At 45.3% G+C, this 144,179-nt stretch overlaps 1 protein-coding gene, 1 long non-coding RNA gene and 5 gene segments (V, D, J or C); 4 read left to right on the forward strand and 3 right to left on the reverse strand.

Annotated features, from left to right (window-relative positions):
• The first annotated feature begins 3,229 nt into the window (after positions 1 to 3,229).
• Positions 3,230 to 13,484, forward strand: LOC137359850 (uncharacterized). 3 transcript variants are annotated; one of them, XR_010971577.1, is made up of 3 exons: positions 3,230 to 8,252; positions 12,354 to 12,559; positions 12,645 to 13,484. It is a non-coding gene; the product is annotated as an uncharacterized lncRNA (long non-coding RNA). The 3 variants fall into 3 exon arrangements; XR_010971575.1 differs by having other exon boundaries at positions 3,233 to 4,928; positions 5,045 to 8,252; positions 12,354 to 13,484; XR_010971576.1 differs by having other exon boundaries at positions 3,233 to 3,417; positions 5,045 to 8,252; positions 12,354 to 13,484.
• An 11,830-nt stretch (positions 13,485 to 25,314) lies between these two features.
• On the forward strand, positions 25,315 to 38,735 carry LOC137359848 (T cell receptor beta chain MC.7.G5-like). 2 transcript variants are annotated; one of them, XM_068025539.1, is made up of 3 exons: positions 25,315 to 25,509; positions 31,577 to 31,914; positions 38,371 to 38,735. In XM_068025539.1, the coding sequence occupies exons 1-2, from the start codon at positions 25,440 to 25,442 to the stop codon at positions 31,852 to 31,854; spliced, it is 348 nt and encodes a 115-aa protein (XP_067881640.1). In that variant the 5' UTR covers positions 25,315 to 25,439; the 3' UTR covers positions 31,855 to 31,914; positions 38,371 to 38,735. The 2 variants fall into 2 exon arrangements, 1 of the variants encoding a protein (XP_067881640.1); XR_010971574.1 differs by lacking the exon at positions 25,315 to 25,509 and adding an exon at positions 27,201 to 27,361.
• A 6,631-nt stretch (positions 38,736 to 45,366) lies between these two features.
• Positions 45,367 to 71,207, reverse strand: LOC137359841 (T cell receptor beta chain MC.7.G5-like). The segment is given in 5 exon segments: positions 45,367 to 46,185; positions 47,131 to 47,237; positions 48,608 to 48,628; positions 48,949 to 49,299; positions 71,128 to 71,207. Coding segments are annotated over 5 exon segments (573 nt in total).
• An 11,380-nt stretch (positions 71,208 to 82,587) lies between these two features.
• On the forward strand, positions 82,588 to 115,375 carry LOC137359844 (T cell receptor beta variable 30-like). The segment is given in 2 exon segments: positions 82,588 to 83,235; positions 114,868 to 115,375. Coding segments are annotated over 2 exon segments (477 nt in total).
• LOC137359846 (T cell receptor beta variable 30-like) lies at positions 90,767 to 93,215 on the reverse strand. The segment is given in 3 exon segments: positions 90,767 to 91,071; positions 92,231 to 92,621; positions 93,165 to 93,215. Coding segments are annotated over 3 exon segments (450 nt in total).
• LOC137359842 (immunoglobulin heavy variable 4-34-like) lies at positions 104,703 to 106,315 on the reverse strand. The segment is given in 2 exon segments: positions 104,703 to 105,923; positions 106,182 to 106,315. Coding segments are annotated over 2 exon segments (678 nt in total).
• Positions 115,376 to 115,990: 615 nt separating the features above from the next.
• On the forward strand, positions 115,991 to 117,372 carry LOC137359845 (T cell receptor beta variable 30-like). The segment is given in 2 exon segments: positions 115,991 to 116,038; positions 116,417 to 117,372. Coding segments are annotated over 2 exon segments (459 nt in total).
• Positions 117,373 to 144,179: the final 26,807 nt, after the last annotated feature.

Here is a 144,179-nt window from a genome sequence, read left to right on the forward strand (position 1 = left end):
GACAAGAGCCGGGGAAGGAGCCGCTGTTGATGTTTTACTCCAATACTGCTAACTATGTGGATCCAGAGGGGACGGTGGACGGTTTCACCGCTGAGAGACTGACTAGCTCCCAGTTCAACCTGGAGTCCTCCAGCCTGCGGGAGAATCACTCGGCCGTGTATTTCTGTGCCTGGTGTCTTCACAGTGACTCAGAGAGATGGAGCAGTTCAACAAAAACCCCAAAGGCAGCAGGAAACACCTGTTTCAGATAAAACCAGGCGGTGCTGCATCCTGTTGGGTGTTTTTTATAATTGGGAACATGTTTTTCGCAAGATGACAGGGCGGATTTAAAAAGAAAGTGACAGGTTAGATATAGAAACCCAGGGGAATTATGAAATAGACTTTACAGGAATTATATCGGAACATAGAGGTTAAAGTTATCAAGATAGATAGAACATCGGGGGATCTTTACTCCAGAAAGGAGAAGACTGAAGGGTAAACCTTCAGCGGTCTTAGAGAGATTATTAAAGATTTTAATATGTGAAATGAAGATCAGATAAAAACAGATAGATAGATAGATAGATAGATAGATAGACAGACAGACAAACAGATAGATAGACAGATAGCTAGATAGGTAGATAGATAAAGAGAGATAGATAGCGAGATAGATAGATCCATACAATACAGGCATACAAACGGTGTGGTTTTATGTCACTGTGTTTTCTTTCTCCAAAGGGACAGCAGAGTGCGCTGTAGGACCATGATAAACATCAGAGTCTGGGACACACTTTGACAGTGACCTGGGAACAAAAGGAGACCATTCATCACCACGAAAACATTACGCCCTTCAATGCGATCATGACTGATCAATAACTTTCCGTCGCTCTCTCTCCATCCCTCTCTCTCCCACTCTCTCCATCCCTCTCTCCCCATCTCTCTCTCTCTCCATCCCTCTCTCTCTCCCACCATCTCTCTTTCCCTCTCCCTCCATCCATCTTTCTCCATCCCTCCATCTCCATATCTCTCCATCCCTCTCTCTCCATTCCTCTCTCTCACTCGAGCTACCAAGCCAGTGTAAAATGACAGAATACCAATTAGCATCCCTGTCTTTTACAGGGGCAATGACTGTCTGTCTATCTAGCTCGCTATTTCTCTACCTATATGACTTTGCCTCTATCTCTCTATTTCTCTACCTCACTTTATATCTACCTGTCTAGCTGACAGTCTCTCTATCTATCTCTCTAACTGGTTATCTATCTCTCTGTCTCTCTATCTATCTATCTCTCGAACTGGTTATCTCTCTCTCTGTATCTCTATCTATCTAACTCTATCTTTAGGTGAATACAGTTTGTATGAACTAATTAAACATGCTGCAGTAATGTAATAAATGACCATCTTTTCATAGAGTTTCTATACATTGACCAGGAGATGATGTGGTTTGTCATCATTTATCTATCAAAATCCTCTATGATCTTCAATATCTGTATCACATCTACCATTAACCTTCTCTGCTCTGAGGAGAGAAACCCCCAACTTCTCCAGTCTCTCCACAGTAACTGAAGTCCCTCATCCCTGGTACCAGTCTGGTTAATCTCCCTCTAACCTTCACTACACAGAGCCGAACAACCCCCCAATGCCCAGGAACTAACTCAGTTCAAAACCCTTAACCACCTGAGTGCTGTTCCACACTGTTCAAAGGCGAGACCCCTCTCCAGATACCTTCATCTCTGGGACCCCTGACTCCTGACAGCGAGTTTAGAAGCTGCTGAAAACTGTTTACCCACTTTGATCTCAGACTCCAGTCACATTTGATGTGTTCTTCAAAGAACCGAGCAATTCAGACCAGTGAACAATTTAACCCTTTAACTCCCATTCAGCAAGGAGGTATGGTAGCAGAGCAGTTATGTTACTGGACTAGTAATCCAGAGGCATGGACTAATGATCCCCAGACATGAGTTCAATTCTCACCAGGGGCAGAAATGGAATTTAAATTTAATTCATTAAATAAATCAAAAAATTATCATGGAAAGTATGAGTAATCCTGAACATGGAGTGTCATAAATACGCAACGTATTCACTGATGACATTCAGGGAAGGAAATCTGCTGTTCCAACCCGGTCTGGCCTATATGTGACTGCAGACCCACAACAATGCGGTTGACTATTAATTGCCCCCTGATATGGCCCAGCAGGTATTCCTGAAGATGGTTCACCATCACCTTCTCAGGGGCAATAAGGGATGTACACACTCTCTGGGATTAGAGGGTTGTTTCCCTGAATTCTACTCTATCAAAGCGCTTTCTGAAATGTGAACACCTCTATTCAATCTCCCCCTATCCTCCTGTGTTGTATCATTCTACAACATTGCTATGTAAAGTAATGGGGTGGAGCAGAGTGTCGCAGTAAGTGACTGCCAATCTCAATAACAACCGGATGCTGGGTATTTAATTGGATATAATATAGAAACCGCCTGCAAGTGTGTTGCTGAAAACGCCACACGTTCACACATCGAGTTAGTATCGAATGAAGAAATCATGTTGCATGAAGTTCTCTATCTAATCTTGATGGCTGCACTCTTCCCACGTAAGTCAAAGTCAGAAACTGTGCAGAATAATGTATTGTAATGTCGGCGGTGATTCTGTCCGGAACACTCCTGTGTCAGAGTCTAACTCCAGAACACTTGAGGTCAAAGTCAAAACTAATACCCCAGGTGTCAGGACCGAGGGAGTGCTGCACTATCGCAGAGGTAGTACTGAGGGAGTGCTGCATTGTCGCTGAGGCAGGACTGAGAGAGTGCAGCACTGTGGCAGAGGCAGTACTGAGGGAGTGCTGCATTGTCGCTGAGGCAGGACTGAGAGAGTGCAGCACTGTGGCAGAGGCAGTACTGAGGGAGTGCTGCACTGTCGCTGAGGCAGGACTGAGAGAGTGCAGCACTGTGGCAGAGGCAGTACTGAGGGAGTGCTGCGTGTCACAGAGGCAGCGCTGAGGGATTGCTGCACTGTCGCAGAGGCAGTACTGAGGGAGTGCTGCACTGTCGCAGAGGCACTATTGAGGAAGTGCTGCACTGTCGACGAAGCAGTACTGAGGGAGTGCTGCATTGTCGCAGAGGCAGTACTGAGGGAGTACCTACATTGGTTGCATGCCCTTTCTGATGTCCTGAGGACCTGAACGGCGCTATATTAATGTAAGCCCTTTATTTCTTGCAATGCAGCTCCTGCTCCAATCCATTATTGACTGAAATAATAATCTAATCGATGTTCCATTCCACAGGAATACTCTCCTCCTATGTGGAACAGTCGCCCTCTATCCTATCGATTGCAGCAGGAGAGTCGACAACATTCAGATGCACGCTGATCAATACTGGCTATTCCCATATGTACTGGTACAGACAACAACCAGACAGGGCACTGGAAGTTCTGTTCTATTCAGCTACAGAAGGGTCTGTTACCAATTACACGTCCGAGTCATTTAAGGCAGTCCGAGCCAGCAATACACTGTTTACTTTGGCACTGAGAGACGCCAATCCATCTCACACCGCTGTCTATTTCTGCGCTTGTAGTCTCGCACAGTGTTTGAAAAAGCGGATCCGCAGCTGCAAAAACCTGCAGCGGATGAATGGGAGTTCAGTGCTTATCATCCACCGTCAGGGGGAAGCAGTGGATTGAATCTCATTGCTCATCTTCCACCAGCAGGGTGCAGCAGTAGATTGAATCTCAGTGCTCATCTTCCACCAGCAGGGGGCAGCAGTAGATTGAATCTCAGTGCTCTTTTTCCCCCGACAGGGGGCAGCAGTAGATTGAATCTCAGTGTTCATCTTCCCCCGACAGGGGGCAGCAGTAGATTGAATCTCAGTGCTCATTTTCCGCCGACAGGGGGCAACAGTAGATTGAATCTCAGTGCTCATTTTCCCCCGACAGGGGACAGCGGTAGATTGAATCTCAGTGCTCATTTTCCGCCAGCAGGTGGCAGCAGTAGATTTGAGCCACCCTGATGGTTATGGACCCAGTAATGAGCACAGACCAAGCTGTGGAATAGATCAGCAGCCCAGTGTGACCCAGATATTGTTCCACCTACTTCCCTCGGGAAGGTGTTGCAGAAAACGTTTGCCAGGAGTCCCACCTGACTATTTAAGAATCAACATCTGTCTGTTTTTTTCTTAATTCTTTCATGGGATATGGGCCTCGCTGGTTAGGCTTCCATTTATTGTCGATCTCGAATTGCCCTCGAACTGAGTGGCTTGTTAGGCCATTGCAGAGGGCATTTAAGAGTAAACCACATTGCTGTGGATCTGGAGTTACATGTAGGCCAGACCAGCTGAAGGCGGCAGATTTCCTTCCATAACAAACATCAGTGAACCTGATGGATTTTGAAACAATGGTCACCATTAGACGAGCTTTAAAAAAAAACAACAGATTCATTTATGACATTGAAATGTCATGATCTGTATTGGTGAGATTCACCCCCACGTCGCTAAAACACTAGCTGAGGCTGTGGATTAGGAGTCTAGTTAAATTAGCAACACACGAATACATCCCCTACAGGAGCAAATCATTTGGAATGCAGATGTCTATCATTGGAAATCTACATGTGGCTAATGTGGGAATGCCGATGAGGTTCATTGGGAATCTGGATATGAACAGTTGGAGATTTCTAATCAGTAAATTAGAAACTGAACAACAGACACCCTTGTTGGGGATATTAACAACACTTACTCCAGTCACTCAACCATCAAAAGCAACCACGTCCATTCTGATTGGTTGGGTGGTGGAAGGGGGAGTGTCCAACACTGCATCACTTCCTCATGCCCTTCATGTTTTCCTCAATGATTTGCAAAGAGCGGATTGGTTAGTCACAGAACTGATCTCCTCTGTTCCACTGCCTTTGCTGTTTGATAGGGCAGTGTCAAGTGGGAGATGTATCTGTTCCTGGCTCTGATAATCCTGGGTCAACGTGAGTGCCAGATACAAAGATTATCCCTCAGAACCTTCCTCTACTCTCCCTGTCTTCCTTTCATTACCAGATGTTCCCTGTTTACTGATCTCCTCCTCTCTCCATCTCTCTCCCAGATGTGAACTCACAGACTATCCACCAGACTCCCGCTGCTGTCTCCAGATTAGCCGGGAAAGGAGTGGAACTGAGGTGCACTGTGGAGGGGAGCAGCAGTAGCATCGAAATGTACTGGTACAGACAAGAGCCAGGGAAGGAGCCGCTGTTGATGTTTTACTCCAGAACTGCTAACTATGTGGATCCAGAGGGGACGGTGGACGGTTTCAGCGCCGAGAGACCGACTAGCTCCCAGTTCAACCTGGAGGCCTCCAGCCTGTGGGAGAATCACTCGGCCATGTATTTCTGTGCCTGGAGTCTTCACAGTGACTCAGAGAGATGGAGCTGTTCAACAAAAACCCCAAAGGCAGCAGGAAACACCTGTTTCAGATAAAACCAGGCGGTGCTGCGTCTTGTTGGGTGTTTTTATCATTGGGAACATGTTTTTCACAAGACGACAGGGCGGATTTAAATAGAAAGTGACAGGTTAGATTTAGAAACACAGGGGAATTGTGAAATAGACTTTACAGGAATGATATCAGAGGAGAGAGGTTAAAGTTATCAAGAGAATTTGAACTTCGGGAATCTTTGTTCCAGAAAGGAGAAGACTGAAGGGTGAACTTTCAGCGGTCTTAGAGAGATTATTAAAGATTTTAAAATGTGAAGTGAAGATCAGATAAAGACAGATCGATAGATAGATAGATAGATAGATAGATAGATAGATAGATAGATAGATAGATAGATAGATAGATAGGGATTTAATTAGATAGAGAAAAAGATAGATAGGTAGAGAGATAGAAAGGTAGATATATAGATGGATGGATGGATGGATGGATAGGGTGTGGTTTTATTTCACTGCGTTTTCTTTCTCCAAAGGGAATGCAGAGTGTGCTTTAGGACCATGATAAACATCACAGTCTGGAACAAACTTTAACAGTGACCTGGGAACACAAGGAGAACATTCATCACCTCGAAAACACTCTGCCATTCAATGAGATCATGACTGATCAATAGATGCCCATCGCTCCCTCTCTCTCTCTTTCTCTCTCTCTCTCCATCTGTCTACATCCCTACTCTCTCCCCCTCTCCCCATCCTACTCTCTCCCCCTGTCTTCATCCCTCTCTCTCCATCTCTCTCTCTTCCTCCCTCTCCCTCTATCTCCATCCCTCTCTCACCCACTAGCTGCCAAGCTGGTGTAAAATGAGAGAATGCCAATTAACATTCCTATCTTTTACAGGGGCAGTGACTGCCCCTCTATCTAGCTCGCTATTTCTCTACCTCTCTGACTTTCCATCTATCTCTCTATTTCTCTTCCTCTGTATCTATCTGTCTACCTGACTGTCTCTCTATCTATCTATCTCTCTACCTGGTTATCTATCTCTCCGTCCCTCCATCTATCCATCTCTCTTCCTGGTTGTCTATCTCTCTATCTATCTCTCTACCTGGTTTTATATCTCTCTGTCTCTCTGTCTATTTATCTCTGTACCTGGTTATCTATCTCTCTGTCTCTCTATATATCTATATCTCGAACTGGTTATCTATCTCTCTATCGATCTAACTCTATCTTTAGGTGATTACACTTTGTATGAAATAATTAAAAATACTGCAATAATGTAATGATTGACCATCTTTTTATAGATTTTCCAGATATTGACCAGGAGATGATGTGGTTTGTCATCAATTATCTATCAAAATCCTCTATGATCTTGAATATCTGTATCACATCTACCATTAACCTTCTCTGCTTTAAGGAGAGAAACCCCCAGCTTCTCCAGTCTCTCCACAGTAACTGAAGTCCCTCATCCCTGGTACCAGTCTGGTTAATCTCCCTCTAACCTTCACTACACAGAGGAAAACAACCCCCAATGCACAGGAACTCAATACATCCGGTGATGAAACACAGAGACCGAAAGGGTGAATCAGGGAGACATAGAGAGGAAAAATGAATGGGACAGAGGGAGACAGAGACAGAAAGATGCAAACAAACACAGACACACACAGACACACACAGACACACACACAGACACACACACACACACAGACACACACGCACACACAGATACAGAGAGAGAAAGAGAGTGAAAGAATGGGAGACATAAAACTCGATACATGCAGAGAGAGAGAGAGAGAGTGAGAAACAAAGAGTAAGAAAGAGAGAGGAAGGCGGATTGAGATAGATAGATAGATAGATAGATAGATAGATAGATAGAGAGAGAGACATTGTCAACCTACTCCACTCTAACTTGTTGAGCCGGGCGTCACCATCTCTGCATCACTTCCTAATGATTTCCCTGTTCCTCCCAATGATTTGTAAAGAGTGGGTTGGTTATTGACAACACTCATCACTCCTGCTCTCTCCCCTTTGCTGATTCAGCGGGCAGCTTAAAGTAAATGATGTATCTGTTACTGACTCTGATCACCCTGTTTCACCGTAAGGGATTTTATTGAAACAATAATTCTACTTAACATTTCTTTTGGATATGTTTTTATTTCTCCCATTCTCTCTTTCTTTCCCTCTTTCTCTCTCCCCACTGGACTGAAGTTCCCTGTTTACTGATCTCCTCCTCTCCCTGTCTCTTTCCCAGATGTGAACTCACAGACTATCCACCAGGCTCCCGCCGCTCTCTCCAAATCTCCTGGGGAGCAGGTGAAGCTGAAATGTACCGTGGATGGTACCAGTAACCCTTACATGTACTGGTACAGACAACACCCGAGGAAGGAACCGCAGCTGATGTTTTCCTCTCTAACTGCACAAAGGGTGAACTCAGAGGGGACGGTAGAGAGTTTCACCACTGAAAGACCAACTGACTCCGACTTCAACCTGGAGTCCTCCAGCCTGCGGGAGAATCACTCGGCCGTGTATTTCTGTGCCTGGAGACATCACAGTGACTGAGAGATGGCGCTGTTCAACAAAAACCCCAAAGGCAGCAGGATCCACCTGTGGAGGGAAAAACCGTTCGGTGCCTCGACCTACTGTTCGAGTGACACACACTCCACAGGGATGCAGAGTGACAGTGTTTATTACAATAAAAAGAGTTGAGTTATGATTGTAGTGACACACTAGATTTACAGGTACTGCCGAGGGTGCAATGAACGATTAATAAAGATGTCACGAGATCTCAGAATGTAACTATCAGGAATCAATGACAGTAATCTGGGTTTTTATGCACTGACACAGTGTTTACCTTCTCCACAGGGACAGCAGAGGGGGATCCTGGACCATGGACCGGGTAATGGCTTTGAGAAGGATTTAGTGAGAAAACTGAAAGAGCAGGAGATCATGTAGATCCAGCTTGATATACATCAACAGGACAAGGACACCCACTTTGTTAGAGAGAGAAAGAGAGTGTATGTGTGTGTGAAAGAGAGAGTGATCTAGTGAGAGAGAGAGGAGAGTGAGACGAAAAACGACAGGTAGAGTTAAAGAGACTGAGACAGAGAGGGAGACAGACATAGAGACAATGAGGGAAAATTACTGGGATACATCTGGAGAATGAAGGATTATTTTTGGGATTGATCTGGGAGATTGAATGGGGTCAGTGAGTGGAGTCAATGAGTGGAGTCAATGAGTGGGATCAGTGTGTGGGGTCAGTGAGTGGGGTCACTAAGTGGGGTCAGTGAGCGGAAGCAATAAGTGGAGTCAGTGAGTGGAGTCAGTGTGCATCGGCAGTGAGTGGAGTCTGTAAGTGGAGGAGTGAGTGGGGTCAGTGAGCGGGGACAGTGAGTTGATGTAGTGGTGGAGTCATTGAGCGGAGTCAGTGAGCGGAGGCAGTGAGTGGAGTCTGTAAGTGGAGTCCGTAAGTGGTGTCAGTGAGCTGGGACAGTGAGTGGAGGCAGTGAGTGGAGTCAGTGAGCGGATTCAGTGAGCCGGGACAGTGAGTGGAGGCAGTGAGTGGAGTCTGTGAGTGGAGTCCTTGAGTGGTGTCTGTGAGTGGGGATGGTGAGTGGAGTCAGTGAGCAGGGTTAGTGAGCGGGGTTGGTGTGCGGGGCCAGTGCGGAGTCAGTGAGTGGGATCAGTAACTGGGGTCAGTGAGCGGGGTTAGTGAGTTGGTTCAGTGCGTGGGGTCAGTGCGTGGAGTCAGTGAGTGGAGTCACTGAGTGATGTCACTCAGTGGAGTCAGTGAGTGAGGTCAGTGAGTGGAGTCAGTGTGTGGAGTCACTGAGTGGTGTCACTCAGTGGAGTCAGTGAGTGAGGTCAGTGAGTGGAGTCAGTGTGCGGGGTTAGTGAGCGGGGTCAGTGCGTGCGTACAGTGAGTGGAGTCACTGAGTGGAGTCACTGAGTGGTGTCACTCAGTGGAGTCAGTGAGCGGTGTTAGTGAGCGGGGTCAGTGCGTGCGGTCGGTGACTGGAGTCAGTAATTGGAGTCACTGAGTGGAGTCACTGAGTAGTGTCACTCAGTGGAGTCAGTGAGCGGTGTTAGTGAGCGAGGTTAGTGAGCGGGGTCAGTGCGTGCGGACAGTGACTGGAGTCAGTGAGTGGAGTCACTGAGTGGAGTCACTGAGTGGTGTCACTCAGTGGAGTCAGTGAGCGGTGTTAGTGAGCGGGGTCAGTGCGTGCGGTCGGTGACTGGAGTCAGTGAGTGGAGTCACTGAGTGGTGTCACTCAGTGGAGTCAGTGAGTGAGGTCTGTGAGTGGAGTCAGTGAGCGAGGTTAGTGAGTGGGTTCAGTGCGTGGGGTCAGTGCGTGGAGTCAGTGAGTGGAGTCACTGAGTGATGTCACTCAGTGGAGTCAGTGAGTGAGGTCAGTGATGGAGTCAGTGAGCGGGGACAGTAAGTGGAGTCAGTGAGCCGGGTTAGTGAGCGGGGTTAGTGAGTGGCATCAGCGAGTGGGGTCAGTGACCGGGTTACTGAGCGGGGTCAGTGCGTGCGGTCAGTGACTGGAGTCAGTGAGTGGAGTCAGTCAGTGGAGTCACTCAGTGGAGTCAGTGAGAGAGGTCAGTGAGTGGGTTCAGTGCGTGGGGTCAGTGCGTGGAGTCAGTGAGTGCAGTCACTGAGTGATGTCACTCAGTGGAGTCAGTGAGTGAGGTCAGTGATGGAGTCAGTGAGCGGGGACAGTAAGTGGAGTCAGTGAGCCGGGTTAGTGAGCGGGGTTAGTGAGCGGCATCAGCGAGTGGGGTCAGTGACCGGGTTACTGAGCGGGGTCAGTGCGTGCGGTCAGTGACTGGAGTCAGTGAGTGGAGTCAGTCAGTGGAGTCAGTGAGTGAGGTCAGTGAGTGGAGACAGTCAATGGTGTCAGTGAGTGGGGTCAGTGAGTGATGACAGTGAGTGGAGTCAGTAAGTGGAGTCAGTGAGTGGAGTCACTCAGTGGAGTCAGTGAGAGAGGTCAGTGAGTGGAGACAGTCAATGGTGTCAGTGAGTGGAGTCAGTGAGTGGGGTCAGTGACTGGAGTCAGTAAGTGGAGTCAGTGAGAGAGGTCAGTGAGTGGAGACAGTCAATGGTGTCAGTGAGTGGAGTCAGTGAGTGGGGTCAGTGAGTGGAGTCACTCAGTGGAGTCAGTGAGAGAGGTCAGTGAGTGGAGACAGTCAATGGTGTCAGTGAGTGGAGTCAGTGAGTGGGGTCAGTGAGTGTGGATAGTGAGTGGAGTCAGTGTGTTGGGTCAGTGAGTGGAGTCAGTGAGTGGTATATGTGAGTGGGGTCAGTGAGTGATGACAGTGAGTGGAGTCAGTGAGTGGGGTCAGTGAGTGGGGTCAGTGTGTGGGGACAGTGAGTGGAGTCAGTGAGTGGGGTCAGTGAGTGGGGTCAAAGAGAGGAGTCAGTGACTGGTGTCAGTGGGTGGGGTCAGTGAGAGGTGTCAGTGAGTGGGGCCAGTGAGTGTGGTCAGTGAGTGGAGTCAGTGAGTGGTGTCAGTGAGTGGGGTCAGTGAGTGGGGACAGTGAGTGGAATCAGTGAGTGGGGTCAGTGAGTGGGGTCAGTGAGCGGGGTCAGTGAGAGGGGTCAATGAGTGGGGTCAGTGAGTGGGGACAGTGAGTGGGGACAGTCAGCGGAGTCAGTGAGTGGAGGCAGTGAGTGGAGTCTGTGAGTGGAGTCCGTGAGTGGTGTCAGTGGTCGGGGACAGTGAGTGGAGTCAGTGAGCAGGGTTAGTGAGCGGGGTTAGTGAGCGGGGTCAGTGGGGAGTCAGTGAGTGGGATCAGTAAGTGGGGTCAGTGAGTGGGGACAGTGAGTGGAGTCAGTGGGCGGGATTAGTGAGCGGGGTTAGTGAGCGGGGTCAGTGAGTGTGGTCTGTGACCGGCGTTAGTGAGCGGGATCAGTGCGTGCGGTCAGTGACTGGAGTCAGTGAGTGGAGTCAGTTAGTGGAGTCTCTCAGTGGAGTCAGTGAGTAGGGTCAGTGAGTGGGGTCAGTGAGTGTAGACAGTGAGTGGAGTCAGTGAGTGGTGTCAGTGAGTGGCATCAGTTAGTGGGGTCAGTGAGTGTGGACAGTGAGTGGAGTCAGTGAGTTGAGTCAGTGAGAGGAGTCATTGAGTGGTGTCAGTGAGTGGGGTCAGTGAGTGGGGACAGTCAGTGGAGTCAATGAGTGGGGTCAGTGAGTGGTGTCAGTGAGTGGGGTCAAAGAGAGGAGTCAGTGACTGGTGTCAGTGGTTGGGGTCAGTGAGAGGAGTCAGTGAGTGGGGTCAGTGAGTGGGGTCAGTGAGTGGAGTCGGTGAGTGGGGTCAGTCAGTGGGGTCAGTGAGTGTGGACAGTGAGTGGAGTCAGTCAGTGGGGTCAGTGAGAGGAGTCAGTGAGTGGTGTTAGTAAGTGGGGTCAGTGAGTGGGGACAGTCAGTGGAGTCAGTGAGTGGGGTCAGTGAGTGGGGTCAGTGAGTGGGGTCAGTGAGCGGGGTCAGTGAGAGGGGTCAGTGGGTGGGGTCAGTGAGAGAGGACAGTGAGTGGAGTCAGTGAGAGAGGACAGTGAGTGGAGTCACTGAGTGGTGTCAGTGAGTGGGGTCAGTGAGAGGAGTCAGTGAGTGGAGTCAGTGATTGGGGTCTATATCTATCTATCTATCTATCTATCTATCTATCTATCTATCTATCTATCTATCTATCTATCTATCTATCTACCTATTGCTCCATCTATCTATCTATTGTTCCATTTGTCTGTCCATCCATCGCTCTATCGATCCCTCCAGCTATCGATATATATCTCTATTGATCTATTTATCTCTATTCACTCTGAAATCGATATATATTTGTCATCGATCGACTTATCTGGCTCTTATCTGTCTAAGTGTATATTCATCCCTCTGTTGTTTATCATATATCTAACGTCATTGTTTACATCTCGCAGTTACATCAGTGATATATCATGATTTGCTATTTTGTTGATATTGTTGCATCTTCTTGTTCTCCTTCGATTCAGATTATATCAATACAATATTAATGGTTAAAATGCTCCATCCATGTGATAAGGCTCTTTTCGTGAAGGTAGCCTCTACATTTTAAGAACAGATTACGAGTTGGGGTAAATGGGTTCATGATACTGTTGAAAGAATGGACGGAGGATTCTGACAAGGAGTTGCACAGAGCTCCCTATTCTACATGCCCCTGATGATTCATACTATGCAAGTACGAGGCAACTCTCAATGGAACAGATTCCCAATTTGGCGGTTTTGAGCAACTGTTGACAATTGTTAACCAACTTGTCTTTCAGACATTCGGTGTCTTTTGAACAACTTTTAAAGCATCTGGGAGTTCGGCCCAGGCAAGAATTTAACCCTTCAATTCTCGTTTAGGAGACAGGGAAAATAAGTCTTTCTCTGACTAAAACAAACAAGCCCCTTGATGCGTCTTTGATAGTTATAGAATCATACAGCACTAACCAAGGTCATTCGATCAATCGAGCCTGGCCTGGCTGTTCGAAACAGTTACCCAAAATAAACAACATCATCCCTTGGCCGTGGGCTGCAAGAAGTACAGAATCTGTTACAAGCTGCTGGATAGCACATGAACTAAAGTAACCTGAGCTCAGACACTGGCCTGTGCTGGTAAAAACCAATTTGAACTAATTAATTTATGTGACAGACAAGGGAGAAATCACAGGAATAGAGCCTTATTTGGAAACGGTGATATACCGGGGTCTTTGGGCCTGGGCCAATAAGGAGAAGATACGAACGAGGTGAGCAGGCCTAAACCAACAGGAAAGAGACAGCACAGTTTTGAAGAGATAAGAAAGAGAATAAGTATGGAGAATCTCAGGCATCGAGCCAGCGGGAAACTCCAGAGACCAACCATCGTGGAAATGGAAGACCCTGCGTGAGCAACACGGTGACGACATAAGAGAGAGACAGATCGGAACGTCTGGCCAGCGTCAGCTCTCCCCTTTCCGGGAATTATCGTTTGTTTTCTGTGACGAGGTCAGGGAAAGGTCAGAGTAACCTAGTGGGTGTGCTTATCAATTCTAGCTAGCTTTGTTATTAGCTGTATAACCCAGTTTGAGTTGCATGCTTTTGTCTAACCAAGTGTATAAGCCTTATTCTTACATTGTACAACAACGTGAATAAAGTAACTTGATAGTTAAAGAAAGGACTGAGTTTTCTCCTCTTTGTACTAAGCCATTAACTGTAGCTGCTGGATTAGGTGGAGGGTGGCTCTCCTGTAACCCCAATATCCCAAACACCCAGCCTGAGTCTGAATTAAGAGGACTAAGTCCCACGTAACGGCCAGGATTAAGTGGGTGAAGGGAATAAAGGAGCCAAGGGGGAGTTGACTCCGCGCCATGGTTTACAATCCTGTTCCCATCTCTCTGCATCTCTGCCCATCAGCACCTCCTTCTATTCCTTACTCCCTCATGTCCTGATTTAATCTCCCCCTTAGATGCATCTCCATTATTGGCCTTAACTTACTCGCTGTGGTAGCGAAATTGTGCCCCCTGGTTGTAGTCTTCCCAACCACAGAATCACAGAATTGTTACAGTGCAGAAGGAGGTCATTCGGCCAATCGTGCCCGCACTGTCACTCTGGAAGAGAAATTCCCTCAGTCCCATTCCCCTGCCTTCTCCCCATAACCCTGCACATCCTTCCTTTCCATATAACTGTCTAATTCCCTTTTGAATGCTTCAATTGAACCTGCCTCCACCACGTTCTCAGGCAGTGCATTCCAGACCTTCACCACTCGCTGCGTGAAAAAGTTTTTCCTCATGTCGCTTTTGCTTCTCTTACCAAATATTTTAAATCTGTGCCCCTTTGTTCTTGATCCTTTCAGGAGCGGGAACATTTTCTTAGTTTAGAGTTACAGCACTGAAACAGGCCCTTCGGCCCACCGAGTCTGTGCCGACCATGAACCACCCATTTATACTAATGCTGCACTAATCCCATATTCCAACCACATCCCCACCTGTCCCTATATTTCCCTACCACCTACATACACTAGGAGCAATTGCTAATGGCCAATTTACCTATCAACCTGCAAGTCTTTGGCATGTGGGAGGAAACCGGAGCACTCGGAGGAAACCCACGCAAACACAGGGAGAACTTGCAAACTCCACACAGGCAGTACCCAGAATTGAACCCGGGTCGCTGTGAGGCTGCAGTGCTAACCACTGCGCCACTGTGCCGCCCCATCTACTCTGCATCTACTCTGTCCAGCCCCCTCATGATTTAGAATACCAACACCAAATCGACTCTCAGCCTTCTCTTCTCCAAGAAAAACAGCCCCAACCTATCCTTTCACTTTTAATGACTTATACAAAAATACACCTATGTCCCTCTGCTCCTGCACCCCCTTTCGAATTGTGCCCTTTATTCTATATTGTTCATCCTACCAAAATGAATCACTTCACATTTCTCTGCATTGAACCTCATCTGCCACCTGTCTGCCCATTCCACCAACTTGTTTCTGTCCTTTTCAAGTTCGACATTATCCTCCTCATAGTTCACAATACTTCCAAGTTTCGTATCATCGGCAAACTTTGAAACTGTGCCCTGTACTCCGAGGTCTAGGTCATTAATATATCTCATGAAAAACAAGGGTCCTAACACTGATCCCTGGGGAACTCCACTACAAACCTTCCTCCAGCCCGAAAAAGCATCCATTAAACACTGCGCTTTGTTTTCTGTCACTAAACCAATTTCGTCGCCATGTTGCTATCGTCCCTTTTATTCCACGAGTTACAATTTTTCTCACAAGTTTGCTGTATGGCACTGTGTTAAACGCCTTTTGAAAGTCCATGTACACCACATCCACAGCATTGCCCTCATCAACCCTCTCTGTTGCCTTCTCAAAAAAATTAAGCAGGTTAGTTAAACATGATTTTCCCTTATGGAATCCATGCTGTCTTTCATTAATTAACTCGTCCATGTGACTATTGATTTTGTCCCGAATTATATTTTATCGAAGTTTCCCCACCACCGATGTTAAACTGACTGGCCTGTAGTTGCTGGGCTTATCTTTACTCCTTTTTTGAATAAGGGTGTAACGTTTGAAATTCTCCAGTCCTCTGACAGCAGCCCTGAGTCTAAGGAAGACTGAAAAATTATGGCCAACGCCTCTGCGATTTCCATCCTCACTTCCCTCATCTCATCTGGTGCTGGTGCTTTATCTGCTTTATGGTCAGACAGCCAATCTAATACTTTCTCTGTACCCATTTTAAACACTCTAGTGTCTGAATTACCTTCTCTTTCAACCAGAGGAAGCTTCTTACCTGCATCTCCCCTGTCTATCCCTTTAAGGACTTTGTAGGTTTCAATGAGATCACCTCTCATTCTTCGAAACTCTAGAGAATACAGGCCCAGTTTCCCAAATCTCTCTTCATAGGACAGACCCGCCATCCCGGGAACATGTCGGATGATCCTTCTCAGCACTCCATCTATGGGAATAATATCCTTCCGAAGGTCAGGGGACCAAAACTGCACACAGCACTCCAGGTGCGGTCTAACCATGGTTCTATGCAATTGAAGCAAGACTTCACTACTCCTGTACTCAAATCCTCTTGCGATAAAGGATAACATAACATTAACCTTCCTAATTGCCTGTTGATGCTATATGTGAAGTTTCTACCTTCTGAAGCTCCTGCCAGGGGATATCATTTCTCCCTAACTACTCTATCGAACGGCTGTACCTCCAGGGTTAAAACATCCCATTAGCTTGCTCTGATCCAGGAAAACTGTCCCAGCTTCTCCAGTCTCTCCATATAACAACCGTCTCTCAACCATGGCACCATTCTGGTAAATGTCTCTTGAACCGTCCCTGGTCCAAGGGTAACAATGGCTTAGTTGCAATGTCACTGCGATAATAAGCCAGAGGCCTAGGCTGATGCCCAGTTTACACGGGTTCAGGCACCGGCACACCCAGTGCAACTTAAACTTGCCAATGGCCCAGTAATGTGCATAGCCCTGCTGCAGAATAGGTAAGGAGCCCAGTGCCACACAGATGGTGTTGCACCTACTTGCCTCAGGCCAGTGTTGCTTACAACGTTTGCCAGGAGACACACGGCATCGACCTCTGGCTATTCGGGGATGAAGGTGTGGATAATCTGGAATCCAGATGTCTATAAATTGGAAATCTACATGTGGCTAATGTGGGAATGCCGATAAGGCTCGTTGGGAATCTGGATATGTTCAATTGGAGAATTCTAATCAGTAAATTAAAAATTGAGTAACAGACACCCTTGTTGGGGATGTTAACAACACTTACTCCAGTCACTCAACCATCAGAAGCAACCACGTCCATTCTGATTGGTTGGGTGGTGGAAGGGGGCGTGTCCAACACTGCATCACTTCCTCATGCTCTTCATATTTTCCTCAATGATTTGTAAAGAGCAGGTTTGGACCCTCACAAGGCTTACACTCTGGTTCTCGCTGCTTTGCTTACTTCGAGAACAGCTTCAAGGGGAAGATGTATCAGTCATTGGCTCTGATAATCCTTTTTCACTGTGAGTGAATCTGAAATACCAACATTTTCTCTCATAACCTTCCTATACTCATTCCCCCTTCCTTTTAATTTCCTAGAAATCCCCTGTTTACTGAACTCTTCCTCTTCCCCACACTCTCCCAGGTGTGAACTCGCAGACTATCCTCCAGACTCCTGCCGCTGTCTCCAGAGTTGTGGAGGAGGAAGTGGAACTGAAGTGCACTGTGGAGGGGAGCAGTACTCTTCCCTTGATCTGGTACAGACAATACCCGGGGAAGGAGCCTCAGGTTATGTTTTACTCCACGGGTACTAATCACAAAAGTCCAGAGAAGGCGGTGGACGGTTTCACTGCCGAGAGACCAACTAGCACCCAGTTCAACCTGGAGTCCACCAGCCTGCGGGAGAATCACTCGGCCGTGTATTTCTGTGCCTGGAGTCTTCACAGTGACTCAGAGAGCTGGAGCAGGTCAACAAAAACCCCAAAGGCAGCAGGAAACACCTGTTGGACATACAATAGCGCGGTATTTCCACTTGAATTGATGCAGGGCCATCATATTTTTGACAGTAAGAATAGACGGGTGAGAATAAAATTGAGAGCACAGGTGCAGAGGCGAAGAGTCTGGCCTCTTTCTGTGCTGATAAGTTTTCTATCTTTCTATGAAAGATTAAGAAGGGTGGCACCACACTGAGAGGTTTTAACTATCAGGAGAGAATATCAGAAAAACGATTGGGGTTTTATCCACTAACACGATGTCTTCTTTCACTCAGATGATCAAACACACAACTCTCTTTGTTAGGAACAAAGGAAGAGGAGTAGGCCATTCAGCCCCTTTGTCCCCTTACATAGAAACAGGAGGAGATCATTCTGCAAATCTCGTATATCTGCTCTGCACCCTAATAAGGAGCCTCACATTCTCCCTTAAATGTGGTGGCCAGAACTGGACGCAATACTCCAGCTGGAGCCGAACCAGAGCTTTATAAAGGTTCACTGCTTTTGTACTCAATACCTCCATTTATGAAGATCAGGATCCCATCTGCTTTACTAACCACTCTCTCAACATGCCCTGCCACCTTCAAAGATCGATGCATATGCAGCCTCAGGTCCACGGTTCCTTGCAAACTCTTTCAAAATCTGCCTTTTAGTCTATATTGCCTTTGCCTATCCCTTCAGCCAAAATGCATCACAGCGAATTTCTCCAAGAAGAGGGCCCTATAGGACCAGTAACACACAACTGCCTGGAAAACTGTTTATGAAGAATTCAGGAGGAGGTCTCTCAGTCTTTTAGAGCCTCTTACAAAGGAACATGAGGAGGCCAATTACTCCCCTGCCTCATTGCGCACAGACAGGAGGAGGCTATTGATCAATGTAGAGCTTGTTAGTAGGAATTGGAGAAGGGTACTTAGTCCCCCTTGAGCCTATTAGTATGAACAGGAGTAAGCCATTCAGCCCCATTGAGCCAGTTGCACAGGAGCAAGAGGAGGCCGATTCAGTTCCCCTCTCAGTCTGCACAGGTACAGGAGGAGGCCCATTCAGCCCCTCGAATCTGTGAAATAGGAAATGGGTGAGGCCATTCAGCCCCATCGAGCCTGTTACATCTGAAGAGCCATCCACATGTGACAGCTTCGCTCAGGCTCTTGTATCCAATTGGGAAATCCAGATGTGGAGATCCGCGTTTCTGATTGGCAAATACAAAAAGAGCAATTGCGAATTGACAACCATGCTAATTCCGATTGGTTGAATGAGAGAAGGGGGCGTGACCAAACGTCCCTCACGACTTTGCTTTCCTCAATGGTTTGGAAAGATGACTTGATGAACAGGGAAAGGTCCAGTTAAAGATGTATCTGTTACTGGGTCTGATGACCATCTCCCACTGTAAGGAACTTTATCAAAAATAATGCGACTTAAAAATCTTTCTGTACTTTATAATTTCCTTCGCTCCTTCATTCCTCCCTTCCATTCTTCTTTCTCGACAACCCAGAGTGTGCTGGTGTCCTTTTCTCTTTCCCAGATGTGAACTCACAAACTATCCTCCAAAGTCCCGCCACTACCTGTGGGAGATAAAGTTGCGCTGTACAGCGACTTGATTTTTGTGCAGGGCGATGGAGTTTGTGACAATAAGAAGGGACCCGTGAGAATAAAAGTGAGAGAATAAATATAGAGGCACTGGCAAAGATGTCACTAATAGCCTGCTTATGTTTCCTAAAACCTTCTGTCTGTCTATGAATGATTAACGGGGATGTGACCCAAATTGAGAAGATGTAAATATCAGGAAGGAATGATCACTAAAAACATTTAGGTTTCATCTCCTGACACTATCTTCATTCTCCACAGGAACAGCAGAGAGCGCTCTAGGACCGTCAAACACACAACAGCCTGCTCCCTGCTTATTCAGGACACAACATAGGAACATAGGGGATAGGAGAAGGAGTAGGTCATTCGGCACATCGAACCGACTCATGGCTGATCATCTACCTCTGAGCCATTTCCCCCCCCTCCTATCCCCATCTCCCTTGATGTCATTAGTATCTAGAAATCAATCGCTTTCTGTCTCGAACATGCTCAATGTAGTCAGCTTCCAAAGCCCTCTTGGGTAGAGAATTCCAAAGATTCACAACTCTCTCAGTTAAAGAAATTCCTCCTCATCTCAGTCTTAAATGGCCTGCACCTTATTCGGAGACAGTGTATCCTGATTCCAGACTGAACACGCTATCCACATTCGTCGTGTCACGTCTTGTCAGAATTTTGTAAGTTTCAATGCGATCACCTCTTATTCTTTGGAACTCCAGAGAATACAGACCCAGTTTCTGTATTCGCTCCTCCTAAGACAAACCCGCCATGCCAGGGATTATTTTGGTGAATCTCTGCTGCATTCTCTCCATGGCAAGTATGTCCTTCCTTCGATAAGGAGAACAAAACTGTACACAATACTAGAGGTGCTGTCCCATCAAGGTTCTATACAATTGCAACAAGACATTTTTACCCCTGTACGAAATCCCATGGCAATGAAGGCCAGCATACCATTCGCCTTCCGAATTGCTTTCTGCACCTTCATATTAGCTGTTAGTGTTCTGAGTTCATAATGTTGTTTGATGCAACATATATGAGATGCGTGGAGTCCAGTTGGATGAAGATCATAAACAAGTTTATTTACAGCTGAACTATCATACACAGTACTGAGCTAACTTTTTACAGGACCTGCCTGTAGGTGCTACAGTTACAGAGTGACTCTGGCACAGAGTCACGTGAACACGTGCTGGAATTTAGCTCATTAGCATCCTAAGATCTTAAAGGGACATGAGAGAGAGACAGACAGACAGAGAGACAGAGGGAAAGAGAAAGATTAAATCCAACGAATACAACAACTACTTCAGGAAAAACACCAACAAATGCAGCAACAACTTCAGCAGAAGACGAAGAGCAACAAACGCAACAACAACTTATACTTGCAGCCAAACATAGAGACAGGGGCGTGACTTCCAAGCAGGGAGGGAGAAGTTGTGCAAACCTAAATCACTGACTTCAGTCTTCATGTAGCTGCTCACAAGACTCAAAGCTCTTGTTTCGCTGATTTACAGATTACAAACACAGCTTCCAGTGGAAGATGTATCTGTTACTGAATCTGATAGCGTTATTTCAATGTAAGGGATCTTTTCCTCACGTAACTGTTTGTGTTGACAATCAACATTTATCTTTCCGCAGTGCTCATTTCCCACTTTCAGGGGGAGCAGTAGATGGAGGTGCAGCTCTCATTGCCCACCAACAGAGGGCAGCAGTAGATGGAGGTGTATCTCTCATTGCCCACCAACAGGGGGTAGCAGCAGATGGAGTTGCAGCTCTCATTGCCCACCAACAGGGAGCAGCAGTAGATGGAGTTGCAGCTCTCAGTGCCCACCAACAGGGAGCAGCAGTAGATGGAGTTGCAGCTCTCAGTGCCCACCAACAGGGTGCAGCAGTTGATGGAGGTGCAGCTCTCATTGCCCACCAACAGGGGGCAGCAGTAGATGGAGGTGCAGCTCTCATTGCCCACCAACAGGGGGCAGCAGTAGATGGAGGTGCAGCTCTCATTGCCCACCAACAGGGGGTAGCTGTAGATGGGATTTCAGCAACAAGAACATTAAACGTCAGAAACCCTCAGTGCATCAGGCAATATCTGCAGAGATAAAACAGAGTTACCGCTTCACATCAGAACCGGCAAACATGAGAAGCGCAATAGGTTTTGAGCAACTTAAATGAATGTTTGAGAGTGAAGGAATGCAAAAAAGGCAGTCTGTGATCGGGTGGGGAGGGGAGGGACAGACAGAGAGATAGAGGGGGAAAGGGAGAGATAGAGAGGCAGAGAGAGAGAGAAAGGCAGAGAAAGAGACACATAGAGAGAGGAACACAGAGACAGAAACCCACAAAGATGGAGAGAGAGAGTCAGATAGACGGAAATCGAGTAATATAGTATTTGAAAAAGAGAGACAGAGTGAGGCAGAGAGACAGAGATCGAGGGACTGCGAGAGACTGAGAGAGAGAGACAGACAGAGACAGACAGAGAGAGAGAGAAAGGCAGAGAAAGATATACATGGAGAGAGAAACACGGAGACAAATACCCACAGAGACAGAGAGAGAGAGACAGATAGATGGAGATCGAGTAATATAGCGTTTGGAAAAGATAGACAGAGTGAGGTAGAGAGACAGAGATGGAGTGACTGAGAGACAGACAGAGAGAGAGAGAGGCAGAGAGAGACACAGGGAGAGACAGAGAGAGTGACAGAGAGAGACAGAGGCAGAGAGAGAGAGACAGACAGACAAAGAGGGAGAGAGAAAGTAGGCAGAGAGAGAAAGTAGACAGAGATAGAGTGAGATAGTTGACGCACAGAAAGAGAGACAGAGTGAGGTGGTGAGACAGATAGAGTGATAGAGAGAAAGAGCGAGAGGCAATCAGAGACAGTGAGAGACTGGCAGCCAGAGCGAGAAAAAAGAACATTAGAGACAGGCAAAGAAATAGGAGGAAAAGGATAGAAAGAGTAAAGGGAGGAAGGAAAACAGAGAACAAGCCAAAGAGGCAGAGAGAGAGAGACAGGGACAGAGCGAGAGAGAAAGGAAGAGAGAGAGAGACTAACAGAGAGAGAGACAAACAGAGAAACAGATGGAGGGAGAGACAGAGCGAGAGACAGATAGACAGAGAGAGACAGTAGACAGAGGCCGAGTGAAATAGTGTTAGGCACAGAAAGACAGACAGATGTGGTAGTGAGTCAGATGGAGAGACAGAGACATAGAGAGATACAGAGAGAGAGAGGCAGACAGAGACAGTGAGAGAATGAGAGGCAGAGAGAAGTGAGAACGTCAGAGACAGGCAAAGATAGAGAGAGAGAAAGGAGAGAAAGTGTAAAGTGAGGAAGGGAAACCGAGAACAAGACAAAGAGGCAGAGAGAGACAACGATGGAGAGAGAGAGAAAGAAAGAGAGAGAGAGAGAGAGCGACGCACAGAGAGACAGAGGTAGACAGAAAGAGAGAGGGAGCAGCGAGAGAGACAGAGGGAGGAAGAGAGAGAGAGAGAGAGAGGCAGAGAGAGAGAGAGAGAGAGAGATACAGATAGATAGAGAGAGAGACAGTAGACAGAGATAGAGTCAGATAGTGTTAGGCACAGAAACAGAGACAGTTGAGGTAGTGAGACAGATGGAGAGCCAGAGAGAAAGAAAGAAACAGACAGAGAGGCAGACAGAGACAGTGAGAGAGTGAGAGGCAGAGAGGAGAAGGAAGAACGCCAGAGACAGGCAAAGATAGAGAGAGAGAAAGGGAGAGAAAGAGTAAAGAGAACGAGGAAAACAGAACAAGTCAGAGAGTCAGAAAGAGAGATGGGGCAGAGAGAGAAAGTGGCAAAGAGTGAGAGGCAGACAGAGAGAGAGAGAGAGGGACAGAGGGAGAGCGAGACAGAGAGAAAGAGACAGAGAGAAAGAGATAGAGGCAGACTGAGAGTGAGAGAGTGGCAGTTGGATAGTGTGAGAGACAGAGAGACAGAGAGAGAGGCAGACAGAGAGACAGAGAGACAGAGGGAGAGAGAGAGACAGAGGGAGAGAGAGACAGCAAGAGAGAGACAGACAGACAGAGAGAGACAGAGATACGGAGAGAGAGAGAGAGTTGGAGAGAGGGGCAGACAGAGACAGTGACAGTCTAAGAGGCAGAGAGAAGAAAGAAGAACGTTAGAGACAAGAAAAGATAAAGAGAGACAGAAAGGGAGAGAAAGAGTAAAGGGATGAAGGGAAACAGAGAACAAGACAAAGAGGCAGAGAGAGTCAGAGAGAGAGAGACAAGGAGAGACAGAGAGAGAGAGTGGCAGACAGAGGAACAGAGGGAGGGAGGGAGGGAGAGAGAGAGCGATAGCAGACAGAGATCGAGTGAAATACCGTTAGGCCGAGAAAGAGAGACAGAGAGAGGGAGTGAGACAGATGGAGAGACAGAGCGAAAGAGACAGACAGAGAGAGAGGCAGACAGAGACAGTGAGAGAGTGAGAGGCAGAGAGAAGAAGGAAGAACGTCAGAGACAGGCAAAGATAGAGAGATAGAGAGAAAGGGAGAGAAAGAGTAAAGGGAAACAGAGAACAAGACAAAGAGGCAGAGTGAGAGACAGGGACAGAGGGAGAGAGAGAGGCAGGCAGAGAGATGGACAGAGAGAGAGAGAGAGAGACAGGCAGACAGAGAGACAGAGAGAGAGAGATAGAGGCAGACAAAGAAACTGAGAGAGAGAGAGAGAGAGACAACAGACAGAGAACGAGTGAAATAGTGTTAGGCCGACAAAGAGAGACACATGGAGTGACAGAGAGAAAGCAAGAGCCTGAGCGAGGGGCAGACAGAGACAGTGAGAGTCTGAGAGGCAGAGAGAGAAGAACGAAGGCCGTCAGTGGCAGACAAAGATAAAGAGACAGAAAGGGAGAGAAAGAGTAAAGGGAGGAAGGTAAACAGAGAACAAGTCAAAGAGGCAAAGACAGTCAGAGAGAGAGAGACAGGGACAGAGAGAGAGAGATAGAGAGAGAGGCAGACAGAGAGACAGAGAGAGTATGAGAGGCAGAGAGAGAAGAACGAAGGCCATCAGTGACAGGCAAAGGCAGAGAGACAGAAAGGGAGAGAAAGAGTAAAGGGAGGAAGGAAAACAGAGAACAAGACAAAGACTCAAAGAGAGTCAGAGCGAGAAATAGGGACAGACAGAAAGAGAGAGGGAGAGAGAGAAGCAGGCAGCGAGGCAGAGAGAGAGAGAGAGAGAGACAGACAGACAGAGAGACAGAGGGAAAGAGAGAGAAAAAGAGAGAGAGAGAGAGGGAGAGGTAGACAGAGAGAGATAGTGAGAGAGAGACAGAGACAGACAGAGACAGACATAAACAGAGAGAGACAGAGACTGGGAGAGACAGTAGACAGAGATAGAGTGAGATACTGTTCAGCAGAGAAAGAGAAGCAGAATGAGGTAGTGCGACAGATGGAGAGACTGAGAGAAAGAGAGAGACAGAAAGAGGGGCAGGCAGAGGCAGTGAGATACTGAAAGGCAGACAAAGAGAGAGAGAGAGAGAGAGAGGCAGACAGAGAGACAGAGAGAGACAGATAGACAGAGATACAGTGTGATAGTTGTAGACACAGAAAGAGAGAGACTGAAATAGCGAGACAGAGATGGAGAGACTGGGAGAGACAGAGACAAAGAGCGGCAGAGAGCGAGAGGCAATGAGAGATGTGAGGCAGAGAGAGAAAAGGAAGAACATCAGGGACAGGCAAAGATAGAGAGAGAAAGGGAGAAAAAGAATAAAAGGAAGAAGCAAAACAGAGAGCAAGACAAAAAGATAGAGAGACATAGAGAGAGAGGGAGACAGACAGCGAGACCGGGACAGAAAGGGAGACAAAGAGAGAGGTAGATAGATAGAGAGAGAGAGCAAGAGATAGAGACATAGGGAGACAGAGAGAGAGAGAGAGAGAGAGAGAGAGACAGAGAGACAGAGAGACAGAGATACAAAGAGAGAGAGAGAGGGAATGACAGAGAAAGAGGGAGACAGAGACAAAAAGGGTTTCAGAGGGACGGGGAGAGATAGAGAGAGAGAGACAGAAAGAGACAGGAATAGAGACACAGAGAAAGAAAGACTTGTCGAGAGACTTACACATGGAGAACAAGATTAAAATATGGAGGTGAGAAAGTATTTATGGAAGCAGGAGAGTTCCAATGGGATAATAGCTAATAAAAGGGAAGGACACGTGATTAAAAGGGAAATTTAAAGTGATAGATAAAGGGACTGAAAAATGAGAGGGAGAGAGAGAGAGATGTGGGGGGGGGGGGGTGGGGGAGAGAGGTTTTATTGAACTGCTTTGCTACATCGTGGGAGGTCAGTATAGCACCGTGTGACATTCCTGTGCTCAGCTCATGCAAGAACTCCACCGTCCGCTTGCCCTTCTCACAGGCTACCCGACTGCCTGCCCCAGTGCCCAGGATCTCCCCACCCCTGCAGCAAGGCGCCTCCACTGTCAGGACAGGCAGGAGCAGACTGAATCTTGAGTTGACCATCTCATGGGGCACATGCCCCCTGAAGAGATAGCAAACTGCCCAGGCAAGGCGAGAGGCTTGCTGGGGTAGGAGTTTTCAATGGGGGGTTCACTCTCTGTGGTGAACGATCCAGCTACCTTCGGAGGTAGGACCCGACTCACCGTACTGGGTAAGTAATGCTCGAGTCCAGGTGCTGGAGGTTGAGTTGGGGGCAAAAGGAGCCGGTACACACAATAATATCTCTGAGTTTACCGTGTCTGACCAGATGGAATCTTATTATTGTGTTGGAAGAGGCCATTTGATCATTGTGTCTCTTTGGTGCAGAGAGGGGGAAATAAACAGAAAGGGAAATAAGCAGAGAAAAATGTGAGATAGAAAAAATGGCGAGAAAAAAATGGAACCAGAGAGAGAGAAAGATGCAGAAAGAGAGGGAAAGAAACAGAGAGAGAGGGAAAGAAACACAGAGAGAGTGATGATACAGAGATAGATGGAAAGAAACAGAGAGAAAGAGAGAGGGAAGAGAGAGAGAGAGAGAGAAAGAAATGGACAGAAAAAATAAACAGAAACAGAGAGAGAGAGAGAGAGAGAGACTACAGGCAGTAGAGAGGCAGACAGAAAGCCAGTGAGATAAACACAGAGAGAGAATCACACATTGAGAGAGAAACACTCCGAGAGAGAATGAGAGGCAGAGAGAGAGATTTTTTTTCAGAAAGAGAGAGAGATTGATTTCGAGAGAGGGGGAGATATTCAGAGAGAGAGAGAGGCAGAGAGAGAGAGAGGGCGTGGGAGCGATTCAGAGGGAAGGGGTGTGTTTCAGAGAGAGACAGAGAGACTTAGAGAGAGAGAGAGCAATTCAGAGAGAGAGAGGCAGAGAGAAAGAGTGGGAGCGATTCAGAGGGTGGGGGGTGTTTCAGAGAGAGAGAGAGATTTAGAGAGAGAGAGAGAGAGAGCAATTCAGAGAGAGAGAGGCAGAAAGAGAGAGAGTGGGAGCGATTCAGAGGGGGGGTTTCAGAGAGAGAGAGAGAGGGATTTAGAGAGAGAGAGAGAGCAATTCAGAGAGAGCGGGAGAGATTCAGGGAGAGAGGGAGAGAACCCAAGAGAGAGAGAGATTTACAGTGATTGAGAGACTAAAGGAGAGAGAAGTTCAGGCAGAGAGAGGGCGAGAGATTCAGTCAGAGAGAGAGCAATTCAGAGAGAGAGGGAGAGATTCAGGGAGAGAGGGAGAGAACCCAAGAGAGAGAGAGGGAGATATTCAGAGAGAGAGAGTGGGACCGATTCAGAGAGAGAGGGAGAGATTCAGGGAGAGAGGGAGAGAATCAGCGAGGGAGAGATTTATAGAGATTGAGAGAGAAAAGGAGAGAGAGATTCAGGTAGAGAGAGATTCAGTCAGAGAGAGCAATACAGTTCTGGACCATTGACCATGGTGCCCGGGTTGGCTCTTTTCTACAGCTGTCTGATTGATCCCAGTTCCCTCCCACCCTATCGCCATAGTCCTGTAATTCCTCCCTTCAGCTGTTGACCCAATTCTCTTTGTAATACTGTGAGTCAATCCCACCGCCCTTTCAGGCAGTGCATTCCACATCACAACAGCTCACTGCTTTGTGTCACGGGAAACAGTTTTGCATCATTTCCTCTGTCAAAACGATGACCGATTGCAAACGTCTCTGCTAATTCTCCACTGAACTTTCTCTTCAGGAGAACAATCTCAGCTCCTCCAGTCTCTCCACATTAACTGAAGTCTCTCATCCTTGGTGTCATCTTGTGTGAACTCACTTTATTTCTCTTTCGTTCACAGTTTCTGCCACTAAGTTCCTCATCCTCATTATTTCTTATCCTTATCTCTCTCTCTACTTGCCCTCTTCCCTTTCCCTGTTGTTTGTCTCTGCTTGCCCCCTCTCTCCTTGCCATCCTTCGTTTGTGTTCAATCAACTACCTAAAGGCCTTTTGCGTGAGCAATGTGGTGGCGTGAATACGGGAAATTATAACCACGTGTACTTTGGAAACGGAAGTGGATTAACAGTGTAAGATCAGTGCAAAATGCAACCCCACGCGAACCCTCCCTATCTCTGTAACCTCCTCCAGCCCCTACAACCCTCTCTATCTCTGTAACCTCCTCCAGCCCCTACAACCCTCCCTATCTCGGTAACCTCCTCCATCCCCTACAACCCTCCCTATCTCTGTAACCTCCTCCAGCCCCTACAACCCTCCCTATCTCTGTAACATCCTCCAGCCCCAACACCCATCCCTACCTCTGCAACCTCCTCCAGCCCCTACAACCCTCCATTTCTCTGTAACCTCCTTCAGCCCCGACACCCCTCCGTAACTCTGTAACCTCCACCAGTCCCTACAACCCTCCCTATCTCAGTAACCTCCTCCAGCCCCGACAGCTCTCCTGATCTCTGTAACCTCCTCCAGCTCCTACACACCTCCCTATCTCTGCAACCTCCTCCAGCCCCTACAACACTCCCTATCTCTGCAACATCCTCCAGCCCTTGCACCCCTCCATAACTCTGTAACATCCTGTAGCCCCGACAGCTCTCCCTATCTCATTTACCTCCTCCAGCCCCTACACTCATCCCTAACTCTGTTACCTCCTCCAGCCCCTACAACACTTCCTACCTCTGTAACCTCCACCAGCCCCTGCAACCCTCCCCATCTATGTAACCTCCTTCAGCCATTACAACCCACCCTATCGCTGTAACCTCCTCTAGCTCCTACACCCATCCCTAACTCTGTTATCTCCTCCAGCCCCTACAGCTCTCCCTATCTCTGTTACCTCCTCTAGCCCCTACACCCGTCCCTATCTCTGTAACCTCCTTCAGCCACTGGACCCCTCCCCATCTCTGTAACCTGCTTTAGCTCCGACAGCTCTCTCGATCTCTGTTACCAGCTCCAGACCCTTCAACCCTCCCTATCTCTGTAACCTCCACCAGTCCCTACAACCCTCCCTATCTCAGTAACCTCCTCCAGCCCCGACAGCTCTCCTGATCTCTGCAACCTCCTCCAGCTTCTACACACCTCCCTATCTCTGCAACCTCCTCCAGCCCCGACAACACTCCCTATATCTGCAACATCCTCCAGCCCTTGCACCCCTCCATAACTCTGTAACATCCTGTAGCCCCGACAGCTCTCCCTATCTCATTTACCTCCTCCAGCCCCTACACCCATCCCTAACTCTGTTACCTCCTCCAGCCCCTACAACACTTCCTACCTCTGTAACCTCCACCAGCCCCTACAACCCTCCCCATCTATGTAACCTCCTTCAGCCATTACAACCCACCCTATCGCTGTTACCTCCTCTAGCCCCTACACCCGTCCCTATCTCTGTAACCTCCTTCAGCCACTGGACCCCTCCCCATCTCTGTAACCTGCTTTAGCTCCGACAGATCTCTCTATCTCTGTTACCAGCTCCAGACCCTTCAACCCTCCCTATCTCTGTAATCTCCTCCAGTGCCTACAACCCTCCATATCTCTGTTACCTCCTCCAGCCCCTACAACCCTCCCTAACTCTGTAACCTCCTCCAGCCGCTAGACCCCTCCCTATATCTGTAAACTCTACCAGCCTCTACAACCCTCCCTATCTCTGTTACCTCCCCCAGCCCCTACAGCCCTCCCTATCTCTGTAACCACCTCCAGCCTCTACACCCCTCCCTATCCCTGTAACCTCTTCCTAGTCCCTAAAACCCTCCCTATCTCAGTAACCTCCTCCAGCCTCGACACCCATCCCTATCTCTGTAATCTCTTCCAGTCCCTGCAACCCTCCCTATCTCTGTAACCTCTTCCAGCTCCGACAACACTCCCTATCTCTGTTATCTCCTCCAGGCCCTGCACCCATCCCTATCTCTGTAACGTCTTCCAGCCCCTACAACCCACCCTATCACTGTTACCTCCTCCAGCCCCTACAGCACTCCCTAACTCTGTAACCTCTTCCTGCCCCTAAACCCCTCCCTATATCTGTAAACTCTACCAGCCCCTACAAGACTCCCTATCTCTGTTACCTCCTCCAGCCACTACAGCACTCCCTTTCTCTATTACCTCCTCCAGTCACTACAACCCTCCCTATCTCTGTAACCTCCTCCAGCCACTACAACCCTCCCTATCTCTTTAACCTCCTCCAACCCCTACACCCCACCCTATCTCTGTAACCTCCTCCAGCCCCTGCAACCCTCCCTATCTCTGTAACCTCTTCCAGCTCCGACAACACTCCCTATCACTGTTATCTCCTCCAGGCCCTGCACCCATCCCTATCTCTGTAACGTCTTCCAGCCCCTACAACCCTCCCTATTACTGTTACCTCCTCCAGCCCCTACAGCACTCCCTAACTCTGTAACCTCATCCTGCCCCTAAATCCCTCCCTATATCTGTAAACTCTACCAGCCCCTACAAGACTCCCTATCTCTGTAACCTCCTCCAGCCACTACAACCCTCCCTATCTCTGTAACCTCCTCCAACCACTACACCCCACCCTATCTCTGTAACCTCCTCCAGCCCCTCCAACCTTCCCTTTCTCTGTTACCTCCTCCAGCCCCTAAAGCCCTCCCTATATCTGTAAACTCTACCAGCCCCTACAGCCCTCCCTATCTCTGTTACCTCCTCCAGCCCCCACAGCACTCCCTATCTCTATTACCTCCTCCAGCCACGACAGCCCTCCCTATCTCTGTAACCTCCTCCAGCCACTACAACCCTCCCTATCTCTGTAACCTCCTCCAGCCCCTGCACCCCACCCTATCTCTGTAACTTCCTCCAGCCCCTACAACCCTCCCTAACTCTGTAACCTCCTCCAGCCCCGACAACCCTCCCTATCTCTGTAACCTCCTCCAGCCCCTAAACCCCTCCCTATATCTGTAAACTCTACCAGCCCCTACAGCCCTCCCTATCTCTGTTACCTCCCCCAGCCACTACAGCTCTCCCTATCTCTGATAACTCTATCAGCCCCAACAACCCTCCCTAACTCTATAGCCTCCTCCAGCCTCTACAACCCACCCTATCTCTGAAACCTCATGCAACCCTGATAACCCTCCCTATCTCTGTAACCTCTTCCAACCTCGACTCCCCTTCCTATCTCTGTAACATCTTCCAGCCGCTACAACCCTCCCTATCTCTGTTACCACCTCCAGCCCCTCCAGCCCTCCCTATCACTGTAAACTCCAGCCTCCACACTCCTCCCTATCCCTGTAACCTCTTCCTAGTCCCTAAAACCCGTCCTATCTCAGTAACATCCTCCAGCCTCTACACCCACCCCTATCTCTGTAATCTCTTCCAGCCCCTACAACCCTCCCTATCTCTGTAACCTCCTCCAGCCCCATCAGCACTCCCTATCTCTATTACTTCCTCCAGTCACTACAACCCTCCCTATCTCTGTAACCTCCTCCAGCCACCACAACCCTCCCTATCTCTGTAACCTCCTCCAGCCCCTACAACCCTCCCTATCTCTGTTACCTCCCCCAGTCCCTACAGCTCTCCCTAGCTCTGTAACTCAACCAGCCCCTACAACCCTCCCTATCTCTGTAACCTCTTTAGCCCCTGCAACCCTCAGTGGCTCAGTGGCGAGCACCGCAGCCTCACAGCTCCAGCGACCCGGGTTCAATGCTGGGTACTGCCTGTGTGGAGTTTGCAATTTCTCTCTGTGTCCATTTGGGTTTCCTCCGGGTGCTCTGGTTTCCTGCCACGTGCCAAAGACTTGCAGGTTGATAAGTAAATTGGCCATTATGCATTGCCCCTAGTATAGGTAGGTGCAGGTGGGGATGTGGTAGGAATATGGATTTAGTGTAGGGTTAGTATAAATGGGTGGTTGATGGTCGGCACAGATTCGGTGGGCCGAAGGGCCTGTTTCAGTGCTGTATAACTAAATTGAATCCTCCCTATTTCTGTTACATCCTCCAGCCTCTACAACCCTCCCTATCTCTGTAACCCCCTCCAGCCCCTGCAACACTCCTTATCTCTGTAACCTCTTCCAGCCCCTATAACCCTCCCTATCTCTGTTCTGTTATCACATCCTTTATAATAGTCTCCAGCATTTTCCCCACTACTGATGTAAGGCTAACTGGTCTGTAATTCCCTGTTTTTTCCCCTCCCTCCTTTCTTTTACAGAGTCTACAACAAACTGTCGAAGTTGTGGTGAAGGAGAATGAACGCTGGGGTAAACACACGCCCCACCCCTCGCCACAACCTCCCCCCCCACCCCACCTCGCTTCCATCCCCACCGTTCCTAACACTCAGGTTTTGCTCTCCCACAGAGGCAGACCAAGAGGTTAACCATCCCACTGTGACCGTTTTTGAGCTGTCGGATGAAGAAATCAGGGCCCCTATGAAAGCCACTATTGTCTGCCTGGCCAGTGGCTTCTTCTCGGACTACGTTAAGTTCTCCTGGGCGGGGGGCAACGAGGAGATCGAGACGAAGGATGTGCTGACTGACAGGCAGGTAAAGGATGATGCAGGCCGCGACAGCGTGGAACAGTTGGGTGAGGGTTCCCATGGCCGAATGGGGCCCGCAAGCAGTATTCCTGCAAAGTGACCCATTACAGTAAAGCCGGCGCAGAGATTTCTCAAGATGCCAAGATCAGCAGTAAGGCAGGTGAGTGTCTGCAATGCCTGGAATCACCTCCGCTCCACCCGAGCCCAAAGCATGGAAGCTTTCCTGAACCTTTATCAATGCAGCCTTGAGGGAGGATGTGAAGGCGTTAGAGAGGGTGCACAAAATATTCACGGCAATGGTTCCAGGGATGAGGGAATTCATAGCTTGGGGAAGTCTACATAATAGGTGAGACTGAAGAACACAGGAAGAGGCCGAGGCCATTCAGCCGTTCAAGCTTGTTCCACCATTCTGTTATATAAATCTAAATCTCTACCATTACTCTATTTTACGCCTCGGTTCAGTAACCATCAATAACCTTATGTTCACCCAAATGGTTAGCACTCAGAGACAGACAGAGAGGGAGAAAGAGAGAGAGACAGAGAGAGAGACCGAGAACGAGATAGATTGAGAGAGAGAGAAATAGAGAAAGAGACAGACAGAAAGAGAAAGAGACAGACAGACAGACAGAGAGATAGAGACAGAGAGAGATACAGTGACAGACACACGGAGAAAGAGACAGAGAGAGAGAGACAGAGAAAGAGATGGAGAGAAAAACAGAGAGAAACAGAGAGAGAGAAACAGAGAAAGAGACAGAGAGAAAGAGAGAGACACACAGATACAAAGAGAGAGGGAGAGAAAGAAATAGAGAAAGAGGCAGACAGAAAGAAAAAGAGAGAGACAGACAGAGAGATAGAGACAGAGAGAGACACAGAGACAGACATACAGAGAGAGAGAGAGAGACAGACAGACAGAGAAAGAGAGACAGAGAGAGAGACAGAGAGAGAGAAACAAAAAGAGAGACAGAGAGACAAGGAGAGTGAGAGAGAGACAGAGAGAGTGAGAGAGAGACATGCAGAGAGAAACACATGGTCAAAGAGAGAGAGACTGAGAGAGAGACAGAGAGAGAGAGACAGGAAATGAAAGAGAGGGACAGAGAGAGAGAGGCAGAGAGACAGTGGATAAGACAGAGACAGTGAGAGGGAGAAGCAGAGACAGAGACCGAGAGACACACAGAGAGACAGGGAAACAGAGACAGAGAGAAAATGAGAGAAATAGAGAGAGAGAAAGAGACAGAGAGAGACACACAGAGAAACAGAAAGACAGAGACAGAGAGAAAAGGAGAGAAATATAGAGAGATAGAGAGAGACAGAGACAGAGAGAGAGACTGAGAGAGACAGGAAGAGAAACAGAGACAGAGAGAATGGTGACAGAGACAAAGAAAGACACACAGATAGACATGGAAACAGAGACAGACAGAAAAGGAGAAAGAGAGACAGACAGACAGACAGAGAGCGTAAGACAGACAGCGAAAGACAGGCAGAGACAGTGAGAGAGACACAGACCGAGAGAAAGAGAGACAGAGAGAGGCAGAGAGACAGCGCGAAAGACAGAGAGAGAGAGAAAGAGATTGAGAGAGACAGAGAGAGAGACGTGATAGAGAGACAGAGAGAGAGACAGTGACATAGAGACAGAAACAGAGAGAAAGAGAGGCAGAGACAGGGAAAGCCAGAGACAGAAAGACAGAGAGACAGAGAGAAAGAGAGAAAGATAGATAGATAGAGAGAGAAACAGACAGACAGAGAAAGAGATACAGAGAGAGAGAGACCGAGACAGAGAGAGAGAAACAAAGAGAGAGACAGAGAGACAAGGAGAGAGAGAGAGACAGGAAGAGAGATAGAGACAAATGTGTAACAGATCGAGAGAGGCAGAGACAACAGGAAAGACAGAGACAGTGAATGAGAGAGAGAGAGAGGCAGACAGAGACAGAAACAGAGAGACAGAAACAGAGAGAAAAGGAGAGAAAGAGAGAGACAGAAACAGAGAGAGACACATGGTCAAAGAGAGACAGACTGAGAGAGAGACAGAGAGAGAGAGAGACAGGAAAGGAAAGAGAGAGGCAGAGAGACAGTGGGAAAGACAGACACAGGGAGAGAGAGAAGCAGAGACAGAGACAGAGAGACACACAGAGAAATAGAAAAACTGAGACAGAGACAGACAGAAAAGGAGAGAAATAAAGAGAGATAGAGAGAGACAGAGACGGAGACAGAGAAAAAGAGAGACACGGACAGAGAGATAGAGAGAAAGACAGAGAGAGAGGGAGAGACACATACACAGAGAAATAGAGATAGAGAGAGAGACTGAAAGAGAGACAGGAAGAGAAATAGAGACAGAGAGATTGACAGAGGCAGAGAGAGACACACAGATAGACATGGAAACAGAGACAGAGAGAAAAGGAGAAAGAGAGACAGACAGACAGACAGAGTAAGACAGACAGAGAAAGACAGGCAGAGACAGTGAGAGAGACACAGAACGAGAGAAAGAGAGAAAGACAGAGACAGAGAGAGGCAGAGAGACAGCGGGAAAGACAGAGAGAAAGAGAGAAAGCGATTGAGAGAGACAGAGAGAGACGAGATAGAGAGACAGAGATAGACAGTGACAGAGAGACAGAAACAGAGAGAAAGAGAGGCAGAGACAGGGAAAGCCAGAGACAGAAAGACAGAGAGACAGAGCGAAAGAGAGAAAGATAGATAGAGAGAGAGAGAGACAGAAAGAAAGACATAGAAAGAGAGACAGAGACAGAGAGAGACTAAGAGAGAGAGAAACAAAGAGAGAGACAGAGAGACAAGGGGAGAGAGAGAGACAGAGACAGGAAGAGAGATAGAGACAAATGTGTGACAGATCGAGAGAGGCAGAGACAACGGGAAAGACAGAGACAGTGAATGAGAGAGAGTGAGGCAGAGAGAGACAGAAACAGAGAGACAGAAACAGAGACAAAGAGAAAAGGAGAGAAAGAGAGACACACATGCAGAGAGAGACACATGGTCAAAGGGAGAGAGACTGAGAGAGAGACAGAGAGAGAGAGAGAGACAGGAAAGGAAAGAAAGAGACAGAGAGAGAGGCAGAGAGACAGTGTGAAAGACAGAGACAGTGAGAGAGAGAAGCAGAGACAGAGACAGAGAGAAACTGAGAGACAGAAACAGAGACAGAGAGAACAGGAGAGATAGAGAGAGACACAGAAAGAGAGAGACTCATGGTCAAAGAGAGAGAGACTGAGAGAGAGACACTGAGTGAGAGGTAGACAGGATAGGCAGGAGAGAGAAAGAGAGAGAGGCAGAAAGACACTGCGAAAGACAGAGACAGTGAGAGAGAGAAGCAGAGACAGAGACAGAGAGACACACATAGAGACAGGGAAACAGAGACAGAGAGAAAATGAGAGAAATAGAGAGAGACAGAGAGAGACAGAGAGAGACACACAGAGAAGCAGAAAGACAGAGACAGAGACAGAGAGAAAAGGAGAGAAATAAAGAGAGATAGAGAGAGACAGAGACAGAGACAGAGAGAAAGAAAGAAACCGACAGAGAGAAAGAGAGAAAGACAGAGAGAGAGACACACACACAAAGAGAAACAGAGACAGAGAGAGAGACTGAGACAGAGAGAGACACACAGAGAGACATGCAAACTGAGACAGAGAGAAAAGGAGAAGGAGAGACAGACAGACAGACAGACAGAGAAAGACAGACAGAGAAAGACATGCAGAGACTGTGGGAGAGACACAGACCGAGAGAAAGAGAGACAGAGAGAGGCAGAGAGACAGTGGGAAAGACAGAGAGAAAGGAAGAGATTGAGAGATTCAGAGAGAAACGAGATAGAGAGACAGAGAGAGACAGTGACAGAGAGACGGAAACAAAGTGATTGAGAGGCAGAGACAGGGAGAGCCAGAGACAGAAAGACAGAGAGACAGAGAGACAGAGAGAAAGAGAGAAAGATAGATTGTTAGATAGCGATAGAGATAGAGAGAGAGAGAGAGAGACGGGAAGAGAAAGAGACGGAGAGAGAGAGACACACACACATACACACAGAGACAGAACGAGAGAGAGGCAGAAAGACAGCGGGAAAGTGAAAGTGAGAGAGACAGAGACAGTGAGTCAGAGACAGAGAGACACACTGAGAGGCAGAGAAACGGAGACAGTGAGAAAAGGAGAGAAAGGAAGAGAGAGAGATAGAGAACGAGAGACAGAGACACAGAGAGAGTTAGACACAAACAGAGAGAAAGACAGAGACACAGAGTGGCAGAGAGACAGAGGGAAAGACAGCGACAGAGAGAGAGAGACAGAGATTGAGAGAGACAGACAGAAAGAGAGACAGGGAGACAGAAACAGAGAGAAAAAGAGAGATAGACAGAGAGAGACAGACAGACAGAGACAAAGACAGAGAGACAGACAGAGAGAGAGAGGGAGAGAGGGAGAGAGAAGAGAAGCAAAAGAGAGGCAGAGAGAGAGAGAGCGACAGAGAGAGAGAGAGGCACTGAGACAGCGGGAAAGACAGAGACAGTGAGAAAGAGAGACAGAAAGAAACAGAGATAGAGACAGGCAGAGAAAGAGGGACAGAGACAGAGAGACAGAGATAAAAGGGGTAAGACAGAGATGGAGATAAGAAGAGAATGAGAGACAGAGAGAGACACACAGAGACAGAGAGAGAGAGAGGTAGAAAGAAAGAAATCGAGAAAGGGACAGCCAGAAATAGAGACAGACAGAGACAGAGACAAGGCGAGAAAGAGAGACAGAGCTAGAGTGTGCCATAGTGAGAGAGGCAGAGAGAGAGAAGAGAGAGAGACAGAGAGAAAGAGAAAAACAGAGACACAGCGAGAGACAGGAAGAGAAAGAGAGACCGAAAGAGAGAGAGAGACAGTCAGAGAGAAAGAGTCAGATAGATAGAGATAGAGAGAGACTAGGAGAGAGAGAGAGAGAAAGAGAGACAGAGACAGACAAAGAGAAACACAGGGACAGAGAGAGACGGGGGTGGGGGTGAGAGAGGAGAGAGAGACAGGGAGAGAAAGAGAGACAGAAGCCTGGATGCAATGCACAAATCTCAGAGTGAAGAAGTTTCTCCCACTTTATGTTCTCTCTCTCTCTCTCTCTCTCTCTCTCTCTCTCTCTCTCTCTCTCTCTCTCTCTCACTCTCTCTCTCTCTCTCTCTCTCTCTCTCTCTCTCTCTCTCTCTCTCTCTCTCTCTCTACCCCCCCCCCCCCCTCTCTCATGCAAGCATACACACACACACACTCACGGAATGTACATAATGATTAAGTTGGATTTTAGGGCGTGACTATGGTCTTTCTTGTCTGTCTTTCACTGGAGCGGATACAGAGGCAACAGATTGTGGTATGAGAATTACCAGGACACTTTGCTGAAGTGTAAAACGGACCCACTTCTCTATTCTGTAAACTTCAATCCTCTCCAGGTTTTAGGCCTCAGTGAGGCACATTCCCCAGACATAGTGTGAATCACTGAACCCAGTCCATGTCACGTTGCATGTGAATCGACAGTGAAACCACACTATTAGCACCACTGTCTCGACTGCAATCCATCTAGATCCTGCACCAAGGAGTCCTGAATCGCCCCTACCCTCTCACATGAGGACAGAATGAGCGATAGAGAAGGAGAATGAGAGAGATGTACCTATAGAGTAATAGAGAGAGTGTGAGGGGTGGAGGGACAGAGAGCGAGAAAGAAAAAGACAGAGAGAGATATACAGAAAGAGAGACAAAGAGCTAGAGTGACAAAACCAGTGAGGGAAATGCTGAGACAGTTGGAGACAGTGAGAGAAAGGGATAGCTAAGGATAAATTGTGTGTGTGAGAGAGAGTGAGAGATAAAAAGAGAGAGAGATGGATAAACATAGAGTGACAGATACAGAGAGAGAGAGAGAGAGAGAGTCTGGGGAGATAAAATGAGAGAGAAAGGCAATTCGACAGAAATAAAGTGAAATTGAGATACGAGGGATGAACAGAGAGAGAGTGTGTCTGTATTACATACATTAAGAAGAAACAGTTTTGGGCAATGAAAGAGAGACAGGGTGAGAAAGGAAGATTGAGGCAGACAGAGAGAGGAAGAGAAAGAGGGAGAGAGAGAAGCATTTAAGGGAAAGACAGACAGACACAGAGACACAGAGAGAGAGAGACAGGAACAGACAGAGAGAGAACCTAAGAGAGAGAAATAGACAGAGAGAACATGCGGGAGAGACGGTGATAGTGGGTTAGACAGGAAGAGAGAGGGAGAGAGAGGAGAGTACAATGGAGAGGCAGAGTGACACAGAGACACAGACAGAGAAAGGAACACATAGACAAAAAGAAAGAAAGCGAGAGACAGAGAGAGAAAGAGAGAGAGAGAGAGAGGGGAGCGTTTAAGGGAGACAGAGAGAGAGCCCTACTCCCCCACCCTTTCCTCATCACCTTGCAAAATTTACTCTTTCAAGTCTTAATCCAATTGTCCACTTTTTCAGGCATTGCTTTCCAGATGACAGCAACGCTCTGAGTTTAAGAAAAACTCACCCTTTCCTCTGGATCTTTTTAAATGCCATGAAATGTGTTTCCACTGACTCGAAATCCTTCCCAGGGCATTGTGTAAGGAATATTCCATGACTGACTCAATCTTTTTCCTTCCTTTTTTTCCCCTTCCAGATTTCGGGAAAGTTGACGAAAAGTTTCGATTAACTAAGCCGGGGCCAAAAACTCTGCAACAGGGCACTCGTCACAACATATCCTGAAAAAATATAGGAAAGGAGGAGGAGACTATTGGGTCATATCCCTGTCATTGATATGTTGTCATTTTCTATTGGTTAATAACAGTTTGGCAACTGGCAAAACCCATTAGGTCTTTTAGAGGATTTGGATTATAACATAATTAAAATTTATGTCTCAATTTCTATTCAATTCATTTAACCACTTGTCAGCTGGTTAGCTGAGCTGGTTAAGCTACTTTAACTAGTTGAGATGTCTCCTGTCCATCTTTGACCCGTTTGCACACTGAGCTTTATTTCTTTAAGTTGAGCTTCTTCATGAAGCACCCTTCTCTCTCTTGTGACATCAAGCAGGCTAATAAAAAGATCTGTGGAAATGATACGCTGTGGTTTTAACTCTGCTTTTCGCACCTTTGCACAACATTTCACCAGGCATTGCAGTTCGCCAGCTCGCAGGAGAAAATACAAAACAGATACTGAGCTGAAAACAACATGAGAAACACACAGCAGGAACAGAGTCGAAAGGGGCTCCTGAGGATGGGAGGAAATAACACGGCGGGCACATCAGCATTTTGGAGTTTAGGAAGGACGGTCAATAGGGAATGTTAATAAGGGATGCTGTGTGGGTGCCCAGCACAGCTTTTTGTCTGACCGACTGGCTTGCCCTGTCATTTCAGAGTCAGCCACATTGTTGCAGGAATGGAGTCACCTTTTAGGCCAGGCTGGTTCAAGATGACAGATTTCCTTCTCTCAGTGAGAGATGGGTTTTTCAGGCAATCCAGTAGTTTCATGCTCACTATGACTGAGACCAGCCTTTTATCATTTTTAAGTTCGTTCATAGGATGTGGGCGTCGCTGGCCAGGCCAGCATTTATTGCCCATCTCTAATTGCCCTTGAGAAGGTGGTGGTGAGCTGCCTTCTTGAACCACTGCAGTCCATGTGGGGTAGTTACATCCACAGTGCTGTTAGGAAGGGAGTTCCAGGATTTTGACCCTGCGACAGTGAAGGAACGGCGATATAGTTCCAAGTCAGGATGGTGTGTGACTTGGAGGGGAGCTTGCAGGTGGTGGTGTTCCGATGCATCTGCTGCCCTTGTCATTCTAGTTGGTAGAGGTCGCGAGTTTGGAAGGTGCTGTCGAAGGAGTCTTTGTGCATTGCTGCAGTGCATCTTGTAGATGGTACACACTGCTGCCACTGTGTGTCGGTGGTGGAGGGAGTGAATGTTTATCTAACTAAGTGAACTTACATTATCCACCTTGCTGGGATTCGAATTCACGTCACCAAGTTATTAGCCCAGGCCTTTAGATTACTAGCCCAGTAACGCAATACTTTGCAACCTTACACTTCAACCTTCTTTTGAGCCTCAGCCCTAGGAGTGGAAATTACAAATGTGGGCGGGTTTCTACGTGTGATTCACTCACTGTTAAACCCACACACCAAGCCTGTTTGTCTTTCTTAAGCTGTTTAAACGTTTGCAGCTGCACTCTGATAACCGCACATCCTGACTGCGTGTTTCCTGTCTCTGTGTCTCTCTGTATAATTCGATTCTGCTGCTGTGTTGTTCTGACAAAGTCTTTCCACAAAAACACATGGAAAGAAAGCAGGACAGAGAAATTTTCAGGTAGTTAGGGAGACGAATTGAATTAACAGGGGAGATAGGAGGAGTTGCACTAGCTGGGTTGATCTTGCAGAGAGCTGGAATTGACTCGATGGGCCAAATGGCCTCCTTCTGTACTGTAACCAGTCTCTGATTCTATGATAGATTCCCTGTGGTCGGAGAATCTGAAAATATATTTGATCAGTCAATCAAGTGTGAAGGAAATGCAACACCCAACATGTTTACATTGCTGACTCTTTATTCCCTCAGGTATAGAAGATTAAACGGTGATCTGACTGAGGTGTTTAAAATGACTGAATGTGTTGATAGAATAGATAGAGATAAACTATATCCTGTTGTTGGGGGCGGGGCACGGGGGCAGAACAAGTTGGTTTAAACCCAAACATCGAGCCAGGCTATTCAGGAGTGATGTCAGGAAGCATTTCTTCACACAAAGGGGCGTGGAAATCTGTTTCCTGTGTGCAGATTAGTGTTTATAAGGTCAATAAAATTTTGCACGAATGGTGTGGTAGTGATTCCTTTAGAAGAACAACACTTTATCTTTAAGACAAGCAGTTAAACTATAAATGCATGTGCCAGAGTAGCATTTACCCCCACATCACGGGATTGTTTTTCATTACACCTCTGTTCATTATCAGAATGTCTATTGCACCATCTCTCTTTCTCTCTCTCTCTGCCTCTCTGTTTCTCTGAATCTATCTATCTATCTATCTATCTATCTATCTATCTATCTATCTGTCTGCCTGTCTATCTGTCTGTCTATCTATCTATCTGTCTGTCTGTCTATCTATCTATCTGTCTCCCTCCCTATCTGTCTGTCTATGGCTATCTAATTATCTGTCTGTCTACCTATTTCACTCTCTATATAGAATCTTTATCCATCAATATTTATCTACAAATCTATCTGTTGATCCCTCTGTCTATCTATTCTCTAAACCACCTGTAGAACTCCCAATTCATTTCTTTCACTCTCGCTATCCAGTTATTTATCTATCTGTCTAGCCATCTCTCTATCAATCTGTCTATCTATTTCTCTATCTATTGATCCCTTTATCCAACTGTATCTCTATCTATCTTATATGCCTATATATATATCTATACCTGCATTGCTCGATCTTTCTATTTAGTTCTCTATCATTATCTACCCACATATCACTCTATCTATCTATTGCTCTCTCCATCCATCACTTTCTTTCTTTATATCCAACTATCTACCTATCCATTTATTCCAACAGTTCATCTATCCATTTATTCATAACTTTCTTTAACTAACTATTTACCCATCACTCTGTCTATCTATTGATACCTCTATCCATCTATTTCGTTATATCCATCTATCTCTTCATCTCGATTTCTCTCCCTGTATCTCCCTCTCTATCTGTTGATATCTCTATCTATTGACTTTTCTGTCCATCTATATCTCCTATATGTCTATATAGGTCTATATGATCTGATATGATATGCCGATATATGTCTCTAGAGATCGATCTTTCTATCTAACGCCCTATCTCTCTATTAGTATCTATCTACCACTTTATCAATTGATGTCTCCATCCAACTCTCTTTATATCTATCAATAGCTTTCTATATTTATATCTATCTATCAATCCCTTTCTACCTATCAGTCAATCCTTGTCTATCTATCCATCTAACTCTCTTTCCGTCTATCCATCTATCTATCTATTTTTATGTGCACCAGATTGACATTGGACTCTCATTGACAGGACCTGCATATAAGATCACAGACAGCAGGTGGCAGCAGAGATCAACATTTCATCCAATTCCATCATCCTGAGCTCCAGTGAGAAAGACAGGATGGAGGAAGGACAGGGGGCAGGAAAAAAGAAAGTTTGTTTGGGTGAAAAAGGGGGAAAAAAGAGATTGAAAGAACGTGACGAGAAAAGAGAGAAGAACTGCAAGAGAAATCCAAGGAAGGAGAAGAGTTTCGGAAAAAGGGGGCGGGACGGAATGAGAAAGTAGAGAAAGAAAAAGAGAAGGGAAAGAAAATGGAGAGAAGAAATCAGAACAAGAAAGAAAGACAGAGAGGAAGAGAGATAGAGACAAAGAAAGATAAACAATGAAGGAGAGGAGTAGATTGAAAGGAATGACAAAAGATAGAAAATTGGTCGATACAATAACAGAAAGTTTGATTGGATGAAATAAAAAAATTGATGGAAGAGAAGAATTAAAGAAAGGATAAAAGAATGATGGGGAGGAAGAAAGATAATTAAAATAAGGAACTGAAGACTGAAAGCATAACTAAATGAATGATATACAAATGCTGAAGAAGGAAATTCAGCTGCAATAGGCATCACAGACTTTGCTGCACTGACCCAGCAGCCACATTTCCTCTGCATGGAGGGGGCAGGTGCACGGGGCCCAGAGACAGCGTCTCACCCAGTAGGAAATGAGACAAACATGGGCTCAATCTGCCAGCCTCTGAGCGGAGAGCACAGCAACAATAACAGGTGGCACTTTCCGTTAAACCACAGGGTGAAACTCGGGCGCAATGACCGACTTTACAAACCGTGCAGCGCGCCTGCATGCAGAAAGCTGAGCTGCACCATTTGAAAGTTCACATCCCACGGCCTCCGTTTGATATCTTTCCGTGCAGCTGCACAATGTTATTTTCCAGCTCCAGTCTTGTTTTGAGTTAATATTTTCCGGAGGAAATGACACTGTAACCGAATTTTAAAGTCACAGCACATTATCGCTCCGGTTCACTCAAGCAGACAATCACTTTAACAAGCAAAATGTTTACCCCCATACAGTATGTAAGATTTCAGTGAACGTTTGGCCGACTCTGCTCTGTCTCATTGATATTTTCCAGTGTTACTGCTGAAATTTTTGCATTTAGGGTTGTTTTTTTTATATTTGGAGAATTGGAATGGGGAGTGAGCAAGTACTGGGAAAAAAGGGGAAGGGATGTGATTCGAGACCAGATTGTGTGTGTGAGAGAAAGAGCTAGGGAGAGCTGGGGAGAGAGACAAAGAGAGAGGGTGAGGGGAAGAGGGGGTAAGGGAGCGAGAGAGAGAGATAAACAAACAGAGGGGGCAAGATATGGAGAGAGAGAAAGACAGAGGGAAAGAGAAGGGAAGAGATGGAGAGAGAGAAAGACAGAGGGAAAGAGAGGGGAAGGGATGGAGAGAGACAAATAGACAGACAGGATAGAATATGGAGAGAAAGACAGGCAGCGAGAGAGAGAGAGAGAGAGGGTGACAGAGAGACAGAAAGGCAGACAATGAAAAATACTGAGGAGTCAGCAACTTGGAAAACGGTAAGCGAGGTGATCGAGAGAGAGGGGGGAGGGGAGAGAGAGAGACAAACATGGTGAGTGATGGGGAATTAAGCAGGCAGCACACAGGAAGAGGAAGAAATGAGATAGAAAGGAAAAGAGGTAGGGGAATGGCTGCACAAGAGACACAGAGAGAAAGAAGGGATAAATGAAAGATACAGGGAGAGAAAAATAGAAAGAGAGAGGGAGAATGATAGTGGGGAATAGAAAAGGAGAGAAAGATGCAGGGCATTGAGAAAGGCAGGGGACGGATAGAGACAGAGAACTGGTGAGATAGAGAGACCAGGAGCTAGAATAGTGGGTAGATAGAGCTGACAAAAAAGAGTTTCCGATTACCAAAAATGCAACGCTTGTAGCCTTCTAAAGCTGGTTTAAAGATTGACTCGATATCTACGTACATCAATCAGCCTGATAATGAAGGTATCTTTCAATGTCTGTAGCCAGTGAGAATGGGTTCATATTCCTGAGATGCAGGTCAGTGTGCACTGTTAGCCATCAGGAAAGAATGAACAGGCTGGGACACTTTTCTGTTGAATGAAGAAAGCTGAGGGGTGACCTGATAGACGTCTTTAGGCTTACCGAGGGGTTTGATAGGGGAGATGGGGCCATAAATATAAGACACATCACTATTGAATCCAATCAGGAGAGACTTCTTTACCCAGAGAGTGGTGGGAATGTGGACCTCGCTACCACTTTAAGAAGAATAGCATCGATGCCTTTAAGGGGAAGTTGAGAAAGCACTTGAAAGAGAAAGGAATGGAAGGAGATGTTGCTGGGGTGAGATGAAGCATGGGTGGGAGGAGGCTCATGTGGAGCTGAAACACTGGCATGGACCAGACGGGCTGAATGGCCTGTTTCTGTGCTGAAATCTCTATGGAGCTGGGGTGCAGTTCAGACAAGGTCTCACTGAATGGCAGAACAGATGCGAGGATCAAAATGGCCCCCCTCTTGTTCCTAGGTTTCTATGTACACAGCCTGGGTCTGGTGCAGTTAAACACAGAGGTGACTGGCTCGATCCCTCCCCAACAGTATCGCTCAGTAACCCCATAGGGCAGAAGGGAGACAGCAGCCACCTGTCATTACCCATCTCCCACGTGGACAATCCCTTGGCGACTGTGAGCGCCATTGCCCGCTCAGAGCAAACCATTTACAAAGGAGGGGTGCAGCGTCCTGGGTGCCAAAGCCGGGTTGAAATTGCCCAAATCTAGAACAGTCTGGTAAAGCACTCATCGGTGAAATTGCGTGGAAGGACAGCATTGTGGTAAGAATGGTCTGGGCTCATAATCCCAAGATATGAGTTCAAATCCCATCATGGTATCTGGGGAATTTCAATTCAGCTAATTAGCTCAAAATGTGCAATAAATAGCTAACATCAGCAATGGCGACCTTGAAACTGCGAGAGATTTGTATCAAACTCCACCTGGTTAACTCATGTTCTTTCGGGACGGAAATCTGCAGCCGTTACCCGGCCTGGCCTACATGCAACTCCAGACCCACAGCAATGTGGTTGACTCATAACCGCTCTCTGAAATGGCCTAGAAAGACATTCATTTGTGTTCAGGAAAGTAGTTCATCGCCACCTTCTCAGTGGCTGTCAGGGATGGGTTACACATAGCAACAGGGAAACAGGAGACTATTTAGCCCACTCGAAGCTGCCATGTAGAGCGAGGAAGCGATTCTGCCCTCTCACGCCTGTTGCATAGAATTGGGTGGAGGAGGTCATTCAAACCAGGAGAGCCTGTTGCATTGCAACAGGAGGAGTCCAATTCAGCCCCTCGAGCCTATTACATAGGCATAGTGTGAGGAGTCCATTAAACCCCGGCACATGTTCCGCCATTCAATTAGATCATGGAAGATCTGCACACCAACCCCATTTCCCCATCTTTGCTCAATATCCCTTGATCCCGTTACCCAATAAAATTCATCTAATGTCCACCTGCATATTTTAATGTTGTTTGGAAATGTTGTGCCAAGCGCGTGGGGTAAAACTGAAATAATAGTGGAGAGAAACGGTTTTCTTTGTCGAAATATTCTATTTATTTCTTAACCAGTGAACAAGAAAAGAAAAAAAAATGTAGAAGATCACAAGCGAGCTATCGATACTGGATCCACTGAGAACCCCACGACAAATAATGGACAATTATGAGCGCATTTTCCATTTGCAATCGATGAGGTGTCTGATACAAATTTTTATAACATTTCTGCATTAACAGAAAAGGGAAAAAAGACATTAATAGTTGCACTAAACAGAACTTGAAGTTACAATTTGTTTACTACTGCTTAATATTATACACGGCTTTACGAGAATTGCACGGAATGAGGGACTTAAGTTTCATGGAGAGATCAGCAAAGCTGGAATTGATCGCCTTGGCATTAACAACTGGCTTTTTCAAAGAGCTAGCACTTGCACGATGGGCCAAGTGGCCTCCTTTCGTCCTGTAAGGTTGTCTGTTTCTTTATAACGTTTCAAACAACACAGACTAATAATTAATAAACAGACAAAATAATCTGGAAAAAAAGTTTGCACGTTTCTCAAAGCTTCACCTCCTGAGACAACAGGAATTTAATACATTCACGAGAATATGAAAGGACTTATTCTAGTGGAAAAGACAGACTGGGGCTTAAAATTTCCTCTGTTCGTTTCCCGCAGTGGGGATGGGTATTTAAGGTTGTCCGCCAAAGTTACGCGGGTACAGCGGGAGTGGTTTAGACGAAATTCACCCCCGAGATATTCACAATAATCGTATTTTCTCTCCCCTTGCTCCCTCGTGTGTTCTGCTGCTTATCCATCTTTTGAGTTCATTAATTTGCGACGATCAGTCAAACCTTTTGCTGTAAGACGTCTGGTATATGATAAAAAAAAGAGGGCGTTATTACCGTCATGGAATTATGGACTGATACAGAACAGAAGGAGGCCATTCGTCCCGCGTGCCTATACTGGCATTTTGAAAGAGCTGTCCAATTAGTCCCATTTCACAGTTCTTTCCCCTATAGCCCTGAGACTATTCCCTCCCCCACTACCTCAACCCCCTCAAACAAGTATTCATCCAATTCCCTCTTGAAAGTTACTACTGAATCAGCTTCCACCGACCTTTCAGCCAGTGCATTCTCAACCACAACAACTCGCTGGCTCAAAATATATTTCTCACCTGCCCCTCTGCTCCCTTGGCTAATCACCTTACAGCTGTGTCCTTGGTTGGGCAATCCTGCTGCCTCTTTGAAGCTGTTACCCCATTCATTGTCCTATCCAAACCATTCATCATTGTGCACACCTCTATTAAATCTCTCCTTAACCTTCCCTGATCCAAGGAGAACAATCCCAACTTCCGTATTCTCCTCACATCACTGAGGTCCCTCAACCCTGATACCGTTCAAGTAAATCGCCCCTTCACCCTCTCCAATGACTCGACATCACTGTCCTGACCAGATCATCATGTGCATGAATAATCGAGACGAACCATGCACATGCTCTTTCCTGCTCATGCATTCCTAACCTTGCATATAAAGTCTTGTAAAATCACAATAAGTTCAATTATTTTCCAAGGGAAATTCCAGAACATTGACAATTGTGTTCAACTGGATTAAATTGGTTGGTTAGTTTTGTGGGCACAGGAATGAATGGAAAGTGAATTGGTGTATTCCATCTGCGTGCAATAGGAATGCAAAACGTGGGCTCGTGAATATCGGATAATCACTCGTAATTTCAGTCTGGAATTCAGGAGAAACTTCTTTACCCAGTTTCACCATTACAATACCTATGTTAAGAACTTCAGTAATTTTAATCTTACCTTAGTTTTCCAAGCAATTGTTGAGATGAAAATTGTATAAAAGATGCTTTTGCAGATGAGGATCAGGTATGTCAGTTTTGCCGTTGCCATGCTTTGGATTTTCGCCTCTGTAAAGTAAATGTAACAGAAAATGTTGCAATCTCTGTTCTCTCAAGGCAAGAAATGCTACTGCGTGAAAATGTAATGTGTGTCAGTGAAGCAGCCCAATGTAAGGGTCGAGCTGCGAAAGCAGAACTGATCTCCCTTTGACGCAAGGAGCCCTGGGGTATTCCTTACTACAAATGGAGTTCAGCAATATGGCCGATCTGAATTGGGGCCGCTGTAACTTCTGTGTCAGCTATGGCTCACGTATGTATCAGATCTAGCTGATTGGGTAACGCTCTCCTGTCTGAGTCGTACGATTGTGGGTTCATGCCCCAGTCCAAAGACATGAACCCCATAATCCAGACTGACTCTCCCAGTGCCAGTAGACAGCGTGTGTGCTGCACTGCAACTTTGGAGGAACCTTCTTTGAGATGATGTGTTAAACTAATTTAACCTCTGGGAAGTGGAACTGTCCCTCTTATCTCCACGCCAGATTCACACTATCAACTCCCAAGGAATTGTAAGTTTTAAGACAGGTGTACACAGCTCCCTCCCCTCCCATCCCCAGGCGTCTCCTCTCCCTCATCACACGGCAGCATATTTCCCTGAGGTCGTGAACCCAAGAGGACCGTGAGGTTATATCATTCGACTAGGCTGATTTCGAAATTCCCACGGCCTTTCCCTCCCAGAGGAGTTTTCTCATAAACTCGTTGTGCATGATAGTATGTATAACTGTAAAACTACAGCTTGGAAATGTTGAAATGAGTATATACATGAAATGTCTGACACAGTAATAATTCCAGAATTATTGGTGAATATTTTTTGAGTCATGGAGTCATTACAGCACAGAAAGAGGTCATTCGGCCCATCGAGTCCATGCAGGATCTCTACAGAGCAATCCAATCAGTCCAGCTCTCCCCTTCCATCTCCATTGCCCTGCAAGTTAATTACCCTCAACAGTCCGTCCAGTTTCCTTATGAAATCATTCATTATCTCCATTTCCACCACCCTCGTAGACAGTGACTTCCAGGTCATTACCACTCGCTGCATAAAACACTTCTTCCTCACATCTACCCCCCCACTGCATCTTTTTCCCAAAGCCTGAAAACTGTGACCGCCCCCCCCCCCAGTCCTTGTGCCAGCAACTCATGGGGACAACTTTTCTTTGTCTACCTATTGTAAACCTGTCATAATCTTGTACAACTCTGTCAAATAGCCCCTCAATCTCCTTTTCTCCAAGGAGAACAACCCAGGTTCTCCAATGTAACTTTGTAGCTAAAATTCCTCATCTCTGGAACCATTGTGGTAAATCTCCTCTGCACCCTCTCAAGGACCCTCACCTCCTTTACAAAGTGTGGCGACCAGATACAGATAGAAGCAGATAGATATTCACCTTTACTTATACCGCACATTTCTGGGAAAAGAAAGAAAAATCAATAAACATTCAGCATCAGAATATTTTATGAAATCACTGTGTAAATGTAGATTATCACAATTGAGTCCCGCACTGTAGTCTAATATATTGAGAGTCATTTTAATTGAGTGTTTAACCATATCTTCCCCTTTACACTACAATATTGTTCTATTTCATGAATTATTTAATTATTTATTGACTTACTGATACATCTACTTGCTTATTCGTACTTTCATAAGAGCACAGGTGCGATATAAATGCAACTTTCTGATTTCTTTGAAGCTGAAATAAAATGGTATTGGTCTCACTAGTGTGCCTACCTGCTTTGACAGCTAATGTTGAACTGCTTGTTGCAGGCACTGATTCGTTAGTGTAGAGATCTACTCTGCACTCAACGTTCTTGGACCGAGCCCAATCTAGGGCGTCGAATCTCAGCCGGCTGCTGATGCTGTAAGATGTATTTTCTTTTGATAGGATGGCATTGAGATCAGTGTGAATGTTCGTGTCATTAGCATCTTTCTCCTTGCCATCGACAAGCCAGTGGATCTTGATGTTGTCGGGGTAGAAGTCGCTGACGAGGCAGACCACAGTGGCTTTTTTCTTTTCTCTAATCTCTTCGGGAGAGGGCTCAAAGACAGTAACTTTGGCAGGCCTAATCGTATCGTTTTCGCCTGCAGGAAAAGTAAATGGAGACAATATGGATGAGTATGAAACCCGTCTTGAGAATTTTAAACCACCAAACAATATCAACCTTTCAATCCTAGCCAGAGCAGTTAATTTTGTGCCAACTCCAGAATAAACCTCTCTGTTTCCCGAACACCGATCAGTCATAAAACGTAGAATCAGTTTGCAACCTCGACATGCTTTTGTACATTTTAACCCAAAGTGGCAGAAAATGATCATCTCAACCTCTTAGTCATTGAGGGAAGTACAAGTCTGTCTCATTATGAAAGAGGTTCTCCTGTCTATCTGAAAAGTGTTATCCTGAACTCTGGGCCAGCCTGTTCTCAATAAAAAGGCTATCACTCACCTTGTCCCATTATCTAGAGCCCTTTCCTATCAGGGAGGTTATGGGGAACATTTCTAAAGCTCTGGTTAGGCCACAACTAGAGTTTTGCAGCCAGTTCTGATCACCACATTTGAGGAAGGTAGTGAGTGTCCTTGAGAGGGTGCAGAGGATATTTAACAGAATGGTTCCAGGGATGAAGGATTTTAGCTACAAGGTTAGGTTGGAGAAGCTGGGATTGTTCTGCTTGGAGCAAAGGAGATTGAGGGGAGATTTGATGGCAGCGTACAAGATTATGACGGATTTAGATAAGGTAGACAAAGAAAAACTTCACCCATTAGTTGTTGGTACAAGGACCAGGAGAGACAGATTTCTGGTGCTGTGCAAAAGATGCAGGGGGGGTGTGAGGGGGGACATTTTTATGCCACGTGTGGTAATGACCTGGAACTCGCTGCCTGCAAGGGTGGTGGAAGCGGAGACAATGAATGATTTCAGAAGGAAATTGGATGGACACTTGAGGCAAATTAACTTGCAGGGCCATAAGGATAGAGCGGGTGAGTGGGACTGATTGGATTGCCAGACAGAGAGCTGGCATGGACTCGATGGGCTGAATGGCCCCCCTCTGTGCTGTATTATGATTCTAATCCTACTCTTGTCTCTTCCCCCAAATGTAATATTTAATAATTAGTGCTACCGTAAACTCACACATGAAAGGAGGGGACCATTCAGCCTGTTGTGTGAATTCCAGCTCTTTGGTAGATCTAGCCAATTAATCCTACTCCCCACCCTGTTCTTCTCACATAACCCAGTAAACTATGTACCTTCAAACTCTCTCTATTTCCCTTTTGAAAGCTACTTTTGAAGTGAAGCTACTATTGAATCTGCTTTCAGCACCATGTCAGGCATTACATTCCAAATCACAACAACTCGCTGTTCAAACAAAATATTTCCTCATCCCCCCTTTTTTTTTCCAACGACCTTAAATCTGTGTCCTTCTGGTTACCGAACCTCCTACCACTGGAAAAAAGGGTTTCTCCCTTTTAACTCTATCGAAAGCCTTCCTGAGTTTCAGCACCTCGATTAAAATTTTCCCTGTACCTTCTCTGCTCTAAGGAGAACAATCCCAGCTTCTTCAATCTCTTCACGATTTCTGAAGTGCCTCAACTCTGGAACCATTCCAGTCAATCTACTCTGCATTCTCTCTAGGGACTTATCCTGTTTTCCAAAGGGTGGCACCAGAGTGGAACACAATGCTGCTACTGAGGCCTAAACAGTATTTTATAAATGTTCATGATAACAGCTTTGCTTTTTCCCTCTGTGCCTCTGTTTACAGAGCCAAAAGGATTCAGTGTGCCTTTTGATAGCCTTTTGAACCTGCCCTGCCACCTTCATAGATTTATGAACATACATCCCCCTGGTTTCTCTGTTCCTGCACCCAATTTAAAATTGTACCGTTTGAGAAACAATGTATTGGCTCAAAGAAAATAAGGGGAGTGTGTCCGAGCCAATATTTATCCGTCATTCAACACTTCACATCCACCATTTCCGGTTATCTGGTCATTTAGTGCAATGATGCTTGTGGGATCTTGCTGTGCGCATTTTGGCTGAAACCTTTCCCTACATTACAACAGTGACTACACTCCACAGTCAGTTCTTTAACTCTAAAGCTCTATGAGCGTAATATTGCGAAAGAAATACCTGAACAGGTTTGGGTTTACAGTCAAGACTCTGTGAGAATGCCATGAATATTAAAATGATACAATCATTAACATAATGACTGATGCCTAATTTTGTTACATTTTTGTTCTGAATATTGAACCATTGGAGATTTCAGGAGACTCCTCTTCACCCAGAGAATAGTGAGAATGTCGAATTCGCTTTTTTTTTTGACTCGGAGGTAAGAGTGTCACCACTGTGTAACTTCACTGAAATACTTAAACCCAAGCTGTATTTTGAGAACTGGTCTCTTTCTCAACCAGTTGAGCTGCAATTGACAGATGCAGTTTGACAATGGTGCGTCTTTACCTAGCACGCGTTAGTTTGGTACCTTTGCTGCAATACACGAAAGTGCCTTGCGCACGTTGCTGTCCAAAATCTGCCTGTTTGCAAAGGGGCTGAACACAAGTTTAATTTTGGTCTTAACAATTGTACTTTTATTGGGACTTCCTCCCTCTGGGATTCGCCACGCTGTTGTTTGTCTTCAATTAATTTTCCCTTTATATTTTGTCTGCTTTTCCTGGTTACTTGCGAATGTGTCTTTATTTTAAGAATAAGTTTAATGAAACAACATTGATCTCCCCTTCGCCTTCTCTGCTCGAAGGAGAACAATCCCAGCTTCTCCCATTTCTACACACAAGTGAAACCTCCCCATGTCTGGTACTATTCTAGTAAATATCTTCTGCACCCTCTCTATGGCCTTGACATCCTTCCCAAAGTGTGTTAGCCACGAATTGGTCACAATACTCCAGGCGAGGCCTACCTGGTGATTAATAACAGCAAAAAATTGCATTTAACTAGCACCGTTGATGCAGTGAAAAATCTCACCATCAGAGCAACTCAGACAGCAACTTGATACCGAGTTATCGAAGTAGATATTAGGGACAGGTGAACAGTCAAAGAAGTAGGTTCTAAGATGCTTCTTAAAGAAGGAGAAGAGGGAGAGAAGCAGAGGTGTTTCAGGAGGGAATTCCAGGGTTTCGGGCTCAGGCAGCTGAAGGCACATCCGCCAATGGTGGGTTCAAGGGAGCGGAGGATGCACAAGAGGCCAGAATTGTTCGGAGCACAGGGAAATCATCAGGGGTTCTTTTAGGTCCAGAGGAAGTTACAGAAATAAGGAGCCACCGCCTCACTGACAGAACAATGCACTAATCCCGCGTAATTGTCCCCTACACGTGAAATGAATCCTTGTGTTCATCTGCTAAAATCCCTCCCAACAATTAGAAAACTGCATCCGTACAACAACAGCAGACCTTGGTCCATCCATCATTAACTGAGACCTCTTGTACTGTCAGCTACTCACCCGAAACGCTTAGCTTCGTGCTTTGTTTGCTGTTATTATTGGATATTAGTCAATATTAAAGATGCAGACAAGTACTATGTCGTACTGCATCAGGGGATACCAATTAGAATTAAGCCTGCAGGTTGCTCAATCGTCTGCGAACACACAGAGCTGCTGGCTCTTTCCCCATAACCCTGCATTTGTTAGCCTTCAAGTATGCATCAAATACATGTTTTAAAAGCTACTATTTAAAGCGACTTTCAGGCAGTGCATTCCACATGACAGCAACTGGCTGTGTAAAAGCAAATATTCAACTCCCTCTTTGTTTCTTTTACCAATGACAAATCTGTTCTCTTTGCTTACCGACCCTTCTCCCAGCAGAAATGAGTTATTCTTATTTACTCTATTACAAACCATATGATTTTGGACATTTTGAATATGATATTAATTCTCACCTTAACCTTCTCTTCTCTAAGGAGAACAACCCCAGTTTCTCCAGTATCTCCACACAATTGAAGTCATTCATCCCTGGAACCACACTAACAAATCTTCTTTAACCTTCTCTGCTCCAATGAGAACAATATTCTGCTTTTCCAGTCTCTCTATAAAGCTGAAATCCTTTCTCCCTGGTATCAATCACCCCACCACCACTTAATCCTCTCTGCATTACCCTACCAGTTTTCAGAATATATCTTGCTGAAATATTGCGAATTAAATATAATAATTATTACAATCATTTGGTAATAAGTGGGGCAACGAGGGAAATCTGGGAAGCAGGGTCAACCATGCAGCTCTGTGCAGTTATGTACTGGAGTGCAATGCCATGGATAAATATACAACTAACTTAATTGACGCACTCAAAATGTTACATTTTTTAAAACTTACCCAACACTGTTAATTTGGGATGGTGGCCAAAATGAAAGTTAGTAGTTGCATCCACAATGCTACATTCCTATCAGAAAACTAGGATGGCCTAACAGTTCCCGTAGACTGTCAATACTGTAGCTTGTTCACTGTATTTATTTAGTATATCAAGTGAGCATGTAGTGAAATTGTTAAGCTGTTTGGACATTGCCATGTACCTCTCACTTTGAATTCTGATTTGAAACAGTGTTTCAGCGTAAATTTAAGTCAATTCCTTATGCACTCAATTTAGTTATTTTCTTGAAGGAAGACTAGGTGAGTTTGCCATTTCGTATCTAATCTTCTACAACCTTGACTGGATCTAGTCTTTGTTTATTACATTCAATCATTTTTGTTGAGTCAGTGTGTTAAAGGTTATGGAACCAAAGACGGTAGCTGGAGCTAAGATAAAACTCAGCCATGATTTAAGTGAATGGTGGAAGAGGCTCAAGGGATGAATGGTCCTTTGTGGCTTCTTGTGTTTGATTGGAGTCCTTTTCAAAATCGTTGACTCGGGTTTGCATCTGTTATAAACTTGACAGTGGCCCTTCCTGAGTTCAGCTTTTAAAATAATCACTACTAGTTGAGCCTTGCCTCTCTGCTTTTACATTGGTGAAGCTTAATGCTTTTACATTGAACACTGGGGGGACAAATCGCTCGGTTTTACATACCCAGAACTGTTAATCTTGTCCCATCGCCAAAGCGGAGAGGTGTGCTGTTTCCAGAACACAGTGTTACAAAGCAGTATTAAAACTGCTGGGGACCAATGATTACACGATAATTCATCGAATACTCTGACACCTTTGAACAATTATCATTCAACCAATTGCAATGTGTAGATTTGTCTGTCCTTTTCTCCACCATTCCATTTTAAAGCAGAGAAAATATGGTAACATTTGCTTAGACGTTCTTGGAGCTCTGTGCACAGTTCTGGTCTCCATATCCCTCGGTTAGACCACACTTGGATCACTGTGCACAGTTCTCGTCTTCATACATATTTACCTATCAGGAAAGACTGAATAGCCTTTATGATAGATAAGAGAAGGCTTAGAGGTGACCTGAAAGAGGCGTCTAAGATTATGAAAGGGTTGGGGCTTCCAGAGGGTAGACACAGAGAAGTCTGGTAACGTTGTCTTTGCAAAATTGTGCATCTTGGGATTCAAATTTACTCAAGTTTTCCAGTATGTGGCCAGGTTTGTGAGTTTTGGGAGAATTACGAAGCAATGAATGAACACTTAGAGCGAATTAAATTTGAATATTGAGATCTATTCTTGTTTACCCACCGAGAACGTAATCCCAGAGCCAAAGTAAGAGATCGAGGTCCCAGCTGAACACAATGTCACAGGCCAGTTGTAAAACTACCAGGGCCCTCAGTTAGGCCTGAGCTGGAGTCTCGTGCCCAATTCAGGGCACCACACTTTTGGAAGGATGTCAAGGTCTTGGAGAGCGTGCAGAGAGAGATTTACTGGAATGGTCCTAGAAATGAGGGACTCAGTTATGTGGAAAGACTGGAGAAGGTGGGATTGTTCTCCCAGAGAAGGTGAAGGAGAGATTTAATAGTTGATTTCAAAGCCACGAAGGGCTTTGTTAGAGTCAGTAGGGGGAGACTGATTCCACTGGCCGGAGATTTCACAACCAGAGAACATAGATTTAAGGCAATTGGCAAAAGATCCAGATGTTTATTGAGGGGCCATTTCTTTACACAACGACTTGTTATGATATGGAATGCATTACCTGAAAATGTGATAGATACTGATTGCATATTGAACTTCAAAAAAGAATTGGAGCATAGTTCAAAAAGGCGAAAATTGCAGGACTGTATAGAAAGAAAAGGGGTGAGGGAGGCGAATTGGAGAACATTTCCCAACAGCCGACTCTAGTAAGATGGGCCGAGTGGTATTCTTGTGTCCAACATGCATATTTGTCGAATTATTTCCATCAACTGTTTTTTTTAGAAGTCTGTCCCATTATCAACAGTGAGCTTTCATTCCAGAAGATCACTGCTTCAGGACGTTAATCATAGCAAGCTGAACAAACTCTGTTTAAGAATGGGATTGAATTTTATACGGATGAAGGCAAAGCACAATCTTCTAAAACAAAATCGAAGCGGTCATTTTTATTAATTAGTGTGAGGTTAACAATTTTATGCGGCAACAGCTCAGAATTGTTGACTTAATTTTGGCTGCAAGCCCATAAAGTATGGATTGACAAAAGTATTAGGGTCATGTCTTTCCAGCCATGTCTATCCTGGATTCTACTCCACCCAATAACCCTCCTGAGAAAAGAGCCTGAGGAATGTCTCCCAATTCCAAAACAATTCAGCCAATCACAAGAAGGCATTTCCACCATAACATTCTACGTTAGACAACCCAATGCACTTCTCTGTCGGTTTAATGTCACACAGCATTTTCTATATTTTTGAAAGGATAATAAGATTGTCGATGTGCTGGTTGATAATTCGAAAATTGGACTGTAATGGGAAACTGCAGAATATGATGATAGACTATCCCTTCTTCTTTCTTTTCTTTCTTTTGGGCCTACTTATCTCGAGAGACAATGGATACGCGCCTGGAGGTGGTCAGTGGTTTGTGAAGCAGCGCCTGGAGTGGCTATAAAGGCCAATTCTGGAGTGACAGGCTCTTCCACAGGTGCTGCAGAGAAATTTGTTTGTCGGGGCTGTTGCACAGTTGGCTCTCCCCTTGCGCCTCTGTCTTTTTTCCTGCCAACTACTAAGTCTCTTCGACTCGCCACAATTTAGCCCTGTCTTTATGGCTGCCCGCCAGCTCTGGCGAACGCTGGCAACTGACTCCCACGACTTGTGATCAATGTCACACGATTTCATGTCGCGTTTGCAGACGTCTTTATAGCGGAGACATGGACGGCCTGTGGGTCGGATACCAGTGGCGAACTCGCTGTACAATGTGTCTTTGGGGATCCTGCCATCTTCCATGCGGCTCACATGGCCAAGCCATCTCAAGCGCCGCTGACTCAGTAGTGTGTATCAGCTGGGAGTGTTGGCTGCTTCAAGGACTAGTTAGACAAACAAAGCCTTTAACATTTACATACCCAAAACTGTGAGCTTGGTCCCTTGGCCAAAATATAATGGTTCGGTCTTTCCATAACACAGTGTTACACTCCCATTACAAAACTATTACCCTCCAGACAACCTATTGCACAAGGAGGCGGCCATTCAGCCCCTCTATCCTGCTCCTCTATTCAAAGGCTGATCTGTACCTCACTTCATTTACCAATCTGATCTCGATATCCCTCGATAACCTCCCCAAACAAAGTTATTTCCATCTCAATTTTGTCAGGTCTAATCGCCCTCCAGGATTCACAGCTTTTTGTTGAAGAGGGAGTTCCAGAGATCTTTTACAATCAATTATTATCATGTACTTTTACTACGGATTCCTCTGCGAGAGGTGAAATCAGAGGGTTTTCCATCAAAATATCTGATGTTAGACATCCCAGTACGGCTTTAGTTTCACATAAAAAGCTACAATGAGATTCTTGATATTCCCATTGATAACTAGAATAATGGAGAGTTGTGGGCAATCACAGAATATAACAATAGACCAACAAATGGCTTTATCAAGTTTGACTATCCCAGTGGATAGTGAATGGAACAATATAACAATAGTGTTACTCTAAAAGAGAAGCAAATGAATTTCTTCTAAAGGCAGGCTGGAGATTGGGTCAAATCATTAACTAAACCCTCTCCACTCCCCATTGGAGGCAACATAATAGCAATTAAACTGTAAAATGAATACAATGCTGAAACCGTTCACCTACCGAAAACTACTAACTTGGTCCCATCGCCAAAAGTATAATCGTAGTTATTTGAGCACAGTGATGCCTGTCAGTGTTAAAAGTCCCATCTAGTTAGAAATGCTCAAATGCAACGTCTTCGAAATGATGTACTCAAATTGTAGATTTACATACTATGAATGTGTGATGTAAAGACAGCGGCAATGCACCCTAGATATTGGACAGGAGAACAACAGGTTAATTATAGGGCCTGGTGGAGGTTACAGAGACAGCGAGATTTGTCGGGATTGGAGGATGTTGCAGGGATACGGAGAGTTATAGAGGCTGGAGGCGGTTACAGGGATAGGGAGGTTTGTAGGGGCCGGAGGACGTTACAGTGACAGGGAGGCCTTGGGTTGAGTTGAAAACAAATGTGAAAGATATTTAAACCAAGATATTGCAGGTCCAGCTGCCAATATAAATCGGCGAGGTGATTCTGTGACCGAGAACATAATGTATTTTAGAGCATCTAATTTCGTCTGAGAATCTCAAATATCCTCATTAACGAAAACAACAAAAGCTTCTGTTCTATGCTCACCTAAAACAATCAATTTTGTCCCGTCACTGAAGTAATACGGAGTATTTCCTGTACACAATGTTACATGACAATAGTATAACTACAGGTCGAAGAGCAATGAAGCTGGTGCACTGATGCAAAACCTCACACAGAATGCACTGGAGATTTGACTCTTTATGTTAAGGGCATTATAATGTTAATTAGAAAATCATTGTGAGGAATAGAAAGGGAAGTTCGTTACTCAGATAGTGGTAATAATGTGGAATGCACTACCACAGGGAATGGGTTGAGGTGAATTGTGGAGATGCTTTCAAGGAGTGAGTTGGAAAAAGACATGGGAGAGAAAGGAATAGAAGATTAGATGATGTAAGGGTGAGAGGAGGCTCGTGTGCAGTTTCACCACTGGTTTGCTTACACACTGTAAATTCTATATAATTAAATGTAATTATGATGTTTTATTTCACTCATTCTGGGGGAAGAACGATGACAGCATTTTTTGGAAACAAATAATCTGCCCTCTGAGAAAACGGTTAATAAATCTGCTACTGCCTCCCTGACAGGACTGCAGATAGACCTACACCCCATTGAGTGCAGGGGCGATGGTTGCAAAGTGATAATGTTACTGTGCTAGTAATGTTCTGGTTCAAATCCCGAGGGTAGCTAGAGGAATTAAACTTCAACTGATAAATGAAAGTCTGGTTTAACTGCATGAAACTATCGTCAATTGTCAGAAAACCCCGCCTGTTGTCATATAAGTGACTTCAGACTTCAGTTGACTCTCAACTGCCTTCTGAAACAGCAAACCACCCAGTCCAAGAGCAATTAGGGTTGGGCAGCAAAACTTGGCCTTGCCAGCGACGCCCATATCTGATGAAAAAAAATGAGCTAGCAGACCACTCAGAGGGCAATTAGGGATGGGCAATAAATTCTGGTCCACATGCCACGAACGAATTAAAAAAATGTATTTCCCTGTGCATCTTAGTATTTTCCATCTATTCTGCCTTTTATGCACATTGGAAATGCTGCCTGAAATTTTTTTGTTATTTGTCAATGCAACATTTCAGTTGCAAACTGAAACTCAGAAACAGCGTGAGCTACAATCATTTTTTTTTCAAAGAACGTCCAACTCACCCAACACAGTCAGTTTTGTCCCGTCACCGAAGAAATACTCGTAGCTTCCAGAACACAGTGTTTCAGCCCTGTTACTAAACTATACTGGTCCCTGAAAGGTTGCCGAATATTTGAGTGAATAATACAGCTCTTGTTTGTTTGTCCATGATCAGCTAAATGGGAGAAATTTTCCCTTCTTTAAACACAGATCCAGTTCAAGAATCAGTCTTTCTCCTTCTCTCTCTCTCTGTCTCTGTTTGTGTCTTAAATGCATTGGAAAAATGTCTTTCTCCAATGAACCCGGAGCCTTAAGCATCTTTCCGACCATTTCAGACAACATGCATTCTCAGAATTGGCCTAACATTCCTGGACTCACCTGCCACTACTAACTTGGTAACGCTTCCGAAGTAATATTGATTGCCAGAACACAATGAGAGACCCTTGTAACAAAACTTCATAAGGCGAGGTGCAGGTCTTGCCTATATCACACTTGGACCCTGTCCTCGAAAGGGTTTGTAGATCACATCTCCTTAATTTATATATCTCCTAATTTACATTTGTGGCTCACGAGCAAGGTCATAGAATCAGAAATATACATTACTGAAGGGGAGACCATTCGGCCCATAGGACCTCTGCTGACTTCATGAAAGGGTTTTAACATAGTCCTGGATATTTCCCTTCGAGTATCTATCAATTTCCATTTTGAAATTCACTACTGAACCAACTTCCACCACCAGTTCAGATGTGCCTTCCCGATCACAGTAACTACCTTTGTGGGAGAATGTCTCTTCATCCCGCCTCTGGTCCTTTTTGTCAATTGCCTCAAAACCTGTGTCCTCTGGTTACCGACCCTTCTACCAATGGAGACTGTTTCTGATTATTAACTCTATCCAAAACCTTCATTAATTTGAACACCTCTTTTCAATCTCCCTTTAACCTTCTCTGTTGAAAGCAGAATAATTCCAGGTTCTCCAGTCTCTACAACTATCTGAGGCCCCTCATCTCTGGTACCATTCTGGTGAATCATTTCTGCTCCCTATCTCAGGCCTTCATAAAGTGTGGTACCCAGAACTGCACACAATGCTCCAGCTGGGACCTAACCAGTGATTTGTAAATGTTAATCCTCACTTCCTTACGGAACTCCTTGTGAATCCTTCACCAATGATGGTCTGTTCCAGCATCATCAACTGGTCATTTCAAACATATTAACCCTTTTTTTGACCTAGCTCTCTCTCTAACTCACTCCTCGCATTAAACCGCTGGAGTAACATTAGGGACAGGGGGAGGTCATTCAGAGTCTGATTTCCCAGACAGCTATCACTTGTTGATTTCCACACACACAATCGGTCATTGTTAAGAAACGGGTGGCACCTGAATAGGGAATATGATTAGCGTTATCTTCATATATTAATCTTGTAAATTTCAATCAGACTATACCATATCAGACCGTGCGGAATGATTCTGACTGACGCCACGCTAATCAGTTACCTAAAACCACGAGGTTTGTGCCATCGCCAAATGTGTAGTCGTTGTTCCCTGACACAATGTTACACAGTTGTAACAAAGTGAGGGAATCTTTAACTCTCTGCACACCGGTTAATTAAGTGCAGTTGCATCATTTTGTATTGGGTTGCATTTATTATCCCGCCCTTTCAGTCTTTACCTCGTTTTGTCATTTTTTTTGTCTTTGTCTCCACCTCTCCCATCTTTTTCTCTATAATTTTCAATCCCCTTTTGCCTGCATTTAGCTCCCAATCTGTTTCTCTGTAGATATGGTTTGTCTCCCTAGCCTTCTTCCGTTTGCACCTCGCCATTCCCCTATGTTTAGTTTTTTTAACTGTTGCTTCATTACTCTTTGTTTTTTCTCAAGATTACCTTCTCTCTCCTTTCTTCAAATTGACGGGAGAAAACTTGCTGACAGTTTTAATACTTACTGAGACCAATGATATGGTTCGACAAATATCTCACTCACCCAGGATTGTTAACTTAGTGCCGTCTCCGAAATATGATGGCTGGTTATTTCCTGCTCCCACATCATTATGTCACAACACAAAAACATTCCTCAATTGCGCCCTGCCAGTTTTCAGTGTCCATCTCATTAATATTTGATATTGCCCTTTGACTAACATGAGCTGACCATACAACAAAGTATACCCATAAAATAACCGGGTGGGGAGGTGGGGGAGGGGGGGGGGCTTGACCATTAAAGCTAGCAACATTCACAGTACCGTCTATCCATCCATCTGTGAATCTGTTAGATGTCCACAGATACAGTGCTTATAATACAGGAAGATTTTACATGGAGTTCTTCATAATTATTAATTAACTTCTACACACAAGTTGGGGACCAGATAGCTCAGTTGGCGAACGTGCCAGTTAGAACAATGCTTACAGAATGGATTCATTTCTCACTGTGTCTGGGGAAGTCAAGGGGAAGCCTCCTCATAGACACTCCTCCCCATTCATGCTCCTCTCTCCTGCTGGTGAAAAGGAACAGAGAGCCAGTCCATCAGATGACCACCAGCCTGCACAGACAAGATGAACCCAGCATCCCTGGCTTCATTGAATGAAAGTCTAACTCACCCAATACTGTTAGAGCCGAACCATCTCCAAAATGTAAAGGCTCGTAGCTCCCGCCTGCACTATACTAAACAACAGTACCAAAACACACCTTTGGATAGACATATACACCGACAGAAAAGTAGCTATGTCGATAGATAAACATAAAGATGGATACACAGACCGATACATTATGGATGATGGAACAATAGATGTTTATATAGACGGTAACGTACCTAAAACAGTTAACTTGGTACCAGCTCCGAAGTAGTAAATATCAGAAGAGCACAGAGCTAAATCCCTGCATCAAAACCTCTCACCTCTCTCTGATTCATGTCCTGAAGGAGCCTTTCACAACTAGAAAGAACCTCCAGGAGTATTGGCACAAAGGAACATAGAAATGCTGTCGCTGGAGTAGGCCATTCAGCCCATCGAGCTTGTTCTGACATTCAGTGAGGTCATGACTCATCTGTATTGTAACCCCATCAGCCTGTTTGTGTTCCAAACCCTTTTCCTAACAAGGCTCTATCATTCTCAGATTGGGAAGTGACAATTGACCCTGTGGCCTCAGCAGTTTCATAGGGGAGAGAGGCCCAGATTTCCACCACCGTTTGTTCAGTTATGTCCTTTCTGGCATCACCCCTGAACGGCCAAGCTTTGATGTTAAGCTAATGCTCCCCTCCACCCTCACCCTTGTTCTGGGCTCTGACACCCGCGGAAATTGCAGCTCTATCTACCCTATCGAATCCTCTCATTATCTTAAACACATCAGTTGGATCAATCCTTAATCTCCAATGCTCAACATCTCTAAGCAACCTGCCCCCATAATTTAATCCCGGCATCATTCTGGTAAATGAGGAAAGATCGATCGCAATCTGCCCTGGTCTTTCAGCTCATGTTCCCCAGGTCGTTCAATGTGCATTCAACACCCAGTGTCCATTCACAAACAAAAAAATCCCCTTTGATACTTCTCATCCATTCAAACGCTTTAGGATAATGGGGAATACATCAAATCATATCGAGGATTCAGCACCGAACCAGACCATTCAGCCCACTACGTCCTAGCCGATTAAATGCTCCACATGATCCTTCTCACACCCTCTTCATCTCACCCCATCCTTTTAAAAGGTCCTTTTATTCCTTTCTCCCCCATATGTTTATCCAGCTTCCCTCTTAAATACATCTCTGCTATTCGCCTCAGCCCACTCCCTGTGGTAGTGAGTTCCACATTCTCGCCACTCTCTGGTTGAAAAGGCTTCTCCTGAACTCCATATTTGATTTATTAGTGACTGTCTTATATTGATGGTCCCCTGGTTCTGGTCTCCTCAACAAGTGGAATCATCTTGCCTCTGTCATAATCTTAAAGACCTCGATCTGGTTATCCCCTCTGCCTTCTCTTTTCTGGAGAAAACAGCACCAGCCTCTTCATTCTTGACCTGTGGTTATATCCTCTCAGTTTTGGGAGCACATTTGTAAATATGTTTTGTTTTGCTCTATCCAGAGCCTCTGCTTTTTTAATCATATGCAGTCCAGAACGGCATACTGAAGAATTGAATCTGACAGTTTTCGTTCTGTGTCTGTGTCCTCTTGTTTTGTTCTCATTTGCAGCTACATTGCTGTTTGTACTGTTTATTTTAGAGACCCTCCCTTATGTCCCCACTCAAACCCCTTTCCAAATGAATTCATCAGTTGTAGGTCTCCCTTTTTAAGCCCAAGAGTCGAAATTAATTCACCGAATTCCTAAATATTCACTCCCACGACCACCCCACGTGAATTCCCGAATTGAATCAACTTTTCCAGTGTTAGGAAGGCATTCACTCACCTAAAACCACCAGTTTGGTCCCATCACCGAAATATGCTTCTCCAACGTTACACAATGGTATGGGGCTGTCGCAAAATCCCCCTCAAGTCTAGATTGTTCAGTCTGTTCCATTGAAGTTCGGACTGTGTCAATGGCCCGTAAAGGGTGTTGGAACAGGGGGACAGGAGGTGGCCGTTCAGCCCTTCTAGCCTGTTCCACCATTCAATTCGATCAGTGTTGATCTGAATCTTAACTCCATCATCCCACCTTGGTTCTGTAACCCTCAATACTTCTGTTTAACAAAACTCTAACAATCTTGGATTTGAACTTATCAATTGACCACCAGTCTCAACAGTATTTTATTTTGTTGTGGGGGTGCGGGGAGAGTTCCTGATATCACCCCTGAACGGCTCGAATTTCAATTGTTCTGGACTCCCCCCAACCTGAAGAAGCAGTTTCTCTCTATCTATCCAACACCTCAAGCACCTCGATTATATCAGCCCTTTAATGATCTATATTCAAGGGACTGTCAGCTTAGTCTGAGTAACCAGTCCTCATGATTTAACCCCTTTCTGCATCTAATATCTGAACTTACTCCCCGCATATAAACCTAGATGTTGATCTGATAGGAAGAACAGAGTCCCTTACCGAAAACTGTTAACTTGGTCCCGTCGCCGAAGTAAGCTATGTTTCCTGCACAATGGTCTAAACCCAGTCATGATCTGGCCCGGGAACTGTTCCATTTGCAACTGAACGGGTCTGTGCCGGGCGGTTTACCGGGGAACACATCGCCAAGGGGGTGTCCCGTTGGACTGGTCTTTGCGAACCAGAAGGAAGGGCCAGTGTCGTTCCGGGGAGAGAAACACCGCGCCAAAGTGACAAACGGATGCTTGTGGCAGGAGGGAAATTAGGCGCAATTCTCGGCGGTCATGAGACAGATCTAACCGGCTGCCTAACTCGTTAAACTGTCCGGGGAGGAGGGGGGGCGGGGGCAGTAAGCTTGGAATGCACACAGCTAGACATGAAGGTAGAGAGAACAAAAGACCCCTTTATCTTACCTAACACCATCAGTTTGGTGCCGGTCCCGAAATTGAGTGGTGCTGTTGTAGCACATCAGCAAATCATGTTGCACGAACCCAGTCGAAAACAGTTTGCTAAAAGTGACCTGCTCAGCGTTTAGGAAGCACTGGTCAAGACAATCAGGACACACAAAGCAGCTTACAGCCAATGAAGCAGTTTGTTTAGGAAGTGGTCACCACAGGGAGACAGAGCAACTGATATTGTACCAAGGAAGTCCCATCAAACAGCAGTGAGATTAATGAGTAGATCATTGTGATGTTGGTTGAGCATCAATATTGGTCCCAAGACACCGGGGTGGTGTTTCAGGGGTTGAAGAGTAACCAGTTTTCACACAAATAACACACAGTTATTCTCTTTTCCAGAGGAATGCTCTACGTTATAAAGCTGGACCATTCTGAGGCATCTACAAGATTGAAAGGGCCCAGCTCCCGCCATAATCCAGAGGAGATGTTTATTCGTTTACTCTGTTGCCACTGCTCTTCTGCTAATCTTCCTCGAGGTATGCAGAGCGAGGTTTTTGTACGGAGGCTGCATTGGATTCTATCACAGTGTCCCCCCTGTCCCCACGGTGATAGACACTCATACAAAAAAGAACGCGAATTTTGCAAGGCCCTGCCTCTGAAAAGACTCCCGAGGGCTTCACTTGGTGAAGTCAGTTGAGATTGAGCTGCTGAAAGTTTTTTAGTCCTTTGGACCAAAATTAAAGGCCGTTCATTCCGTCTCAAAACTGTTAGCAGGAACAGGAGGTGGCCATTCCGCCCCTTCTCAGCCTGCTACACAGGTGCAGCAAGAGGCCATTCAACCCCTCTAGACCTTGTTACACAGGAAGAAGAGGAGGCCCATTCAGCCCCTCTTGAGCTGCTTACACAGTAACAGGCCCATTCATCCACTCAAGCCTCCTTCCTTTCCTCTACTTCCTTCCTTCCTTCCTTCCTTCCTTCCTTCCTTTCCGTCCTTCTGTCCTTCCTCCCTTCCTTCCTTTCATGGTTTTTTTTCTTGCTTGCTTTCTCTCTTGCTTTCTCTCTCTCCATTCCATCTCTCTGTTGCACCCCTTCTCCCCTTCACCCTCCCCCATCCCTTACCCGCTTCATGATCCGCATTCTCTCTTCGACAACCTGCAGGACCTCAGGACATACCGGCCACGGGACCTCAAACAGAAGCCACTTACTCTAGACAGTAAATCGTTCACACTGTTATCTCTTATCTTATCACTCAGAGAGACCCATATCTGCCAAACTAGTGCAAGTTTCCCAGGTGTCGTGTTGATGTGTGCGGTGCTGTTATCATTCCTGCAGATCTCATAGCACACCAACCCCCATCGCCATGCACCTGACATGAGGGAGAAAGGAATAGAAGTTTAGATGGAGTAGGGTGGGGGTGGGGAGAGGAGGCTCGTGTTCAGTATCACCACTGGCTTCATGACACATTTCTGGGGGGATTTGAGCAAATTTTGAAAATGAATAATCCGCCCTCTGAGAAAATGGGTCAAAAAAGGAACTCCTTCCTTAACAACACTGTGGAAATACCTAAAACACATTGAACGCAGGCGTGACGCTAGCAAAATGATAATGTTGCTGGGCTAGTAATCCAGCAGCCCGGGTTAGTGTTCTGGTTGTGTGAATTCAAATGGCCGCAGATGGAATTTAAATTCAGCTGATTCATAAAAATCTGTCAGGGTGCCATGAAACTGTCGTCGATTGTCATAAAAACCCATCTACCATCTTATATGGGACTCCAAACCTGCAGCATGCAGTTGACTGTTAACTGCCCTCTGAAATTGCAAAGCACTCAGTTCAAGGGCAATTAGGGATGGGCAACAAATGTTGGCCTTGCCATCGGTGCCCACATCCCATGACAAGAATAAAAACATGGCCTAACAAACCACTCAGAAGGCAATTATGGGTGGGCAATAAATGCATCCCAGCACGAATTAACAATGACTTTTCCTGTTCATTTTTGTCTGTATTTTGCTCCCCATCTGTGTCTCTCTGTATATGGTTGCCTCCCTAGCCTTCTTCCACTCTCCACCTCGCCTTTCCTCTATGTTTAATTGTTTTAACCTTTGCTTCTTTACTGCAATGCTTACGGTTTATTTTTACAAATTTCATGTTCTCTCCCCTTTCTTCAAACGGAAGGGAGCAAACTGCCCAACAGTTTCAGTGCTGATTGAGCCCACTGATATATTTCGACCAATATTCTACTCACCCAGGACCGTTAACTTCGTGACATCTCCAAAATATGATGGATGGTTACTTCCTGCTCCCACATCACCATGTCACAACATTCCTCAATAGCGTCCTGCTAATTTGCATTGTCCCGATCATTAATATTTGATATGGGCCTTTGAGTGACACAGGCCAAAGTAAACTCATAAACTAACCAGGGTGTTTGGCAATTAAAACTCGCAACATTCCCAAAACTGGCTCTCCATCAATGTATGGACCAGTTAGTCAGATGTCCACAGAAACAGCTCTGACAATACTGGACAATTTTACTTGGAGTTCGTCATAATTATTAAGTAAGTTGTGCATGCAGGATGGGGACCGAATAGTTCAGTTAGCTGGATGGCTCACGTGTGATTCAGAGCAATGTCAACAGCAGGGGTTCAGTTATCGTCTTGGTCAAACTAAAGTAACGGGAAACCGCCTTACCTACCTTTTTCCCTTGTCATTCTCATCTCTCCTGCTGGAGAAAAGGAGCAGAGAGCCATGGACGGAACATCTGCATGGCACAGGCAATATGAACCCAGCCATCCTGGCTTAATCGTATAAACATCTAACTCACCCAAAACTGTTAGAGTCCAGCCTTCCCCAAAATGCTGGGTGTTCCCGCCTACACTATACTAAACAACAGTACCAAAACACAGCGTTGGGTAGACAGGTACAGTCTCAAACAAGTAATGTATCGATATCTAAACACATAGATGGATGCACAGATACATTGTGGATCGATCGAACAATGGATATTTGCACATTTATGTAGATGGGATATTACCTAAAACTTAGATCCAGTTCCGAAGTATTAATATCAGCAGAGCAAAAGCTAAATCCCTGAATAAAACCTCTCACCTCTCTGTGGTTCTATCCCAAGAGAGCCTTTCACAACAATGGAGAACCTACAAGTACAGGAATATTGGCTGACAGCAGCACGAGAGCATAAATTGACCGTTCAGCCCTTCGAGTGGGATCCGACATGCAAAAAGATCATGTATCTCAGTATCATCAAGGTGGATGGAAAGAAAGGTGCAGAGCTGAGTGGTTAAGTGCACAGCTCTCAATGGTGGATTGATGGAAATTGGACAGTCCAGAATTTCAGGATCACAAAGATCTCGGAGAGTTGTAGAGGCTGGAGGAGGTTACAGAGATAGGAAGGGTTGCAGGGGCTGGAGGAGGTTACTGAGATAGGAAGGGATGTAGGGGCATGGAGGAGGTTATAGACATAGAGAGGGTTGTCAGGACTGGAGGTGGTTACAGACATAGAGAGGGTTGTAAGGGGGCTGGAGGATGTTGAGGCGCTTTTTAAAAACTCCTTCATGGGATGTGGGCGTCGCTGACAAGGCCAGCATTTGTTACCCATCCCTAGTTGCCCTTGACAACTGCGTGGCTATTTCAGAAAGCAGTTACGAGTAAAGCAAAATAGTTAATAGGTAGAATGAGGTAGAAGTCGTGTTTCAGCTATACAAAGCCCTGGTTACAGCACATCTGGAGTTCCTCTGAGCATTTGTGGGCACCAGACATTAGGAAGGATATGCTGGTCTTGGGGGAAGTGTAGTGTAGATTAAACAGACTGATACTTGGACGCCAAGGGTTAAATTGCAAGGAAAGATTACACATTTCCTATTCTTTGGAAAAGAGAAGGTTAAAGGGTGGTTTGAGCAAAGTTTTCAAGATATTAAGGGGAATGCATGATGTAGATAGAGAGAAACGATCTCCATTAGTTGTGCAGTCTAGATCTACGGGACAGAGTTTAAGAATTAGAGCCAGAACTTTTCAGGCATAAAATTAGAAAACATCTTTTCACATAAAGGATGGTAGAAGTTTGGAACTCTCTTCTGCTGGAACAATTGTCAATTTTAAATCTCAAATTGATAGATTTTTGTTAACCACAGCTATTAAGGGATTATGGGGCAATGGGGGTAGATAGAGTTAGGTCACAGATCAGTCATGATCGCATTGATTGGCAGAACAGACTCGAGGGGCCGAATGGCCTACTCCTGCTCCTGTGTACCGATGATCCTATGTTCCTGTAACTTTTATTTAAACATAGAGTCAGCATTCTGCTTCAGTTAGAGTGTCCCAAATTCTGACAACTCTGAGTGAAAAGGAATCTAGTAATTGTCCTTGTAGATCTTTTGTCAATGATTTTAAATATCTGACCTTTGTTTATTGACCCATCCACCAGTGGAAATAATTTCCCCTTCAAGTATTTATCCAGTCCCCCTTTTGAAAGTTACTGTTGAGTCTGTTTCCACACCCTTTCAGGCAGCGCATTCCAGATAACAACACACCGCATAATTGTTTTATTCATCATATCACCCCTGTTTATTTCGTCAATTACCTTAACTCTGTGTCCTTTGCTTACCAACGAGCATTGGAAATTGTTTCTGAGCACGTACTGTGTCCAAAGCCTTCATTGCTTTGGACACCTCTGCCAAATCCCCCCTTAACTTTCTCTGCTCTAGTCTCTAGACGCAACTGAAGCCCCTCATCACTGGAACCAGTCGTATAAATCATTCGTGCAACCGCTCGAAGGCCTTGACATCCATCCTAACATGTGACACTCACAATTCTCCAGCTGGGACCCAACCAGCGATTCATCGAGGTTCAGCTTAACTCCCTTGCTCAACTCCTCGTCAATCCTTCATCAACGAAGGTGCTTTCCAGCTTCCTCAACTCTTCATTCTAAATCTCTTGATCGTCACGTATTTGTCCCTGTCCCTCACTCCTATCATCAACTCGTATTACGCCAATTTAGCCACATTAGGGACTGGATTAGACCATTCAACCTCTGATATCCAAGGTACTCATCACATGTCGATTTCCACATGCATAATACGTCTCTCGTTCATTTCAGGAAATATTCCATATGGGGCTCGGAAGTAATGCATGGAGTCTGAACACGAATACAAGGTGTATGTTTATATATAAGGTCCTCAGATCCACAACTAGGTTTGAATAATTTTAAATTGCAACCAGACATCCCTCTGATTCCACTTTCCTTTAAAGAGCTAATTCGATTCTATCTCACTTACCTAAAACCATGAGTTTTGAACTGCCCCCAAAAGTATAACCATCGTTGCCTGACGCAATGTTATACTGTTGGAACACAACTTGCGTTTCTTCAACTCGATACACAATAGTTAATGAACATAGTTGGAACATTTTGTATTGTGTTATATTCATTATTCCACCCTATTGCTCTTTATCTTACATTCTGCTGCAATAGATCTCCTCGTCTCTGTCTCTTTTTTATTGTTTTAAATCTAATTTCCCATCTCCCTCCAGTTCTGTCTGCTGTTTTCTCTCCATCTGGAGTTAAGAAGAATGGGAGATGATCTTCTGGGAAATTCTAAGATTCTGAGGGCGCTTGACAGGGTAAAGGCTGAGAGAATGTTCCCATGTAGAATTAAAGGGCGCAGTTTCAGAATGAGGGGTCGCTCATTTAGGACGGAGTGGAGGAGGAATTTCTTCTATCAGGGAGTCGTGAATCTTTGGAATTCCCTCCTCCACAGCCCTGTGGAGACTGAGTCCGTGAATGCATTCAAGACTGAGATAGAGAGCGGAGCCAAGGATTATGGAGAACAGGTAGGAAAGAGGGATCGAGGCCAACATCAGATCAGCCATGATCTCTGGTTGCAAATTCCTCTCTCACCAGCCCTCCTCCAATCTCCTACATTTAGCTATTTACATTCTTGCTTCTTCAATGCAATGCTTACTCTTTTGCCTGTTTTCACATTCTCTCTCCTTTCTTTAAATTGAAGAGAGTAAACTAGTCGACGTTTTCAATGCTAGTAAGAGACGTATTTTGACTAACATCTCACTTACCCTGGACAGTTAATTTAGTGCCATCTCCAAAATACATAGGTTGAATACCCCCTGCTCCCACATCATCACCTCACATCACAAAAACATTCCCCAACTCTCTTCTGGAAGAAAAGAAACTCACTGGGCCATTCCTTAATATTTGATAGTGGCCTCTGGTTAACGCAAGCTAACTGTAAGTTAATGTAAACTCGTGGACTAACCAGGCAGTTTGCAGTTATAACTAACAGAATTCCCAAGACTGTCTGCCCCGTCTATATGTGGACCTGTTCATCAGTTATCCACCGTGGCAATCCTGACAATAGGAGATTTTCTCTAAGTCCCTCACAATTATTCATTCAATCCTTCTTGCAAGATGTTTACAGGTGACCCTTGCTTCACTGAAAACAAAGAAACTGAACTCACCCAAAATCGTCAACGTGGACACGTCCCCAAAATGTAGCAGGTTGGTATACCCGCCCGCACTGCACGAAACAACAATACCAAAATACAACGATGGGTAGACTGATGTCTTGACAAACAAATAGATAGATAGGTGGACAAACAGACAGACAGATGGATCCACAGTCCAACAAATAGATAGGTACATTGATAGATAGATAGATAAATAGGTAGACTTACAGATGAAAAGATGTATTTACATATATAAATATCTACATGTGCAAACATAATCTTACCTAAAACAGTGAGTTTAGTCCCAGCTCCGAAATAATAAATGTCACCAGAGCACAATGATAAACTCATGTATTAAAACATCACCTGTCTTTGAGTCCTTTACCGAAGGAGCCCCACATAATAAGGGAGAACCTACAAGTATAAGGAAATTTTGTCCAAAGGAACATAGCAACTGGGGAACAGGAGTTGACCATTCAGCCCTTCGTGCTTATTCCGACATTTAATTAGATTATAAATCATTTGTACCATAACCCCATCGACCTGCCTTCCTGGTTCCATAACCTTTAGCATCTTTGCCGATCAAAAAATAATCAACCACACATTTGAAATTTTCGACTGACTCCCTCAGCTTTCTGTGGGAGAGATTTCTGGATTCCACGGGGCATTTTGTAAACAGGTCCTTCTTGACATCACTCCTGAATGGTCAAGCTATCAGTTTAAGGTTTTGCTCTCTTGTTCTGGACCCGTCACACCAGAGGAAATATCAGATCCTATCATTATCTTAAACACATCAATTGGATCACTCCTGAATCTCAAATTCTCAATTTACTGCAATCCTACTTTAAACAACACATCGTCATAAATTAAACTCTTTTAATCCCGGTATTATCCTGGTGAATGAGGAAAGCTCATGGGGCCCTTGACACCTCATTGTCCACTGGATATGGGTAGCTCACCAGTTCGATTAGTAACTTGAAAATAGTGTGTCTCAAAATGGTTTCATCCATTGCCGCTCGAGGCCAAGAGGGAATATTTCGAATTGCGTAGAATTTACAACACACAAACAGGCCAAGCCCATCTGCTCCATACCAGTGTTTACACTCCACTTGAGACTCCTCTCATCCCCTTCATTTAATCCAATTTTTTTTATCCAATCTACTTTTTTAAACCCACTCCTTGTGGTAGTGAGTTCCACATTCGCACCACTGTCTGGGTAAAGAAATTTCTCCTGAATTCCCCATTGAATTTATTGCTGACTATCTGACATTTATGCTCTCCCCGTTCTGGTCTCCCCACAAGTGGAAAAAACTTCGGTGTGTCTACCTTGTCGAAACCCCTTTCAAAATCGTACAGACCTCTACCAGGACACCCCTCAAACTTCACTGCTCTCGAGAAAGGAGTTCCAGTCTGTCCGACCTTCCCCAATAGTTATAACTTCCCAGTTTGGGCAGCACAGCTGTTAATCTGTTTTGATTTTCCTTTTCCAGAGCCTCTACATCATTTATTTTATAATATGCAGACCAGAACTGCATACCGAACGATGCAATTGGACATTTTTCGTTCTATGTCTGTGTCCTCATATTCTTCTCTCACAAGTGCAATCATTCTATTTGTATCTACATTGCTGTTTGTTCTGTTTCTTTTACAGACCCTCCCTTCTGTATCCACTCAAACCCCTTCCCTACAGTGAAACAAATTCGGCAGTTGTAGATCTCCCCTTGTAACCTGAACAGACGAAAGAAATTCACCAAATTTCTATATTTTCACTCTTTCGACCACCCCACGTGAATTCCCAAATTGAATCAACTTTTCCAGTATTAGGAATGCATTCACTCACCTAAAACAACCAGTTTGGTCCCATCTCCGAAATATGCTTCGCTATTGGAGCACACTGATATGGGGCTGTCACAAAATCCCCCTCAATCCCCTTAGATTGTTAAATCTGTTCCATTGAAGTTCCTATTATGTCAATGACTGTTAAGGTCGTAGGAACATGGGGACAGGAGGTGGCCATTCAGCTCTTCGAGCCTGTTCCACCATTCAATCAGATCAGGGTTGATCTGAATCTTAACTCCCGCCTTGGTTCTGTAACCTTCGATACGCAATACTCTATCAATCTTGGATTTGAATTTATCAATTGATCCCCAGTCTCAGCAGATTGTTTTTTATGGGGTGGGGGTGGAATCCATCATTTCCACTACCCTTTGTGTGAAGAAGTGCTTCCTGATATCATCCCTGAAAGGCAATAATTTAAACTATTCTGAGCTCCCCCCAACCTGAGGAAGCAGTTTCTCTTTCTATCTATCCAACACCTCAAAACACCTCCATTATATCAGACCTTAATGTTCTAGATTCGAGGGATTATCAGCTTCGTCTGAGTAACCATTCCTCATGAGTTAACCCTTTTATGTAGCTAATATCTGAACATTACTCCTGGTGATTTTTTAACTAGACATAGAGTCTGATCGATAGGAGGAACAGAAATACACAGTCGCCTTACCCAACACTGTCAACTTGGTCCCATCGCCGAAGTAAGCTATCTCTGCTGCACGATGCTCTAAACTCAGTCATGAACAGACCCGGGAGATGTTCCCCTTGGAACTGAACGAGACAGGACGGGGTGGTTTACAGGCGAGGGTCATATTGGACTGGTCTTTGCAAACCAGAAAGAAGGGCCATTGTCATCAGCCTGACTTTTTAAACCGCCCGCGGAGGGTTGGGGGGAGCAAGCTTGGAATGCAAACAGCTGGACATGACGGGAGTGGGAAAAAAACGTCCCTTTTTCTTACCTAACACCGTCAGTTTGGTGCCGGTCCCGAAGTTGAGTGGTGCGTTGTTAGCACGTCAGCAGATCTCGTTACATCAACCCGGTCGGAAACTGATTGCTAAAAGTGACCTGCTCAGCATTTCGGAAGCACTGGTCAAGATTATCAGGACGCACAAAGCAGCTTACAGCCAATGAAGCAGTTTGTTTATGAAGTGGTCACCACTGGGAGACGCAGCAACTGATATTGTACCAAGAAATTCCCATCAAACAACCGTGAGATTAATGAGCAGATCATTGTTTGTGATGTTGGTTGAGGGATCAATATTGGTCCCAGGACACCAGGGTGGGGTTTAAAGGTAAAAGAGTAACCAGTTTCCACACAAATGACACACAGTTATTCTCTTTTCCAGAGGAATATTCTAGCTTATAAGGCTGGACCATTCTGAGACATCTTTATGATGAAAAGGGCCCAGTTCCCGCCATAATCCTGGGCCATGTTGACTCGTTCACTCTGTTGTCACTGCTCTTCTGCTGATCCTCCACCAGGTGTGTAGAGCGAGGTTTTTGTACGGAGGTTGCATTGGATTTTATCACCGTGTCCCTGTTGTCCCCACAGTGATAGACACTCATACAAAAAAGAGGAACGCGAAATTTACAAGTCCCCGCCGCTTAAACGGCTCCCGAGGCTTTCACCTGGTGACGGCAGTTGAGATTGAGGTGCTGAAATTTAGTTAGACCTTTGTAGCACAATTAAAGGCCATTCAGCCCCTCTCAAATCTGTTTCACATGAACAGGAGGAGGACATTCAGCCCTTCTCCAGTCTGTTACACAGGAACAGGAGGAGGACATTCAACCCCTCTCCAGTCTGTTACACAGGAACAGGAGGAGGACATTCAGCCCCTCTCCAGTATGTTACACAGGAACAGAAGGAGGACATTCAGCCCTTCTCGAGCCTGCTACACAGGAACAGGAGGGGGACATACAGCCCCAATGCAGTCTGTTACACAGGAACAGGAGGAGGACATTCAGCACCTCTCCAGTCTGCTACACAGGAACAGGAGGAGGACATTCAGCCCCTGTCGAGCCTGTTACACAGGAACAGGAGGAGGACATTCAGCCCCTCTCGAGCCTGTTACACAGGAACAGGAGGAGGATATTCAGCCCCTCTCCAGCCTGCTACACAGGAACAGGGGGAGGACATTCAGCCCTTCTCCAGTCTGTTACACAGGAACAGGAGGAGGACATTCAACCCCTCTCCAGTCTGTTACACAGGAACAGGAGGAGGACATTCAGCCCCTCTCCAGTATGTTACACAGGAACAGAAGGAGGACATTCAGCCCTTCTCGAGCCTGCTACACAGGAACAGGAGGGGGACATACAGCCCCAATGCAGTCTGTTACACAGGAACAGGAGGAGGACATTCAGCACCTCTCCAGTCTGCTACACAGGAACAGGAGGAGGACATTCAGCCCCTGTCGAGCCTGTTACACAGGAACAGGAGGAGGACATTCAGCCCCTCTCGAGCCTGTTACACAGGAACAGGAGGAGGATATTCAGCCCCACTCCAGCCTGCTGCACAGGAACAGGGGGAGGACATTCAGCCCCTCTCCAGTCTGTTACAAAAGAACAGGAGGAGGACATTCAACCCCTCTCCAGTCTGTTACACAGGAACAGGAGGAGGACATTCAACCCCTCTCCAGTGTGTTACACAGGAACAGAAGGAGGACATTCAGCCCCTCTCGAGCCTGTTACACAGGAACAGGAGGAGGACATTCAGCCCCTCTCGAGCCTGTTACACAGGAACAGGAGGAGGACATTCAGCCCCTATCCAGTCTGTTACACAGGAAAAGGAGGAGGACTTTCAGCCCCTCTCGAGCTTGTTACACAGGAAAAGGAGGAGGACTTTCAGCCCCTCTCCAGTCTGTTACACATGACCGGGAGGAGGACATTCAGCCCCTCTCCAGTCTATTACACAGGAACAGGAGGAGGACATTCAGCCCCACTAGAGCCTGTTACACAGAAACAGGAGGAGGCCATTCAGCCCCTCTCCAGTCTGTTACACGGGAACAGCAGGAGGACATTCAGCCCCTCTCGAGTCTGTTACACAGGAACAGGAGCGGGACAATCAGGCCCTTTGCAGTCTGTTACACAGGAACAGGAGGAGGACATTCAGCCCCTCTTGAATCTGTTACACCGGAACAGGAGGAGGACATTCAGTCACTCTCGAGCCTTCCTTTCTTTCTTTCTTTCTTTCTTTCTTTCTTTCTTTCTTTCTTTCTTTCTTTCTTTCTTTCTTTCTTTCATTCTTTCTTTCTTTCTTTCTTTCTTTCTTTCTTTCTTTCTTTCTTTCTCACTTTCTTTCTTTCTCTCTTATTTTATTTCTGTCCCTCTCAATTCACCCCTTATCCCAATCCCTGCCTCCGTTCCTTACCCTTTTCTTTACCTGCATTGTCCCTCCACAACCTGCAGGATCTCAGGAAGCACCGGCTACGGGTCCTCAAACAGAACACTCTTAATGTATACAGTAAATCGTGCACACTGCAATCTCTTAACCTATCACTCAGAGAGTCCCAGGTCTGCCAAACCAGGGGTGTGCAAGTTCCCAGGTGTTCTGTTGCGGTGCTGTTATCATTTCAGCTGATCTGTCTGCACACCAACAGCCATCGCCCATGCATCTGGTCCTCAACTATAACATTGAGGGTTTTACTCTTTTGTTCGGTTCTTATGCTGCTTGCTCTTCAGATGAAGGTAACGCGAGGTTATGGGTTGAAGAGGTTCAAAAAGTGTCTAACAATAAAGGCGGACGTTGAATGAAGGATTGGGATATGGACACAAAACATTTTCAAAGAAAGGCGATTATGGAGTCATCAAAGTAAGTACATTTCCCTTTGTCCTTTTGCAAACATGGCACAAAGTAGGAATCCATTGCTGCTTCTAAATGTTCACTGGACATTATAGAGCGATGAGAAGTCATGTTCAACTTGTATAGAATCTTCCTTCGACCACAGTTAGAGCACTTTTCACAGTTCTGGTATTCATTTTAAAGAGATATAGAGATACAGGAGAAGGGGCAAAAAAGTAATGACAAGGATGATATCAGAACTGAGAGGTTACAATTATCAGGAAGGGCTATAAAGAAAAGGCTGAGCAGGTGATCTGATGGAGGGCTTTAAGATTATGAAAGAGTTTTTGATAGGGTAGACGTGAAAAAGATGTTTTCACTTGTGGGGGAACAGGAACTCCGAACCATCAACAGAAAGATAGTAACTAATAAATAAAATCGGGAATTCAGGAGAAAATTCTTTACCCAGAGAGTGGGAGGATGTAGGGAGTGGGATAGGGCGAATAGCGGAGATGTATTCAAGAGGGAATCTGGATAAACAAATGGGGGGAGGGGAGATTTGGAAGGATCTGTTGATGGGGTGAGATGAAGCAGGGAGCGAGGAAGCGCGTGTGGAGGATGAACACCAGCATGAATGTGTTGGGCCGAATGGCCTGTTTCTTTGCTATTGGCCTCAGGACACTGTCCAAGGGATATAGTGCGTCTCACCTGAGAAAGCAGACCAGCCACTGACTTTACATCTCAGGAGGAAATGCAGCACTCCCTAAGTACTGACACTCTGACAGTGCAACACTCCCTCAGCACAGACCCTTTGACAGTGCAGCACTCCCTCAGTACTGACCCACTGACAGTGCAGCATTCCCTCAGCATGATCCTCCGACAATGCAGCACTCCCGCAGTAGGAACCAGCTGACAGTGCAGTGCTCCCTCAGTACTGACCCTCTGACAGTGCAGCACTCCCTCAGTACTGACCCTCTGACAGTGCAGCACTTCCTCAGTACTGACCCTCTCACAGTGCAGTGCTCCCTCAGTACTGACCCTCTGACAGTGCAGCATTCCCTCAGTACAGATCCTCAGACAGTGCAGCACTCCCTCAGTACTGCTGCCCTGACAGTGCAGCACACCTTCAGTACTGACACTCTGACAGTGCAGCACTCCCTCAGTGCTAACCATCTGACAGTGCAGTGTTCCCTCAGTACTGACCCTCTGATAGTGCAGCATTCCCTCTAGTACTGACACTCTGACAGTGCAGCACTCCCTGAGTACTGACCCTCTGACAGTGCAGTGTTCCCTCAGTACTGACCATCTGACAGTGCAGCACTCCCTCAGTACTGACCCACTGACAGTGCAGCATTCCCTCAGCATGATCCTCCGACAATGCAGCACTCCCGCAGTAGGAACCAGCTGACAGTGCAGTGCTCCCTCAGTACTGACCCTCTGACAGTGCAGCACTCCCTCAGTACTGACCCTCTGACAGTGCAGCACTTCCTCAGTACTGACCCTCTCACAGTGCAGTGCTCCCTCAGTACTGACCCTCTGACAGTGCAGCATTCCCTCAGTACAGATCCTCAGACAGTGCAGCACTCCCTCAGTACTGCTGCCCTGACAGTGCAGCACACCTTCAGTACTGACACTCTGACAGTGCAGCACTCCCTCAGTGCTAACCATCTGACAGTGCAGTGTTCCCTCAGTACTGACCCTCTGATAGTGCAGCATTCCCTCTAGTACTGACACTCTGACAGTGCAGCACTCCCTGAGTACTGACCCTCTGACAGTGCAGTGTTCCCTCAGTACTGACCCTCTGATAGTGCAGCATTCCCTCTAGTACTGACACTCTGACAGTGCAGCACTCCCACAGTACTGACTCTCCGACAGTGCAGCACTCCCTCAGTGCTGACCATCTGACAGTGCAGTGCTCCCTCATTTCTGACCCTCTGACAGTGCAGTGCTCCCTCAGTACTGAACCTCTGACAGTGCAGAACTCCCGCAGTACTGACCATCTGACAGTGCAGTGTTCCCTCAGTATTGACCCTCTGACAGTGCAGTACTCCCTCAGTTCTGACCCTCTGACAGTGCAGTGCTCCCTCTGTACTGACCCTCTGACAGTGCAGCACTCCCACAGTACTGAGCATCTGACAGTGCAGTGTTTCCTCAGTACTGACCCACTGAGAATACAGTGCTCCCTCAGTGCAGACCCTCTGACAGTGCAGCACACCCTCAGTACTGACCATCTGACAGTGCAGCACTCCCTCAGTACTGACCATCTGACAGTGCAGTGTTCCCTCAGTATTGACCCTCTGACAGTGCTGTGCTCCCTCAGTACTGACCCTCTGACAGTGCAGCACTCCCTCAGTACTGACCATCTGACAGTGCAGCACTCAATCAGTACTGACCATCTGACAGTGCAGTGTTCCCTCAGTATTGACCCTCTGACAGTGCTGTGCTCCCTCAGTACTGACGCTCTGACAGTGCAGCACTCCCTCAGTACTGACCATCTGACGGTGCAGCACTCCCTCAGTACTGACCATCTGACAGTGCAGCACTCCCTCAGTACTGACCATCTGACAGTGCAGTGTTCCCTCAGTATTGACCCTCTGACAGTGCAGCACACCCTCAGTACTGACTCACCCTCTGACAGTACGACACGCCCTCAGTACTGACCCACCGACAGTGCAGCACTCCTTCAGTACTGACTCTCTGAACGTGCAGTGGTCCCTCAGTACTGACAATCCGACAGTGCAGCATTCCCTCAGTACTGACACTCTGACAGTATGGCACTCACTCAGTACTGACCGTCTGACAGTCCAACACGTCCTCAGGACTGACCCTCTGATAGTGCAGTGTTACCTCAGTACTGACCCTTTAACAGTGCAGTGCTCACTCAGTACTGACCCTCTGACAGTGAAGCACTCCATCAGTACTGACTCTCCGACAGTGCAACACTCCCTCAGTACTGACCCTCTGACAGTGCAGTGCTCCCTCAGTACTAACCCTCTGACAGTGCAGCACTCCATCAGTACTGACCCTCTGACAGTGAAACACTCCATCAGTGCCCACGCTCCGACAGTGCAGCACTCCCTCAGTACTGATCCTCTGACAGTGAAACACTCCATCAGTGCCCACGCTCCGACAGTGCAGCACTCCCTCAGTACTGACAATCTGACAGTGCAGTGCTCCCTCAGTAATGACCCTCTGATAGTGCAGTGCTCCCTCAGTACTGACTTTCCGACAGTGCAGCACTCCCTCAGTACTGACCATCTGACAGTGCAGCAATCCATCAGTACTGACTCTCCGACAGCGCAGCACTCCCTCAGTACTGACCCTCTGACAGTGCAGTGCTCCCTCAGTAATGACCATCTGACAATGCAGCACTCCCTCAGTACTGCCCCTCTGAAGTTGAACATCTCGCACTGGATGTATCAGCATGGATTTTATGCTCAGTTCTCTGGGAGTTTCTGACTATACCAACTGAGCCACAGGTAAACATTTAACCAACATGCTTTTCCTAAAAGGATCAACCTTTCCAATTTGTTGATGGTGACCTGTTGAGCAACGTTTGCAGAGAAAGTTTCTCTTTAGAAATCCGTAATTCGAGAGCTGCAGTGGAGACAGAGTTCCTTGACTTTTGAACTGGTCTCAGCCAATTAACGAAGTTGGCAGCATTGGCGATCGATGGGCGGTAGGTGCGCTATTGCTCCACTAATCCTGATCGCTCTTCCTTCCTCGGCAGTTCCTTCCTCTGACAGCGACCTCAGCTCTGCAATTCCCTCCCTAATCCTCTCCACCTCTCTCTCCTCCAAACCTGCCCGGCTTTGGACCACACTTCCTCATAATTCCTGCTGTGACTCGGTGTCTAATAGTTGGCAGATTTACGCTCTTCGGGCCGTTTCCTCTACGGACGCTGAAGTCGCTATATAAATGCAGGTCGCTGCAGTCTAATTACACGATAGTGCTGACCTGTGAACAGGAGGTCCGGGACTAGGAGCATGTCCTCCTGAAACTGACTCTGCCGGCTGTTTCGCTTTACGTTCCTTCCACGGGTAGACACAGAACTAAACTGGTCACAGTAAAAATAACTGGAATTTGTCACGACTGGGATTTCGCGTTTTGTTGCTCCAATTTTGAGCACTTGCCTGTCGTCACTTGATGCAACTGAGTGGCATTGGGAGAACAGTTAAGTGATAAATACATTGGTGTGGACCAACAGTCAGGTATAAGGGGGTAAGTAGGGCAAATGTTCTCCTGTGGGACATTAGAGAACCAGATGGGGTTTAAACAACAATCAGGTAGTTTCCTGGTCATAATTCACGTCACTGGTACTTTATCTCAATCATTTGAACTTCAACTCTTCTGCCTGCTGCAGTGGGGTTTGAACTCACGACTACCAAAGCGCTAGCCCGGGCTGTTGAATTACTGGTCCAGTAACATCACCACCAGGCTAACAACTCAGCTTGTCCCATTCCCCGGCCTTTTCCCCATTGCCCTGCAAATTTTTGTTTCTCTTCAGGTAATTATCCTGGACCTCGATTGACACTATCTCCATCGCACTGTCAGGCAGTGCATCGCAGATCCTAACTCTCACTGTGTAGAAAAGGGTTTCCCCCTGTCACGTTTGTTTGTTTGGGTTTTATTTGCCGTTTACCTTAAACTGGTGTCCCCTGGTTCTCCACACTTCCGCCAATGAGAACAGATTCTCTCTATCTACTCTGTCCGGACCCCTCATGATTTTGAACAACCCTATCAAGTCTAATCTCAAGTTTCTCTTCTCTGTGGAGAACCACCCCAGCTTCTCCAATCTATCCACGTAACTGAAGCCCCCTCATCCCTGGAACCAATCTCTTAAATCTTTTCTGCACCCTTCACTTCCTTCTGAAAGTGTGGTGTCCAGAATTGGGTGTAATATTCCAGTTGAGGTGGAACCCGTGTTATGTAGAGATTTCCCATAACCTCTTTGTTTTTTAAAAAAAATTGATGCCTCTATTTATAAAGCCCAGGATTCAGTCTGCCTGATTAACCACTTCCTCAACTTGCCCTGTCATCTTGAGTAATTTACACTGATATACACCCAGGTCCCTCTGTTCCTGCACCACCTTTAGAATTGTATCCTTTATTTGAGATTGTCTCTCCTCGTTTTCACTACCAAAATGAAAGACTTCACACCTTTATGTAATAAACTGCATCTGCAATTTGCCCGCCCATTCCACCAGTCATTCTACATCCTCTTAAAATCTATCACCATCCTCCTCACGGTTCACAATACTTCCACGTTTTGTGTCATCTGCAAAGTTTGAAATTGTGCCCTGCCCACCCAAGTCTAGGTCATTAATATCGATCAAGAAAAACAGTGGTCCCTGGAGAACCGCACTATATACCTTCCTCTAGTCTGAACAACAACCGTTTACCACTACTATGTTCCCTGTAACTTTGTATCCATGTTGATAATGCCCCTTTTATTGCATAAGCTTTATCTTTGCTGACAAGCCTGTTATGTAGTACTTTATCAAACGCTTTTTTTGAAGTTCATGTACACCACATCAACCGCAATACCCTCATTAACCCTCTCTGTTACCTCATCAAAAAGTGTGTATCCGACTCTTGGTTTTCTGATTAGTCCACAGAGTGCTGGTTGTTTCAAAAGGCGGTGTAGCATTCGTCATCGCTACAGATGGGAGAACCTCAAAGCACCCTGTATGACTGACCACTTCCTCTGATGTGTCTTTATATATCAGCCGTGGTTTAGTGGGGAGTACCTCGGCACTGAGTCAGAGGTTTGTGGGTTTAAGTCCCCGCACCATGATTTAAGCATAAAATCTAGGCTGACACTCCCAGTGCAGGACAGAGAAAGTGCTGCACCGTGTGGAGGTGTAGCACCGAGGTACTCTCTTTATTTTGGCTGAGATGTTAAAACGAGGTCCTGACTGCAGACGGGAATGATCCCATAGCCACTATTTCGGAGAATAACAGGAGCATTCTGGAGGATTATCTGGGGCAATAGACATCCCTAAACCAACTTAACTAAAACAGATTGTTTGGTCATTCTCAGTTTCCACCAGGAGATGGCGCAGTTCTCCGCAGAACTTGTGGCTGCAAATGGGATTCGATCAGATGGAGAGACAATGAATTTCCATTCAGCGAGTGATCGCGCCCTCTGGCGGCCGCAGAGGGAATTTTCATCACCATTCATCATTTGGATCATCCATCTGACGTAAAGGAGTCGCAGTCCGAGTATGATCAATGCTACCTACTTCCAGTGAGATGTCGGATTATTTATTGCCATGTGCAAAGATGACCAGATCGTGACAAATGGAGCGAAACTCCCCACCCCCGCAACCCCTCCACTAACACTATTGGATCTAAGATGCATCAGTTGGAATTCATTCCTGGTTATGTGCATTCACCTCACATTGGAATTTCGAGACAGGGTGCCGACCGGCAGTTTTATCACGCTGCTCGATCTTGGACCCTGCAAGTAAAGGGTTACTATCTTGTTGGCACGTGGAAAAGACTTCTGATCTGCGTCCCTGCAATTTTGCTTCAATCATCAGAGAACACATCAGCTAAGGAACTCACTTTCGACTCCACTGGCATAATGGAGGTTGGAAATGTGCACAGCATCTCGAATCCGTAAAGGCTGGAGGACATCTTACCGTCAGGAGCCCATTAAAAGTCTTCCACTTCATAAAAGCTAAAGAAAAGAAATGATGGCCTGTTGTAGATGTCGGGAACTCCAGTCCAATTTGAAAATATCTGGGGCTGCAGCAAAAGTGGTCGAGAAACAGGGTGAGTAATTTCAATGACAACATTCTTCTCATTATTGATACTGAAAGAGGGACCCGTGTATATGAATCAGAGCAATTTTACATCAAGGTACAGCAAGGAATTAGGAAGGCGAGTAACATGTTAGCTTTGAAACATAAGAGTAAGGAAATCTTTCTGCAGCTAGTTAGGACTTTGGTAACAACACACCTTTAGTGTTGTGTAGAGTGTTGCTCTCCTTATCTACGGAAGCATGTATTTGCCTTAGAGGAGGTTGCAACGAAGGTTCACTCAATTGGTTCCTCGGAGGAGAAGGCTGCCCTATGAGGAGAAATTGAGTCGAATGGGCTGTTATTCTCTGGAAGAATCAGAGGTGATCCATTTGAAACGTACAAGATGATGAGAGGGTTTGACAGGGGACACACTGAGAGGCTGTTTCCCCCCTGGCTGGAGAGCCTAGAAATAAGGGGTCGAATCTTCAGGATAAGGGGCCGTCTATCGTACTTAGATGAGGACGAATGTCTTCACTCAGAGGGTTATGACTCTTTGGAATTCAGAGAGCTGTGGAATTCTCAGTCATTGAGAAAATTGAAGACATGAGATCCATAGATTTTAGGCACCAAGGGAATCCAGGGATGTAGGAATATGGCGGGAAAGTGGAGTGAAGGTAGCAGATCCTCAAGATCTTCATTATGTGGAGGAGCAGACACGGCGGGCCGAATGGCTTACTCCTGCTCCTATTTTCTAATGTTCTGATGTAAGTGGTTCCTGCGTGTTTGCAGTGTCAGACCATTGTGTCATCACAGCACATACCGTCTAAAATATTATCTTTCTCTTCCGGTCTAATCCGTGTTTCACTTGACCATGAAGTCTCGTCATGGCAAACCCTGAAGCCAGTTACGGGCCAACAGATCTTGATAAGGGAAGTTTGTCGATTTCAGTGCAATTTCCAGGCGATCGGAATGAATTATAATCAGAGCAGAGAAAGTTAAGGGACCCAGAGGAAGGTGGTGTTGGAAATCAGGAAGGGTTTTGATAAATTGAACAGGGAGAAGCTGTTTTCTGTGGCAGGAAGGTCGCTAACCAGGGAGGCGCTGATTTAGGGTCAGTGGCAAAAGAAGCAGAAGCGGGATGAGGAGAATGATTCTGACTGGGACGGGTATTAATGATCTGGAACACATCGCCTGAAAGGGCAGTGGAATGGGATTCAGCTTTCAAACGGGAATTGGATAGATCCTTGGAGCAGAAGATTTCCAGGACGAGGGCAGAAGGGCAGGAAAGTGGGACTAACTGGATAGATTTTTCACAAAAGCAAGCAGAGGCGGGATGATCTCCTCTGTGTTGAATCTTTCTGTGATGCTACAATGTGGACAGATCAGAAAGGAACAACTTGACATCATTGCCTTTATTTAAGAAAAGTAAAACTATTCTCCACTCTTTGGCATATGAAGCGTGACAACAAAGCTATTGGGAGTCGGTGAACCTTATCTGTTATCTCTATGGGTGCATTCTCACTGCAGATCGGGTTCCAGTCAAGCAAACCCTACTGATAGGGCGGCACAGTGGCGCAGTGGTTAGCACCGCAGCCTCACAGCTCCAGCGACCCGGGTTCAATCTGGGTACTGCCTGTGTGGAGTTTGCAAGTTTTCCCTGTGTGGGTTTCCTCCGGGTGCTCCGGTTTCCTCCCACATGCCAAAGACTTGCAGGTTGGTAGGTAAATTGGCCATTACAAATTGCCCCTAGTATAGGTAGGTGTAGGGAAATATAGAGACAGGTGGGGATGTGGTAGGGATATGGGATTAGTAGTGGATTAGTATTCGTGGGTGGTTGATGGTCGGCACAGACTCGGTGGGCCGAGTCTTATATGGCTGCGTTGGAGTCGAAACTGCCCTGGGACAAATTCCTCCCAGCACGCCAGGGAATTCTGTCAAGAGCAGGCTGGTTATCATCTGAACAGGTCAGTGTTGAAGAGATTTACCATGACATGTGGAAGTATGTCAATGAGACACCGGTCATTCTTTTTTCAATAGGGGCCCTAAGACTGTGTTTGCCCCGTGGTATTGATCCATCCAAATCCAGATTTGATAGATTTCCTTCAGTGAGGAACTTTTTTGGGATGCATTCGAGGATTAATTTGAGACATGACATGTGACAAGAGCTGCCTGCTTGGGAGGAACAGGGACTTTGGGCCTGACATTTTGGTGCTTTCCACACCTCATGCATGGGCCCTGTTGTAGATCAAGTCACCGCAATTGGTTTATTTCTGTTCTGTTACGGGATGAGGGCTGGGGAGGGCCACCTTTATTCCCAAGTCTAACCGCTCTTGAGCATACTTCTTCTTGAATGCAACTGCGTGGCTGACCAGGCCCATTCCTCAGGGCAGTTAAGGGTGAACAGCACTGCTGCCGGGGTCTGGAGTCACTGTGAGTCCAGACTGGGTGAGGGAGGCAAAATTCCTTCCCTAAAGGATATCACTGAACCAGGTGGCTCTTTCCGCCAATCCAGCAGCTTTATGCTGAGCATCATTGCTGGAATACAACTACTGTTACAAAGGCTACCATCATCAACAACGACATTATTGGTCGACAAGGATGTCAGAAGATGAACGAGGTGTCTTGGTTTTTTTTGGCATCTAGCAAATCCTGCATTCCTAAGCCTACCTCTTCAGAATGCAGCCTTCCATACCAGTGCCCTGTTTAGCTTAGTGCTAGAACCCAACACAGTTTAATTCAGAGAGTACAGATCTGAGAGATGCCGGATAAACCTTATTCTTGAGATTCACTGTGACACCAGTGACGGTCTCAGTCAGCTCGATGGACCCTCCACCAGTTGGACCAAGTTTCAGCTGAAAGCCCGGCCCCAGCGCCTGGGAATTCCTGCTGCGCCTTTGTTAGACCAAAGTACGTGAATTGAATGCAGTTATGAGACAGTGCATTCCAGGAAGGTGGGGATTGCTCTACCTAGGTATATTGGAATATAATTTCTGAAAATGAGATGGATAAATTAGCGGTTTGTCAATAAAAATATACTGATACGCAGATTAACCACAAGCATTATTCATGGTTGGCGCTGGACAGGTTGAGAGAGCAGTTAATAAAGCATACAGTATCCTGGGCTTTATTAAAAGGGGCAGAGAGTACAAGAGCATGGAAGTAAGTTGCACTTGGACAAGACACTAGTTCGACCTCAGCTGGAGCATTGTGTCCAGTTCTGGGAGCCGCACTTGAGGAAAGAAATGAAAGAATTGGACAGAGTGAGGGAAAGATTCAGGAGAATGGTTCCACGGGTGAAGGACCTCAGTTATGATGATAGATTGGAGAAGTTGGGATTGTTTTCCTTGGAGGAGAGAAGGCTGAGAGGTGATTTGATAGAGGGATTCAAAATCATGAGGTGTCGGGACAGAACAGATAGAGAGAAACTGCTCCCACTCGTGAAAGGATGGAGAATGAGAGGGCACAGATTTAAACTAATTGGAAAAAGAAGTAAAAGTGACATGAGGAAAAAATTGTTTCACACAGCGAGTGGTTAATGTCTGGAGTGCAGGCCCAGAGAGTATGATGAGGGCACGTTCAATCGGGGCATTCAAAAGGGACTTATGAAAAAGGAAGAATGTGCAGAGTTACGGGAAGAAGGCGGGGGAATGGGACTAAGTGAATTGCTCATTCGGAGGGCCAGTTCTGACACGATGGGCCGAATGGCCTCCTGTACTGTACCAATTCTCTGATTCTGTGATGAGGAATGTCGATGATAAGTGGCAGTAACTTGATTGCTAACCAGATGATCAAAATTGGGTGAAATTTGTGATAAACACAACAATGGTCAGTTTAAACGGTACAGGGTGATATTCTAAGACAATAAGATGTATCTATCCATCGGAACTTTGATAGTTCTGTCTTTCAGCAGAACCAAGCCATCTATTTATCACTTTAAGAGCTGCTTGCAAGCTGAAAGATAGAGATGCAGACTCACACAGACAATACCAGCACAGCTGAAGAGATTTTTCTTTTAACTTGTTGTGTTATTCTGATCAGGAATGCGATGCCTGAAAGGATGGAGGAAGCAGATTCAGCAGTAACTTGGAAAGGAGATTGGGAAATATATTTGAACAGGAAATATCTGCCTCCCATTGAGGAAAGAGCAGGAGAGTGGGATGAAATAAGTAGATCTTCCGAAGTGATGGCACAGGAACGATGGGCCGAATTGCCTCCTCTGTCCTGTATGATTGTCCAATTCTTTGCAGATTATTTCATCCGCTTTGGAAAGTACTGAAGTGTGGAACTGGATTTTGAGCTGTCTCTCTGGGAGCACTGAGAAACTATTGGATTATTTCAACACTCTGAAAGTTGATGGAAAACTCTGCAAAGTTTCATCAATGAACAGCTGTCTTTATGAGCTCTGCTTCCTTGAGTTTTCCTCTCTAACACTCACAGTATAAGAGGGTGGTATGTTTTTGACCCAGCCCTGCTCCTCTTTGAATCACTGTGATCACTAGCAGCACAGTAATACACCGCCCTGTCAGTCTGATCCACCCTCAGTATTTTCAGGCTGCAGGTTTTAAGATCGGGTCTGGTGGCTTTAAATCTCTCCTTGAAACCCTCTTCAGGCGTTGAATCAGAGGTACCAACCGAGGTCACTATGAGCTGTAACCCTGCTCCGCTGTGCTGGCGATACCAGTACATGTAGCTCTCGCTGGTGTCATTCTGGAAACAGTGCATTTCCGCCGTTTTCCCCTCTGCGACCGTCAGCCGGTTCCCCCACTGGGTAACGAGAGCGCTCCTGGACCGGGCTGTGGAGGAACATGAGAAACATATCGGGTCAAAAAGAACAGACACAATAAGGAGAGAGAGAGAGAGATTTAATGGTAAACCTCCCGATGCACACCACAGTCGATCAGCTCGCTGACGCCCCAGCACAGGGGTCATGTGCTGATTCCCAGAATCGCTGGGCACAACTGCAGTGGCGCTAAATAACGACACTTGTCCTCAACAGTAAAACCAAACCAGTAAATCTCTAACTGATTGGAGCCCTTTGATATCAACAGGAATTGTGTCTCAAAGCTGATTAACTGGGGCCTGAATTTCCCTCCAAGTAGAAGCAGTAACCTGGGAGCAGCAGAAACAGTAGATGGAGGTAAACAGTGCACAGCATGATGCAGGAATGTGAACCCTTCTTTCAACCTTCCAGCTTGGTCCAGCTCTCACACACACTGCAGTCCTATTGGTGCACAGCCTGCTTTTGTGATGCAGTGTGGAAGTGACTCCATTGCAATGTCAACCAATAGAACTTCCCTTGTGTATCCAACAAAGAAGGTGGTTCTTTCACCTGTGTGGGTGCAGGAATTAGAATTACACAGGATTGACTTGCAAAGTCCCATCTATTGCAGGGTTTGGGGATGTTCATAAAGATTGGAATGATTGACATATATACCAACTTGATTGTATTTTTCGAGGAGGTGACTTGATGTGTAGATGAGGGGTAAGTAGTTGATGTCGTCTACATGGAATTCAGTAAGGCTTTTGATAAAGCCCCACAAGAGAGATTGGTTAAGAAGGTAAGAGCACATGGGATCCAGGGCAATTTGGTAAATTGGATTCAAAATTGGCTTATTGGCAGGAGGCAGAGGGTAAAGGTCGAGGGTTGTTTTTGCGAGTGGGAGCCTGGGTGGTTGATGGTCGGCGCAGACTCGGTGGGCCGAAGGGCCTGTTTCGGTGCTGTAACTCTAATCTAATCTAATCTAATAATCTGTGACCAATGGTGTACCACAGCGATCTGTGCTGGGCCCTTGCTGTTTCTGGTGCAAATTAATGATTTTGATGTGAATATAGCAGGTATTAAATATAAGTTCGCAGACAACATGAAAATTGTTGACGTTGTAAATAGTGAAGAGGGAAGCCTTAGATTTCAGGACGATATGGATGTCCAGTTCTGGGCACCACACTATAGGAAAGATGTGATTGCACTGGAGAGGGTCTAGAGGAGATTCACCAGGATGTTGCATGGGATGGAACATTTCAGCTATGATGAGAGACTGAAAAGACTAGGGTTGTTTTATACCCAGCAGAGGAGGCTGAGGGGGGACCTGATTGAGGTATATAAGATTATGAGGTGCACTGATAGGTCAGATAGGAAGATTTTATTCCCTTTATAGGAGGGGCAATAACCAGGGCATAGATTTAAGGTAAGAGGCAGGAGGTTTAGAGGGGATTTGAGGAAACAAAATCTCAACCAGAGGGTGGTTGGAATCTGGAACGCTCTGCTAAAAGAGGTGGTAGAGGCAGGAAGCATCACAACATTTAAGAAATATTTAGATGAGCACTTGAAACGCCATAGCATGCAAGACTACGGGCCAAATGCTGGAAAATGGGGCGAGAATATTTAGGTGCTTGATGGCCGGCACTATTCGGTAGATGGGTCAATTCACTGCTGCATTGCTTGCTCAGTCTTTTCAGAAACAAGTGGGACTCAGGCTGCGGTGGAGCTCCATCCCCACCTCCTGGCTGTAACGTGTAACTACAGGCACCTGCGATTTGCACATTGCAATTGATAAAATAGGCATTATGAAGACATGCTTTGCAATTGCTCCATCTTCCTCATTTTTATCCATTGCTTCAGCTGGTGACGCTGGTGACATCGTATTAGATAGAATTTACAGCACAGATTCAGGCTATTCGGCCCGATGGGCCCATGTTTCAGACCAGTCTGGGGCAGATGGCAGTGTAGTTGTAATGTCACTGAGCTAGTAATCCAGAGGCCGGGGGGGGGGGGGGGGGTGGGGTGGTGGAGGGGGTGGGGGGAGGCGGATTCTCCAGGGGACATGCGTTCGAATCCCACCAGGTCAGATGGCAGAATTTAAATTCTGAATCTAAGGAATTCTGGAAAATCATAGCCATCGCCTCCACTCTCTCTGCAGCTATCTCTTTTCGAACTCAAGTATGAAATCCATCTGTTCCAGGGGACTTGTCAGATTTTAAGCCCTGAAGTTTCTCCAAGACTTTTTCTCAATTGATATGAATATCCTTAATTTCCTCACTCTTCTTAGCCCCCACATTACTGTTTATTTCTGGTATGGAACTTGTGTCTTCTACTGTGAAGACAGGCACAAAATATTAGTTCAATGCCCCTGCCATTTCCCCATTCCCCATGATAATTATTCCTGTCTTTACCTCTAAGGGACCAACGTCAACTTTAGCTACTCTGTTGCTTTTTATGTAAAAGCTCCTACCATCTGTTTTTATATTGCTGGTTAGCTTATTCTCATATTTTATTCCAACATCCGATGAAAGAACATAAACAATGTCTTCATCCAGCCCTATCAGTATGAGGTGCTATTTCCTGCTGCCTAATGTTTTTATCCAGCATCCATTTACATATATCTGGTTGTGGGGAGTTAGAACATGGGCGTTCTGCCACTCGAACGGTAACTGAACAGATGCAGATCCGCATCCGATCAGCCAGGGCTGCTCTTCACCGAATGCTGGGTTAAATGCATCTGTTTGAAGGGAGACATGTGAGGGTTTTTGTCAAGGCAGCCAATGACTCTGAACCGCTGTGTCCCATCAGCAGCTGCACAGAAATACACCGCCTCGTCTTTGGCGTTCACACTCTCGATCGTCAGAGTGGATTTCTTATTTTCCAGAGTCCTCGTGATTGCAAATCCGCTCTTAAATCCATCTTCATACTGAGGTTCACCTGCTGTATAGGTAAACCCGATTAACAGGAATCCTCTGCCGGGGGACTGACGATACCAGTACATGTTGTTGCGAACTGCTCCTTCCTGCAGACAGTTCATTTCCACGGGTCCTTGCTGTTTAACAGCCAGTGACTGAGGCCATTGATGTATCACATCACCCCGGCAAACACCTAGAAAGAGAAATTAGAGGGAATGAACTGGTATCGATGGAGTTACAATTGCGACGATGGACGTCGGTGTTGCACCGAATTAACGACAGAAATTCGGTCTGTGTCCTAATTTCCTGCAAGCATCTGGATCTGTAACAACTGTAAAATAGAATTGTGGAATCCACAAGCTTGCAAGTGGGTGCAAACATTAAAGAGTTAACATCATATTAATGGCACTTGTCTTCCCGAACTGGGGGACAGATGAATGAGTTCACTGTCTGATATGAAATAATCGATTACTGATTTAACAAGTCACCGCTGCTCAGTTTTATTGAGATCATTAATCATCCCTTTCAATGATCAAATGCAGAAGAGTGATTGGGACAGAATTTTAACCTACTCAGCGCCAGAAGGGAAATAGCAAAGAGGATGAAACTGAAAGCCATGTTTGCGGTGGATCTGAGAGACTTTCTGCTGGTTACTCTGGGTTTTAAGGGAGGGAGAGAGATGAGGTGTTGGCAGAGCGGATCGTCATAAGAGGAAGTTATCTCAAGGCAATGATCCCCGCCCCTACCTTTAAGTTGTCCCCCATTCTTTTGCTTGCTTCTTTATGCCACCGTTTCCCTCTTTATTCTCTCCACTTGCCTCCCCCCTCGTCACTTTCTGCTCCACTGTAAATATCCTCATTCCTATCACTTTGTGAGCTTGCTTTCACACCGAAGCCAGGTGATCTCTGAAGGTAGCGAGGTGTTGGAGAAGGGGACTTGTCCCAATCCTTTCCCTCAGACAGCATAACGGCTCCCCACACTCCTCCTTCCACCCTTTCAGCTCTGCCCTTTAAACCCCCTTTTCACCCCTCTCCTCATGTACTTGTTAATGTATAGAAGCAACAGTGAAGAGAGAGGCGAGACAATCATTGACATGGCATTATTGATAACTCAAAATGAGTTGAACTCTTCTACATTTACAGAGAGTAGGTCGACTAATCGATGTGAATGGTATGTCATTTATTTAACGTCATGAAGTAAAGAATAGAGGCAGGTAGGTTAGTGGATGATAGATCGATAGTCAGGTTACAGACAGGTGGATGAGTGAAATGTATGCACAGATGCAGACAGACAGTTGTGTGTTTAGATAGACAGATTGATAAAGAGACATACAAGGAGACAGACAGACTCACAGGCAGACAGAGAGACAGATCACTCTGCCACAGTTAATTCCTGTCTCCTTTGGGGTTTTTGTTGAACTGCTGTATTTCTCTGAGTCACTGTGTAAACTCCAGGCACAGTAATACACGGCTGAGTGATTCTCCCACAGGCCGGAGGACTCCAGGTAAAAGTGAGTGCTGTCAGGTCTCCTGGCGGTGAAACCGTCCACCTCACCGGAGGGGGTGACCATGTCGATGTAGTTAGAATAGAAAAGGTCCTGAGGCTCACTGTCAGGGTGCCATCGGTACCAGTGGAAATACGAGTCAGCTGCTGCTTCAGTGCAAATGCACTCGATGCTGACTGGAGATCCCGGGGAATGGGATATGGAAGGGGGAATCTGTTGGATCAGCACGGCTCCATAATCTGTAAAACACAAAGTGAGCAGAGAGGTGTTAAGAATGATACACCATGAAGGGGTAAATGAATGGAGAGGTGGGAGTGTGTGTGAGAGAGAGACAGAGAGAGAGAGATTCGTGTTATAAAGACAGAAAAATAGAGAGGGAGAAAGAGTGAGTGAGAGAAAATGAGACATGCAGAAAGAGAGAGAGAGAGAGAGAGCATGACAGAAAGTTAAAGGTAAAACCAAGGGTAATCCATAGAACAAAGAAAGGGAAAGAGTGAGAGAAAGAGAGAGAGGAAAGCAGACAGGGACAGGGAGAATGAGAAACGGACAAAAGGAGAGTCAGACTAGAAAAAGAAAGAAAAAAGAGGATAGGGAGAGAGAAAGTGTGAAAAAGATAGGAAGAAAAAGAGAGAGATAGACCGAGTGATATATAAACCGATGCAGAGAGAATCTACACAGCCAAACGGTGTTAATAAACCGAGGAGGGGGTTAAACCCCAAAGGGAACATTCGGGGAAGGATCAGTGAGGATCACTGTCATCTCCCAGTTCAGTTCCACCTGACCCCTTAACACCAGCAACACAACCCAGAGGTGAGACACAGTCATCTCTGGAGGGAGACAGATCCATGTGTTCATTGTGTGAAATCACTGAGCTGTTTTATTGCAGAATATCTCAATGTTCTGAGTGGGATTTACTGTCCCCTCCTCCCCACTGTTAAATGGTCGGATGGGAGGAGCAAATCTCTTTGTACTTGTTCATTGTCTCCCACGAGGGGACTGTACTTTTCTGGGGCGGGGTTAAACCAGGACCTGAGTAATCGGCCGGGCTGTGTCCTCCCATTGATGGCGGGGTCTGGAGTTACTTTAAAACTGCAGCAACTCAGAGGATCCCTCTGAGATAGCAGTGATGTGAGGGAGTGAGGTAAGGGGAGTTACACTGTTTGTCTGACATCCCGATCTAACCAGTGAATGGGAGGTTTTACTCTGCACCTTATTGCTAGGTGGTGGGTCTGCCTCTGTACCTATCCAATGCGTGATAGGCTTAACTCTGTATCGAATCGGCATGTGATGGGATTGACTTTGTGGAAACATCCTCTGTAAATCTGCCCTATCAATCAGTTCCATCATTTTATAGTATTCTAAGTGTGTCTCTCTCCTTCCCCCTGTCACATTCCCCCCAGCCTGAGCCCAGCCTGTTGTGAGGGTTTTTGTTTTAGGAAATTCAGAAAATCGATCTTTGTCCTAATTTCCTACAAGAACCTGGAACTATACAACTGTAAAATTAAATAATGGAATCTACATGCTTGCAAGTGGGTGGAATTATTAAAGTGTTAACATCGTATTAGTAACACTTGGCTTCCCAAACCAGGGAACAGTTTAAAGACTTCACTATCTTATATTAAATGATTGATTGCTGATTTCACTGTTTTATTGAGATCATTAATCAGTTGATCAAATGTCGAAGAGTGATTGGAACAGAATTTTAACCTACTCAGCGCCAGAAGGAAAATAGCAAAGGTGATGAAGTTGAAAGGGATGTTTGGTGCGGATCTGAGACACTTTCTGCTGGTTACTCTGGTTTAAGGGTGAGAGGCAGTTGTAGTTCCCCTAGTGCAGAACGTCATTGAGATGGTCCCCGCCCCTACTTTTTAAGTTGTCCCCCATTCTTTTGTTTGCTTCCTTCCGCCCCTTTCCACTTGTTTCTTCTCTCCATTTCCCCCACCCCCCTTGCACCCCACTTTCTACTCTGCTGCAAATATCTTCACAAGCCTTTGTGAGCTTGCTTTCATGCCGCAGCGAGGGGAATTCTGAAGGTAGCGAGGTGTTGGAGAGGGTAGGTGAAAAAGACAAGGGGCGGTGCAACGATAGCTGCTTTGGGTGACTCCAGAGGTAACGGTGCAGAACAGGGGATTATTAACATCCTTTTGCAAATTAAAATCAGTAGTGGAGGAAAAGAAGGTGGATAGTTCGATGGCCTCGGAGGCGGCTCATATAACATCACTGTAAATTGGAAATCTAACTGCGTTTAGCCTTTAAAGTGAAAAGATTGCAGAAGCAGAGGAATTGACTCATTGATCAGCGGCGCCAAAGCCTGTGGTGGCGCGAAATATAGTGGAGCCACTGCGCCGACCAGTGGCAGCATGGTGCAACTGCAACAAGCTGTGTTTGTTACTTTCCCAGTGAAACCCATGCTGTGGGCTTCTTCAAGTCACTTCCCGAAATTCATCCTCCTTCTCAGTGTTTCATCCTCTCCTGCAGAGGATTATTACCCGCAGAATTAACGATACAAATTCAGTCTTTGTCCTAATTTCCTCCCAGTATCTGGACAGATGTAAAGCAGAATAGTGAAATCTACATGAGTAAAAGTGGGTGTAGATGTTATATGGTTAACAGTATATTCTTAACACTTTTGTTGCCAAAAAAGGGGTAACAGATTAATGAGTTCACTGTCTTATATTCAATAATTGATTGCTGATTTCACAAGTCACCGCCGCACAGTCTTGTTGAGATCATTAATCAGTTGATCAAATGTAAAACAGTAATTGTGACAGAATTTAAACATACTCAGCGACAGAATGAAAATAGCAAACGTCGATGAAATTGAATGGCATGTTTGCGGCGGATCTAAGACACTTTCTGCTGGTTGCTCTGGGTTTAAGGGAGCGAAGCTGAGGGAGGAAACATTATTTGGATTAGCATCCTTGAAAGTTGATAAATCACCAGGGCAGGATGAAATGAATCTTAGGCTGCAAAAACAAGCAAGAGAAGAAATAGCAGAGGGTCTGACTATCTTTTTGCAGTCCTCACAGGTGTGGTGCTGGAGGATTGGAGAATTGTTAATGTTGTGCCTCCGTTTAAAAAGGGAGAGAAGGATAGACTGACTAATTACAGGCCAGTCAGTCTGACCTCAGTAATGAGCAAATTATTGCAATCTATTCTGGGAGACAGAATAAACTGTCACTTAGAAAGGCACAGATTAATCCAGGATAGTCAGCATAGATTTGTTAAGGGATGAACTTGTTTGATCAATTTGATCGAATTTTTTGAAGAAGTAACAAGGAAGATAGATGAGGGTAGTGCAGTTGACGTGGTCTACCTGGATTTTAGCAAGGCTTTTGAAAAGGCTGCACATGGCAGACTGGTTAAAAAAAACAAAATCCCATGGGATCCAGGGAAATGCAGCAAGGTGGATACAAAATTGGCTCAGTGCCAGGAAACAAAGGGTAATTGTTGATGGGTGTTTTAGCGACTGGAGGGCTGTTTGCAGCGGCGTTGCACAGGGCTCAGTACTGGGTTCCCTGCTTTTTGTGGTATTTATTAACGATTTGGATGTAAATGTAGGGGGGCATAATCCAAATGTATGTAGACAACACAAGGATTAGCCGTGTGGTAGATCGCGAGGTGGATAGCTGTAGGCTGCAGGAAGATATTGATGGTCTTGTCAGATGGGCAGAACAGTGGCAAATGGAATCCAACTTGGAGAGGTGTGAGGTGATGCATTTGGGGAGGTCAAACAAGGCAAAGGAATACACGATAAATGGGAAAATACTGAGAAGTGCAGAGGAAGTGAGGGACCTTGCAGTGAATGTCTACAGATCCCTGAAGGTAACAGGACAGGTCGATAAGGTGGTTAAGAAGGCATATGGAATCCTTTCCTTCATTAGCTGAGGTATAGAATACAAGAGCGGGGAGGTTATGCTGGAACTGCATAACTCATTGGTTAGGCCACAACTTGAGTATGTGTGAAGTTCTGGTCACCTCATTACAGAAAGAATGTAATTGCACTAGAGAGGTTACAAAGGAGATTAACAAGCATGTTTCCCGAACTGAAAATGCAGCTATGAGGAAAGATTGGATAGGCCGGGGTTGTTCTCCTTGGAACAGAGAAAGCTGCGGGGAGATCTGATTGAAATGTACAAAATATTGAAGGGGCCTGGATAGAGTGGATGTGAAGGGTCTATTCACCTTGGCAGAGAGGTCAGTGATGAGGGACCATAGATTTAAAGTGATTGGTAGAAGAATTAGAGGGGAGATAAGGAAAATCATTTTTCACCCAGAGGGTGGTGATGGTCTGGAACTCACTGCCTGAAAGGGTAGTTGAGGCAGAGATCCTCAACTCATTCAAAAGGAGTCTGGATTTGCACCTCAAGTGCTGCAATCTGCATGGCTACGGACCAAATGCTGGAAGGTGTGATTAGAATAGGTGGATCGTTTTTCGGCCGGCGCTGATGTGATGGGCCAAGTGGCCTCTTTCTGTGCCTTATACCTTCTATGAGACTATTGGAGTGATAGAGTGTATGTGAAAGTGCCAAGGAATGAGAGAGAGACAGAGTCACAGAGGATGATATGGAGAAAAACAGTTAGAGAAAAAGAGAGGCAGTGATAGAGATAGATGGACAGAGGGAGAAAAAGATATGCCTGTCTGTCTATCTATATAGCTATCTATCTATCTATCACTGTAGCTATCTGTCTATCTTTCTCTCTATCTATCTATCTGCATGGCTGTGTGTCTGTCTCTCTATCTGTGTCAGTTTGTCTCTCTATCTGTATGAATCCGTCTGTCTGTCTACCTACCTATCTTTTTGTCTGTCTGTCTTCATATTTACCTATTTGTATATCTGTCTGTCTATCTATCTATTTGACCATTTGCCTATCTATCTGTCTACCTATCTGTCTGTCTATCTATCAATCTGTCTGTCAATCGATCTATCTGTCTGCCTATCTGTCTACCCATCTGTCTTTCTATTTATCTGTCTGTTTATCTATCTATCTAATGTCTGTCTCTCTGCCTTTCCATCCATCCATCTATCTATCTATTTATCTATCTATCTATCTATCTGTCTATCTATCTGTCTATCTATCTATCTATCTATCTATCTATCTATCTATCTATCTATCTATCTATCTATCTATCTATCTGTCTATCTATCTATCTATCTGTCTATCTACCAATCTGTCTGTCTGTCGATCTATCTGTCTGTCTATCGATCAAATGTCTGTCTATCTATCCATCTGTCTATCGATCTATCTATCTAATGGCAGTCTCTCTGCCATCCTAGCTACCTATCTGTCTGTCTATCGATCTATCTGTCGGTCTATCTATCTATCTATCTATCTATCTATCTATCTATCTATCTATCTATCTATCTATCTAATGTCTGTCTGTCTGCCTTCCTAGCTATCTATCTGCCTCTTTATGCTGCCTATGATATGGTGCTGTACACCAATTGGCTTCCGTGTTTTAAGTACACTGCTCTCTGAAATGACCTAGCAAACTCTTCAGTTATCTACAAGGCATCACGCACCTTCTCCAGGGCAATGAGTGATGATGAATAACTACTGACTTTCTGAGACCCAGGCACCCAGAATGAATAAAAAAAAATTAAAGCAAGAGAAGAGATAGCAGAGGATCTGACCATCATTTTCCAGTTGTTAATTGGCTGTTTTGGGGCATCTTGAAGTCGTGGAAGACCTTATATATATATATCTTTTCTTATTCGTTCATGGGACGTGAATTTCTTTTGCAAGGCCAGCAATTATTTCACAATACTGATTGCCCTTGAGAAGGTGGTGGTGAGCTGCCTTCTTGAACCGCTGCAGTACATGTTGGATAGGTACACCCACAGTGCTGTTAGGAAGGGAGTTCCAGGATTTTGACCCAGTGACAGTGAAGAAACGGCGATATAGTTCCAAGTCAGGATGGTGTATGACTTGGAGGGGAACTTGCAGGTGGTGGTGTTCCCATGAGTCTACTGCCCTTGCCCTTCTAGGTGATGGAGTTGGTGGGTTTGGAAGGTGCTGTCTAAGGACACTCGATGCTTTGCTGCAGTGTATCATGTCGATGGTACACACTGCTTCCACTGTGGTGTAGGAAGTGAGTGTTGAAGGTGGTAGATGGGGTGCTGATCAAGCGAGCTGCTTTTTTCCTGACTGGTGTTGAGCTCCTTGAGTGTTGTTGGAGCTGCATCCATCCAGGCAGGTGGAGAGTATTCCATCACACTCCTGACTTGTGCCTTGCAGATGATTGATACTCTATACATCAGTTCACAATGGTGATGTTAACTATCTGTCTTATTTACATCATTAATTAACCTTTTAATTAATCAAGTATAGGACAGAGACTGTGACTCAGTTTTAACATACTCAGTGCCAGAAATTAAACAGTGCAGACGAGGACCTTGAAATTTTGCAGGGGATTAGGGTGAGCCCCTGCCCGGCATACTGCCGATACCACAGCATAATACTCTTTCTACTGTCATTCTGGTAACAGTTTAATTCTGCTGGTTCGCCTCTCTTCACTGCCACCAGAGTTGGCCACTGGTGTATCACCTCTACTAGAGTTTTGCCTTGAGAAATAAGGAGAATAGTTTAAAAAGTTTAGAACATATTGTGACATATGATAACCAACTATAACTATCAAAATAGTTAAGTAGATAATACTAGATAACTATATAGGCAGACAATATATAGTTAAATGATATATTGGTAGATATATAGATAATAAACAGATAGATATAGAGATTGAAAAATAATGTAGCAAGTGAAATGAGACAGACAAATTAACCCAGAATTAGGGCAAACTTATCGGTTAAAGATAGGTATAGTAGCGTCACGAATATATAAGTAACTTTCATTCAGTCAAAAATTTCATTAAGTAAATATTATTTACAGTGAAAGTAAAGTATGTAGTTTAAGAAATGACAGAAAATCGACTTCAATGATGTTGTATCAATCTAGTTTGATAGAAGTTAGTAGTGAATGAAAACACAGCATGTATTTTAGCACAGGTATCTTTATGAACAATGAATACCTACATGGAAGAAGAGAACAGACGATTAGGAAGAGTTTGACTAACTGCATCCTGCAGACTGGGGGCTGAATCTGTTCATGAACCAATATCAGGCGGCTGAAGATAAAGCAGAGAGCGGAAATGACAGCACTGGAAACAGGGTTTCCTTCTGACCCCTCACTTCTGGGTATGACAGAATAATAACACCCCCTGGCCGAAAGGAGATTGAATAAGGAACTGCTTCCCGTCTGTATCTGGCTCCCGTTGCTTGTGTCTGATTGGTGTTGTATAGGGTAGCTCTTTCGAACAGCTGGGCCAGGCTCGATGGGCTGAATGGCCTTTGCCTCTGCTGTATGATTCTATAAATATATAAGACACATCAAGTTGCTTGTTTGTATTAGGCAAATAAAGATTTATTTTCCCTGTGTTAAACGACAATTCAAGGGCTATGTTTTACATTGGGGTGAAATCTTAGATACTTTGAAAAGCGACAGTGTCATGAAGAAGTGGGTTAACTGTTTTAAACAGATGCTCAAACCGTCGTCAGGAGGCAGGTGTTCCAGTGAGAGACCTATCTGGGGAGGTGTCTCACTTTTGCATTGTATGAATCATCGGGGACATGTACAACAGGGAGCTATGTGTAACTCTTGTCACATACCACCGACAGCTCATTCAACAGGACCATGAGCCCATTTACCCCACCTCGGAATCTGTTCTTTACAGGTAGAGGCTGCCTTATCGAGAAGGATCTGAGCACCTTGCTGCAGTATTTTTAATAATTCATAATGTATTGATATACTCTGAGTCGAAGGAGAGCAAGAAGATGAAACTATCAGTAAAATACAAATCATGATATATCAATAATTAAACTGGTATGGTGCAAATAATGGTGTTCGATAAATGATAAACGTCAGATAAATTTGGATGCATATTTAGAGGTGAGAGACAGAGAGATAAATCGATGACAAATATATATATGATCGAGATAAATAGATAGATAAATGGTGCAAATAACCAAAAATGGACAGCGAGATAGATAAATAGATAGATACAGATGGATAGATAGATAGATACAGATGGATAGATAGATACAGTTAGATAGATAGAGACAGAGAGACGGAGAGATAGATAGATAGATAGATAGATAGATAGATAGATAGATAGATAGATAGATAGATAGATAGACAGACAGACAGGCAAACACAAAGATAGATAGATTTATAGATAGATTGATAAACACATAGATAGATAGAAAGATAGATAGAAATAGATAGATACAGATCGATAGACAGATAGACAGACAGACAGATAGATAGATGCAGAGATGCACAAAGAGACACAGAAACTCGCAGATAGTCCGAGAGGCAGAAACACACTGAGATAGACAGACAGGCTTATCTCCCACAAGTGCTTTCCTCCCCCTTTATAGTTTTTGCTGAACTCCGGCACCTTTCTGAGTCACTGTGCTGTCTCCAGGCACAGTAATACACAGCTGATTGATTTTTCCACAGACTGGAGGACTCCAGGTAAAAATAAGTGTTGTTGGGTCTCCTGGCGGTGAAACCGTCCACCTCACCGGAGGAAATGACCGTTCCAGCAGAGGTGGAATAGAAAAAGTTCTCGGGCTTATGGTCCGGATGCCACCAGTGCCGGAAGAATGCAGAGCCAGCTACTGCTTCTGTGTAAATACACTGGATACTAACTGGACAGCCTGGGGAATGGGATATGGAAGGGGGAGACTGTTGGTTCAGCACGGCCCCTACATCTGTAAAACAGAGAGAGAGAGAGAGAGAGAGAGAGAGAGAGAGATAAACCCAGGGACAAGATTTAAATTGACATCGGCCACGATGAGGGGACAGGCACGATGGGCCGAACGATCTCCTGTGTGCCCTAAATGTCCCGTGTTTCTTTGTAAAAAGGGAGAGGTGGGAGAGGGAGAGATGCACAGAGAGAGAGAGAGACTCAGAGAAAGACATAGAATGATATAGAGTGAGAGAAAAGGAGAGAAGCAGAGACAGAGAGAGAGAGAGTCAGAGAGAGAGAGAAGCACACAGACAGAGGGAGAAAAACAGCAACAATCTATACATGGACAACAGACGTGAAGGAGCTAAGAGGACAGGGAGAGAGAGAAAGAGAGACAGAGAGAAAGGGAGAGTGGGAGGGACAGACATTGAGGTACATATATCGTTAGACAGAGAGAAAGAGATATGTAAATAAATATTGATAGATAGAGATTCTATATAGATAGATAGTGAAATAGGCAGATTATACAGATAATTAGATAAAATAGATAGACAGATAGATAGAATGATGGATAGAGAGACAGATAAATAGACGGAGAGATAGATAGATATAAAGATAGATATGCAGATTCATAGATAGATAGATTCAGAGAAAGGGAGATACAGAGAGATATATGGTGCAATAGACATTCTGATAAAGACCAGAGGTGTAATGAACAACAATACTGTCATGTATGGGGTAAATGTCACTCTAACACGTGCTTTTATTGTTTAGCTGCCAGTCTTAAAAATAAAGTACTGTTGTTCTGAAGGATTCACTATCACACCATTTGTACAAAATGAATACATTTTATTTACCTTCCAAACACTAATCTGCACACAGGATACAGATTTCCACTCCCCTTTGTGTGAAGAAGTGTTTCCTGACATCACTCCTGAATAGCCTGGCTCGAAGTTTGGGTTTAGACCACCTTGTTCTGCCCCCGTGCCCCGCCCTCAACAAGAGGAAATAGTTTATCTCCATCTACCCTATCAACCCATTCAATCATTTTAAACACCTCAGTCAGATCACCATTTAATCTTCTATACCTGAGGGAATAAGGAACAAGCAATGTAAACATGTTGGGTGTTGCATTTCCTTCACCCTTGATTGACTGATCAAAGATATTTTCAGAAACTCTGAACACAGGAAATCTTTCATAGAATCAGAGACTGGTTACAGTACAGAAGGAGTCCATTCCGCCCATCGAGACCATGCCAGCTCTCTGCAAGATCAACCCAGCTAGTGCAACTCCTCCTATCTCTCATGTCAATTCAATTTGTCGCCATAACCACCTGCAAATTCCTCTGCGCTGTTTCCTTCGCATGCTCTTGTGGAAGGACTTTGTCAGCACAACACAGCAACAGAATCGCATTGCACAGAGAGACACAGAGACAGGAAAGGCACCGTCAGGATGTGTGGTTATCAGAGTGCAGCTGTAAATGTTTCAACATGTTCACGGATGCAGCAAGAAAAAAACAGCCTGTTTTGTGGGTTTAACCGACACACATTTGTATTTTTCCACTCCTAGGCCCGAGGCAAAACAGTAGGTTAAAGGGTAAGGTAACAAAGTGTTATGTTCCTGGGCTAGTAATGTAAAGGCCTGGGCTAATAACCTGGAGATGTGAATTCAAATCCCAGCATGCTGGATTATTTCAATTCCCTTCATTAGATAAAGCTTGATTGATGAAAAGCTGCTCTCAGTCATGGTGAACATTAACCTACAGTATTGGACAAAAAACTCATCGTCACTGAGAGAAAGAAACCTGCCATCCTTATCCGCTCTGGCCTAAGAGGTGACTCCAGTCCCACAACAATATGGTTGATTCTTAAAGGGCCCTCTGAATTGGCCGGGCAAGACAGTCGGTCATACAAAAGCTGTGACGGGAACAGACAGCAATGGGGGTGGGCTCATCGCCATCTTCTCAAGGACGGTGAGGTGGTGGGCACTGAATACTGCATAACAGTGCCACAACCACATCCTGTGAATGAAAGCAGATAGAGAGATTGAGAAATATAATAGAATAGAGGCCTCAACACGGGTGTGTGTACACTGCATGGCCTGTCCTCACCCCCAGACACATCATCTGGTCTGTTTCAATCTTTCCCCTCACTGCTCTGTAGCTAACCCCAGCCTCCTCCATGCAAGCGATACATGCACAGTTACTTGGCTGAGCTCCCATCCAGCATCCCTCATTAACATTCCCCAGTAACCCTCCATCCTAAACTCCCACAAAATGCTCATGTGCCTGCTGTGTTATTTCCACCAACTTCACCAATCCCTTTCGACACCCCTAAATGTTGGTGTTGTTCTCCTGCTGAAGATGTTGTTGAATTTGTTGGTGTCTTCTTCCGACTGAAGTTGTTGTTGAACTTCTTGGTGCCTGCTTCTGACTGAAGTTGTTGTTGAATTTGTTGGTGCCTTCTTCTGACTGAAGTTGTTGTTGAAATTGTTGGTGCTTTCTTCCGACTGAAGTTGTTGTTGGATTTTTGGTGTTTTTCTCTCCTGCTGAAGTTATTGTTGGATTTGTTGGGTTTTGTTTTACTGCAGCTGAAGTTGTTGTTGTATTTGTTGGTGTTTTTCTCCTGCTGAAGTTATTGTTGAACTTGTTGGTGTTTTTCTACTGCTGAAGTTGCTGTTGAATTTGTTGGTGCTTATCACCTGCTGACTGAAGTTGTTGTTGTATTTGTTGGTGTTTTTCTCCTGCTGAAGTTATTGTTGAACTTGTTGGTGTTTTTCTCCTGCTGAAGTTGTTGTTGAATTGTGGGGCTTTTTAACTGTTGCTGAAGTAGTTGTTGTATTCGTTGATTTTTTTTCCTGCTGAAGTTGTTGTTGAATCTGTTGGAGTTCTTTACTGCCTGCTGACTTTGTTGTTGAACTTTTTGGTGTTTTTCTCCTGCTGAAGTTGTTGTTGTATTCATTGATTTTTTTTTCCCTGCTGAAGTTGTTGTTGAATTTGTTGGTGTTCTTTAATCCCTGCTGACTTTGTTGTTGAATGTTTTGGTGTTTTTCTCCTGCTGAAGTTGTTGTTGTATATGTTGAATTTTTTTTCCGCTAATGTTGTTGAATTTGTGGTGTTTTTCTCCTGCTGAAGTTGTTGTTGTAATCGTTGATTTTTTTTTTCCTGCTGAAGTTGTTGAATTTGTTGGTGCTTTTCACCTGCTGAAGTTGTTGTTGAATTTGTTGATATTTTTCTTGAATTTGTTGCTGTTTTACTCCTGCGATGCAGTGTTAGAGGGGGCCAATTTGCTACCAATAATATTGTCCTCCTCAGCACAGATGCCACCGGATGTAAGGAACTATGCATAATGATCCAACAACAAAGCATGTGCTTCGACTACACAGGTCAATGGGATGAACAAATGAGAAACATTTCATTGGCTAGTATTGGGTTTTGTTTTGGTGACATCCTGGGACTGTACAGAGGACAACCTCTGATGTCCAGAAGGGCAGAACTGCACAGTCAGAGGGGGCAATCCTCAGCAATGATTATCCTCCAACCAAAATTGCTCCGACAATAACCACAGATGATCTGGACATTATTGCCTGTTTGATGGATCTTGCTTTGTAGAAACTGGCTGCCACTGTTCCTATCTTGCAGCAGTGGCTGCACTTCGAAGAAGTACTAGCAACGAATATGGGATTAGTAAAGCACTCGGGTTCTTGGGCTTTATAAATGGAGGCATGGAGCACAAGCGCTGGGAAGCTATGATGAACATTTCCAAAGCTCTGGTTAGGCTGTAACTGGAAGTTTGCGTTCAGTTCTGGTCACCACACTTTAGGAAGGATGTGAGTGTCCATGACAGGGTGCAAAGGAGATTTTACCAGAATGGTTCCAGGGATGTTACATGGTTATTTTGGAGAATCTGGGGTTGTTTACCTTGGTGCAAAGGCGATTGAGGGGAGATCTGATAGAGGAAACAAGATTGTGACAGTGTTAGTTAAGGTAGACAGAGTAAACCTGTTCCCATTAGTGGATGGTGCAAGGACTATTGGTCAAAGATTGATGATTCTGGACAATAGATACTGGGGTATTTGAGGAAGAACCTCTATACACAGTGAGTGGTAACAACAGGGAATTCACTGCCTACCATGGTGGTGGAAGTGGAGACAATGAATGATTTCAAAAGGAAATTTATTGGACACTTGAAGGAGATAATCTTGCTGGGCCACAGGGATAGAGAGGTAGAATGGGACTGACTGGATTGCATGGACTCGATGGGCAGAATGGCCTCCTTCTGTACCATACAGGCTGTATGACTTTCTGGCTAACTGGCTGTAAAGTGTTTTCAGATGAAATGGTGTTGCAAAGGTCACCAATAGGGATACACAGGGGCTCGTTGGTTTGCTGAGCTTTCACGATGATGCTGCTCACAGGTGGGTGTTTTAGGGGCAGGTTGGGAGGGTGAGGATGTTTTTGTCTCACTCTGCCGCAGGGTTGTATCGCTGTGCCCATACTCGCTGCACAGTAGTAGGTCGCAGTGTCTGTCAGCTGGGGGTCGACCAGCTGCAGGGAGAATCGGTTGCTTGCAGAGTCGTGTTGCACAGTGAACCGCTTCTCAAAGCCTGGCCCACAGCTGCCGTGCTCATTGCACATCCACTTTACTGCCTTCCCCTCCTGCCTGTACCAGTGCATGGTGTAGCTGCCCATGCTGGCTCCCTCCAAGCTGCAGCCGAGGGCGAGGGGCTTCCCCGGTCGAATAGAAGCCGCAGCTGGAGTCTGGACCGCAGTGGGTGCAGACTGAACCCCTGGAACACATTCCATAAAAGAAAGTAATTCAGAATCATGGAAGGAAAATGGTAGCATAAATCATAAAATCTAACAGAATAGAAAGAGGCCGTTCTGCCCATCGTATCTGCTGTTTGAAAGAGCTATCGAGTTAGTCGCACTTGCCCCTGCTCCTATCCCATTGCCCTCCCAATTTCCCCGCTCCAAGCACTGATCCAATAGCCATTTGGGAGATTACTATTGAATCTACTTCCTCCTGCTGAAGGGATACCACTTACACCAAATCCAATGTCCAAGCAATAAGATGACCAAGATTGAGATGTTTTTAGCTAAGAGTGCCATCGCCCTTCTCAGAAGCAGAGAGGCAGCCCTTACTGAGCAACAAGCCAGTGCCTGGTAAATGGAAATGCCACCACTTGTGATGAAGAGAGTGGAATGATTGGACGCCCATCCTGTACCTCGACCACGCCTGTCAGCAGAGTGAACAAATGAGGAGCACTTCCCTCGGCAGCATTGCTGTTATTTTTGCAGATTCCTGCAAGCCCCTGAGCCGGACTTTCTCTCTTCCCTTCCCAACATTCCCACATTTCCTTCCATGGAATATTGCCTTATTTTTTGATTGGTCATGAATGTGCTGACGATGCGAAAGATAGGTTGGAAAACAAATTGTGAGGAGGGCACAAAGAGTGTGCAGAGGGATATAGATAGGTTAAGTGAGTGGGCAAAAAATTGGCAGATGGAGCATAATGTGGGCAAATGTGAGCTTGCCCACTTTGGCAGGAAGAATGGGAATTCAGAACATCATTCCACCCAGTCTGTCTCTCCATTTTTGGTTATATTGCACCATTTATCTATCTATTTATCTTGATCATATATATATATTTGCCATCGATTTATCTACCTGTCTCTCACCTCTCTAAATATGCATCCACCATATATCTGACGTTTATCATCTATCTAACACAACTATTTGCACCGTACCAGTTTAATTATTGATATATCATGATTTGCATTTTACTGATAGTTTCATCTTCTTGCTCTCCTTCGACTCAGAGTACATCAATACATTATGAATTATTAAAAATGCTGCAGCAATGTGCTCAGATCCTTCTCGTTAAGGCAGCCTCTACCTGTAAAGAACAGATTCCGAGGTGGGGTAAATGGGTTCATGGTCCTGTTGAATGAGCTGTCTGTGGTATGTGACAAGAGTTACACATAGCTCCCTGTTGTACATGTCCCCAATGATTCATACAATGCAAAAGTGAGACACCTCCCCAGATAGGTCTCTCACTGGAACACCTGCCTCCTGACGGTGGTTTGAGCATCTGTTCAAAACAGTTAACCCACTTCTTCATGACACTGTCGCTTTTCAAAGTACCTAACATTTCACCACAATGTAAAACATAGCCCTTGAATTGTCGTTTAGCAAAGGGGAAATAAATCTTTATCTGCCTAATATAAACAAGCCACTTGATGTGTCTTATATATTTATAGAATCATACAGCAGAGCCGAGGCCATTCAGCCCATCGAGCCTGGCCCGGCTGTTCGAAAGAGCCACCCTATACAACACCAATCAGACACAACCAACGAGAGCCAGATACAGACGGGAAGCAGTTCCTTATTCAAGCGGCACAGTGGCGCAGTGGTTAGCACCGCAGCCTCACAGCTCCAGGGACCCAGGTTCGATTCCGGGTACTGCCTGTGTGGAGTTTGCAAGTTCTCCCTGTGTCTGCGTGGGTTTTCTCCGGGTGCTCCGGTTTCCTCCCACAAGCCAAAAGACTTGCAGGTTGATAGGTAAATTGGCCATTATAAATTGTCACTAGTATAGGTAGGTGGTAGGGAAATATAGGGACGGTGGGGATGTTTGGTAGGAATATGGGATTAGTGTAGGATTAGTATAAATGGGTGGTTGATGTTCGGCACAGACTCGGTGGGCCGAAGGGCCTGTTTCAGTGCTGTATCTCTAATCTAATCTCCTTCCGACCATGGGGTGTTATTATTCTGTCATACCCAGAAGTGAGGGGTCAGAAGGAAACCCTGTTTCCAGTGCTGTCATTTCCGCTCTCTGCTTTATCTTCAGCCGCCTGATATTGGTTCATGAACAGATTCAGCCCTCAGTCTGCAGGATGCAGTTAGTCAAACTCTTCCTAATCGTCTGTTCTCTTCTTCCATGTAGGTATTCATTGTTCATAAAGATACCTCTGCTAAAATACTTGCTGTGTTTTCATTCACTACTAACTTCTATCAAACTAGATTGATAAAACATAATTGCAGTCATTTTCCTGTCATTTCTTAAACTACATACTTTACTTTCACTGTCAATAATATTTACTTAATGAAATTTATGACTGAATAAAAAATACTTATATATTCGTGACGCTACTATACCTATCTTTAACCGATAAGTTTGCCCTAATTCTGGGTTAATTTGTCTGTCTCATATCACTTGCTACATTATTTTTCAATCTCTATATCTATCTGTTTATTATCTATATATCTACAAATATATCATTTAACGATATATTGTCTGCCTATATAGTTATCTAGTATTATCTACTTATCTATTTGGATAGTTATAGTTGGTTATCATATGTCACAATATGTTCTAAACTTTTTTAACTATTCTCCTTATTTCTCAAGGCAAAACTCTAGCAGAGGTGATACACCAGTGGCCAACTCTGGTGGTGGTGAAGGGAGGTGAACCAGCAGAATTAAACTGTTACCAGAATGACAGTAGTAAGAGCGTTATGCTGTGGTATCGGCAGTTTGCCGGGCAGGGGCTCACCCTAATGGGTCATTCTATTAATGGAATCCCAGTCACATACGAAGGAAAATTTGAGGAGGAGGTGAAGATTTTAAGGCCCGAGGAGAGACGATGCAGCCTGAGGGTCCTCAAGGTTAAGGCTGCGGATGCGGCGGTGTATTACTGTGCAGCCAGTGAGCACAGCGCTGCAGACTGCCTTAGTGCCAGGACAAAAACCAACAGGGTGAACAACACAACTCACTGACATACAGGAGCAATGACAATGGTTAATGTCTCTCCCTGCCTCACCGGCCATTTTCCAAGCTGGTGATTCCCGGATTCCTGAACCTTCATCAAGGGCTGAATGACAGGGAATAGCAGAAGGTACGAGGAAGAGAGAGAAGGAAAGAGAGAGATGTGTCTCAGATCCCCTGCAAAATTTCAAAGTCCTCGTCTACACTGTTTAATTTCTGGCACTGAGTATGTTAAAACTAAATCACTGTCGCTGTCTCATACTTGATTAATTAAAAGGTTAATTAATGATCGAAATAAGACAGAAAGTTAACATCGCCATTGTGAAGTGATCGATAGAGTATCAATCATCTACAAGGCACAAGTCAGGAGTGTGATGGAATACTCTCCACTTGCCTGGATGGATGCAGCTCCAACAACACTCAGGAAGCTCAACACCATCCAGGAAAAAGCAGCCCTTTTGATCATCACCCCATCTACCACCTTCAACACTCACTCCCTTCACAACAGTGGCAGCAGTGTGTACCATCTACAAGATGCTTTGCAGCAAAGCATCGAGCGTCCTTAGACAACACCTTCCAAACCAACCAACTCTACCAACTAGAAGGACAAGGGCAGCAAATACATGGGGGCACCACCACCTGCAAGTTCCCCTCCAAGTCACACACCATCCTGACTTGGAACTATATCGCCATTTCTTCACTGACACTGGGTCAAAATCCGAGAACTCCCTTCCCAACAGCACTGTGGGTGTACCTACCCCCCATGGCTCAAGAAGGCAGCTCACCACCACCATCTCAAGGGTAATCAGTGTTGTGAAATAATTGCTGGCCTTGTGAAAGAAACTCACGTCCCATGAAGGAATAAGAAAAAAAGTTATATCAGGTCTTCCACGACTTCAAGACGCCCCAAAGCAGTTAACAGCCAACTAAGAACTGGAAAATGATGGTCAGATCCTCTGCAACTTCTTTCCTTGCTTTGATTTTTTTTTATTCATTCTGGGGACCTGAGTCCCTCTGAGAAGGCCAGTAGTTATTCAACATCGCTAATTGCCCTGGAGAAGGTGTGTGCTGCCTTGTAGATAACTGAAGGGTTTGCTGGGTCATTTCAGAGAGCAGTGTACTTAAAACACGGAAGCCAACTGGTGTACAGCACCATGCCATAGGCAGCATAGACAGGCAGATAGATAGCTAGGAAGGCAGACGATAGATAGATAGATAGATAGATAGATAGATAGATAGATAGATAGATAGACAGACAGACAGACAGTCAGACAGATAGATAAAAAGACAGATGGGTAGACAGATTGATAGATAGACAGACAGATAGGTAGACAGATAGATAGACAAATAGGCAAATAGATTGTTAGATAGACAGACAGATATGCAGATAGGTAGATGTGAAGACAGACAGACGGATTCATACAGATAGAGAGACAAATTGACACAGATAGACAGACACACAGCCATGCAGATATATAGATAGAGAGAAAGATAGACAGATAGCTACAGAGATAGATAGATAGCTGTATAGATAAACAGACAGAGATCTTTTTCTCCCTTTCTCCATCCATCTCTATCACTGCCTCTCTTTTACTCTATCTGTTTTTCACCCTATCATCCTCTCTGACTCTGTCTCGCACTGTGTCTCTCTCTCATTCCTTGGCACTTTCACATACACTCTATCCCTCCAATAGAATCATAGAAAGTTTAAGGCACAGAAAGAGGCCACTTGGCCCATCGTGTCTGTGGCGGCTGAAAAACAATCCACCTATTCAAATCACACCTTCCAGCATTTGGTCCATAGCCCTGCAGATTACGGCACTTGAGGTGCATATCCAGACTCCTTTGAATTAGTTGAGAGTGTCTGCCTCAACTACCCTTTCAGGCAGCGAGTACCTGACCCCCACTACCCTCTAAATTTTTCCTTATCTACCCTCTAATTCTTCTACCAATCACATTAAATCTCTTCCCCCTCGTCACTGATCTCTCTGCCAAGATGAATAGACCTTTCACCTCCACTCTATCCAGGCCCCTTCAATATTTTGCACATTTCAAACAGTCATCCCCTCAGCTTTCTCTGTTCCAAGGAGAACAACCCCAGCCTATCCAATCTTTCCGCATAGCTGCATTTTCCAGTTCTGGCAACATCCTCGTAAATCCCCTCTGTACCCTCTCTGGTGCAATTACATTCTTTCTGCAATGAGGTGAGCAGAACTGCACACAGTACTCAAGTTGTGGCCTAACCAATGAGTTATACAGTTCCAGCATAACTTCCCTGCTCTTGTATTCTATACCTCAGCTAATAAAGGAACGGATTCCATATGCCTTCTTAACCACCTTATCGACCTGTCCTGCTACCTTCAGTGATCTGTAGACATTCACTCCAAGGTCCCTCACTTCCTCTGCACTTCTCAGTATTTTCCCATTAATCGTGTATTCCTCTGCCTTGTTTGACCACCCCAAATGCATCACCTCACACCTCTCCAAGTTGGATTCCATTTGCCACTCTTCTGCCCATCTGACAAGACCATCAATATCTTCCTGCAGCCTACACCAATCCTCCATGCGATCTACCACACGGCTAATCCTTGTGTTGTCTACATACATTTGGATTATGCCCCCCTACATTTACATCCAAATCGTTAATAAATACCACAAAAAGCAGGGAACCCAATACTGAGCCCTGTGCAACGCCACTGCAAACAGCCCTCCAGTCGCTAAAACAACCATCAACAATTACCCTTTGTTTCCTGCCACTGAGCCAATTTTGTATCCACCTTGCTGCATTTCCCTGGATCCCATGGGATTTTGTTTTTTTTAACCAGTCTGCCATGTGCAGCCTTTTCAAAAGCCTTGCTAAAATCCAGGTAGACCACGTCAACTGCACTACCCTCATCTATCTTCCTTGTTACTTCTTCAAAAAATTCGATCGAATTGATCAAACAAGTTCATCCCTTAACAAATCTATGCTGACTATCCTGGATTAATCTGTGCCTTTCTAAGTGACAGTTTATCCTGTCTCCCAGAATAGATTGCAATAATTTGCTCACTACTGAGGTCAGACTGACTGGCCTGTAATTAGTCAGTCTATCCTTCTCTCCCTTTTTAGACGGAGACACAACGTTAACAATTCTCCAATCCTCCGGCACCACACCTGTAATCAGTGAGGACTGCAAAAAGATGGTCAGATCCTCTGCTATATCTTCTCTTGCTTCTTTTTGCAGCCTAGGATTCATTTCATCCTGCCCTGGTGATTTATCAACTTTCATGGATGCTAATCCCATTAATGATTCCTCCCTCAGCTTCGCTCCCTTAAATCCAGAGCAACCAGCAGAAAGTGTCTTAGATCCGCCGCAAACATGCCATTCAATTTCATCGACGTTTACTATTTTCCTTCTGTCGCTGAGTATGTTTAAATTCTGGCACAATTACTGTTTTACATTTGATCAACTGCTTAATGAGCTCAACAAGACTGTGCGGCGGTGACTTGTGAAATCAGCAATCAATTATTGAATATAAGATAGTGAAGTCATTAATCTGTTCAAACTTTTTTGGCAACAAAATTGTGAAGAATATACTGTTAACCATATAATATCTACACCCACTTCTACTCATGTAGATTTCACTATTCTGCTTTACATCTGTACAGATACTGGGAGGAAATTAGGACAAAGACTGAATTTGTATCGTTAATTCTGCGGGTAATAATCCTCTGCAGGTGAGGATGAAACACTGAGAAGGAGGATGAATTTCGGGAAGTGACTTGAAGAAGCCCACAGCATGGGTTTCACTGGGAAAGTAACAAACACAGCTTGTTGCAGTTGCACCATGCTGCCACTGGTCGGCGCAGTGGCTCCACTATATTTCGCGCCACCACAGGCTTTGGCGCCGCTGATCAATGAGTCAATTCCTCTGCTTCTGCAATCTTTTCACTTTAAAGGCTAAACGCAGTTAGATTGCCACTTTACAGTGATGTTATATGAGCCGCCTCCGCTGCCATCGAACTATCCACCTTCTTTTCCTCCACTACTGATTTTAATTTGCAAAAGGATGTTAATAATCCCCTGTTCTGCACCATAACCTCTGGAGTCACCCAAAGCAGCTATCGTTGCACCGCCCCTTGTTTTTTTCACCTACCCTCTCCAACACCTCGCTACCTTCAGAATTCCCCTCGCCTCGGCATGAAAGCAAGCTCACAAAGGCTTGTGAAGGTATTTGCAGCAGAATAGAAAGTGGGGTGCAAGGGGGGGAAATGGAGAGAAGAAACAAGTGGAAAGGGGCGGAAGGAAGCAAACAAAAGAATGGGGGACAACTTAAAAAGTAGGGGCGGGGACCATCTCAATGACGTTCTGCACTAGGGGTACTACAACTGCCTCTTACCCTTAAACCAGAGTAACCAGCAGAAAGTGTCTCAGATCTGCACCAAACATCCCTTTCAACTTCATCACCTTTGCTATTTTCCTTCTGGCGCTGAGTAGGTTAAAATTCTGTCCCAATCACTCTTCTACATTTGATCAACTGATTAATGATCTCAGTAAAACTGTGAAATAAGCAATCAATCATTTAATATAAGATAGTGAAGTCTTTAACCTGTTCCCTAGTTTGGGTGCCCAAGTGTTATTAATATGATGTTAACACTTTAATAATTCCACCCACTTGCAAGCATGTAGATTCCACTAGTTTATTTCACAGTTTTATAGATTCAGGTTCTTGTAGGAAATTAGGTCAAAGACCCAATTTCTTAAATTTCCTAAAACAAAAACCCTCACAACAGGCTGGGCTCAGACTGGGGGAATGTGACAGGGGGAAGCAGAGAGACACACTTCGAATGCTATAAGATGATGGAACTGATTGATAGGGCAGATTTACAGAGGATGTTTCCACAAAGTCAATCCCATCACATGCCGATTCGATACAGAGTTAAGCCTATCACGCATTGGATAGGTACAGAGGCAGACCCACCACCTAGCAATAAGGTGCAGAGTAAAACCTCCCATTCACTGGTTAGATCGGGATGTCAGACAAACAGTGTAACTCCCCTTACCTCACTCCCTCACATCACTGCTATCTCAGAGGGATCCTCTGAGTTGCTGCAGTTTTAAAGTAACTCCAGACCCCGCCATCAATGGGAGGACACAGCCCGGCCGATTACTCAGGTCCTGGTTTAACCCCGCCCCAGAAAAGTACAGTCCCCTCGTGGGAGACAATGAACAAGTACAAAGAGATTTGCTCCTCCCATCCGACCATTTAACAGTGGGGAGGAGGGGACAGTAAATCCCACTCAGAACATTGAGATATTCTGCAATAAAACAGCTCAGTGATTTCACACAATGAACACATGGATCTGTCTCCCTCCAGAGATGACTGTGTCTCACCTCTGGGTTGTGTTGCTGGTGTTAAGGGGTAAGGTGGAACTGAACTGGGAGATGACAGTGATCCTCACTGATCCTTGCCCGAATGTCCCCTTTGGGGTTTAACCCCCTCCGAGGTTTATTAACACCGTTTGGCTGTGTAGATTCTCTCTGCATCGGTTTATATATCACTCGGTCTATCTCTCTCTTTTTCTTCCTATCTTTTTCACACTTTCTCTCTCCCTATCCTCTTTTTTCTGTCTTTTTCTAGTCTGACTCTCCTTTTGTCCGTTTCTCATTCTCCCTGTCCCTGTCTGCTTTCCTCTCTCTCTCTCTTTCTCTCACTCTTTCCCTTTCTTTGTTCTATGGATTACCCTTGGTTTTACCTTTAACTTTCTGTCATGCTCTCTCTCTCTCTCTCTCTCTCTCTCTCTCTCTTTCTGCATGTCTCATTTTCTCTCACTCACTCTTTCTCCCTCTCTATTTTTCTGTCTTTATAACACGGAGCTCTCTCTCTCTCTGTTTCTCTCTCACACACACTCCCACCTCTCCATTCATTTACCCCTTCATGGTGCATCATTCTTAACACCTCTCTGCTCACTTTGTGTTTTACAGATGTTGGAGCCGTGCTGATCCAACAGATTCCCCCTTCTATATCCCATTCCCCGGGATCTCCAGTCAGCATCGAGTGCATTTGCACTGAAGCAGCAGCTGACTCGTATTTCCACTGGTACCGATGGCACCCTGACAGTGAGCCTCAGGACCTTTTCTATTCTAACTACATCGACATGGTCACCCCCTCCGGTGAGGTGGACGGTTTCACCGCCAGGAGACCTGACAGCACTCACTTTTACCTGGAGTCCTCCGGCCTGTGGGAGAATCACTCAGCCGTGTATTACTGTGCCTGGAGTTTACACAGTGACTCAGAGAAATACAGCAGTTCAACAAAAAACCCAAAGGAGACAGGAATTAACTGTGGCAGAGTGATCTGTCTCTCTGTCTGCCTGTGAGTCTGTCTGTCTCCTTGTATGTCTCTTTAACAATCTGTCTATCTAAACACACAACTGTCTGTCTGCATCTGTGCATACATTTCACTCATCCTCCTGTCTGCAACCTGTCTATCGATCTATCATCCACTAACCTACCTGCCTCTATTCTTTACTTCATGACGTTAAATAAATGATATACCATTCACATCGATTAGTCGACCTACTCTCTGCAAATGTAGAAGAGTTCAACTCATTTTGAGTTATCAATAATGCCATGTCAATGATTGTCTCGCCTCTCTCTTCACTGTTGCCTCCATATATTAACAAGTACATGAGGAGCGGGGTGAAAAGGGGTTTTAAAGGGCAGAGCTGAAAGGGTGGAAGGAGGAGTGTGGGGAGCCGTTATGCTGTCTGAGGGAAAGGATTGGGACAAATCCCCTTCTCCAACACCTCGTTACCTTCAGAGATCACCTGGCTTCGGTGTGAAAGCAAGCTCACAAAGAGATAAGAATGAGGATATTTACAGTGGAGCAGAAAGTGACGAGGGGGGAGGCAAGGGGAGAGAATAAAGAGGGAAGCGGTGGCATAAAGAAGCAAGCAAAAGAATGGGGGACAACTTAAAGGTAGGGGCGGGGATCATTGCCTTGAGATAACTTCCTCTTATGACGATCCGCTCTGCCAACACCTCATCTCTCTCCCTCCCTTAAAACCCAGAGTAACCAGCAGAAAGTCTCTCAGATCCACCGCAAACATGCCTTTCAGTTTCATCCTCTTTGCTATTTCCCTTCTGGCGCTGAGTAGGTTAACACTCTGTCCCAATCACTCTTCTACATTTGATAATAGAAAGGGATGATTAATGATCTCAATATAACTGAGCAGCGATTACTTGTTAAATCAGTAATCGATTATTTCATATCAGACAGTGAACTCATTCATCTGTCCCCCAGTTCGGGAAGACAAGTGCTATTAATATGATGTTAACTCTTTAATGTTTGCACCCACTTGCAAGCTTGTGGATTCCACAATTCTATTTTACAGTTGTAAAGATCCAGATGCTTGCAGGAAATTAGGACACAGACCGAATTTCCGTCGTTAATTCGGTGCAACACCGACGTCCATCGTCGCAATTGTAACTCCATCGATACCAGTTCATTCACTCTAATTTCTCTTTCTAGGTGTTTGCCGGGGTGATGTGATACATCAATGGCATCAGTCACTGGCTGTTAAACAACCAGGACCCGTGGAAATGAACTGTCTGCAGGAAGGAGCAGTTCGCAACAACATGTACTGGTATCGTCAGTCCCCCGGCAGAGGATTCCTGTTAATCGGGTTTACATTAGCAGCAGGTGAACCTCAATATGAAGATGGATTTAAGAGCGGATTTGCAATCACGAGGACTCTGGAAAATAAGAAATCCACTCTGACGATCGAGAGTGTGAACGCCACGGACGAGGCGGTGTATTTCTGTGCAGCTGGTGATGGGACACAGCGGTTCAGAGTCATTGGCTGCCTTGACAAAAACCCTCACATGTCTCCCTTCAAACAGATGCATTTAACCCAGCATTCGGTGAAGAGCAGCCCTGGGTGATCGGATGCGGATCTGCATCTGTTCAGTGACCGTTCGAATCGCAGAACTCCCATGTTCTAACTCCCCACAACCAGATATATGTAAATGGATGCTGGATAAAAACATTAGGGAGCAGGAAATAGCACCTCATACTGATAGGGCTGGGTGAAGACATTGTTTATGTTCTTTCATCGGATGTGGGAATAAAATATGAGAATAAGCTAACCAGCAATATAAAAACAGATGGTAGGAGCTTTTACATAAAAAGCAAGAGAGTAGCTAAAGTTGACGTTGGTCCCTTGGAGGTAAAGACAGGAATAATTATCATGGGGAATGGGGAAATGGCAGGGGCATTGAACTAATATTTTGTGCCTGTCTTCACAGTAGAAGACACAAGTTCCATACCAGAAATAGACAGTAATGTGGGGGCTAAGAAGAGTGAGGAAATTAAGGATATTCATATCAATTGAGAAAAAGTCTTGGAGAAACTTCAGGGCTTAAAATCTGACAAGTCCCCTGGAACAGATGGATTTCATACTTGAGTTCTAAAAGAGAATGCTGCAGAGAGAGTGGATGCACTGGCTATGATTTTCCAGAATTCCTTAGATTCAGAATTTAAATTCTGCCATCTGACCTGGTGGGATTCGAACGCATGTCCCCTGGAGAATCCGCCTCCCCCCACCCCCTCCACCACCACCCCCCCCCCCCCCCCCGGCCTCTGGATTTCTAGCTCAGTGACATCACAACTACACTGCCATCTGCCCCAGACTAGTCTGAAACATGGGCCCATCGGGCCGAATAGCCTGAATCTGTGCTGTAAATTCTATCTAATACGATGTCACCAGCGTCACCAGCTGAAGCAATGGATAAAAATGAGGAAGATGGAGCAATTGCAAAGCATGTCTTCAAAATGCCTATTTTATCAATTGCAATGTGCAAATCGCAGGTGCCTGTAGTTACACGTTACAGCCAGGAGGTGGGGATGGAGCTCCACCGCAGCCTGAGTCCCACTTGCTTCTGAAAAGACTGAGCAAGCAATGCAGCAGTGAATTGATCCATCTACCGAATAGTGCCGGCCATCAAGCACCTAAATATTCTCGTCCCATTTTTCAGCATTTGGCCCGTAGTCTTGTATGCTATGGCGTTTCAAGTGCTCATCTAAATATTTCTTAAATGTTGTGATGCTTCCTGCCTCTACCACCTCTTTTAGCAGAGCGTTCCAGATTCCAACCACCCTCTGGTTGACACATTTTTTCCTCACATCCACTCTAAACCTCCTGCCTCTTACCTTAAATCTATGCCCTGGTTATTGCCCCTCCTATAAAGGGAAAAAAATCTTCCTATCTGACCTATCAGTGCACCTCATAATCTTGTATACCTCAATCAGGTCCCCCCTCAGCCTCCTCTGCTGGGTATAAAACAACCCGAGCCTTTTGAATCTCTCATCATAGCTGAAATGTTCCATCCCAGGCAACATCCTGGTGAATCTCCTCAAGACCCCCTCCAGTGCAATCACATCTTTCCTTTCGTGTGGTGCCCAGAACTGTACATCCATATCGTCCTGAAATCTAAGGCTTCCCTCTTCACTATTTGCAACGTCAACAATTTTCATGTTGTCTGCGAACTTATATTTAATACCTGCTATATTCACATCAAAATCATTAATTTGCACCAGAAACAGCAAGGGCCCAGCACAGATCCCTGTGGTACACCATTGGTCACAGATTATTAGATTAGATTTGATTAGAGTTACAGCACCGAAACAGGCCCTTCGGCCCACTGAGTCTGCGCCGACCATCAACCACCCAGGGTCCCACTCACGAAAACAACCCTCGACCTTTACCCTCTGCCTCCTGCCAATAAGCCAATTTTGAATCCAATTTACCAAATTGCCCTGGATCCCATGTGCTCTTAGCTTCTTAACCAATCTCTCTTGTGGGGCTTTATCAAAAGCCTTACTGAATTCCATGTAGACGACATCAACTACTTACCCCTCATCTACACATCAAGTCACCTCCTCGAAAAATACAATCAAGTTGGTATATATGTCAATCATTCCAATCTTTATGAACATCCCCAAACCCTGCAATAGATGGGACTTTGCAAGTCAATCCTGTGTAATTCTAATTCCTGCACCCACACAGGTGAAAGAACCACCTTCTTTGTTGGATACACAAGGGAAGTTCTATTGGTTGACATTGCAATGAAGTCACTTCCACACTGCATCACAAAAGCAGGCTGTGCACCAATAGGACTGCAGTGTGTGTGAGAGCTGGACCAAGCTGGAAGGTTGAAAGAAGGGTTCACATTCCTGCATCATGCTGTGTACTGTTTACCTCCATCTACTGTTCCTGCTGCTCCCAGGTTACTGCTCCTACTTGGAGGGAAATTCAGGCCCCAGTTAATCAGCTTTGAGACACAATTCCTGTTGATATCGAAGGGCTCCAATCAGTTAGAGATTTACTGGTTTGGTTTTATTGTTGAGGACAAGTGTCGTTATTTAGCGCTGCTGCAGTTGTGCCCAGCGATTCTGGGAATCAGCATATGACCCCTGTGCTGGGGCGTCAGCGGGCTGATCGACTGCAGTGTGCATCGTGAGTTTTACCATTAAATCTCTCTCTCTCTCCTCATTGTGTCTGTTCTCTTTGACCCGATCTGTTTCTCATGTTCCTGCACAGCCCGGTCCAGGAGCGCTCTCGTTACCCAGTGGGGGAACCGGCTGACGGTCGCAGAGGGGAAAACGGTGGAAATGCACTGTTTCCAGAATGACACCGACGACAGTTACATGTACTGGTATCGCCAGCAGAGCGGAGCAGGGTTACAGCTCATAGTGACCTCGCTTGGCACCTCTGATCCCAGGCCTGAAGAAGGTTTCAAGGAGAGATTTAAAGTCACCAGACCCGATCTTAAAACCTGCAGCCTGAAAATACTGAGGGTGGATCAGACTGACAGGGCGGTGTATTACTGTGCTGCTAGTGATCACAGTGATTCAAACAGGAGCAGGGCTGCGTCAAAAACATACCACCCTCTTATACTGTGAGTGTTAGAGAGGAAAACTCAAGGAAGCAGAGCTCATAAAGACAGCTGTTCATTGATGAAACTTTGCAGAGTTTTCCATCAACTATCAGAGTGTTGAAATAATCCAATAGTTTCTCAGTGCTCCCAGAGAGACAGCTCAAAATCCAGTTCCACACTTCAGTACTTTCCAAAGCGGATGAAATAATCTGCAAAGAATTGGACAATCATACAGGACAGAGGAGGCAATTCGGCCCATCGTTCCTGTGCCATCACTTCGGAAGATCTACTTATTTCATCCCACTCTCCTGCTCTTTCCTCAATGGGAGGCAGATATTTCCTGTTCAAATATATTTCCCAATCTCCTTTCCAAGTTACTGCTGAATCTGCTTCCTCCATCCTTTCAGGCATCGCATTCCTGATCAAAATAACTCAACAAGTTAAAAGAAAAATCTCTTCAGCTGTGCTGGTATTGTCTGTGTGAGTCTGCATCTCTATCTTTCAGCTTGCAAGCAGCTCTTAAAGTGATAAATAGATGGCTTGGTTCTGCTGAAAGACAGAACTATCAAAGTTCCGATGGATAGATACATCTTATTGTCTTAGAATATCACCCTGTACCGTTTAAACTGACCATTGTTGTGTTTATCACAAATTTCACCCAATTTTGATCATCTGGTTAGCAATCAAGTTACTGCCACTTATCATCGACATTCCTCATCACAGAATCAGAGAATTGGTACAGTACAGGAGGCCATTCGGCCCATCGTGTCAGAACTGGCCCTCCGAATGAGCAATTCACTTAGTCCCATTCCCCCGCCTTCTTCCCGTAACCCTGCACATTCTTCCTTTTTCATAAGTCCCTTTTGAATGCCCCGATTGAACGTGCCCTCATCATACTCTCTGGGCCTGCACTCCAGACATTAACCACTCGCTGTGTGAAACAATTTTTTCCTCATGTCACTTTTACTTCTTTTTCAAATTAGTTTAAATCTGTGCCCTCTCATTCTCCATCCTTTCACGAGTGGGAGCAGTTTCTCTCTATCTGTTCTGTCCCGAAACCTCATGATTTTGAATCCCCCTATCAAATCACCTCTCAGCCTTCTCTCCTCCAAGGCAAGTAATCCCAACTTCTCCAATCTATCATCATAACTGAGTTCCCTCACCCGTGGAGCCATTCTCCTGAATCTTTCCCTCACTCTCTCCAATTCTTTCATTTCTTTCCTCAAGTGCGGCTCCCAGAACTGGACACAATACTCCAGCTGAGGTCGAACTAGTGTCTTATACAAGTTCAACTTATTTCCTTGCTCTTGTACTCTATGCCCCTTTTAATAAAGCCCAGGATACTGTATGCTTTATTAACTGCTCTCTCAACCTGTCCAGCGCCAACCATGAATAATGCTTGAGGTTAATCTGCGTATCAGTATCTTTTTATTGACAAACCGCTAACTTATCAATCTCATTTTCAGAAATTATATTCCGATATCCCTAGGTAGAGCAATCCCCACCTTCCTGGAATGCACTGTCTCATAACTGCATTCAATTCACGTACTTTGGTCTAACGAAGGTGCAGCAGGAACTCCCAGGCGCTGGGGCCGGGATTTCAGCTGAAACTTGGTCCAACTGGTGGAGGGTCCATCGAGCTGACTGAGACCGTCACTGGTGTCACAGTGAATCTCAACAATAAGGTTTATCTGGTATCTCTCAGCTCTGTACTCTCTGAATTAAACTGTGTTGGGTTCTATCACTAAGCTAAACAGGGCACTGGTATGGAAGGCTGCATTCTAAAGAGGCAGGCTTAGGAATGCAGGATTTGCCAGATGCCAAAAAAACCAGGACACCTCGTTCACCTTCTGGTATCCTTGTAGACCAATAATGTCGTTGTTGATGATCATGGCCTTTGTAACCGTAGTTGTTCTGTTCCAGGACGGGTATTCCAGCAATGATGCTCAGCATAAAGCTGCTGGATTGGCGGAAAGAGCCACCTGGATCATTGATATCCTTTAGGGAAGGAATTTTGCCTCCCACACCCAGTCTGGACTCTCAGTGACTCCAGACCCCGGCAGCAGTGCTGTTCACCCTTCACTGCCCTGAGGAATGGGCCTAGTAAGCCACGCAGTTGCATTCAAGAAGAAGTCTGCTCAAGAGCGTTTAGACTTGGGAATAAACGTGGCCCTCGCCAGCCCTCATCCCGTAACAGAACAGAAATAAACCAATTGCGGTGACTTGATCTACAACAGGGCCCAGGCATGAGGTGTGGAAAGCACCAAAATGTCAGGCCCAAAGTCCCTGTTCCTCCCAAGCAGGCAGCTCTTGGCACATGTCATGTCTCAAATTAATCATCGACTGCATCCCAAAAAAGTTCCTCACTGAAGGAAATCTATCAAATCTGGATTTGGATGGATCAATACCACGGGGCAAACACAGTCTTAGGGCCCCTATTGAAAAAGGAATGACCGGTGTCTCATTGACATACTTCCACATGTCATGTTAAACCTCTTCAACACTGACCTGTTCACATGATAACCAGCCTGCTCTTGACAGAATTCCCTGGTGTACCGGGAGGAATTTGTCCCAGGGCAATTCCTACTCCAACACAGCCATATAAGTAGGGTTTGCTTGACTGGAACCCTGTCTGCAGTGAGAATGCACCCATAGAGATAACAGATAAGGTTCACCGACTCCCAATAGCTTTGTTGTCACGTTTCATATGCCAAAGGGTGGAGAATAGTTTTACTTTTCTTAAATAAAGGAAATGATGTCAAGTTGTTCCTTTCTGATCTGTCCACATTGTAGCATCACAGAAAGATTCAACACAAAGGAGATCATACCGCCTCTGCTTGCTTTTGTGAAAATATCTATCCAGTTAGTCCCACTTTCCTGCCCTTTTGCCCTAGTCCTGGAAATCTTCTGCTCCAAGGATCTATCCAATTCCCTTTTGAAAGCTGAATGCCATTCCACTGCCCTTTCAGGTGATGTGTTCCAGATCATTAATACCCGTCCCACTCAGAATCTTTCTCCTCGTCCCGCTTCTGCTTCTTTTGCCACTGACCCTAAATCAGCGCCTCCCTGGTTAGCGACCTTCCTGCCACAGAAAACAGCTTCTCCCTGTTCAATTTATCAAAACCCTTCCTGATTTCCAACACAACCTTCCTCTGGGTCCCTTAACCTTCTCTGCTCTGATTATAATTCATTCCGATCACCTGGAAATTGCACTGAAATCGATAAACTTCCCTTATCAAGATCTGGTTTGGCCTGTAACTGGCTTCAGGGTTTGCCATGACGAGACTTCATGGTCAAGTGAAACACGGATTAGACCGGAAGAGAAAGATAATATTTTAGACGGTATGTGCTGTGATGACACAATGATCTGACACTGCAAACACGCAGGAACCACTTACATCAGAACATTAGAAAATAGGAGCAGGAGTAAGCCATTCGGCCCGCCGTGTCTGCTCCTCCACATAATGAAGATCTTGAGGATCTGCTACCTTCACTCCACTTTCCCGCCATATTCCTACATCCCTGGATTCCCTTGGTGCCTAAAATCTATGGATCTCATGTCTTCAATTTTCTCAATGACTGAGAATTCCACAGCTCTCTGAATTCCAAAGAGTCATAACCCTCTGAGTGAAGACATTCGTCCTCATCTAAGTACGATAGACGACCCCTTATCCTGAAGATTCGACCCCTTATTTCTAGGCTCTCCAGCCAGGGGGGAAACAGCCTCTCAGTGTGTACCATGTCAAACCCGCTCATAATCTTGTACGTTTCAAATGGATCACCTCTGATTCTTCCAGAGAATAACAGCCCATTCGACTCAATTTCTCCTCATAGGGCAGCCTTCTCCTCCGAGGAACCAATTGAGTGAACCTTCGTTGCAACCTCCTCTAAGGCAAATACATGCTTCCGTAGATAAGGAGAGCAACACTCTACACAACACTAAAGGTGTGTTGTTACCAAAGTCCTAACTAGCTGCAGAAAGATTTCCTTACTCTTATGTTTCAAAGCTAACATGTTACTCGCCTTCCTAATTCCTTGCTGTACCTTGATGTAAAATTGCTCTGATTCATATACACGGGTCCCTCTTTCAGTATCAATAATGAGAAGAATGTTGTCATTGAAATTACTCACCCTGTTTCTCGACCACTTTTGCTGCAGCCCCAGATATTTTCAAATTGGACTGGAGTTCCCGACATCTACAACAGGCCATCATTTCTTTTCTTTAGCTTTTATGAAGTGGAAGACTTTTAATGGGCTCCTGACGGTAAGATGTCCTCCAGCCTTTACGGATTCGAGATGCTGTGCACATTTCCAACCTCCATTATGCCAGTGGAGTCGAAAGTGAGTTCCTTAGCTGATGTGTTCTCTGATGATTGAAGCAAAATTGCAGGGACGCAGATCAGAAGTCTTTTCCACGTGCCAACAAGATAGTAACCCTTTACTTGCAGGGTCCAAGATCGAGCAGCGTGATAAAACTGCCGGTCGGCACCCTGTCTCGAAATTCCAATGTGAGGTGAATGCACATAACCAGGAATGAATTCCAACTGATGCATCTTAGATCCAATAGTGTTAGTGGAGGGGTTGCGGGGGTGGGGAGTTTCGCTCAATTTGTCACGATCTGGTCATCTTTGCACATGGCAATAAATAATCCGACATCTCACTGGAAGTAGGTAGCATTGATCATACTCGGACTGCGACTCCTTTACGTCAGATGGATGATCCAAATGATGAATGGTGATGAAAATTCCCTCTGCGGCCGCCAGAGGGCGCGATCACTCGCTGAATGGAAATTCATTGTCTCTCCATCTGATCGAATCCCATTTGCAGCCACAAGTTCTGAGGAGAACTGCGCCATCTCCTGGTGGAAACTGAGAATGACCAGACAATCTGTTTTAGTTAAGTTGGTTTAGGGATGTCTATTGCCCCAGATAATCCTCCAGAATGCTCCTGTTATTCTCCGAAATAGTGGCTATGGGATCATTCCCGTCTGCAGTCGGGACCTCGTTTTAACATCTCAGCCAAAATAAAGAGAGTACCTCGGTGCTACACCTCCACACGGTGCAGCACTTTCTCTGTCCTGCACTGGGAGTGTCAGCCTAGATTTTATGCTTAAATCATGGTGCGGGGACTTAAACCCACAAACCTCTGACTCAGTGCCGAGGTACTCCCCACTAAACCACGGCTGATATATAAAGACACATCAGAGGAAGTGGTCAGTCATACAGGGTGCTTTGAGGTTCTCCCATCTGTAGCGATGACGAATGCTACACCGCCTTTTGAAACAACCAGCACTCTGTGGACTAATCAGAAAACCAAGAGTCGGATACACACTTTTTGATGAGGTAACAGAGAGGGTTAATGAGGGTATTGCGGTTGATGTGGTGTACATGAACTTCAAAAAAAGCGTTTGATAAAGTACTACATAACAGGCTTGTCAGCAAAGATAAAGCTTATGCAATAAAAGGGGCATTATCAACATGGATACAAAGTTACAGGGAACATAGTAGTGGTAAACGGTTGTTGTTCAGACGAGAGGAAGGTATATAGTGCGGTTCTCCAGGGACCACTGTTTTTCTTGATTGATATTAATGACCTAGACTTGGGTGGGCAGGGCACAATTTCAAACTTTGCAGATGACACAAAACGTGGAAGTATTGTGAACCGTGAGGAGGATGGTGATAGATTTTAAGAGGATGTAGAATGACTGGTGGAATGGGCGGGCAAATTGCAAATGCAGTTTATTACATAAAGGTGTGAAGTCTTTCATTTTGGTAGTGAAAACGAGGAGAGACAATCTCAAATAAAGGATACAATTCTAAAGGTGGTGCAGGAACAGAGGGACCTGGGTGTATATCAGTGTAAATTACTCAAGATGACAGGGCAAGTTGAGGAAGTGGTTAATCAGGCAGACTGAATCCTGGGCTTTATCAATGGAGGCATCAAATTTTTAAAAAAACAAAGAGGTTACAGGGAACCTCGACATAACACGGGTTCCACCTCAACTGGAATATTACACCCAATTCTGGATACCACACTTTAAGAAGGATGTCAAGGGTGCAGAAAAGATTTAAGAGATTGGTTCCAGGGATGAGGGGCTTCTGTTACGTGGATAGATTGGAGAAGCTGGGGTTGTTCGCCATAGAGAAGAGAAACTTGAGAGGAGATTTGACAGAGTTGTGCAAAATCATGAGGGACCCAGACAGAGTAGATCTGTTCTCAGTGGCAGAAGGGTGGAGAACCAGGGGACACCAGTTTAAAGTAAATGGCTAAAAAAACAAACAAACAAACAAAGGTGACAGGGGGAATTCCTCTTCTACACAGAGAGGGTTAGGATCTGCGACGCACTGCCTGACAGTGCGATGCTGGTAGTGTCAATCGAGGTCCTGGATAACTATCTGAAGAGAAACAAAAATGTACAGGGCTGCGGGAAAAAGGCCAGGGAATTGGACAAGCTGAGCTGTTAACCTGGTGGTGATGTTACTGGACCAGTAATCCAACAGCCCGGGATAGCGCTTTGGTAATCGTGAGTTCAAACCCCACCACAGCCGGCAGAAGAGTTTAAGTTCAATTGATTGAGGTAAAGTACCAGTGACATGAATTATGACCATGAAACGACCTGATTGTTGTTTAAACCCCCTCTGGTTCTCTAATGTCCCACAGGAGAACATTTGACCTACTTACCCCCTTACAACCTGAGTCCTGGTCCACACCAATGTAGTTATCACTTCACTGTTCTCCCAATGCCACTCAGTTGCATCAAGCGACGACAGGCAAGTGCTCAAAATTGGAGCAACAAAACACGAAATCCCGGTCGTGACAAATTCCAGTAATTTTTCTGTGACGAGTTTAGTTCTGTGTCTACCCGTGGAAGAAATGTAAAGCGAAACTGCCGGCAGAGTCAGTTTCTGGAGGAGATGCTCCAAGTCCCGGACCTCCTGTTCACAGGTCAGCACGATCGTGTAATTAGACAGCAGCGACTTTCATTTAGATAATGACTTCACCGTCAGTCGAGAAAACGGCCGGAAAACGGTCCGGTTTGGAGGAGAGAGAGGTGGAGAGGGTTAGGGAGGGAATTGCAGAGCTGAGGTCGCTGTCAGAGGAAGGAACGGCCAAGAAATGAAGAATCGATCAGGATTAGTGGAGCAATAGCGCCACCTACCGCCCATCAATCGCCAATGCAGCCAACACTTGGTTAATTCAGTACTGAGGGAGTGCTGCACTGTTGGAGGATCAGTGCTGAGGGAGTGCTGCACTGGCAGACGGCCAGTACTGAGGGAGTGCTGCACTGGCAGACGGCCAGTACTGAGGGAGTGCTGCAATGTCGGAGGGTCAGTACTGAGGGAGTGCTGCACTGTCGGAGGGTCAGTACTGAGGGACCACTGCACTTTCGGAGGATCAGTACTGAGGAAGTGCTGCACTGTCAGAGGGTCGGAACTGAGGGAGTGCTGCACTGTCAGGGGGCCATTACTGATGAAGCACTGCACTATCAGAGGGTCAGTACTGAGGGAATGCTGCACTGTCAGAGTGTCAGTACTGAGGGAGTGCTGCACTGTCAGAGTGTCAGTACTGAGGGAGTGCTGCACTGTCAGAGGGTCAGTACTGAGGGAGTGCTGCACTGTCAACTGGTCAGTACTGAGGGAGTGCTGCACTGTCAGAGTGTCAGTACTGAGGGTGTGCTGCACTGTCAGAGTGTCAGTACTGAGGGAGTGCTGCACTGTCAGAGGGTCAGTACTGAGGGAGTGCTGCACTGTCAGAGGGTCAGTACTGAGGGAGTGCTGCACTGTCAACTGGTCAGTACTGAGGGTTTGCTGCATTTTCGCCTGAGATGTTAAACCAGCGGCTTGTCTGCCTTCTCAGGTGAGACGCACTATATCCCTTGGACTGTGTCCTGAGGCAAATAGCAAAGCAACAGGCCATTCGGCCCAACACATTCATGCTGGTGTTTGTCCTGCACACGAGCTTCCTCGCTCTCGTCTTCATCTCACCCCATCAGTAGATCCTTCAAAATCTTCCTCCTCCCATTTGTTTATCCAGATTCCCTCTTGATTACATCTCCACTATTCGTCTTATCCCACTCCCTACATCCTCTCACTCTCTGGGTTAAGAAGTTTCTCTTGAATTCCGATTTTATTTATTAGTGACTATCTTCTATTGGTGGTTCCTAGTTCCTGACTCCCCCACAAGTGAAAACATCTTTTGCACGTCTATCCTATCAAAAACCCTTTCATAATCTTAAATCCTTCCATCAGATCACCCCCTCAGCCTTCTCTTTACAGCCCTTCCTGATCATTATAACCTCTCAGTTCTGATATCATCCTTGTCATTACTTTTTTGCCCCTTCTCCTGTATCTCTATATCTCTTAAAATGTGAAAAGTGCTCCAACTGTGTCTAAGCAAGATTCTATACAAGTTTAACATGACTTCTCATAGCTCCGTTATGTTGGGGGAACTTTTAGAAGAAGCAATGGATTCCTGCTTTGTGCCATGTTTGCAACAGGACAAAGGGAAATGTACTTACTTTGATGTCTCCATAATCGCCTTCCTTTGAAAATGTTTTGTGTCTATATCCCAATTCAACGTCCAGCTTTATTGTTAGACATTTTTGGAACCTCTTCAACCCAGAACCTCGCGTTACCTTCATCTGAAGAGCAAGCAGCAGAAGAACAGAACAAAAGAGTAAAACCCTCAATGTTATAGTTGAGGACCAGGTGCATGGGTGATGGGTGTTGGTGTGCAGACAGATCAGCTGAAATGATAACAGCACTGCGCACATCAACAGAACACCTGGGAACTTGCACATCCTTGGTTTGGCAGACCTGGGACTCTGAGTGATAGGTTAAGAGATTGCAGTGTGCACGATTTTGTGTATACATTAAGTGCGTTCTGTTTGAGGACCCGTAGCTGGTGCCTCCTGAGATCCTGAAGGTTGTAGAGGGACAATGCAGGTAAAGAAAAGGGTAAGGACGGAGTCAGGGATTGGGAAAAGGGGTGCAACAGAGGGACGGAATTGAGAGGGACAGAAAGAAATTGAGAAAGAAAGAAAGAAATTGAGAAATTGAGAAAGAAAGAAAGAAAGAAAGAATGAAAGAAAGAAAGAAAGAAAGAATGAAAGAAAGAAAGAAAGAAAGAAAGAAATAAAGAAATAAAGAAAGAAAGAAAGAAAGAAAGAAAGAAAGAAAGAAAGAAAGAAAGAAAGAAAGAAGGAAAGAAAGAAAGAAAGACTCGAGAGTGGCTGAATGCCCTCCTCCTGTTCCGGTGTAACAGGTTCAAGAGGGGCTGAAGGGCCTCCTCCTGTTTCCGTGTAACATGCTCGAGAGGGGCTGAATGTCCTCCTCCTGTTCTTGTGTAACAGATTTGAGAGTGGGATGAATGTCCTCCTCCTGCTTCTGTGTAAAAGACTAGAGAGGGGCTGAATGTCCTCCTCCTGTTCCTGTGTAACAGGCTCGAGAGGGGCTGAACGTACTCCTCCTGTTCCTGCGTAGCAGGCTGGAGAGGGGCTGAATGTCCTCCTCCTGTTCCTGTGTAACAGACTGCATTGGGGCTGTATGTCCTCCTCCTGATCCTGTGAAACAGATTTGAGAGGGGCTGAATGGCCTTTAATTGTGCTCAAAATGTCTAACGAAAGTTCAGCACCTGAGTCTCAACTGCCGTCACCAGGTGAAACCCTCGGGAGCCGTTTAAGCGGCGGGGACTTGTACGTTTTGCTTTCCTCTTTTTTGTATGAGTGTCTATCACTGTGGGGACAGCAGGGACACGGTGATAAAATCCAATGCAACCTCCGTACAAAAACCTCACTCTGCACACCTGGTGGAGGATGAGCAGAAGAGCAGTGACAACAGAGTAAACGAGTCAACATGACCCTGGATTATAACGGGAACTGGGCCCTTTTCATCATAAAGTTGTCTCAGAATCGTCCAGCTTTATAACCTAGAATGTTCCTCTGGAAAAGAGAATAACTGTGTGTCATTTGTGTGGAAACTGGTTACTCTTTAACCCTTAAACCCCACCCTGGTGTCCTGGGACCAATATTGATCCCTCAACCAACATCACAAACAATGATCTGCTCATTAATCTCACTGCTGTTTGATGGGACTTCCTTGGTACAATATCAGTTGCTGCGTCTCCCTGTGGTGACCACTTCCTAAACAAACTGCTTCATTGGCTGTAAGCTGCTTTGTGTGTCCTGATTGTCTTGACCAGTGCTTCCTAAATGCTGAGCAGGTCACTTTTAGCAATCTGTTTCTGACCGGGTTGATGTAACGTGATCTGCTGACGTGCTACCAACACACCACTCAACTTCGGGACCGGTACCAAACTGACGGTGTTAGGTAAGATAATGGGGCGTTTTTTCCCCCACTCCCTTCATGTCCAGCTGTTTGCATTCCAAGCTTATTCCCCCCAACCCTCCGCGGGCGGTTTAAAAAGTCAGGCTGATGGCACTCGCCCTTCTTTCTGGTTTGCAAAGACCAGTCCAATATGACCCTGGCCTCTAAACCACCCCATCCTGTCTCGTTCAGTTACAAGGGGAACATCTCCCGGGTCTGTTCATGACTGAGTTTAGAGCATCGTGCAACAGACATAGCTTACTTCGGCGATGGGACCAAGTTGACAGTGTTGGGTAAGGCGACTATGTATTTCTGTTCCTCCTATCCATCAGAATCTATGTTTACATGCGGTTAAAAAATCACCAGGAGTAATGTTCAGATATTAGATACATAAAGGGGTTATATCATGAGGACTGGTTACTCAGACTAAGCTGACAGTCCCTCGAATATCGAACATTAAGGGCTGATATAATGGAGGGGTTTGAGGTGTTGGATAGATAGAGAGAGAAACTGCTTCCTCAGGTTGGTGAGGGTGGGGGTGGGGGGGGGAAGGTTCCCAGAACAGTTTAAATTATCACCTTTCGGGGATGATATCAGGAAGCACTTCTTCACACAAAGGGTAGTGGAAATCAGGAACTCTCTCCCCCTCTTCATCTTCCCAAAACAATCTGTTGAGACTGGGGGTCAATTGTTAAATTCATATCCAAGATTGATAGAGCTGTGTAAAACAGAAGTATTGAGGGTTACAGAACAAAGACAGGATGATGGAGTGAAGATTCAGATCAACCCTGATCTAACTGAATGGTGGAACAGGCTCCAAGGGCTGAACGGCCACCTTCTGTCCCCATGTTTCTACGGCCTTCACCGGTCATTGACATGATATAAATTTCAATGGAACAGACTTAACAATCTAGAGGCATTGAGGGGGATTTTGTGACAGCCCCATACCAGTGTGCTCCTATAGCGAAGCATATTTCGGAGATGGGACCAAACTGGTGGTTTTCGGTGAGTGAATGCATTCCTAATACTGGAAAAGTTGATTCAATTTGGGAATTCACGTGAGGTGGTCGAGGGAGTGAAACCATAAGAATTTGGTGAATTTGTATCGTCTCTTCAGGTTACGAAGGGAGACCTGCAACTGTCGAATTCGTTTCACTGTAGGGAAGGGGTTTGAGTGGATACATAAGGGAGGGTCTCTAAAAGAAACAGAACGAACAGCAATGTAGATACAAATAGAATGATTGCGCTTGTGAGAGAAGAACAAGAGGACACAGGCATAGAACGAAAAATGTCAGATTGCATCGTTCAGTATGCAGTTCTGGTCTGCATATTATAAAATAAATGATGTAGAGGCTCTGGATAAGGTAAATCAGAACAGATTAACAACTGTGCTGCCCAAACTGGGAAGTTGTAACTATTGGGGAATGTCGGACAGACTGGGGCTCCTTTCTCGAGAGCAGTGAAGTTTGAGGGGTGACCTGGTCGAGGTCTGCACGATTTTGAAAGCGGGTTCGATAGGGTAGACACACGGAAGTTTTTTCCACTTGTGGGGAGACCAGAACGGGGGGATCATAAATGTCAGATAGTCAGTAATAAATTCAATAGGGAATTCAGGAGAAATTTCTTTACCCAGACAGTGGTGCGAATGTGGAACTCACTACCACAAGGAGTGGGTTTAAAAAAGTAGATTGGATAAAAAAAAAATGGATTAAATGAAGGGGATGAGAGGAGTCTCAATGGAGTGCAAACACTGGAATGGAGCAGATGGGCTGAATGGCCTGTTTGTGTGTTGTAAATTCTATGTAATTCTATATATTCCCTCTTGGCCTCGAGCAGCAATGGATGAAACCATTTTGAGACACACTATTTTCAAGTTACTAATCGAACTGGTGAGCTGTCCATATCCAGTGGACAATGAGGTGTCAAGGGCCTCATGACCTTTCCTCATTCACCAGGATAATACCGGTATTAAAAGAATTTAATTTCTGACGATGTGTTGTTTAAAGTAGGGTTGCAGTAAATTGAGAATTGGAGATTCAGGAGTGATCCAATTGATGTGTTTAAGATAATGATAGGATCTGATATTTCCTCTGGTGTGATGGGTCCAGAACAAGAGAGCAAAACCTTAAACTGATAGCTAGACCATTCAGGAATGATGTCAAGAAGGACTTGTTTACAAAATGCCCCGTGGAATCCAGAAATCTCTCCCACAGAAAGCTGAGGGGGTCAATTGAAAATTTCAAATGTGTGGTTGATTATTTTTTGATCGGCAAAGATGCTAAAGGTTATGGAACCAAGAAGGCAGGTCGAAGGCGTTAAGGTACAAATGATTAATAATCTAATTAAATGTCGGAATAAGCACGAAGGGCTGAATGGTCTACTCCTGTTCCCCAGTTGCTATGTTCCTTTGGACAAAAGTTCCTTATACTTGTCGGTTCTCCCTTATTATGAGGGGCTCCTTTGGAAAAGGACTCAAAGACAGGTGATGTTTTAATACATGAGTTTATCATTGTGCTCTGGTGAGATTTATTATTTCGGAGCTGGGACGAAACTCACTGTTTTAGGTAAGATTATGTTTGCACATGTAGATATTTATATATGTAAACATCTCTTTTCATCTGTAAGTCTTTCTATTTCTTTATCTATCAATGTACCTATCTATTTGTTGGTCTGTGGATCCATCTGTCTGTCTGTTTGTCCATCTATCTATCTATTTGTCTGTCCATAGATCTGTCTACCCATCGTTGTATTTTGGTATTGTTGTTTAGTTCAGTGCGGGCGGGTATACCAACCTGCTACATTTTGGGGACGGGTCCACGTTGACGATTTTGGGTGAGTTCAGTTTCTTTGTTTTCAATGAAGCAAGGGTCACCTGTAAACATCTTGCAAGAAGGATTGAATGAATAATTGGGAGGGACTTAGAGAAAATCTCCTATTGTCAGGACTGCCACGGTGGATAACTGACTAAAAGGTCCACATTTAGACGGGGCAGGCAGTCTTGGGAATTCTGAGAGTTATAACTGCAAACTGCCTGGTTAGTCCACGAGTTTACATTAACTTACAGTTAGCTTGCGTTAACCAGAGGTCACTATCAAATATTAAGGAATGGCCCAGTGAGTTTCTTTTCTTCCAGAAGAGAGTTGGGGAATGTTTTTGTGATGTGAGGTGATGATGTGGGAGCAGGGAGTATTCAACCTATGTATTTTGGAGATGGCACTAAATTAACTGTCCAGGGTAAGTGAGATGTTAGTCAAAATACGTCTCTTACTAGCATTGAAAACGTCGACTAGTTTACTCTCTTCAATTTAAAGAAAGGCGAGAGAATGTGAAAACAGGCAAAACAGTAAGCATTGCATTGAAGAAGCAAGAATGTAAATAGCTAAATGTAGGAGATTGGAGGAGGGCTGGTGAGAGAGGAATTTGCAACCAGAGATCATGGCTGATCTGATGTTGGCCTCGATCCCTCTTTCCTACCTGTTCTCCATAATCCTTGGCTCCGCTCTCTATCTCAGTTTGAATGCATTCACGGGCTCAGTCTCCACAGCGCTCTGGAGGAGGGAATTCCAAAGATTCACGACTCCCTGATGGAAGACATTCCTTCTCCACTCCGTCCTAAATGAGCGACCCCTCATTCTGAAACTGTGCCCTTTAATTCTACATGGGAACATTCTCTCAGCCTTTACCCTGTCAAGCGCCCTCAGAATCTTAGAATTTCCCAGAAGATCATCTCCCATTCTTCTTAACTCCAGATGGAGAGCAAACAGCAGACAAAACTGGAGGGAGATGGGAAATTAGATTTAAAACAGTGAAAAAGAGACAGAGACAAGGAGATCAATTGTAACAGAATATAAGATAAAGAGCAATAGGGTGGAATAATGAATATAACACAAGGCAAAATGTTCCAACTATGTTCATTAACTATTGTGTATCGAGTTGAAGAAACGCGAGTTCTGATACAAAAGTGTAACATTGCGTCAGGCAACGATGGTTATACTTTTGGGGGTAATTCAAAACTCATGGTTTTAGGTAAGTGAGATAGAATCGAATTAGCTCTTTAAAGGAAAGTGGAATCAGAGGGATGTCTAGTTGAAATTTAAAATTATTCAAACCTAGTTGTGGATCTGAGGACCTTATATAGAAACATACACCTTGTATTTGTGTTCAGACTCCATGCATTACTTCCGAGCCCCATATGGAATATTTCCTGAAACAAACTAGAGACGTATTGTGCATGTGGAAATCGACATGTGATAAGTACCTTGGATATCAGAGGTTGAATGGCCTAATCCAGTCCCTAATGTAGCTAAATCGGCGTAATGCGAGTTGATGATAGGAGTGAGGTACAGGGACAAATACGTGACAATCAAGAAATTTAGAATAAAGAGTTGAGGAAGCTGGAAAGTACCTTCGTTAAAGAAGGATTGACGAGGAGTTGAGCAAGGGAGTTAAGCTGAACCTCGATGAATCGCTGGTTAGGTCCCAGCTGGAGAATTGTGGGTGTCACATGTTAGGATGGATGTCAAGGCCTTAGAGTGGTTGCACGAATGATTTATTCGACTGGTTCCAGCGATGAGGGTCTTCAGTTGCGTCTAGAGACTAGAGCAGAGAAAGTTAAGGGGGGATTTGACAGAGGTGTCCAAAGCAATGAAGGCTTTGGACACAGTACATGCTCAGAAACAATTTCCAATGCTCGAAGCGTTGGTAAACAAAGGGCACAGAGTTAAGGTAATTGACAAAATAAACAGGGGTGATATGAAGAATAAAACAATTATGCGGTGTGTTGTTATCTGGAATGCGCTGCCTGAAAGGGTGGTGCAAACAGACTCAATAGTAACTTTCAAAAGGGGGACTGGACAATTACTTGAAGGGGAAATTATTTCTACTGGTGGATGGGTCAATAAACAAAGGTCAGATATTTAAAATCATTGACAAAAGATCTACAAGGACAATTACTAGATTCCTTTTCACTCAGAGTTGTCAGAATTTGGGACACTCTAACTGAAGCAGAATGCTGACTCTATGTTTAAATAGAAGTTACAGGAACATAGGATCATCGGTACACAGGAGCAGGAGTAGTCCATTCGGCCCCTCGAGTCTGTTCTGCCAATCAATGCGATCATGACTGATCAGTGACCTAACTCTATATACCCCCATTGCCCCATAATCCCTTAATAGCTGTGGTTAACAACAATCTATCAATTTGAGATTTAAAATTGACAATTGTTCCAGCAGAAGAGAGTTCCAAACTTCTACCATCCTTTATGTGAAAAGATGTTTTCTAATTTCATGCCTGAAAAGTTCTGGCTCTAATTCTTAAACTCTGTCCCGGAGATCTAGACTGCACAACCAATGGAGATCGTTTCTCTCCATCTACATCATGCATTCCCCTTAATATCTTGAAAACTTTGCTCAAACCACCCTTTAACCTTCTCTTTTCCAAAGAATAGGAAATGTCGAATCTTTCCTTGCAATTTAACCCTTGGCGTCCAAGAATCAGTCTGTTTAATCTACACTACACTTCCCCCAAGACCAGCATATCCTTCCTAATGTCTGGTGCCCATAAATGCTCAGAGGAACTCCAGATGTGGTGTAACCAGGGCTTTGTATAGCTGAAACAAGACTTCTACTTCATTCTACCTATTAACTATTTTGCTTTACTCGTAACTGCTTTCTGAAATAGCCACGCAGTTGTCAAGGGCAACTAGGGATGGGTAACAAATGCTGGCCTTGTCAGTGACGCCCACATCCCATGAATGAGCTAAAAAAAATGGCCTCAACCTCCTCCAGCCCCATACAACCCTCCCTATCCCTGTAACCTCATCCAGCCCCCTACCACCCTCTCTATGTCTGTAACCACCTCCAGCCCCCTACCACCCTCCCTATTTCTGTAACCTCCTCCAGCCTCTACAACACTCCCTATCTCTGTAACCTCCTCCAGCCTCTACAACTCTCCGAGATCTTTGTGATCCTGAAATTCTGGACTGTCCGATTTTCATCGATCCACCATTGAGAGCTGTGCACGTAACCACTCAGCTCTGCACCTTTCTTTCCATCCACCTTGACGATACTAACATACATGTTCCTTTTGCATGTCGGAACCCACTCGAAGGGCTGAACAGTCTATTTTTGTTCCCGTGCTGCTGTCAGCCAATGTTCCTGTACTTGTATGTTCTCCATTGTTGTGAAAGGCTCTCTTGGGATAGAACCACAGAGAGGTGTGAGGTTTTATTCAGGGAGTTAGCTTTTGCTCTGCTGATATTAATACTTCGGAACTGGATCTAAGATTTAGGCAATATCCCATCTACATAAATGTGCAAATATCCATTGTTCGATCGATCCACAATGTATCTGTGCATCCATCCATGTGTTTAGATATCGATACATTACTTGCTTGAGGCTGTACCTGTCTACCCAACGCTGTGTTTTGGTACTGTTGTTTAGTATAGTGTAGGCGGGAACGCCCAGCCTCTACATTTTGGGGAAGGCTCGACTCTAACAGTTTTGGGTGTGTTAGATGTTTATTCGATTAAGCCAGGATGGCTGGGTTCCTATTGCCTGTGTCATGCAGATGTTCCGTCCATGGATCTCTGCTCCTTTACTCCAGCAGGAGAGATGAGAATGACAAGGGAAGAACGTAGGTAAGGCGGTTTCCCGTTACTTTAGTCAGACCAAGACGATAGCCGAACCCCTGCTGTTGACCTTGCTCTGAATCACACGTGAGCCATCTAGCTAACCAAACTAATCGGTCCCCATCCTGCATGCACAACTTACTTAATAATTATGACGAACTCCAAGTAAAATTTTCCAGTATTGTCAGAGCTGTATCTGTGGACATCTGACTAACTGGTCCATACATTGATGGAGAGCCAGTATTGGGAATGTTTCGAGTTTTAATTGCCAACTACGCTGGTTAGTTTATGAGTTTACTTTGGCCAATGACACTCAAAGGCCCATATCAAATATTAATGATAGGGACAATGCAAATTAGCAGGACGCTATTGAGGAATGTTGTGACATGGTGATGTGGGAGCAGGAAGTAACCATCCATCATATTTTGTAGATGCCACGAAGTTAACGGTCCTGGGTGAGTAGAATATTGGTCGAAATATATCAGTGGCCTCAATCAGCACTGAAACTGTTGGGCAGTTTGCTCCCTTCCGTTTGAAGAAAGGGGAGAGAACATGAAATTTGGAAAAATAAACAGTCAGCATGACAGTAAAGAAGCAAAGGTTAAAACAATTAAACATAGAGGAAAGGCGAGGTGGAGAGTGGAAGAAGGCTAGGGAGGCAACCATATACAGAGAGACACAGATTGGGAGCAAAATACAGACAAAAATGAACAGGAAAAGTCATTGTTAATTCGTGCTGGGATGCATTTATTGCCCACCCACAATTGCCTTCTGAGTGGTTTGCTGGGCCATGATTTTATTTTTGTCATGGGATGTTTGCACCGCAGGAAAGGCCAGCATTTGTTGCCCATCCCTAATTGCCCTTGAACTGAGTGCTTTGCAACTTCAGAGGGCAGTTAACAGACAACTGCATGCTGCAGGTTTGGAGTCCCATATAGAATGTTAGATGGGTTTTACGACAATTGATGACAGTTTCATGGCACCCTGACGGATTTTTATGAATCGGTTGAATTTAAATCCCATCTGCAGCCAGTTGAATTCACACAACCAGAACACGAGCACGGGCTGCTGGATTACTAGCCCAGCAACATTATCATTTTGCTGGCGTCATCCCTGCGTTCAATGTGGTTTCGGTCTTTCCACAGTGTTGTTGAGGAGGGAATTCCTTTTTTGACCCATTTTCTCAGAGGGCTGTTTATTCATTTTCAAGCATTGCTCGAATCCCCCCAGAAATGTGTCATCAAGCCAGTGGTGATACTGAACACGAGCCTCCTCTCCCCCCCACTACACCATCTAAACTTCTATTCCTTTCTCCCTCATGTCAGGTGCATGGCGATGGGGGTTGGTGTGCAAAGAGATCTGCAGGAATGATAACAGCACCGCACACATCAACACGACACCTGGGAAACTTGCACGAGTTTGGCAGACATGGGTCTCTCTGAGTGATAAGATAAGAGATAGCAGTGTGAACGATTTACTGTCTAGAGTAAGTGGCTTCTGTTTGAGGTCCCGTGGCCGGTATGTCCTGAGGTCCTGCACGTTGTAGAAGAGAGAATGCGGGTTATGAACCAGGTAAGGAATGGGGAAGGGGGAGGGGAGGAGGGGTGCAACAGGGAGATGGAATGGAGAGAGAGAAAGCAAGCAAGAAAGAAAGCAAGCAAGAAAGAAAGCAAGCACGAAAAATCCATGAATGGATGGAAGGATGGGAGGCAGATCGTAAGGAAGGAAGGAAGGAAGGAAGGAAGGAAGAAAGGAAGGAAGGAAGGAAGGAAGGAAGGAGGCTTGAGTGAATGAATGGGCCTGCTCCTGTGCAAGCTGCTCAAGAGGGGCTGACTGGGCCTCCTCTTTTTCCTTTGTAACAAGGTCGAGAGGGGCTGAATGGCCTCCTCCTGCTCCTGTGTAGCAGGCTGACGAGGGGCTGAATGGCCTCCTCCTGTTCCTGCTAACAGTTTGGAGACGGAATGAACGGCCTTTAATTATGGTCCAAAGGTCTAAAAAAATTTCAGCAGCTCAATCTCAACTGACTTCACCAAGTGAAGCCCTCGGGAGTCTTTTCAGAGGCAGGGCCTTGCAAAATTAGCATTCTTTTTTGTATGAGTGTCTATCACCGTGGGGACAGGGGGGGACACTGTGATAGAATCCAATGCAGCCCCTGGACAAAAACCTCGCTCTACACACCTGGTGGAGGATCAGCAGAAGGGCAGTGGCAACAGAGTAAACGAGTCAACATGGCCCTGGATTATGGCGGGAACTGGGCCCATTTCGGCTTACAGATGTCTCAGAATGGTCCCGCCTTATAACCTAGAACATTCCTGTGGAAAAGAGAATAACTGTGTGTCACTGGTGTGGAAACTGGTTACTCTTCAACCACTTAAACACCACCCCGGTGTCCTGGGACCAATATTGATCCCTCAACCAACATCACGAAGAATAATCTGCTCATTAATTTCACTGCTGTTTGATGGGACTTCCTTGGCACAATATCAGTTGCTGTGTCTCCCTGTGGTGACCACTTCATAACAAACTGCTTCATTGGCTGTAAGCTGCTTTGTGTGTCCTGATTGTCTTGACCAGTGCTTCCTAAACGCTGAGCAGGTCAGTTTTAGAAAACTGTTTTCGACCGGGTTGATGTAACATGATTTGCTGATGTGCCCAGACAGCACCACTCAATTTCGGCACCGGCACCAAACTGACGGTGTTAGGTAAGATAAAGAGGCCTTTTGTTCTCTCTACCTTCATGTGTAGCTGTGTGCATTCCAAGCTTACTGCACCCATCCCCCACCACACCCCCCGGACAGTTGAACGAGTTAGGCAGCCAGTTAGATCTGTCTCATGACCGCCGAGAATTGCGCCGAATTTTCCTCCTGCCCACAAGCGTCCGTTTGTCACGTTGGCGCGGTGTTTCGCTCCCCGGAACGACACTGGCCCTTCCTTCTGGTTCGCAAAGACCAGTCCAACGGGACACCCCCTTGGCGATGTGTTCCCCGGTAAACCGCCCGGCACAGATCCGTTCAGTTGCAAGGGGAACAGTTCCCGGGCCAGATCATGACTGGGTTTAGACCATTGTGCAGGAAACCTAGCTTACTTCGGCGACGGGACCAAGTTAACAGTTTTCGGTAAGGGACTCTGTTCTTCCTATCAGATCAACATCTAGGTCTATATGCGGGGAGTAAGTTCAGATATTAGATGCAGAAAGGGGTTAAATCATGAGGACTGGTTACTCAGACTAAGCTGACAGTCCCTTGAATATAGATCATTAAAGGGCTGATATAATCGAGGTGCTTGAGGTGTTGGATAGATAGAGAGAAACTGCTTCTTCAGGTAGGGGGGAGTCCAGAACAATTAAAATTCGTGCCGTTCAGGTGTGATATCAGGAACTCTCCCCGAACCCCCCACAACAAAATAAAATACTGTTGCGGCTGGGGGTCAATTGATAAGTTCAAATCCAAGATTGTTAGATTTTTGTTAAATAGAATTATTGAGGGTTACAGAACCAAGGTGGGATGATGGAGTTAAGATTCAGAACAACCCTGATCTAACTGAATGGTGGAAGAGGTTCGAAGGGCTGAATGGCCACCTCCTGTCCCCCTGTTCCAACACCCTTTACGGGCCATTGAAACAGTCAGAACTTCAATGGAATAGACTTAACAATCTAGACTTGAGGGTTATTTTGCGACAGCCCCATACCATTGTGTAATGCTGTGGAAGCATATTTCGGAGATGGGACCAAACTGGTGGTTTTAGGTGAGTGAATGCCTTCCTAATGCTGGAAAAGTTAATTCAATTTGGGAATTCACGTGGGGTGGTCCAGGGAGTGAAAATATAGGAATTTGGTGAATTAATTTCGACGCTTGTGCTGACAAAGGGAGATCTACAACTTCTGAATTCACGTCACTGGATGGAAAGGGGTTTGAGTGGGGACATAAGGGAGGGTCTCTAAAATAAACAGTACAAACAGCAATGTAGTTGCAAATGAGAACAGAACAAGAGGACACAGACACAGAACGAAAACTGTCAGATTCAATTCTTCAGTGTGCCGTTCTGGACTGCATATGATTAAAAAAGCAGAGGCACTGGATAGACCAAAACAAAACATATTTACAAGTGTGCTCCCAAAACTGAGAGAATATAACCACAGGAAAGAATGAAGAGGCTGGTGCTGTTTTCTCTAGAAAAGAGAAGGCTGAAGGGAATAACCTGATCGAGGTATTTAAAATTATGACAGAGGCAAGATGATTCGACTTGTTGGGGAGACCAGAACCAGGGGACCATCAATATAAGACAGTCACTAATAAATCCAATATGGAATTCAGGAGAAGCCTTTTCAACCAGAGAGTGGCGAGAATGTGGACCTCGCTACCACAGGGAGTGGGCTGAGGCGAATAGCAGAGATGTATTTAAGAGGGAAGCTGGATAAACATATGGGGGAGAAAGGAATAAAAGGACCCATTGATGGGGTGAGATGAAGAGGGTGTGAGAAGGATCATGTGGAGCATTTAATCGGCTAGGACGTAGTGGGCTGAATGGTCTGGTTCGGTGCTGAAGCCTCGATATGATTTGATGTATTCCCCATTATCCTAAAGCGTTTGAATGGATGAGAAGTATCTAAAGGGATTTTTTTTTTTTGTGAATGGACACTGGGTGTTGAATGCACATTGAACGGCCTGGGAAACGTGAGCTGAAAGTCCAGGGCAGATTGCGAATGATCTTTCCTCATTTACCAGAATGATGCTGGGATTAAATTATGGGGGCAGGTTGCTTAGAGATGTTGAGCATTGGAGATTAAGGATTGATCCAACTGATGTGTTTAAGATAATGAGAGGATTCGATAGGGTAGATAGAGCTGCAATTTACGCGGGTGTCAGAGCCCAGAGCAAGGGTGAGGGTGGAGGGGAGCATTAGCTTAACATCAAAGCTTGGCCGTTCAGGGGTGATGCCAGAAAGGACATAACTGAACAAACGGTGGTGGAAATCTGGGCCTCTCTCCCCTATGAAACTGCTGAGGCCACAGGGTCAATTGTCACTTCCCAATCTGAGAATGATACAGCCTTGTTAGGAAAAGGGTTTGGAACACAAACAGGCTGATGGGGTTACAATACAGATGAGTCATGACCTCACTGAATGTCAGAACAAGCTCGACGGGCTGAATAGCCTACTCCAGCTACAGTATTTCTATGTTCCTTTGTGCCAATACTCCTGTAGGTTCTTTCTCGTTGTGAAAGGCTCCTTCAGGACAAGAATCAGAGAGAGGTGAGAGGTTTTGATACAGGGATTTAGCTTTGTGCTCTTCTGATATTTACGACTTCGGAGCTGGTACCAAGTTAACTGTTTTAGGTAGGTTACCGTCTATATAAACATCTATTGTTCCATCATCCACAATGTATCGGTCTGTGTATCCATCTTTATGTGTATCGATCTACGTAGCTACTTTTCTGTCGGTGTATCTGTCTATCCAAAGGTGTGTTTTGGTAATGTTGTTTAGTATAGTGCAGGCGGGAGCTACCAGCCTTTACATTTTGGAGAAGGTTCGGCTCTAACAGTATTGGGTGAGTTAGACTTTCATTCAATGAAGCCAGGGATGCTGGGTTCATCTTGTCTGTGCAGGCTGGTGGTCACCTGATGGACTGGCTCTCTGCTGCTTTTCTCCAGCAGGAGAGAGGAGCATGAATGTGGAGCAGTGTCTATGAGGAGGCTTCCACTTGCCTTCCCCAGACACGGTGAGAAAGGAACCCGTTCTGTCAGCGTTTTTCTAACTGGCACGTTAGGCAACTGGAGCTATCTGGTCCCAAACTTGTGTGTCGAAGTTAATTAATAATTATGAAGAACTCCATGCAAAATCTTCCAGTATTATAAGCACTGTATCTGTGGACATCTAACAGATTCACAGATGGATGGATAGACGGTACTGTGAATGTTGCTGGCTTTAATGGTCAAGCCCCCGCTCCCCACCTCCCCACCCGGTTATTTTATGAGTGTACTTTGTTGTATGGTCAGCTCATGTTAGTCAAAGGGCAATATCAAATATTAATGAGATGGACACTGAAAACTGGCAGGGCGCTATTGAGGAATGTTTTCGTGTTGTGACATGATGATGTGGGAGCAGGAAATACCCAGCTATCATATTTTGGAGACGGCACTAAGTTAACAGTCCTGGGTGAGTGAGATATTTGTTGAAACATATCAGTGGTCTCAGTAATTATTAAAACTGTCGGCCAGTTTGTCCCCGTCAGTTTGAAGAAAGGAGAGAGACCATAAACTTTAGAAAAAACAAAGAGTAGCGAAGCAACAGTTAAAACAACTAAACATAGGGGAATGGCGAGGTGGAAATGGAGGAAGGTTAGGGAGGCAAACCATATCGACAGAGAGACAGATTGGGAGAAAAATGCAGGGAAAAGGGGACGGAAAATTGGAGAGAAAAAGATGGGAGAGGTAGAGACAAAAACAAAAGAAATAACAAAAAGAGGTAAAGAGGGAAAGGGCGGGGTAATAAATGCAACCCAATACAAAACGATGCAACTGCGCTTAATTAACCGGCGTGTAGAGAGTTAAAGATTCCCTAGCTTTGTTACAACTGTGTAACATTGTGTCAGGGAACAATGACTACACATTTGGCGATGGCACAAACCTCGTGGTTTTAGGTAACTGATTAACGTGGCATCAGTGAGAATCATTCCGCACGGTCTGATATGGTATAGTCTGATTGAAATTTACAAGATTAATATATGAAGATAACGCTAATCATATTCCCTATTCAGCTGCCATCCGTTTCTTAACAATGACCGATTGTATGTGTGGAAATCAACAAGTGACAGCTGTCTGGGAAAGCAGATTCTGAATGGCCTACCCCTGTCCCTAACGTGACTCTATCGGTTTATGCGAGGAGTGAGATAGAGAGAGAGCTAGGTTAAAAAAAGAGACTAGATGTTTGGAATGACCAGTTGATGATTCTGGAACGCACCATCATTGATTAAAGATTCACGAGGAGTTGAGTAAGGAAGTGAGGATTAACATTTACAAATCACTGGTTAGGTCCCAGCTGGAGTATTGTGTTCAGTCCTGGGTACCACACTTTATGACGGTTGTCGAGGCCTTAGATAGGGAGCAGAAATGATTCACCAGAATTGTACCAGAGATGAGGGACCTCAGATAGTTGTAGAGACTGGAGAACCTGGGATTGTTCTCCTTTGAACAGAAAAGGTTAAATGGAGATTGAATAGAGGTGTTCAAATTAGTGAAGGTTTTGGATAGAATTAATAATCAGAAACAGTCTCCATTGGCAGATGGGTCGGTAACCAGAGGACACAGGTTTTGAGGCAATTGACAAAAAGACCAGAGGAGGAATGAAGAGACATTCCCCCACAGAGGTAGTTACTGTGATCGGGAAGGCATATCTGAACTGGTG

This window comes from Heterodontus francisci, unplaced genomic scaffold (genome assembly GCF_036365525.1).
Source record: "Heterodontus francisci isolate sHetFra1 unplaced genomic scaffold, sHetFra1.hap1 HAP1_SCAFFOLD_419, whole genome shotgun sequence".
Classification (NCBI taxonomy): Eukaryota; Metazoa; Chordata; class Chondrichthyes; order Heterodontiformes; family Heterodontidae; genus Heterodontus; species Heterodontus francisci.

What these genes read in the sequence shown, in the direction of transcription:
- LOC137359848 (XM_068025539.1), top strand. Translation starts at nt 25,440, where the DNA reads ATGGGGGGTTCACTCTCTGTGGTGAACGATCCAGCTACCTTCGGAGGT. An exon ending in GACCCGACTCACCGTACTGG is followed by an intron (nt 25,510 to 31,576) that starts GTAAGTAATGCT and finishes GCTCTCCCACAG; the next exon opens with AGGCAGACCAAGAGGTTAAC.